At 38.1% G+C, this 144,179-nt stretch overlaps 4 protein-coding genes across 12 annotated transcripts; 3 read left to right on the forward strand and 1 right to left on the reverse strand.

Annotated features, from left to right (window-relative positions):
• Positions 1-3,753: 3,753 nt before the first annotated feature.
• LOC114462305 (uncharacterized) lies at positions 3,754-10,028 on the forward strand. Of its 2 annotated transcripts, XR_003673930.1 has the most exons (10): positions 3,754-4,266; positions 5,332-5,409; positions 6,886-6,987; positions 7,170-7,310; positions 7,387-7,589; positions 7,822-7,958; positions 8,161-8,255; positions 8,792-9,121; positions 9,193-9,358; positions 9,441-10,028. XR_003673930.1 is itself a non-coding variant. In XM_028445037.1 (9 exons), coding segments are annotated over exons 3-8 (672 nt in total). In that variant the 5' UTR covers positions 3,754-4,266; positions 5,332-5,409; positions 6,886-6,893; the 3' UTR covers positions 8,794-9,121; positions 9,193-10,028. The 2 variants fall into 2 exon arrangements, 1 of the variants encoding a protein (XP_028300838.1); XM_028445037.1 differs by having other exon boundaries at positions 9,193-10,028.
• Positions 10,029-12,065: 2,037 nt separating this feature from the next.
• On the forward strand, positions 12,066-25,618 carry pcsk9 (proprotein convertase subtilisin/kexin type 9). Its single transcript, XM_028444016.1, is given in 10 exon segments — positions 12,066-12,069; positions 13,089-13,308; positions 14,247-14,456; positions 15,643-15,806; positions 17,579-17,712; positions 17,779-17,870; positions 23,511-23,558; positions 23,560-23,666; positions 25,085-25,251; positions 25,324-25,618. Coding segments are annotated over 10 exon segments (1,332 nt in total). The 3' UTR covers positions 25,510-25,618.
• Positions 25,619-28,485: 2,867 nt separating this feature from the next.
• usp24 (ubiquitin specific peptidase 24) lies at positions 28,486-72,367 on the reverse strand. Of its 8 annotated transcripts, none has more exons than XM_028443801.1 (67): positions 71,952-72,367; positions 67,879-68,047; positions 63,654-63,721; positions 63,392-63,535; positions 63,077-63,202; positions 62,574-62,609; positions 62,424-62,489; positions 60,738-60,803; positions 59,513-59,587; positions 58,743-58,901; positions 56,946-57,060; positions 56,732-56,835; positions 55,971-56,078; positions 55,783-55,878; positions 55,496-55,657; positions 53,542-53,634; positions 52,894-53,001; positions 52,662-52,811; positions 51,804-51,935; positions 51,229-51,340; positions 51,054-51,130; positions 50,818-50,958; positions 50,594-50,647; positions 50,386-50,501; positions 50,157-50,223; positions 49,905-50,015; positions 49,742-49,840; positions 48,838-49,011; positions 48,671-48,756; positions 48,475-48,583; positions 47,435-47,590; positions 47,226-47,323; positions 47,043-47,138; positions 46,734-46,956; positions 46,490-46,652; positions 45,503-45,664; positions 45,317-45,387; positions 45,070-45,230; positions 44,385-44,446; positions 44,082-44,273; positions 43,861-43,975; positions 42,841-42,985; positions 42,640-42,759; positions 42,440-42,565; positions 41,631-41,729; positions 41,450-41,532; positions 41,231-41,372; positions 41,038-41,157; positions 40,737-40,948; positions 39,493-39,617; positions 39,258-39,399; positions 38,831-38,981; positions 38,570-38,665; positions 38,229-38,332; positions 38,030-38,143; positions 34,692-34,899; positions 34,517-34,606; positions 33,535-33,637; positions 33,306-33,424; positions 32,730-32,843; positions 32,582-32,647; positions 32,423-32,489; positions 32,259-32,337; positions 31,368-31,443; positions 30,843-30,929; positions 30,654-30,764; positions 28,486-29,256 (listed from the first exon to the last, which is right to left on the reverse strand). In XM_028443801.1, exons 1-67 carry the CDS (start codon positions 72,228-72,230, stop codon positions 29,194-29,196), a joined length of 7,863 nt encoding a protein of 2,620 aa, XP_028299602.1. In that variant the 5' UTR covers positions 72,231-72,367; the 3' UTR covers positions 28,486-29,193. The 8 variants fall into 8 exon arrangements, with proteins under 8 accessions (XP_028299602.1, XP_028299599.1, XP_028299597.1 ...); XM_028443798.1 differs by having other exon boundaries at positions 44,061-44,273; positions 50,368-50,501; XM_028443796.1 differs by having other exon boundaries at positions 44,061-44,273; positions 53,518-53,634.
• A 4,395-nt stretch (positions 72,368-76,762) lies between these two features.
• On the forward strand, positions 76,763-82,714 carry bloc1s2 (biogenesis of lysosomal organelles complex-1, subunit 2). Its single transcript, XM_028444513.1, has 5 exons — positions 76,763-76,955; positions 77,127-77,243; positions 78,524-78,643; positions 78,731-78,835; positions 82,127-82,714. Exons 1-5 carry the CDS (start codon positions 76,784-76,786, stop codon positions 82,156-82,158), a joined length of 546 nt encoding a protein of 181 aa, XP_028300314.1. The 5' UTR covers positions 76,763-76,783; the 3' UTR covers positions 82,159-82,714.
• The last annotated feature ends 61,465 nt before the right edge of the window (positions 82,715-144,179 follow it).

Genomic DNA, 144,179 nt, shown 5'->3' on the forward strand with positions numbered 1-144,179 from the left:
GTTGACGGCCTGGCATCATCGACAACAAAGACTTTGTTGTCAAAAGTCCTTGTTGACAACAAAGACTTTGTTGTCAAATATTTGTTGGAGTTCAATATTTTCAACTCAAGCGAATAAAAAACGGGAGCGTGCAAACTCCCTGTTCTCACCCTCCAGCCTCCCAATCCCCTACAACCAGCTGAACTTCTGACTGTATCAGAGGAGAGCAAAGTTTATTGAGTCTTTGCCTTCTCTGCTTTGGTTTTCACCGGGTTTCGCTCCCATGTTATTTGTTACTGTTTTTCCATGTTCTCTTTAGGCTGGATGATACCCAAATTGGTGTAAAGCACTTTGTGATTTTTACCTGTAAAAAGCGCTCAATAAATAAAGATTACTTACTTACTTATTGATGCTAATAACAGATAACGACAGTGTAATTTCAGCCTTATGTATAAAACTTCAAGTAAAGAACTCTCAGACTAATGGAGAAGGGAGTCTGCATGCTCTTCACTGTGTTCTGAGCCTTGTTTTCGTTGACAGCTTGTTGCAAGGTGACCCATCATGTGCACACACACACACCTGTTATTTTATACTTGACCTGAGCCGGCTGTCTGCAGGCTGTAATAAGCAGCGGAGTGGAACCCTAACCGCTTTGCCTCCACCTTCACCTTCACAAAATTCAACACAAACACTCAGCTTTAACAATCGTGAGCGTTGTAAGGCAGCCATGGTTGAGGAGAAGCCATATCAGTATGGGTTGATTGTGGCAGGGCTTTGCGTGATAGCCGTTGGCCTGTTTATCATGACTCAGGAGCAAGCGCACATTTATGTCACCATGTGCACTTTAGGGGTCATCATGATTTGTGTCGGGACTGCCTGGAGCCTCTGCCGGTGCTTTCCAAAGGTAGATTGAGAGTGTTGTGGAAAAAAGAAGGAGATCTGGTAACAGAGGGCGTCTGTGTGATAGGTGACTGAGGCTCCAGAGATTCAAAGGGAAAACCTAGAAGATGCTGCAGCTGAAGCTAAAAGGTACGGTCACACTTACACCAGGGCTGGGGTCAATTACATTTTTCAATTACAATTACATTTTCAATTATTCATGTTCAATTACAATTACAGTGACCAGCATTTCTTTTTAATCACAATTATTTTTTATCCTCAGAAAGTCAATTATAATTGCGTTCTCAATTACTAAATTTCAATTACAATTAATCACAATTACTGAGCCTGAAATTAATAACCTAATAAAAGTTAGCCTTCCTCTTGTGTTAGCTTTCTGTTAGCATCTCCTATGAAAAACTAAGTAAAATACACTAAAAACACATCTATCATCTAATTTCTTTCCTATCTATTGATTACCTTCATAGGCTTCCTAATCAATTGCCCAGTTTTGCGTTAAATAGTAATTGGCAATATTTATAGAATTTTCATGGCAATTACAATTACAAAGTCAATTATCTAAACTCAATTACAATTTTTTTACAATTATAATTATGCCATAATTGTAATTAATAATGAATTACACGATTACAATTATTATTTGACCGCAACCCTGACTAACGCCTAATATTTTCTATCTGTTTTATCATCCTCAGTGTGAATGTGAAAACAGAAACTGAGCATTAAGTCTAGTGATGAATTTTATCACCCGTAGATCTCTTGCTTAATGGAGGGTGCTTTGAAAAAAAGAGGGCGATGAGAAAAAAGGAGGCGGATGGTCTGAAGGTTGGAGAGGAGAATGAAACATTAGAGAGATAAAGAGACTCAACTTGTGCCTGTAAGTTATCTGTTAAAAAAAATGAGGCCACGTAGCAATAAGTTCTGCGTTAATGAGTCCTTATAATTAGATTATTCAGCAGTCTTGTGAAGACATGCTTGATCAGCAAATTCCTAGATAGGAAGAAATGAGAGGCAAAATGTTGAGATGAGAATTCCTTTCCATTCCCTTCTTTTTTCTATTTCTCTCCTCCTTGTTGCTTTTCCTTTCATTCTAGGTTGACTGAAGCTGGGGCAGGTTTTAGAGACAACACTAACAGCAGGTTGATTCCAGAGACCCTGAAGAGCCAGTGTCACAGCTGTCCCACTCTGCATCTGGTCTGAAGGAAGAAAATCACTTGATATTTACGGACAGTTCTGGGTATAAAATCAACATTGCGCCACAAAGCTTCTTTACCATGCATTATTATTATTGTTTTAATAATAGTTTGATCTTAAGTGGGCCACAGATTTTATGCGTGAAAACAAGAAACTTCAACATCATCGTGCCCTATAGTTTGCACTTCTAAGTATGCATAAAAAACTAAATATGTAAGAAACTGACAATATCCAAGCAAAGTGATAGATATCAGTCCCAACAGGATCTTTACTTTAAATATCCTAGATTTAGTGAGCAATTTCTATTTAATAAAGGAAAATATTATGTCATAACTAGGGGTGGGAACCTCTGGGTACCTCACAATATGATACGATACAAAGCTCACGATAACTAATATCTCACGATACGACGATACTGCGATTATCAATATATTTGGTCAGAAATCAATCTACAATAATCTATGACATAACAAGAAAAAACAGTGAAAAAATACAATAATTTAACAATAAAGTGAATAAATTGAAAAAGTCTCCCATGAACAATGACACTATTTTAGTGCAACATTTCTGTAAATAAGTGTCAACTTACCAATGTAAACAAATAAGTATCTCCAATACTAGTGCTTTCTGTAAACAAAAAATAGGGTCTATCTCACCAGTGACACCATTATAGTGCAATATTCCATTAAACAATATATCAGTTCCTTCAACAAACAGTGACAAAATTTCTGTGAAGACCTACCTGCACATTTTAGTGAAAAAGCAGAAAAGGTTTTGGAAAAAAAAAAGAGCATATCGATAATTGATTGTGCGAAAAAAATATTGCGATATATCGTCGTATCGAGATATTGTCACACTCCTAGTCATAACGTGAGTACAATTAAAGGGTTTTGTAAGTTTAACATTCAAAATGACTGCATCAATCATGCAATATAAGCACCGGGAAAACTGTGAGCCCCTGAAAATATATTTCAGTTTCATTCACACAATAATCTATGTCTTCTTTGTCATTTTTATTTTTTCCTGCGGGCTGAATGGGATTCTCCAAAGGGCCAAATTTGAGTTTGACAAATGTATTAGAGCCTCAATACAGTGGTTGAACAAAGCCAGGTACTGTATGTATTACAGAGCAGTCCCAGAAGATGGCACCATTTACCATCAGACTGTGTTTGTGTCTGTGAGCATGTGTACCAATAACATACAAAGCAGATGATGAAAATGCACTAAACACTGTTTTCTCACCTCCCAGTGCAGTTCATTGTCATTACTACGTGCCTATACCTTCTGTTTCGCCCACACAAAGTCTAAAAATACCTGCATCATAATGTCACCTGGTGGAGTTTGAACACCCACTGACAAAGTCACACATTTTCCACAATAAAACCTGTTACTGTGCACATCTCTGTCTTCACTAAAACATAAACATTTTATTTGTATTAGATATTGATTGATTCTAAGTCTCCATATAAGGAAACAATACTATTTTACCAATGTCAGTGAGTCATTTATACCTGCTTATCTAGTAAGTAAAGTAAATTCAGAACACATTCTTGTACCTGATGTGAGCAGAGTTTACATATTATTACTAAATATATGATTGTTGGTGTTTCTTATTGTATTTTGATTTACATATGATGAGTTTTAATGGTGTTTCTAAAATTTAGTTAAACAAGTGTTTAATACTGAACAAATGGAGTGATTTACTTTTTTTTTAATTGTGTTTTACACTGTCTCTGTCTCTGTCAGTCGTTACCAAGCTTTGGTAAATAGTCAAACGTTCTGTAAATATCTTTATAATTAACAGATTTGGTCACAAGCCGGTTTGTATCAAACATGTTCCTTCATGCTTTCTGCTAGTTTGGTATATTTCACTGTCTAAGAACACCTGTACTTCTCATCAGTGTGAAATAAAGCACCCACGCCTCTGTGCACGGATTAGTAAGAAGACTGTATGAAGGTGTTGCCACCCAGACCCAGACTTGTTATAGAGCCAATACATTATGACCACTGCAGCTGGTATGGTGCAGGTCATTGTACACAGCAAATCTGCCAGTGGGTCATCTCGGTGTAGGATCTTTTACACAATTCAGTGTAAAACTCGACCACACCTTTCATTTCCATCGAGGAGGAGACTCAAGCCTCGTGCAGGTGCGCAAACTTTATTCTGTCGTCGCCATTTTTCTTGTCGCTACGGTAAGGCTTCTTTGCTCATATTCAATGTTTTTTGGCAAATTTAGACACAGATACCGACTCAAAGTCTTAAAGTTAACATTCTTACACAGAAACATAATGGCTATTTTGAGTTGAGTTGTTGTTTATTTATTTTTTTGTCGAAGTGACTGGTCACGAATAAGGATGGGTACCGAAACCCGGTATTAAAACTGCCCCATGGTCTGTTGGTCCACTCGGACCAACAAGCTACATCCTTATTGGCTCTTTTAACGGTGATTTTATGGTCGCGTTAATCTTCAAGCCTGAGACAAGCATTGATACTGCCGTGCTGCCTGGCTTAGCAACTTTAGCCTAGCCAATAGTTCTCCGCGGTAGCGACGCTGCCACGTTGTCGCGCCGCCTCTGTCTGCTCTCGGGGCGGCGAATGCTGGCAGGAAAACCCGCTGCTTCCTGGGCCGCTTTTTCATTTCGGCGTATTTTTCCCCGGCCATCGGTCGTTACAGTGCCTCGGCTGTCGGCCACGTTTAGTTCGAGTAGTAACTTGTTATCATATATTATCATACATCTAAAACGTTGCGAGTTAATATGGCAAATCAGAGGTAAATCAACATAGTTAGCCATGTTTTCACAAGCCGGTGCAGCTCTAATTCTCCTTTTGCACAATTTTTCATCAAGTTATGTTTGATATGCTTGATTTTAATATTTGTATTGTTCATATAGTTGGTTTAGTGTTTTGTTAATAAAGATATTTATACTGTATTTTTTATTTTATTTATATTGTACACTTTGTTTTGTTTAGAACTATTTATTTTCTGTTTTTCATTTATTTTGTGTGCCATATTGTTAACATTTTCAAAAATAAACAGATTGATGTTAATTTTATTATTATGTTTTTAATTTCCATTGATTTAAAAAAAAAAAAAAAAAGTTAAGATAAGGGTATCAATAAGAGCAGTAGTATTGATACATTTTTAATGATACCCATCTCTAGTCCCTAACAAGAACAACATTTAATTCAATAGTCTGTCTGCTAACATCAATTACATTTGCTATCACTTTTAAAAACCTTTTATTTTATTTTTTCAGTTACAGCCGTGGTGTCAACACTCAAGGGTGGCTTGCTACAACAGAGCAAGGAAGGCATATTACTGTCATAGGAGAACGGTAAGTTTTACAAATGGTATGTAAATGCATAAGTTGTACAATTTGTTTTAATTTTACTTTTGTACACATTCCCTCCGCGATGCATTTTGCTTTGTTGTTTTATCATCCATTACGTTGGTGCGTTGTCCTGGCCCTAGCACCCATGTGTGTTTTGGAACCCAACTTTGCAAATCTGTTACAGCTATGTGCGCGTGTCTTCATGTGAAAGAAATAATAAACTTGAATATAAAGTCGAGCATAGTGACCATCGTTCTTTAGCCTGTGATTTCGCAACCAAGAGACATGATCTGATATGACTGGAGTGGACAAATTTAGCTTGAGTACTGAATGACTGTCAGAGTTTAAGAGTTTATGTGTTTGCATTGATGTATCAGGAAAGACAAATTATAAAATATAAAAATGCTTTTTGTATATTCTTGGGAAATGGTTTGATAAATATATTAGTAGGTTTGTCTCTGTCATGCTCTATTATATTTTTTTGTTGCTGTTGACTATTTTGTCATTGATACTGTATTTTTACAAATAACTTTTTGATTACTTAAAGGGATAGTTCGATAGTTAAAGGGATGCAATCCTCACCAGCACTATAGTGCATACACATTGTCTCACTCAGTGGTCACCTCCCTGGTCCGAGTTCTGGCCATTTGAAGTTGGTCAAGAAAGTAGTCCCGGTTAGTTTCCGGGGCCACAAAACTGTGCTTTTTTAATAGAAAAAAATATATGCGTTTGAAAGCTTGATTCATTTACATCACAAAACCGCCCATAAATAAAATTAATACCTCCAGTTTTAATAGACACTATTTTCTCTTCCGTTTCCATCAATCCGCGCTGCCGTCAACGTCATCGGTGCGCCTAATCCCATCAGCTGTTGATAGCGCGACTCGCGGACAACATGTCTGACTCCGCCGATGGCAACCAGCCAAAGCTGTCTCATAGTTATATCAGAAACTGGAAAACGATGGAAGCTGAACGGTGATCCCGGCACATTTTTGTGGTCACAACCTGGGAATTTACAAGTTCGTACCATTGTTAATGTACGTACGTTTTACTTTCTCTTGTTTCGGTCTTCCGTCGTTGCTATTAGAGTGTGTAAACCCTATTATCGGAACATGCGCGCTGACGTTGACGGCAGCGCGGATTGATGGAGAAGGAAGAGAAAATAGTGCCGATTGAAACCGGAGGTATGGATTTTTTTTATGGGCGGTTTTGTGATGTAAATGAATCAAGCTTTCAAACGCATATATTTTTTTCTATTAAAAACGCAGTTTTGTGGCCCCGGAAACTAACCGGGACTACTTTCTTGACCAACTTCAAATGGCCAGAACTCGGACCAGGGACGTGACCACTGAGTGAGACAATGTGTATGCACTATAGTGCCGGTGAGGATTGCATACAACGTCATGTCTTAAATAGGCGAACTATCCCTTTAATATAAACACACCTTGGGTTTATGATAATTTAGTTTTGTTTTTGTAGGCTTTGATATGCTGGTTCCAGTAGAATACCAGACAGTGAGCAAGTGGGTCAAGGTGCCAACGACAGACGATGTCTACAGCTATTCAGGCTTTATACAAGAAGGTAATGTGACTGTATTTGTTTTCAAATCTATTCATTTTAGCATTCTCAAATTGACCATTTTATATGTCGCTAATTTCACATGGTAAGCACAAAACACAAATCTACAATGATCTACCTTATGTCTGATTGTTTAGGAAAATGTTTGCGTTTTTTGTTTAATGCAGTTTTTCTTCTTTTGCTAGTACGCCAAAAATTCAATCTGCCAGAGTCCACAACCTTGATCTTAAAGGACTCTACAGAAGTAGAAGTGGATCCAGACATATTTGATGAACTTCTGAAGTCTGTACAGGTGTCTTTAAAAGCCTTCACTAAAGATTCCAACGGTGAGAGATGCAAGTAATTTTCTACTGTATCACCTTAATTGCTTAATCTGGCTGCACATCTGTTTTGTTTTCTTAGATGACAAAACTGAGGATTTGTCTCCAGATCCTCCAGTCTCAGAAGCTTCATTCTCAGACAGTTCATTCTCTGAGTGGTCTCCATCACGTGCCTCTATTGCATCATCTGGTTCAAGTTCAGATTCGACAATAATACTGAAATCAACGAGAGCTCGGAAAAGACAAACGCTTGAAGGACCACCTGACAGCACTGTAGCCAGAGATGTAAGTGTTTTTTTTCTTATATATATGTGTGTGTGTAACAAGTTCCAAACTTGCCCCATTTGGGAATCCAACCCTGGTCGCTGTAATGGCAGTCCAACACTCTACCGAGTGAGCCAAAGGGATATCCCCTTGGTCAAGCCAGTAGAAGCGAATGCAGACATTAACCACAGGTTATATATGTTTTTTTTTTTTTGTAATATATGTGTTAAATGGATGTTTTGGATTGTTTCAGATTGTCCAGGCAGCCCTACAATCAAAACCAGGTGGCGAGAAAATATTCAAAGAATATGACCAAAAAAAATGCCTTTCTGATGGCACAAGAAGAAAAATGGTGAACATACTTGCGGCAGACATGGTTGAGACTCACGGGTAAGCAAACATGCACTTAAAAAAACGTGTTTGCTTGTTCATTTAAGGTGGCCATTTACACTAATTCAATTTGAAATAGTTTTCACTATTTTGACCAAAACCATGTTTCTTTGTAGTTTTGAGTCAAGCTCAGTACATTTTTACGAGTATACATTGTTTTTGTTAAATTTGGTTTTAATTGAGATTTATAATGTCTTCTCAGGAGGATCCCCCCCAACGAAAGTCCGCATATTGTATGCTCTTGGTATAATAATGTTGTTTCCAAACTTAAAGGACCCAGATTCAAAGAATGGATATGTATGTATGAATTAAATTCATTTTATTATGTTTTTTTTTAATGTTATTCTCTCAAATGCTTTTTTGCATTTAATTTTTATATGTACTAAGGAGTTTCAGACGACACGTAAGTTACAGCATTCTACAGGTCTGTAATGTTTTATTGAGAAGTAAAGTTAGCATTTCAGTTTTGGATTGTAGGCTATTGATGTAAACTGAAAACCAGCTATCTGTTTGTAGCATTCTGTTTTTGTTTTGTTATGTTCGTGAAGGCTCTTATTAGTCCAGACCGTCGTGAAGTTTAAATTGTCAACTGGACTGATTTGGTTGAGTTGAGGACGTTTCACTTTTATTCACAGAAACATCTTCTTAGCTTTTGTGGTCTGACCACAAGAGCTAAGAAAAAGCTATACTCGGTCCAATTGATGATTTAACCTTCACAACAATTTATTTTTTAAGCACTCATAATCCTGTTTAATCATTTAGTAGTGTAATTTGTCACAAAATCTGGACTCACCAGAGTATTTTTCTTTGTGGTTCTTTTTTTTTTTTTATAGGAACACTTCTATGACCAACAGAGTGGTCTCGGCTACCTGGCGTATAGGCTGAAAACTGTCCAGCGCAACTCCCCTGATGACACAAAGACATCCAAGTCTTCTTTTCAAGAGGGCCCAAAAACTCCTCGTCCAATAAGTACAACTGTGAGGCAGCTGTCTGGTGATGAATGTAAAGAAGCCATGTCTATGATGAGGCATTCTGCTGACAAGAAGATCGTCCAACAAAAAATGATGGCAACATTTCAGCATAGACAAAAGGTGGTTCAAGATCCAGCCACAGCCTCCAATGTCCTGGACGTGTTCCCAAGATTCTTGGACACCCCTGGCTTGGTAAAGCAAAGACTGCATTTTTGCATGCATTAATGATGCAATATGATACAATACTATTTTAATAATTTCAGATTGATCAAGACTTTACACTGCTGTTTGGGGAGGAACTCTCCGGGAAATTCCTTGCCAGGTGGCCAACATTCTTCAAACCAAGAATAATTTCAGATTGCAAAAATCTAGCTCAAAGTGCTCACCTCACTGACCTACTCTTGTCTGCACAGAAGATTGATGGTGGTGGTAAGAATAAATTGGATATATTTTAATATGAATATCATTTCAATATGTATAAGTAATGCTTTTTTTTGTCAATTATTCCTAGTTTGGGACTCTGAGGTGGCTGGTCTCCAACTGTTGTTGAATGTTTATCATCTGGTGCATCGAGTGAAACATTGGGAAAGGTTCAGGAATGTTTTGGCCAACTGCAGAATCCATTTTCATGTCTTAACACAGAATCTAAAAGAATGCGATATTTTGAGAAAAAATGGAAAATAGTTGAACCTGTAGAGCATATTCTTGGTGTCCGCTTTGACCTTCGTAGAGACAAGACAACAGGTGCATACAGGCAAGTTCCTGTCAATGATAAATTCATGTATGTACCCATTATGGGCTCACTTTCATCCATGTTTCAGAACAGTGAACTGTGCAGCAGTTTTATGAAAGCAAAAATCCATCAGGAGGGACTTTACAGAGATGCTAATGACGGTTCTTATTTCAGAAATCATACTTTTTTTTCACGGCAAGAATATGCACTTCAGATCCAGCTCTACTATGACGATTTCGAAACTGCTAATCCCCTGGGCTCAAAAAAAGGTGTGCACAAACTTGGCTGCATTTATTTTATATTGAGAAATTTGCCACCTAAATTAAATTCAGTGTTGATGAACATTCATCTTGTTGCTCTTTTTCACTCAGAGGACTTAAAAAAATATGGCTTTGATCCGATTCTGAAGCCCCTTGTTGATGATCTAAAGGTTTTGGAGACTGAAGGGGTGCTGCTTCCGTTTTCTGCTTCCCCAGTTAAAGGTTCAATTTTTCGGGTGACGGGTGATAACTTGGCTTTACATGGCCTGTTTGGCTTTGTTGAGTCTTTTAGTGCCAATTATTCTTGTCGCTTTTGTTTAACTGATAAAACAGAGTTGCAGACCGTTTTTAGTGAAGATCATCCCGGTTTAACTTTACGTTCAGAAGACCTCCATTCACAACACTGCAGTGCCATTCAACATAATCCTGCACTAGTTCATACATATGGTGTCAAAAGAACCTGCCTACTCAATTCCCTTCAGCTGTACAATACTTCAAACAATTTTGCAGTTGATATAATGCACGATCTATTGGAAGGGGTGGTGCAGTATGAGTTGAAGCTTTTGTTTCAGTACCTGATTAAGAACTTCATATCCTCAAATTCATTGTTGGAGAGAGTTATGAGCTTTAACTATGGATACACTCAGAGAAAAAACAAACCAAGTGTGTTAAAATTGGATGCTAATGGCAAAGATCTTGGGCTCAATGCCATTCAGTCTTGGTGCCTTTTACGAAATACCCCATTAATGTTTGGAGATTTGATTAGTCGAAGCGATGACTGCTGGAACTTGCTGCTACTCCTCATACAAATTGTGAATATTGTATTTGCACCGAGTGTAACCCATGGTATGACGTGCTATTTGAAGAATCTGATTATGGATCATCACAGACTCTTTAAAAATCTCTTTCCAGAGCGAAATCTGATTCCAAAGCACCACCTAATGATCCATTATCCTCGTTGCATCAGAAAAATTGGGCCACTCATTCACATGTGGTGTATGAGGTTTGAAGGAAAACACAACTTTTTAAAAAAATCTTTAAAGAACTTTAAAAATATCACCAAAACACTAGCAAAGAAACATCAGAACCAGTTAGCTTTTCATTTTGAGAACTTTTATTTCAAACGATTTGAATTCGGCTCTATAAATGAAATCTCGGTTTGTGATTTGGAGGGCAGTGAAGCTCTAGCTCAAACATTTTATGAGACTGGTCTTGTTTCCACAACCTCTTGGGTCAAAAACTATGGTACTGAGTATCAGGTTGGGATGTACGTATGCACTAGGGTCCACAATGAGATGCCGTTATTCAACAGGATTGTCAGAATAATTATTTCAAATGACAGTGCATATCTTCTCACTTGTAAAGTCTCAAAGTTGTATTTTGATGACCATCTAAATGCGTTTGCAATCGAGGAAAACCGTTATTGCTTCACATTGGTTTGTATTGACGATCTTTTTTACTACAGACCGTATGACCGCCAGTTTGCCAATGACTGAGCTAATGTACATTGTGCCGTACAGTGTTATAATCAATTGTTAAACATCTTTGTTGGAGGGGGTACTTGCAGAGTTCCAAAAAAGTACAAAAAAATAAAAAGTTTTTGAACTTTATTACATTGTATGTAGTTTTATTTTTGCAGGTTACATGGCTACATGGTTGGAGTGGTAAATTTGGTTCAAAGAATTACACCAGCAAGTGTACAATATTCTGTATTTGAACGTTAAATGGTAGTGTTAATTATTGTAACAATGACATTAGTGTTGACTCTTGCAACTCTGACTGGTGCTAAAATTATGTCAAATTACACCAGTGTAAGTTTCATCAACACTACAGAGTGTTTGCCAGTGTTAAATTTCTAACACCGGACAGTGTAACCACATTTAACACTTTTGAAAGTGTAAAATTAACACTGAAAAAAGTGGACGCATATAGACACTTTTTAAGTGTTAGAATTAACACTCTCAATGTTAATTTAACACCGGCATTTTTGCTGTGTAGAGGTGGGGCGATACACTGAGTTCACGATACGATAGACGATGATAAGCTCTTGATAATGATACAATATTGTTGGAAAGAAAAAAGAGAAATATATTGCAATCGGAAAAATAACCATGCGACTTTAAATCTGGATATATAAATGACTATGGGTAGGAAATACGCCTCTTTACACAATCTAATGTGTACAGCTCTGTTGACCCAGGACTAAAGTTTAAATCAGGTACAGAATGATTGAATTGATTTCTGATATTGTTGAAATCGCAATGACTTACACTTGCATAACAACTGAAGAAGCCACAAAGTGACCACAGTGTCATGGTGGTCAAGGCTGACCTGTGACATGAGCTAGAGCGATTCTCAGCTGGTGGGTCGGCATTTCTACAGGTACTGGGTGGGTCAAAAATAAATAAATACTTAATGTATCTCATGTTGGACTTGTCTTTTATTTTGAAAGATACTTTTTTTTTTGACAGGCATGCTGTGAAATGCATGTGGCACAGGAAAATATATAGGTTTATATTTTTAAAAAGGTTATTTTTCAACATAATTTTTTTGACAAACTAAATTAATTGAATTCTAAAAAAAAAAAAAAAAAAGAAAAGTGGGTCCCAGCACTGCTCAGTCTAGGTCAGTGTATGGTTATAAATGAATATTATGTCTTGAGTTCTGCATCTGCTTGGGATAGGAGTGGATTTCTAAATTTGGCTACAATGGGATTGTGTAATAAAGTGCTGAGCAGTGGAAATGTGTGTGTGTGTTATTTGATGATCTACTCTAAAGTCTAAAGAAAGTTAAAACAACAGAAAAAGTGTAGCTTTCATTAGTCAGTATATGATCAAAATATGGATTATATAGGCTACTTGCAGATGTCTCATCTCGTTCACACTGTGAGCAGCTTCTGTTGAAGTGAGAGAAGAGGTTTTTTTTTTCCCCATCATGTAATAATTACAGAGTGCTTTGCAGGATGAAACATGACTCCCTCTCAGAAAGAATTAGGCTTTTTTTTTTTTTTTTTTTTTTATTAAAGGACGACAATCATTCGATGCCAAAATTGTGGCGTGAGCCGCAGAGACGTCACCAGTCCCCGCCTCAGTTCATATGAATCAATTGTTGGATATTCCCTCCAAAGTCAGAGAGGTGGTCGGAGACATCCAAACATCTGGATAAGTCACACTGAGGATTCAAAGTGTCCAGTTACACATACTGGGCAGTGAGGAGGTGAAGACCTCAGCTTGGTTTGGCTGTGCGCTCTGCGTGTGCGCATCGTTGGTCGCGTGCGCTCAGTACTACTCCGAGGATGACGAGATGAGGCAGGATCGGGGACCCGAGGACGGGTCTGAGTTTAAACCCCATCGGAGTCAGATGCAGTGGTCACCAGGCGCAACAAGGTAATGGCACGAATCGAGCAGTGCGCAATGGAGCCGAGGCGCATCCATCCTCTCCATCCACCCAAAGTCTGCACCATCTCACCAGCATTGATTGCTCCAATCATTCGGCTAATCAAACAAATATAAACATATCAACATGGTGCGCCAATTGCAATGTTGCGCATGCTAAAATGAACAGCAACTTTTCGCAACATTTAAACCACATTGAAAAAGCATATGTGATTTTTTTTAAATATTTTGCTTTTGAACAGAATTTCTGCAATGTTTGAGAAATGTGTGGTATTTACGTTTGTCTTAAAAATGTCAATGTTAAATCTAAATGTTAAGTAGAAATCTAAATCTAAACGTTAAATCTAAATCTAAATGTTCAATATGAAATCAAAATCCAAATGTTAAATATAAAATCTAAATCTAATACATGTAAATATTAAATCTAAATCTAAAAGCTTAAATCTAAATGTTACATTTAAATATAAATATTACATTTAAATATAAATATTAAATCTAAATGTTGACTATGAAATCAAAATCCACATGTTAAATTTAAAATCAAAATCAAATAAATGTAAATATTAAATCTAAATCTAAATGTTAAATATGAATTCTAAATCTAAATGTTAAATCTAAATGTTGAATATTAAATCGAAATTGTATTGCTAAATGTTGCATTTAAATTTATATCTAAATCTATTAAATCTAAATGTGGAGCGGAATCACTTTGTCTCTTTGTGTAACGGAGTAAAAAATGTATAATTCCACTTGCCACCAACATCCGCACATTGTATTGAATCAAGTTTATCCCAGCGTCATTGAATGCCTCACCCCTGTGAACGTGGGACGTGCAAGTTGTTGTTTATTTGAGCATGTGCAACTTTACACTCGGCGTCCCATACACTAACACTGTTAGAATAAAAACTAAATCTCCATTTTCAGAGCAGTTTCACGCACGTTTTCAATGAAGTGGACAAGTGTGCTTGTACCTGTGCTGTACTGCAGGTGGCGTGGCGCATACCTGGACAGTACATTGTTATCATACATCCAGGGACGCAGAGGACCATCAGGAGACTGAGAGCCAGAGCTGACATGAGGGGCTTCCCCCTGGACATCCTACAGACATACTCTGGATCACCAGTGACGCCCTTTTCCTGGTAACACTGAAAGTTTGGCTTTTGTTTTAGGAAATCCAAATTAACAGCAACAAATATTTATATTCATTGAAAAGACAATCACTCTGATGAATAGAAAAAAGTCTAAATGTTTATTTCAATGAAAGACCTAAATAATCATGTGTATAGTTAGATTTAGATTACAGCATCATTTAACAATATTTACAATGACAAATAAGTATGTATTTTAAAGTTCAATTATAATGAATTAGAAATTAAAATAATAGTTATGTTAGTATTAAGCTGACTGTGGCAATGGGTCCTTGTGTTTCCATGATGTAGATCAGTGTTTCTCAAATGGGGGTACGTGTACTCCTATGGGTACGCAATGGCATTACAGGGGGGACTTGAGAGAGCGTGGAAATTTAATTAAACTATTAAAAATATGGGGGTTTTACAATGTTTATTTTTTAGATAAAAATGATATGCACTAAAAAATACAAGGGTCAGTCCTGGTCCAGGCAGGAGAGGATATTTATTTACAAAGTTGGATTCTTTAAAACGTGTGTCAACACTCTTTTTATCCCATCATTATGCTCCATTGTTGTTTTTTCATAGTATTCTGATCAAAATGTTGCGGTCGGACAAAGGGAGTACTTGGATTCAGAAATAAGAGAGCCAAAAAAGTTTGAGAACCACTAGATAAAGCAAGAACCAATTATGCAAACATTAAAAATGCAGCATTAGGGTTTTTGTTTTTTGTTTGCTTTGGATGTATTCAAAAATTTAAATTGCCCCTCCCCCCATCCCAAATGTTAATAAAATTGGAAAAATGTAACCTTTATTAAAAAAAAAAAAGGTAAAAAATTTAACTACAAATTTTTCTTCTTCCAAACTCGTACAAATAACAAAACATAAAATGTGATCATATCATTTTTAGAAAATTAATAAAACATTTTTCATGCTCAATGTTCAGCAGGGCCATTATTCTGTTTAAAAAAACAACTAAATATTTCCATATAATGTAAGAGGAGAAGCTATTTAATTAAAATAACATCACATGGGTTGAGTGTTAGTTTTGTTTGCGGTTGTTCCTGCTGTCAGTTACAAATGGCTCCAGAAAAATGAAGCAAAATTAAAAAGATCCTGATGTCGCCCTAAAAACCATCAGATCTCCAGACTCTCCACTGTCAATGCTGCTATGTGATTCATATTTTAACCATTAAAGCATCAGACTGAGCTTTAAGTGTGAATGTGTCTCACAGGTGATGAAGCTCCCTCACGTCCACTACATAGAGGAGGATTCATCCATCTTTGCTCAGAGTGTCCCCTGGAACCTGCACAGATTACTACACCCTGGGAACTCCTCAGATGGGAGCGACAGACCCCTCAGTGAGCCTAAAACATACAAACATACACGTTACATGTATAAATGAGGAACAGACGAACACTAAGTGCTGCATAATGTCTCAGTATTTAGAATAATGACCACATGGAAAATTATTACAGGGAACAATAAAGAGTTTAGTCTGTTTTTGTTGTTGATTTGTGTGTTATGGCAGTTATTTTGAGCATTTTTTGGCTGTTTTGCATGTTTTTGGAGTTATTTTGCGTATTTTTGCCGTTGCTTTGTATATATTTTTTTGTCATTCTCTGTATTTTTGGTTTTTTTTTTTGTATGTTACAAGTCATTTTGTGTACTTTTGTTGTAATTTTTGAGTCATTTTTGTTTTATGTTTTTCTGTTGTTTTTGTAAATATTTGTAGTCGTTATATATATATATATATATATATATATATATATATATATATATATATATATATATATATATATATATATATATATTTGGAGTAAATTAATTATATTTGTGTTGTCCTTTTGTGCAATTTGTTTGTAATGTTGTATATTTGTGTTGTCTTTTAGTGCAATATTTTTGTAATATTGTGTATTTTTGTTGTCCATTTGTGCAAGTTTTTGTAATTTTTTATGTTGCTGGAGTAATTTTGTGTATTTCCATTTTGTGTGGTTTTAGGTTTTCTTTTTAAGTCATTTTCTGCATTTACTTTGGGAGCTGCAGAAGATTAAACCAAGGGCCACATGTGGCCCCCAGACCACCAGTTGCCTATGCCTGGGTTAGAGCGTTATTTATCAAAGATATTGATTCAGCATTTACTAATTCTCAACATGTTAATAACACAAATGTTTCTGATGAAGTTGACTAGAATGAGTGAGCATGAATAAAATGTCATGAAGGCTGTCATTAAGTTACCCTAATCCTAACCCTAACTCTTAGTTACCCTTATCCTCCACCTAACCCAAAAATGCCAACATAGCTCCAAAGGTGTCATAATTTAGCAAACAACACTTAATAACAGCCTTCATGACATCTTATTGATGCTAATGACAGGTGTCATGTTTTTTTTAGTATATTAATTTGTAATAAGCTCAATTGTATATATGTATGATGTCAATTTGATATTATTTTAATCTATATTTTTACTTCTTAACTCACTCATTTAAAAAGTATACAAATACCAACATATTTCATATTTGTAGCCTGCATTTTTTTTATTTTTTTTATTTGAACTTGTGTTTTTATTTTACAACAAAAATGCGCAAAATGACTCATAAAATGCACAAGATCACTACAAACACACACAAAATGGGGAATAAAACAGAAATAAAATAAGAACAAAACAATCGAAATATATACAAAATGACAATAAATATAGACAAAATCACTTCCAAAACGCAATATGCAACAAAAATTATTAGCAACAGAATTAGAGCAAAAATGCACAAAATTTGTGGGGTGGTTAGATTTCCATTGTCTCTAGCATTGAGGGTAGCCCCTGGTCCTGAAATTCTTTCATTTTGTTCTGTAACTTTGCAGTTACTTTTTCCATATTCAACACGTCTTTCATTCTGTCCCACTATTGCTTTGCACAGGGGGGGTTATGTTTGTGTGTAGCCTGCATTTATATCATTTTGTTGATTCAATATTTATTTGTCTATATTTTTATATTTTTAGTTTTTTCTATTGATCTATCTATCTCAATATTTTTTCCTATATATGTTCTTACATTTAGTCATTATATAAATCTCCTCGTGGAGATGTTTTTCTTGCTCCTTTCTGAGTTTAATTCCTTTGTTGTCCTGTGCAGATGATGGGGGAGGGGCGGAGGTGTACCTGATGGATGGAGGAGTTCAGATCTCTCACAGAGAGATTGAAGGACGAGTCCTTATCACAGACTTCAACGATGTCCCTGAGGAGGACGGAGTAAGGGTACACAGACAGGTTAGAGCCACACACACACGCACACTGATCTGATTCCCAGAGATGAATGTGTCTCTCCTTCTGCAGGCCAGTCAGTGTGACAGCCACGGCACACACATGGCGGGTGTGGTGAGTGGTCATGATTCAGGTGTAGGAAAGGATCAGTGTCTGGAGCTTTGGCAGGTATACAACATCTGAACAGAAAATCCAGGTTATATTTACATCTGAGCTTTTACCACTGATGACCTGAAGGTCAACAATTCACCACTAACCTTCAAATTAATCCAAGATGTGTGATTAGACACAACAACACTCGGTGACACTTTACTTATGTATTATATATAAGGCTGTCATAATCTATCCTTAGCATGAATAAGGTGTCATGTCATTAGCTGAATTATGACACCTTTGCAGCTATGTTGCCATTTTTTGAGTCAGGTGGATGGATCTAGTGGGGTTAGCGTTTAGTTTAGGGTGATGAACGACACCTTGTTACTGCTAATGACATGTGTCATGTCATAATAATGACAGCGTAATGTCAAACTTATGTATAAAACTTCAAGTAGAGTGTTACCAAACACTCTTCTGAACAAGCTATGGCAGATAAACATGAAGAAAATCTTGATTTAATCGCTCATAAAAATGATCATTTATGACATATGAATCATAAAAACACTTAAGGAATGTTCATAACAAATAAAGTATTTAAGGTGTTATATTTTGCATATTTTGACTTAACTTGGCTGGGATTTAATTAGATTTATTTAACAAAGAATGGAATTGACGTGGTGATTTAAAAAAAAAGATTCAATTGAGAGTTATTTTGATTTGATAAATATATCACACAGAAGTCTGATTTCTTGCAGAAATTAATTGATTCAGTTGAGCACAGATACAGATATATCCCTGCCTCTTCTCTGTCCTCTATTCATCTGTCTGAAGTCACTCTCACTGTAAATAAACATAAATGATGGAATATGACAGCTGATCAGCTGTTACAGATGAGATCTGGCATTGTACAAGACTTTGCACTTTTAATATTATATACTACAACAACGTATTAAGGCCACATTAAAATATATATATATAAAAAGATCTGGGCACTAATAGTCATAATATTTCGAGAATAAAGTTGGAATTTTATGAGATTACTGTAGTCGTATTATTTCAAGATTGAAGTTGTGATATTTTGAGATAAAAGTGGTAAAATTTCTAGATCTTGTCTGTGTTGTGGTCATTTGTGCTTTATGGAGAATGTGGAGCATTTAGTTTTTAGGTTTCACACATGGTGAAATACTGAGCCTTTTGGTTCATAAAATTATGAATCTATTGTCAAAATATTACGACTTTAATCTATAAATAGTACAACTTTATTCTCAAGATATTACGACTTTAGTTTATAAATAGTACAACTTTATTCTCAAAAAGTAAGTTTTCCAGTTTTGGCCTAGTGGTTAAGGACGCTGGGCTTGTAATCGGAGGGTTGCCGGTTCAAGCCTCACCGGGGCCGTCACTGTGGGATGTTGAGCAAGTCCCTTAACCCCGAACTGCTCCCCAGGCGCCGCAAAATGGCTGCCGACTGCATCCTCAGGGATGGGTTAAGTGCAGAAGACAAATTCCAATAATGTACTAGCATTACATGGCCAATTAAAGGCGAAAGCCCGATTTAATCTTTAATCTTTAATCTATATATATATATATATATACTGCTTGATTTAAATACATACATATTTATTGATAATCCTGTGTGAATGAGCTGATAGAATAACAAAAACCAAAAACAAATCTGAGTCACAAATAGAACTAATAACATGTACACACTTAGATGCACTTTAAGTCAACGTGCTGCTTTTCCTAAGTTCACATGTTCAATAGTGAACTATAGAGTAAATGAAGTAGGCGGGATAAGAACAAAACACTGAGTTTTCATTGGTGGTCATGTTTCATTTGGGACTGGGGAGCCAATAAAAGCCTCGGCGAGTGCTCCTCCCACAATATCATATATTTGTTTCTGTAACTAGTAAACTAGTGCCTGCTTTTCCCTACGCTTGTACGTTCGTATACACTTTTACCATCATTAGTTCACTAGTGCTGTTGTAAGTGGGTTTACTAGTCAACTATATAATTTCAGCTTTTACTAACTAAACATACAACTGTATATACACTAGTTAACTAGAGACCTTAATCAATGATTGACTAGTTAAAGAGTCAGAGTTGTTGCAGCTCACTCGTGAAGTAGTTTGAGTTTCTGACATTTTAATATCAAGGATACTTGGATTAATAAATAGTCGCTGAGCTTTCCATACACTCCTGACTGAGGATGTTGACAACTTCACTTTAAGAGATATAAATATTCGTTATTTGTAGCGCCCCCTAGTGGCCTACATCATTCAAATTTGGCGCATTTCCTCACAGTCACATGCCAACTAAGGATCTCAGATTTGGTGGTGTTAGCATTTATTTTGACCGAGATATGCACCAGTTCACATTTTTATCGCTAGCTAGAAAACTTTACTCATTAATAATTTGCGTATAATTTACCCGAACAAACTCATTTTGTTAACTGTAGATCATGTCCAACTGAAGTCACTACGTGCCAAGTTTCACGCTGATTGGATAAAACCCTAAGGAGGAGTTCGAAAAAGTATGTTTTCTAGCTTTTGCGATTTTGCTCCGAGAAAAGTTGAGGCGGAAATGGGCGTGGCCTAGCCCAGGTAATTCAGTGCTATTCAAGGAATCTGTGGATATAAAGGGTTTAAATTTGCAACAAACTGTGTGGGAGTTATTAGTCAAAACGCGTTGACCTTTGTTATAGATATACAGTATGTGAATTTTTGCGTCCAAGGTCCCCTGGAGGTTTTGGACACAACCACTAAAGGGCACCGCCCTACCTTGCATGGTTTAGCCTGCAGCACCACTTTTTCCAACGGAACTATGAAAGGTAACTATAATAATAATCGGAACGATTACAATAGGGTTCCTAGCACCGCTGGTCCGAGGAACCGCGTATGCTTACATACAGTCAATGTCATGTTGGAAGTCCCAGCCACGCCCCATCTTCAATGCTCTGACTGAGGGAAGGAGCAATACATGGCCGAATTCCTCCTCTTCTTAATACAGTGCAGTCGTCCTGTCGTCTTTGCAGAAAAGCACCCCCAAAGCATGATGTTTCCACCCCCATGCTTCACAGTAGGAATGGTGTTCTTGGGATGGTACTTTATATATAATATTTGACCTACAACAGCGATTAAACACATTTCACACTGTAATATTAATGATGCAAATATAATGATGTCATACCACTAATGAACTAAAGAAAATCAGTTCACCATTAGAAATTAATGTAAACTTACTTTGGCCAAGTCTGTGCATTTAATACATATAATATTAATATTAATATTAATATTAATAATAATAATAATAATAATAATAATAATAACAACAATAACAATAATAACAATAATAATAATAATAACAATAACAAGAATCACTCCACGGAAACCGCCCTGCTTAAAGTGTCCAGTGATATTATGATGTCCGCGGACTCTGGAAAATGTGCTGTTCTTGTGTTGTTAGATCTCTCGTCAGCATTTGACACTGTGAATCATCAAACCATGTTGACAAGACTGCGTGACCTGGTTGGAATGTCTGGACCAGTCTTGGAGTGGTTCTCCTCGTATTTGTCGGGGAGGAGTTTTAGTGTCTATGCAAATGAGTTCCTGTCTGACCCTGCTGATTTGCTGTGTGGGGTTCCCCAGGGCTCTGTTTTGGGCCCGATTTAGTTTTTACTCTATATCCTTCCATTAGGGAAAATGATCCAGACCTTTGATGATGTTTCCTACCATTTGTTTGCGGATGATATTCAGCTTTACTGCTCTTTTAAGCCCTCTGAGATCCAGAAATTAAGCTCTCTGCTGAAATGTCTTGCGCAAGTTAAACAATGGCTCGGTGCAAATTCCCTACAACTAAACCCAGACAAAACGGAGGTGCTGGTGTTTGCCCCTGATGACGCTATGCCAGGGATTCACCAGTATTTGGGCGACCTGAGTTTGTCTGCTAAAACAAGCCTTAGAAATCTTGGCATTATCTTTGACAAAGCAATGTCATTAGAGCACCACTCTAAACTGTTGTCAAGGAACTGTTTTTACCAACTGAGGAAAATCTCTAAACTACGTTCACTTGTGTCCAGAGATGATCTTGAGATGATTATCCACGCCTTTGTGTCTTCGCGTTTAGACTATTGTAACAGCTTATTTTCTTGTCTAAACAAAAAGGCGCTGTCTTGTCTTCAGCAGGTACAAAACTCTGCGGCGAGGTTACTGACTCGCACAAACAGAAGGGCCCATATTACTCCCATTCTAAAAGCCCTTCATTGGCTCCCAGTCACTTTTCGTTTCAATTTTAAAATTCTGGTGCTGACCTTCAGAGCCTTGCATGGTCAGGCTCCCTCCTACATTAGAGACTTGTTGTGTCCTTATACCCCCTCCCGGAGGCTGAGGTCCCAGGATCAGAACCTGCTCATGGTCCCCCGTACCCGTTACAAGACCAGAGGAGATCGCTCCTTCCTGGCGGTCGCGCCAATGCTCTGGAACGATCTTCTGTTTTCCTTGCGTTTGCTTGATTCCGTTGATGCTTTTAAGAGCCAACTGAAAACCTATTTGTTTCAGAAAGCATTTTAAAATTCCAGTGATAAAGGGTTGTTTTATGACCATCATATTTTTGTGACTGTAACTGTAATTTGTATTGTATTGTATGCACTGTATGTATTGTGAAGCACTTTGTGACTCCTGTCTGTAAAAGGTGCTATATGAATAAATATTACTTACTTACTTACTTACTTAATAATAACAATAATAATAATAACAATAACATTAATAATAACAATAATAATAATATCATTAATAATAATAATAATAATAATATCATTAATAATAATAATAATAATAATAACAATAATAATAATAATAATAATAACAATATCAATAATATTAATAATATTAATAATAATAATAATAATAATAATAATAATAAAGGTGAATAGAGCCCTAAGTCATTTTAAGTGGTGCAGATATAGGATCCACTTGAGTGATGAAATCACGAATCATACACACTTTTATGACTTATTTTGTAGTGTGGAATGTTAGAAAAGGCTTGATCAAGTGATATTACTCAGAGAACAATAGTCAGCATTTCATGTTCACTTCAGTTATTTTTTACTGTCAGTATACAGTGGGAACAACTGAGGGCGGAGACAAAAACATATGGAAGTGCTTATAGCGGAGATTTTAGATGCAGTCTGATAAAATCCAATATTCGTTTTCTGGCTGATATCGGACCGATATCAATATCGGATCTGGACATCCCTAGTCGTGTTTGTACTCCTTATCAATCAATCAATCAATCTTTATTTGTATAGCGCCAAATCATAACCAATGGTATCTCAAGGCACTTTACAGTAGAGCAGTCTTAAGGATGGACTCTTCATTTTATGGATACACACATATGCATATATACGTATATACACATACATATGTATACCACACCCAACATGAATTCATCATGGCGGCAAGGAAAACCATCTGTGTTTAAGTAGTCGTTTAGTTTGTCTTTGTTATCTTTTTGTGTACTTTTGTTGACAATTTGTGCATTTTTCTGTATTTGTAGAGTATAGTGTGTTATGTTGAACTTCATATAACTTCATGAATTACAATTTTGTTTTGGGAGCTGCACAAAATTAAACCAAGGGTCTCATGTGGCCCCCGGGCCGCCAGTTGCCTATGTCTGGTTTAACCAGCCCAATGTAATGTGTCTGTGTGCAGGAGAGCAGTGGGCAGACAGTGTGTGGCCTATAACGGCCCTGCGCCGTCGCTACGCTGTCACTCGTTGTGTCATAAGTGGTCTGCAGTGCCAGGTCCATGTTGGTCCCGGGCCAGGGAAGGATGCTCAGTGTGTGGGGCCCCGGCCTCACTTGACTGGTGAGTCACATGATCTACTGGGTGGGCAGCTCAGTTTCTGTTTAAATGACTGGGATTTGTTGAGGTCTTGTGTAAGACCTCTAGTCACTCAGTAAAGCTTCTACAAACAAAGGCTCACCTTTATTATTCTTCAATCAAGTCTGAATCGGTTCCTAAAGTGCAGATAGAGCTGAACGCTGGTTTCTACACATTACAGTGTGGCCAGATCCAGCTGTGCTTTCTTGAAAAGTGGAGAAACGATGTTTGGTGGAGCAGATGTTTTGTCTGTTGCACAGGCTCATCATATTTTATATCAAGTTTTGGAATATTTTGAGGTGTAGCAGGAACGAGACCAATCAAAGCCCAGCTTTAGACTCTTAAGAAAGCAAGCTTGTAACTGGAGGGTTGTCGGCTCAAATCCACTGTGGGACCTTCAGCAAATCCCTTTAAGTTACCTTAAACTGCTTCAAATAATATCAAGACCTTCTTGGTTAATTAAAGATACAAATGTTGTTTGAATTGTGATATGGCATTCTGCAAAATGTTTAGCTGAACTTTGGGTTGTATTTTTAAAAATAAGTGAAGATCTGCTCTGACCTTTAAATAACTTCAGCTGTGTAGGTAAATACTTTAACAAGTGAACTTCTTTTAATAAAAGAACATTTGGTAGTTTACTTTAAAATTTTTATACATAAGGCTGACATTGAGTTGTCATTAGCATGAATAAGGTGAAATGAAGGCTGTCATTAAGTGTCATTTGTTACCCCAACCAACCCAAAAAAATGCCAACATAGCTCCATGGCTGTCATAATTGACACTCAATGACACCGACGAAGTAATGTCAGCCTTATGTATAAAACTTCAAATAAAGTTTTACCGTACATTTGAACCTTCAAAATATTGACCTACAATGGTTAGAGTCAAAGAGCCATTCTAACAAATTACTAGTGTTAGAAAATCTACACTAGGACCAGCATTATTCACTCCAATGTAGGGCTGCACGATTATGGCTAAAATGATGATTAATCACGATTATAATCACAGTTGGGCCTATTTATCATGTTAGGGAAAAATCTGTATTTATTTTGCACAACTAAAATGAAGCTTTAATTTAAAAATTATACCAAAAACAAAGAAATTCACCCAAGAATTTACTATTACGGAGTTCTCTCACAAAATGCAACTCATTGGAAAAAACTTACAGCTCTCATCAGTCCATCAAATCTGCAGTTGACTAAAGGTTGAGAAAGTGTCTGATTAGATGTGCAGCAGAGCTCACAATTTAAAGGTAAATATTGCCACCGATCAGGTTAATTCAATTGCAGCAACCAAAATCGTGATCACAATGAACATTAAATTTATTGTGCAGCCCTACTCCAATGGCCAATCAACATTACCATTTCTTCAATGAACGCCCACAAACTGGATCTGTTCTCCAGGGTGCACATCTTGGTTCACATCTGGGACTCTGTCCGACTCACATCCAAAGCACGGCCACCACAGAGGCTGCTCAGTAGAAGGAGGAGTGTCATCACGTGCGGTTTGCTGCCAGGCGCCAAATCTGGAGTGCCACACTTTGGAGAGCAAGTCAGCTGACCAACAGCAGGTGAATGACATAGTAAAACTCTTTACATGACACGTCTCTGTGTTCTCATGCCCCCACGCTCCTCTGTCACAGGTTGATCCGTCCTGTCCCCACGGATGGACTCTGACGGACTGTGACGCCATCTCTCAGGGTTCTGCTATCTTTGGCCCGGTTACTAAGGGCAACAGCTGTCATATTCGCGGTGCCGTAGGAGCAGTGGGTGTTATCGTCTGCTGTCGTGTCACATCACTTGAAAGATCTTCACCAGCTGATCACTGAGGCATCTTTACATCACCTGGATGTCGCCCTCGGTTCTTTTGTTCTTCTTCTGAAATCACTGCAACACACTCACTGTAGTAATCACAGAAAAGCTCTTTGTGCGTTTCCATTGGACGATGAAGATAAATCACGTCTCAGTTTAGATATAAATGTGACCTTGATACTCTGTAATCATGTATTTTTGTATATCTTTTTTTTTTAAACAAAAAAAAAATATATAATAACTCATGCTTTCCTGCACAAATAATACATTAAATAATGAACTACCAGTTACTCAGTCGTTGAGGTTGGTTCTCGTCAAGCAGACATGCACGAGGATGTAAAAAGGAAATAGTGATTTTGAAATAACGGAATGAATAAAAGCTAACAGAGGGATACAGATCAGAGGATGCTGTCGTCTCATGATTGTAGCTCTGTTGGAGCTTTAATGCTGCGTGATGCCGTGTGCAGCAGCATGATGATGGATCAGTGCTTCAGCACAGCCTGATGAGCAGCTTGATTAGAACACCTGCTAACTTCACCTCACACGGTTTCGCTTTAAACTCAATGTGCACGAGACACAGAGGTGCAGTAGTTAAAGCAGAATTCATCCCTTTCACAAAACACGTGGATTTCTCCTGATTGCTGCAACACAGAAACATGATAGATAAGAGGGTGGAGTGCGTTTAAAAAATACTGCACTTTCCAAAAAATACTATGTAATTATAAATATTTTGTACTTTTTTTACATAGTTTTTCATAAGTTTTTACTTTAAAAAAAACAAAAACATGTACATATATTTATATATAGATAAGACAGACTTCTCCAACGACTTTAGTCTAGTTTAGTGATAGAACTCAGAGAAGCCTGATAATCTACACACTAACAATATTTGTAAAAATAATAAATTCAGCCTGCACCTCACACACTCCCTGTGTATGCATATAAAATAAAAATATTAAAGGTAACACTTTACTTGAAATTTTATACATAAGGCTGTCATTAGTATGAATAATGTGTCATGAAGGCTGTCATTAATTGTCCCTAACCCCACTAGATCCCACCACCAAACCCAAAAAACGCCAACATAATTTAGCGAACAACACTTAATGACAGCCTTCATGACACATGACTTGCTAATGACAGCGTGATGTCAGCTTTATGTATACAATTTCAAGTGTTACCAAATTAAACCACAGTTTTTACCAAAAAGTCAATATCAAACAAAAAGTGTTCCCATTAGCTGGAAATGTGGCGTCTCGTTTTAACAAGTCTAGAAGTTTTTTTTAAATTGCAGTGAAAAAAACATAAATACCGGTATATATATATATTTTTTTTTTTTTTTCAGTTAAATTGTGAAACGAGGATGAATTCAAACAAAATATCTTTTGGAAAACCAACAGGAGACGAGTTAAGACAATTTGACGACAGAAAAAGCTGCAGCTACAAAAAGTTGTGCATTCCAGTTTATTTTATATCAAATTCCCCGTTAATCAAACTCCGATGTACAAATTAAAACTGAGTTTTAACATGCATTATTACAGAATCCTGCCATCTCAGAAGTGCGTTTTCAAAATTGACAGTAAAAACCCGTAACAGACGCTTATCCCCTCCCACGTACTCTCCCCCCACCCTGCCTGCAAGATCCCAGCATTAAAACAGAGGATTGATTGGAAGGTTTTGCCTTTCTGAGCAGTTGGGTGATGAAGCAGTGGGCTGAATTCATGAGAGACCCTCAAACTAAATGCAACTCATCCAGTCCCGAGCTTTGGCACAGACTGCATGCAGATGCACCCGACTGCAACCAGCCACGCAGGACCAGCGTTTCTTTGTGACAGGAAGTGCTAACGACGTGAAATTACACAGCAAACGACGCAGTGTTGGAGGAGCGCTGATTGTTTCCCCGTCACGCAAAAAAAACGACAAAGCCTTGCCACCGCTTACAGCCACACATGCAAACGTGATATTCACATCAACAGGGATGAGAGGAGAATGAAGCTGTGGGGTAGTAGGGGGACCCAAAACAATATGCTCCCCTCTGGAGATCCACTGAGACCTAACTCTGCATGATTAGGTCCTCACACTGTAAACATTGACCCGTTAAAGCTGAGAAGCTAATCTGCTAAAGCTCATGTCTTCAGAACATGTGAGTCAAAGTGTGGCTTTGTCCAAATCTACTGAGAGTAAAAAGAAGCAGCATTAAACCACCTACCAGCGAAAGCCCGCCCACCCCTCACAACCTGAACCCTGTTTGAGACGAGCTTCAGGTTACATTCCTGCAAAGCACTCAGCGAAGAAGCTTCCTGTATCAGCTCAGTCATTAACGCAATAGAAGAAAGAAGACGCAGCCCTGTTGCACTCCTACAGTGAACTGGTTTGGTGTCACAGACGCTGAGAGATCGGGAGGTTAAGGCACTTCGAGTCTCCCGATGACTGAGGGTTGTGGGTGTGGAAGGAAGCTGTGATGGAGCGGAGCTACATTAGGTTTGGCTCCCCCTGTGCGTGTTTACAGACGATGCAAAAAGGCTTGACAGAAAGAGGACAACCAGAGCGGTGAGGAGAAGCAGCCTTTCCTTCGAGTGTTTAGTGACACACTTTTATGTTTCATACACAAAGGTTTGTCTCTCGTATGCGTTTGTGTAACCTTGGCACGTAAAAGTAAAAGCATGAGCTCCCACACAGTAGCCACAGCTTCTCTTGCATAAGGCTCGAGTCCCTAAAGGTCCCTGTCAGTATAAATCCACCCAGTCACAGAAAAAGTGGCAAATGAAGTAAAACGCTGTGATGAAACCATTTAAAATCCAGCACGTAAGGCCTGTCAGCAAGAAGAAGAACAGGGTGGTGGAGGGAGAGTGCTGACTGTGGCGCTGCTTGTTTTAGTTCTGCTGAGACCTCACTACTGCCCCCCCACTGACTACAGCATGGGAGCCAGGGGTCAAAGGTCAGGCTTGCTATAGTGTTTGTGTGTCTGCATAAGTGGCACTGCAAAAAGGTTCATAAAAACAAAAAAAACGGAGGACACAGGTGGAAGGGGCGGCTCTAGAAGAACTGACCAATGCTGCTGTACGTCACATAAGACCAGGCTGGTCTATAAAGTGCATACTTAACCCCGCCCACCTCCCACTTGCTTGTGTGGCGAGGTGTTGCTGTACAATAGCACGCATGTGTGTGTGTGTGTGTGTGTGTGGGAGTTCCTCTAGAGCTCCTGTGATTTCTGTGGCTGTGAGGAAGAGCACAGGAGACTTTAAAACATTATCTTACACTGGAAAGTACACACCTTTACACAATGAGTATGTCTAGGAAGGTACGTTGGCAAATATGAGCAGAAAATTGTTAAAACACAACCCGAACTCATCCTCCACGTGGCCGTCATTCTGAGTGAATGATTGAGTAAAAGGAAAAAGGCGAGTCATCCGTGAGTGTGGAGGTTTGTTTGCACTTTTCCTTCAACGACTCTGCTCCCTTTAATCATAATCATCGTCATCATCGCCTCGGCCGGGGCCATAAAAGGAAGTCATTCGTGTTTTAATTCAACGCTCCTTCATTGCCGCGGTGATCCCGAGACAAATTGTTCTGATTGGCTTACTGTGGAGTCCCTAAATGTCCTGACCAATCACAGGTGAAGGTCAGCCTTGTTGATTGGCTGCCTTGAGCTGCGCTGACCCTCCACAGAGGAATCATTGGTGGAACCGTGGCTGGAGAAGCTACGAGTCGACGTCTTCCAGGTCGCTCTTTGAGTCGCCGAGCATCATGGGAGACTCAGACCCCTGTGGTGGAAAAGAAGTGGACTAAGTATTATTCAATCATGATCATCTACAGGCATAAACATATAATCATTTCCTTTACAACAGCAGGAGTTCTCAACCTTGGGGAAAGGACCCCATTTGGGGTCGCAAGAAACTAGGAGGTGGTCACCAGATGCCTTGAAGAAACTAATAATATTTTTGAACAATTTGAACCCAGTTTTGCTTATTTTTACCCATTTTCTGCAACTACACAAAACTTGCCATATTTTAACCTATTTTCATTACTTTTTCATGCTATATTTTAGCTCCTTTAATGCATTTCTGCTCCACTACTTTCATTTCTGACACTTCTCCAGCAAATTTCAATGCCTTTTCTGCACATTTTGCCCCTTTCAAGACTCTTCAGCACTTACAAACCCTTTCCACCACTTTTCCCACCTAATGTTGCATATGTTGACCAATTTTTGTCACTTTTAACCTCTTTTTTCGCCAGGTTAACCACAGTCATGATTTATCATGTCCATTATTTGGCAGTTCAAACTAATTGTTTCTAAATTATATTACCCCAAACCTCCCCCATTTCTTCAACTTTTAAGTTAATTTCTGTGGTTTTTAAAATCCCATTTCACCACCTTTTCCACCATTTTTGGTCACTTTTAACCCATTTTATTTCTGATTAAAACAAGATTTACATATTTAAGATGATTATATACTATGGCACAAATAATAATAAACTTCTTGAATAACAGTGGATATTATTCAGATCAATGAATAAATGTGGTTATCACAGATTCATAGAACAATGGACCATCATTTTGCTGACTTTATGGATGGACCCCAAAAAACTCTCCCCTTTATCCCCCCTCATAGATGGTCCTGTCTCCACATGACTGTTCTTCAATGTTCATGTCTGTGTTCAACCACCTTCAGGTACAGTGGGGGTCCCCGGTCTCTGCAACCTTTATTTTGGGTTGAAAAAGTTGAGAACCACAGTTTTACGTAACCATCTAAAGCTACTGTATATTTTGAGTTGATTTCAGCTTTATTGTTTTGAACCTCTGAGATTTTCTTTCGGCCTAATTACGCTCCATCATCTTTTCATACAGAAATAGAAAATACCAACAAATGACAAAGCATCTATGAGCAGTGACAGCGGATTATTATTCCTTACAACAAACCCACTACGTGTCAGCTTTGCCTCAGAATAACTTTCATGTCACTGAGGCATCGTAATAAACGCAGCAGGAGAAAAATGAAGCGCCTTCAACCTGCCAGTAATAACAGCCGTGGGAGGTGAAAGAAGACTTCTTTGCAGCGTTTGACAGGTGCCATTGAAATGATCAATTTCAGCACCATTCTTCTCTTTTTAGCCACTGTAAGTCCATGAGTCATAGCACAGGCCTGGCAGTGAGGATTACCTGTCTGAGGCTGCGGTCGGCGTTCTCGTTTGCTGGGCTGCCGTCAGAGCCATTACTGCTGCCTGACTGCTCCTTCTCGTTTAGCAGCGCCGTGGCGTACGCCAACGTATCCTGGAGAGGACACAGTTTACAAGTGAGCTTTCAGCGCGTGTGTGTGTGTGTCAACAGCATGTGAGAGTGTGTGTGTACCTGTGCAGAGATTGTTCGCTGGAAGGTTTTGTTGGTGGAGGTTTCATTAGAGACATTGCTTTGAGGGGTCCAGTAATGTTCTGTCATCTGAAGGCAGAGGAAAGAAGATTTACTACAATCATAAGATTATGCACTGCTTGTGTGTGTGTACGTGTGTGTGCGTGTGACATCACAATCATCAAAAACAAACTACAACTAGCCAATGTAACCAGTGTGGCTGTATAAGAAACTGATAAATGATTAAATCATGTAACGTGTCTATGGTGCTAATCATTGGCCACTTTAAAGGGGACATATTGGACCCATTTTCACCTTTTAAAACAGTTCCCTATGGTCTAAATGACATGACTGTGCTGGGGTTTGAATGAGAGGGTGAAGCAGAACAACTTGTGCACGTGCATTCAGGCCTGGATTAAATCCCGACAAATTAAAAAAAATCAGATTTGTACTTCACATTACAAACTAGAAGGCTTCACAACAAAGGATGTTATTGATCACAGTGTAGCACGTAACTTTAAAACAAACCTTTTTCTGAAGCCACTGCACCGCCCAGCTCCAGTGGCCCGACAGGTCCTTAAAATAATCCTTGGCTGGAACACACCTATGGGTGGAGGGCAACAGATTATACTTCAAATGTACGTCTCTGCTTCAGATGTTTATTAACCATGATGAGATGAATCCTCTGTTTAATGACCTCTTTTAGTCCTCCAGATTTAATGTTCATTAAAGTTAAAGGACTGTAAACAACATACGTTCAAAAAAATGAAAAGGAGGAAGAACAAAAAACTTTAAAATACATTAAATCAAAAGGAAACTATTACTACAAAAATATGAATAGAAAATAGTCATCTACAGTTAAATTTAGGATAACACATTAACCTCTAAAGCCCCAGCCACTTTTCTCCAAAAATCATATACCCAAAACAAATAAGGTTTTTCTAAGCTTCTACATGACCTACATGACAATTTTTTGTTCAGATGGAAGTAGGACCCATAGTGGTTACAGATGATGTGAAATTTCGGAAATATAAGATACTGAGTGACAATAAATCATTTTTTAAATAAAAAATATGTTGTCCGCCCAAAAAACAGAGATTTACATTAAATATAAAGCCAATTCTCAATAGGGAAGGCTAAAAACAAAGCAGAAATAATTGAACTAATGTATGGACATCAACTGTAGCAAGTTTGATGATAATAATAAACTTTAGGCCAAAGATAAACATGTTTTTGTACAAATAAGTTCTGGCGGAAGCCCACTTTGCCACAACTGTGCCAAAGTTTGCTAGGTATAGAATGAATGTTGTAAAGAATGAATGAAATCACACAGACGTGTGAGTCACGGAAGATAGATCTGCCCCCGCGGGCAGGTCTGGTGGGGCTGAAGAGGTTAACCATGAACTGCAACATACTTACTTCTGAGCCAATGTAACCAGGAACTTAACACACTGATAGCACCGTCTGCTGTCAATGTTGTTGCTCTGATGCATCAAAGCTAAAAGAAGAGCAGAGCATTGATTTATCAGTTCAAGCCACTGCTATTGGACAGTTGGTTAAAAAGAAACAGATCCCACACATACCTAAGAGACCTTTCTCTGATTCAAAGGCGTACTTGAGTCTTTGGGGCTGCAGCAGGTCTTCCACAACCTGAGGGCATAAGATTTATTAGGATACTTCAGACGGACTCGAGGTGCAACCGTAGCATTAGGAAGGAGGAAACAAAAGCCAGTGTCACTTACGAGCAGTTCCTGCAGAACCTGAAACACATTCTTCAGCTCGTGAGGTGGCGCCGTTTCCAGCTGGGTCTGTGGAAACAGAGGAATATGTTGGTTTTTAAACACACTCATCTTTGACTGAAAGTGTGTTGCTGGCTTTAAGATTTCTCACCTTAAGGAGCTGCAGCACTCCGAGAGAAAAGGGCTCATTGCTGTACGAACAGTAAGTCACCATCTCCATCAGGACAGACAAGGGTCCAGACAACTCACGCATGGCAAACATTACCTGGGAAAAAAATAAATAAAAATTCACAAATATAATCCACTAATAGGGCCCTAAAAAAAACATTTATATTTTTTCCCCCAAATTCTGTGTTTTTCTACATAAACTTTTTTTAATTCAGTTTTTTTTAAAGAAATATTTATGAAATCCTTTCAGAAAATAGTAGTTTTTAACTCCTGTGGGGAAACAAATTAAATAATTAAAAAAAAACCTCACAATTAAACAAAAATGCTAAATACAGTATAACAATGTAATTTTAAATAATGTGTAAGCAACAATTGAAAGGTAGATATAAGTTGATCAGACAATGATTTATATGTCATAATGATGTATCAGAGCAGCATTAATGACACTCAATTTCCCACAGTTTAAAGCAAAAAAATAACTTAAAGTAAATTATAGGGCCCAACATTAAGAGATGAAGTGTCTCTAATACCACTATGAGTTTGCAGTATTTTGCATTACCTCCAGCAGGTATGGCTGTCCCTCTGGAGTAAATAGTGATGCCATAATGTCTGCATGAAGCGGAAGAAGAGGAGTGGACGATGGGATGCTACTAAGACGCAGCTTAGACCCTTCAGAAGCTATAAATGGTAAAAAAAAAAAAAAAAAAAACATTGATCAGATCAACATTGTGGATCCTGGAGTAACTTAGTGCAACTGTGCTGCAGAGAGGTTGATGGGAGCGTCTCACTGTGTGTTCGCTGAGGGATGAGGTCACAGTGCAGCGTGATAAAGGCCAGGGTGTTGTGAAGGTGGAGGAACTCCCGAGCCTGAGCAGGACTCCAGCGCCGGTTCTGTGCAAAGAATTGGCAAAATTCTGAATGAACCTCAAATATTACTGATTGGACATTTATCTCATTTAAATTTCAGACGACATTTTTATTGAAATTCATGCTCAATAATATGTAATAAATAAATAAATAATATAAACAAAAATAGAAAAATAAAATATTAAACAAAAAAATACAGAATAAACAAACAATAAAATATTTCTTTAACTGCTTTGTGTAATAAAAGCCACTGAGGCTGAACTTTATTAATTTTAAGGCAAAGGAAAAAGTAATTCCAGCAAGTTCATTTATACAGAATGCTGACATTACGCTGTCAATATTATGACATGACACCTGTCATTAGCATGAATAAGGCGTCATGAAGGCTGTCATTAAGCGTTGTTCATTACCCTGACCATAACCCTACCTAACTCCACTAGATCCCTCCACCTAACCCAAAAAATGCAAATACAGCTCCAAAGGTGACATAATTTAGTAAATGACACTTAACGACAGCCTTATTCATGCTGACAGGTGTAATGTCATAGTAATGAGAGCGTAATGTCAGCATTCTGTATAAAACTTCAAGTAAAGTGTTAACATTCATTTTGACTTATTTTTTTAATAATCTGTTAAGGTTTCATTTATTCAGACAACTTTTTTCAGGAAATTTGATCTCCTGAGATGTTTCGACTGCCAACTGGCAGTCTTCCTCAGAGGTGATTGCTATGATGTATCTCTATGAGTTATATCTGGCCATGATTGTCATGTCGCCCGATGATCTCTGGATAAGAGAGTCCCAGGAGTGCAAGAGTAAAAATCTTCCCTCATCCCTATTGATGTTAAAGCTCCACTTCCTGATCTCAATAACATCATTCCATTTACCAACCAAGCCTTTGGTACCTGGTTGTTCTGCCTATTGGGTCCCAGCAGGAAGATAAGCATCCGGCGATATGCTGAATGTTTCATCAGCAACTGACAAGGACCACAACCCTGACAGAGAGACCACAACAAGGAAAACAGTTCAACAATAAAAACCTATCTTAGATCAACACGTGCAGGTACTTTATGTACGTACCCTCTGAGCAAAGTTACTGAAGAGCCCAAAGTACTGCGCGCAGTTCTTCACATTCTCAGGGACATCTTTGTCCAACAGGGACAGCATAGCGTCCGTCAGGCTGTCCACTCCTGGGTCCCCGAAGTGAAGAGCGCTCTCCAGAGTCTTTTCAAGGATGGACGCGACGACCACCCTCACCTCCCTCACACTGCACTCCAAGAGGCAAACCCTGAGGAGGTCACAGCAACACATTACCAAAGTTATTATTTCCTTATTTCGATATGCGTTACGAGCTGTGATATTTATTGAGTATATACAGTGGGTACGGAAAGTATTGAGTTCATGGCCAGATCTGTGCCTTTGCCACAACTCTGTCTCTGAGCTCCTTGAGCAGTTCCTTCAACCTCATGATTCTCATTTGCTCTGACATGCACTGTGAGCTGTAAGGTCTTATATAGACAGGTGTGTGTCATTCCTAATAAAGTCCAATCAGTTTAATTAAACGCAGCAGAACCATCTCAAGGAGGATCAGAAGAAATGGACAGTGACAGTGTCACAGCAAAGGGTCTGAATACTGGTATTTCAGTTTTTCTTTTTTAATAAATTTGCAAAAATTTAAAGAGGTTCGAAAACTTTCCGTACCCACAGTAGTTCTTCCTTCCCTTTTACCACATGCACTTATGTTTAATATGTATGGAGCAGCTAAAAGCAAGATTGAAAGCAGAACAAAAAAATAAAAAAAAATGAAGTAGAACGAGTCCACGAGAAAACTAGAACAACTTAGAAAACAGTACCAAACCTAAGTTAAAATAAAACATGGACATCATTGTAATCAGAGCTTAAGAATGAGCGGTTACATAAGATGGATTTATTGTTGTGGTGCCTTTGGTTCTGAGACACAGACTGTATCTGAGGAGCAGGGGAGTGGGTGTGTTCTGTAAAGGAAGCCGGGTTGAGGTGTTTCCCAAACATCTGATGTTTAACAACCAATCATTCCTGGATCATGGGATCACCCCATACTCTAAACATGAAGCAACATAAACCAGCGCACACATATTTACATACTTAGAGACACACTTTTTGCAGCACAAGTTTGCCCCTAGATTCAAACATCTGTATCGACTCAATGCTACGCCACAACTGTTAAAAACAATCCAGAGGCACTGAGCAGATCTCACCATGTCTAACAGAGTTGTAGCTGGCTAACTCACTGCAGCTCTGACTGGAGTCATTACATTTTCAAGAATTGAAAATAACAACCAGGAAATGGCGAGAAGCTTTTTAAACATGCTTTGCAAAGCTAAATACAGATTTTGGCACTAAACTGAAGTTGAGACCTGAAATGAGCTGATCAAACCTTCCACCGCTTCCTTTTGGCTTCCATTGATTATCCATCGCATTGCCCGTGACCTTTGCAGCAACCTTTTTAAATTTGTAGCAATCAGACTTCACATGGATAGTGTTAGGGTTACCCTAACCTGCGCTAAGTACAAACTATCCTCTTTTCCAGATATTGGCAGTTATCTGGATCATTGATAATGATTATGATATATTTATCATTCACTTTAAAGGCTTGGAAGACGCTTCTATTACCATTAAGACCAATACAGTAGGTCCAAATGAATGAGCACCCCAATTTTCTTTGAAAACGATCTGGATGAACCGATGGAACCAACTGGACATAACTGTGTCAAATTTCATAATGACCCGTCAATTACAAACTGAGATGCTAATTTTGGAAATTTCACCAATTATGAGAGAAATGGATTTTTCTTTTTTTTCCGAACTTATCCAAAATCAGTATATTGCTCCGGATTTCCTCCAAAATGGAATATTCTATAGTGTAACGTAGAGCTGGGCGATATATCGAATATACTCGATATATCGCAGCTTGTAGTCTGTGCGGTGTTGAAAATGACCATACCGTTAAACTCGCGGATTTTTTTTTTTTTTTTTTTGAAATGTCATCTTAATGACAACATGCACAAAAGGGCACTATTTGTTTTAAAATATTGTAGTGGCATTATGTACAAAAAGTGCACTTTAATTTTGTGTTTTGAAATGCCATGTGAGTTGCATCCTGCACTAATGTCTTGTTTTGACAATTTTATGTTTGAGCCACTCACTGTTTAATAAATACAGTTATGTCAACTTTGACTTAGTTGTGATATCCCCTTTTTTGCATGAAAGTTTAAAATTGGCATATATTAATGCAGTATGATCAAGAATGTTTTAATGTAGACATATAGAATCATCATACTGGTGTGATTTTGTGCATCAAAGTGTTAATTCAAGGGTAATGCAAAATATCGAGATATATATCGTGTATCGTGACATGGCCTAAAAATATCGCGGTATTTATAAAAGGCCATATCGCCCAGCCCTAGTGTAATGTCTTTCTTTGGTAAATTTTTTTTGCCCAAATCCATTTAAATCGGTGTTTTTCAACCCTGGGATCGTGACCCCATGTGTGGTCGCCTGAAAATTAAATCTGGTATCCTAAAATGTTTATTAATTGATAAAGAATTAAAAGAATAATTATTGATTAAAATATATTTCTGAATTTTTTATTATATATTTTTTTCAAATTAAAACAACACAATCTAAAACAACTGTATTAAATACTTATATCTCAAATATAATCTTGTTCAATAAAATGCAGCATAAAAAAGAAGAAATAGATAAATAATTAAAATATCTTGGCACTTTGTGAACTAATCCTGGCTACTCTGTATTTGTTACACAGTATAACAAACATGATTAAAAAAAAACTATTCTAGAAAAAAAAGTTGTTGGGGTCACCAGAAACTTGTGATATTAAAATGGGGTCAAGATCTAAAAAAGGTTGGAAACCACTGGTTTCAGTGCTTTTGACGTAATCGTACTAACAGATAAACAAATAAATAAACAAACTGATAATATTTCCTCTTTGACAAAAGCTTAATCCGTGTAAAATAGTCTAAACACACATTGACATTTGTTGTATAAAAGTGTTGTAGTAATGTAAGTGTCCTGCTGTAGTAATTATTACACAAGGTTCATAAACGTACAATAATGTCAATAACAAAGAGGGAGAGGACTAGATAATATATATATATTTAGTAGTGATGCTTGAGCAGTGTTTTCATAGCACTAGTGACCCTGAGTGTTATGCCTTTATTGATCAGAACGAAAGCAGTGCTTTAATTGGCCAATACTGTGCTATCATGTATAAAGGCAACGACTCTTAACTTGTAAAAGTAAAACAGTAGAAATATATATATATATATATATATATATATCACTGTCTGAAATTGCTGAGATTTTTATACACACTCTTTTGAATCCAACCAATATGATTCTAAAGAAAAGGTACCAACCTGGTAATTTCTCGTCCTTCTGGTCCCACTAAGTACTGCACCATCCACTGGCAGGCCTCGCTGCTTTTAGACAACAACACCTCCACTGTTGCCATCCACTCCTCTGTGTCCACTCTGTAAAAAAAAAAATATTCACACACAATAAACGCATTAAAACAGTTATGACACATGTAGCTTTAAGGACGTTGCGTCTATGTACCGGAGTTTCTTCTTGGTGTGCAGGTATGTGTGGAAGAGGAAATGCACAGCGAGCTGAAGACTCTCTTTGGCCATCGGCTGGTAATCTGGATGCTTTAGCTTAGTCTGAAAAACAACATGAAAAGTTTAAAACAATCTCTTTTTGGACCAAAGTGTGCTTTCAGTTACCGCTATATAAAATAAAAACAACCACATAACCACAGGCTTTTTACTATCGACGTGTGAACATTATGGAAATACTGGATCGATGCGCAATGACAAAACAAAAACATTCAATCTTGGGGAAAAAAGAAGCAAACAAACACAAATGACGGTTCTATGCAAACCACCAGAGACACGCACTGCATTGACGGAAGCCAGTGAGAGGCTGAAGTTGAAGTAGTCGCTGTTGTAGACATCTCTGTTCCTCATGAACTTCAGGTTCTCGTCCCTCACCATCTGTGTCGCACACAAATACAGAAGAACTCTTCATGTCTACATTCATTTGATGTAAAGGCAGACATGCTCAATGTTAAACCAGCAGCTTGTATAGATATGCTGCCATTTCTCTGTAATACCTTACATTGCACAGTGTGCAATAATACAGACTATCCTATCTTATACCTGATAGATGCTGGCAGGCATCTTCTCCACAAACAGGCCTTTCTTTTCCCCCTTTCGGACTAGGCGGGTGAGCAGGGTGAGGCGGTCGTTGTTGGCTCTTGGGGGACGAGGTGAGGACTGAGGGGAGACGTCTGGAGAGGATGGGGCTGACCTGGGAATCACAGGATAAAAGCCAACTCTATTGCTGCACTCTTTAGTTACCCTAAGACCTAAATTACCTAAATATATTTCCCTTGCATTGAAAAACGTTAAAAAATATAAATTTTCTGGGAAATACTATTAATAAGCATGTGATTCTGGTGACTGACGTTAACCACAAACAGCAGACACTAAGAGTGCAGTCATTTTTCCAAGAGCTTGCTGGTGATACAAGAAAACAGCTAACGAAGAAAGGACAACTTTTATAAATGATGTAAACCCAACTTACAATGACAGGTCTTCGGCCTCTTGTCTCATGATGCTGACTCTGCTTTTTTTGGGTAGGACAGGTGAGTTCAGGTCGCTGATCTTCTGATAAAACAGCATGTAGGCATTCCAGTACCGTCTCCGCATGTCAGGGTATGGGTTAGCTGTGCAAGCACACGCACACAAATCAACATCAGAGCGAGCATTCCACTAAAAGTGATGCTGGAACTCTGATCTGAAGTCAGGTTGATGCTTACACTGGTCGTAAACTTTGGGGCGGTACTCTCCGCCAAAGCACTCGTACTCCAACGTTTCATCATTCATATCAAACTCCTCCACAACGTTGTCGTTGAACTTATACCAGCGTCCACGAGCACTACCACTGAGAGGAGTAAAGGTGTTGTGAAAAAAAGGAAAAGTGGACAGATTTGAAGTCTAATAAAACTGAAGCACAAGTTTGAATCAAACACTTTTTATCAGAACATTGTGACCCTGCTGAAGTGCTGAGTTAGAAAGTTTTTTGTGCATTGCACTCTATATCAGGGGTTCTCAACCTTGAGGTCACGAGACTGTGGGAGGGGGTCACCAGATGCCTAGAAAAAACTAAGAATATTTTTTTGAACAGTCTGAGTCTATTTTTGCTTATTTTTACCCTTTTTCTGCAACTATACCAAACTTGCCATATTTAAACCCATTTTCATCACTTTTTCTTGCCATTATTTTGCTTCGTTTAATGCATTTTTGCTACATTACTCCCATTTCTGCTACTCAAATTTCAATACATTTCTGCACATTTTTCACATACCATGACCTATTATTGTCTCTTTTAACCTCTTTTTATTTTTATTTATTTATATATTTTTTTACCATACTTCATGCTTATTTTTTGCTAATTTAACCGCATTCACAATTTGTTATGCCCATTATTTGGAGGTTAAACTAATTGTTCCTACTTTTATCTGCAAATTTTAAGCCAATATTGACAATTTGAACCCTTTTTACCACTTTTCTGTTTGTTTTTGGCCACTCCAATTTGCAACTTTTAACCAATTTCTGTGGTTATTAAAATCCCATTTCACCATATTTCCTACCATTTCATATTATTTCCAACACATTTCTTTTCTGATTAATACAATGATTTAAATCTTTATGATGACTATATGCTATGGCACAAATAACAGTACATTTCCTGGATAACAGTGGATATTATTCAGATTAATAAATACATGTGGTTATCACAGAATCATAGAACAATAGACTATTATTTTGCTGACTTTATGGATGGGCCCCAAAAATCTTTCCCCTTTATAGATGACCCTGTCTCCACATGAATGTTCTTAAATGGTCATGTCTGCGTTCAACCGCCTTCAGGTACAGTGGGGGTCGCGGGCTGAAAAGGTTTAGAATTACTGCTCTATATGACCCCTGGCTACAGGTAAAAATCTTCCTGTAAAACAGAACCTTGCTGTATATTTAAAAGACAGAGTGCATTGTCTCTTACCGTCGGTCTTTAATAAAGGAGTAGTAGTGTCCAGCGTGTGCCTGACCACTGTGAACAACAACTCCCACCAGCTCGTAATTCTCAGAAATGGTGACTTTCTTCCTGGGTGACCCTCCAGACCCGTCACTACGTCCCTCGCCTCCCTCTCCGCTGCAGTCTTGACGAGCCATTCCAGAAACCGTGTAAGGTTCCATGTTCAATACCCAAGGGAACTGTATTTTAACAGGATGAGACCGACTTTACACACAAAATCTCATGTTTGCATGCAACAGCTGACAGTGAGGGACTCGAGCAGTCGTACCCTGATTTGCTCGTCGTATTTGATGGAGCGTCCACTTTCCCAGTCAAAACCGAAACGCATGAGGTGGATACAGAGAACACTCGGCAGGGACTTGATACACGTTCTCTTCACTGTGGTCCTCTGTGACAATGAACCTTCATGAGTCCATATGAAGTCAGAGGCAGTATAATAACAGGCAGAGTTGCACACTGACCTTCTCCTTGCATTTCTCACAGTAGTAGGCATTGCTCCCCTCCAGGACCTCGCCTCTCACAAACTGGTCTAAAGATATCTCCAAACTTTGGCAAGAAGTCACTCCGAGGTTCAAAGCCATAAACGTCTCCTCACGCTCGTATCTGTGTCAGAAAAAGGTCAACAGTGAACATTCAGAAACCAAAAGGAAAAACTAGAAACAAATCACTCAATGGCTCACCTGTGCGGACAGTCCTTACAGATCTTTTGGTCTGAGAAGATTCCCTGGAATGTGTTTTTGAAGATCTGCTCTCGACCCATTTTCTTAAGGAGAAACATTTTAGTCAGTAATGAGGGACTATCTTCCAAAAATGTAAAAAATTATGTTGGCATCCTTTTGATTATTTGTTTGGGATGAGTACCTTAAGATGTTCATCTAACTGATCCACAAGACTGGTGAAGAACTCATAAGCATCCTGCTGTTCTCTCACGTAAAGCTCCTTGTTCCACATCTTGAAGATCTGAAATAGACAGAACACACGTGAAGGTGGAAATGAGCATCTGCCACTGCAAGCTAAAAACATTTCTTTACAAAATGGTGTGGTTACTTTATTGTAGTTTTTATTGCAACTCAAATGCTATAAATAAACTATTTATTTGTTCATTGGATGGCCATTAGCTTCCACCGTGGTGGTTGTTTATATTCCTGGGGTCAATATGAAAAAAAGAAATATATATATATATATCAAGATTCTAGTATATGTAAGAAGAGAAAAATGTTAAGACATTTAAAAATATGAAGAAACATTACATAAAAAGGTCAAGACATCTTTTCATTATACCAACAAATACATTTAAAAATACATGATATATACATTAAGATTGGTAAAAATGTGATTTTAAAACATTTTTAAATATGAGCAAAATTAACATGTCTTTCATGTCCATAGCATATTTGTTCCATAAGTTAAAAGCTATAAAACAGACATTTGTAAATAGTTGTATTAGAACAACTAGTGACTAAGTCAAATGGTACAAATGGATCTGATGGAAGTATTTCTTGAAATAATCTTGTTTGGCCAGTTAAAAAAAACTTTTTTTTTTTTAATATTAGTAAATTATAATGCATTTGTTTAGAGATTAAGGGTTCTTTAGATGTTAAAATGGAAAGCATGAGATCCATCCTGCTAATCAAACTTTGCTGTTAATTAGATCATTAGGTGCTCCTTACTTTCCAGAAGTTCTCCGGTACATAGTACTGCAGTTTGCTCTCCATCAGGTGGCCAAACAGAGATTGAACCTGGTAGAAAACACTCTCCTCTGGTTGGTCTGTGTCATCCTCAATTGACAGGAAAGCCTGGAATGAAATGTAGATGATGATCCTGAGAGCAAGCTATAAAAATCAAAACACCACACAGAGAGCTTCGGTACCTCTGGTAGTCCTGGCTGCATGTAAAGCTGCTGGAAGACGGCGTTCATGTAACACGTGGCGCCGCCATTCTTCAATCCCACAAAGCCTGAGACAGAGCGGCTCTCTACAGGTGGTAGGTACTATCACAGATAAATAAAGTTGTTTTAAAATGCAGACACTGTGAGTGAACTTTGAGAGCAAGAAAAACATTAGTGACTTACATCAAACTCCTTACACAGGGATGGGTCGGACTGGTGGTGCATGGACAGAAGCTCTTTGGTAATGAGCCGTAGATTGGAGATGGAGCTTTCTGCTAGCATCACTAGCACCTCATAGGCTGCCAGTCTGCTACTGGCTGTGCTGCACCTGGACAGATTAGCAGAGGACGTCCAAATCAGGTCAACAACAGCCAGGGATAGGGTCAATTACATTTTTCAATTACAATTACATCTTCAATTATCAATGTTCAATCACAACCTAATTAAGATTACAGTGACTGGCATTTTTTCAAGTTACAACTAAAATTACAATGATTATTTTCCCCCTAAAAGTCAATTACAATTACCTTCTCAATTACTAAAGTTCAATTACAATTAATGTATTTACTGAGCCTGAAATAAATAACCCCATAGACATTAACCTTCCTCTTGTGTTAGCATCTCTAATGATAACGGCTCGGTTTTGACGTTTTAAATCAGCTGTAAAATACGCTAAAAAATACTATCTATCATCTAATGTGTTTCTCATCTCTTGCTGACCTTGTTAGACTTCCTTATCCATGTAAATATTGGTATTAATATTTTTGGTGTGGGCGTCTGAGCCTTTTTTCTATCAGTATATCCCTAGATATAGATATATAGAAAGATATTTATTTATTTTAAATGGTAAAATAATTTTTAAGAGAAGTAACACGCAGTGGGAAAACTTGATATGAAACATTTTAATAATTGTTAACTAATATATAATACAGTATGTGTAAGCTATAAAACTAACATGGTTCCATGTTGATGTTTTTATATAATTTCCACACCAATTACAATGCAAAACACAATTATCTGAACTCAATTACAATTCGTACAGCAACATGCTGTATATTTGCAATTACAATTATAATTACGCCATAATTGCAACAAATGATCATTTACACAATTACAAATGAAATGCATTTTGATTACAAATCAAAATGCATTTCAAATGATAAAGGTATGTTTCTAAAGCAGCTCAGTAAATCTCATTCCTACTTTGGGTGAAAGTCGTGGCTCGGAGCAGGAGAGGATGTTGGGTTGGAGCTCTTAATGATGATCCGTGAAGCTCGAAACAAAAAGTCATCCAGTAGCTGCTGGATGAGAGAAGGCCCTGGAACGAGAGTAACACAACGCCATGTGTTCTTACCAACCTGTCAGACTGTGTTAGATGTGTCCAGATAAAAATGAAGTTATACTTATGTCTGTGTATGTCGCACCAAGATGTTCTTTCTCATTCCCGCAGAGCGAGAGTAATGTCTTGATGAGTCTGAGGTGCCCCGCCAGGAGGATGTTATCTGCCTCACTGGTTTCCATCTCAGAACTCCAGCTGGGCTCAAAGTTGTCTAGCCAGGAGATCTCGTCCTCGAGCATGGCAGCAGCACTCACTTTTAATGCTTCCATCTCTGACGCTGCAGGAGGCCGGGCGGGTACGGGTAAAAAAGAGGAGAAAACAAAAGCAGGTGAGAAAGTGGTTTGCTTTTCCTGAGCCAGGTTGCTGTAGGCCTCATTTTTTGACTTACTGGTGAGGTCATCCAGGAGCTGACACCTCAGATCAAAGTACTCCGTGCACTGGGACAGCAACCTGACACCAAATCACACAGATGAGATGAAAGGTCATCAAAGCTTTCAGGGATTTGGTCACGTGTCAGTAGCTGTGTTTCCATTACCCTTTAAAATGCGCAAAATCTAAATAGCGCAATAAAAACTGGTAATGGAAACATCTGATTTTTGGAAAAACACTCAAATATCACTAAAGTTTTGACGCTTTCATGAGGAGGTTTTTCAAATGTTTCACTATTAAAATGTGTCACAAAAGCACTAAGGAACCATTTTTCCGCAAATACACGTAAAGATGACGTAAAGTACCAGGTCACCTGACCACTGCTCTGCAAGAAAACATGACGCGGTATGTGTGGACAAAAGTGGAGACCCAAACATTTCTTAGCATTATACTTTAAAATTAATACTGCCACATTAGATGTGCAACAAAGGAATACGGAGAGTTATGAGGAGGTTCTGAGTGTCCATCTTCCTGCAGCGATGTCTCGCGAAATGAGATTTCACGGGAGTTGTGAGGTGCCTGCCCAAAACAACCTTCAATGAAAACATGTTCAAAGCGCATTTATACTTTGTCGACATTTAGAAATATCGCTTTTATTTTTGCAAAAATCTGTAATGGAAACCCAGCTAGTCTTTCCTTGTTACCTCTTGTTGACGCCTCTCATGACAGACGTGGGACTCCATAACGGCAGCTGGGCAGTTAGAACGACTGACAGGAGGAACAAGTTGGGTTTCTGGACATCGGGGAAGGCTGAAGTGTCCGACTGGCTGAGAGTGTAAAGCTGATCACAGGCCACACGTCGGATCTGAGCAGAGACACACAGAGTAAATCAGCGCCACAGTGAGAAGTCCAAAGTTTCATCAGCACAGAAGATGTGGGAGCGTCCTTTACCTCTCCACTGGGAGAGCCCAGAAGGATGTCTATAATAAAGTCGCTGACAGATGGAAGGTTGTAGAAAGAACCTGAAGGGAGAAACCACAAATTACAACTGCAACATTAAAAGCCTTTTGTTGTTACATGAAGCTCCAGATTTGTCTGACAGTTTGTGGTGCTTTTGTAACACTGAATGACTCTTACACAGCTGCTGGGAGCGTAATTGCAGACAGGTAACCAATAGCGACAAAGCCTCCCGCGCAATGATTGCATCTTTAATGGATACACTCTGCTGTCGCACACATATCCCAGCATGCAGTGCTGTAGGCGGGGTTTCACCATCACTGCTGGAGCTGCAGTTACTCCCTGTAAAAACACAGAAATGCTTTAAATACATTCAGAAGGGTTTTTAAAGGCTTTAAAAACCATAAACTGCTGATCAGAAAACATTAAAACAAATCAGAAACCAATGAGGGTGCAAAACTTGCTGCTGCTACACTTGTTCATACACACATAGGCCCTCATTTATCAACGCTGCATTAAAACGGGTGAAAATTGAGTGCACATTTGGTCAAATGACAGGACCAATGCGGGATTTATGAAACACACGTATCTGACCAATCCCCGCGTACAAATGATCGGGTGTTGATAAATGCGGCGGCTGAATTCAATAGTCATTAACATGGTACACCGTCAAATATTCCTGGCTTGGAGGCCCCGCCCACTGAGGTCAAACAAACACTGAAATAAACGTTTCCGAGATGAAAATCAGTATTCTCACAGCTGAAGTGAAGAAAAACAAAGATGTGCTTTTCTGTAGTGTGAAAACTGGAATTTAAGGAGCTCATTTTAAAACGCTTTTTGGATGAAAATAATCAATAAACCAATGATGATTTAAATTACATTTCACTCATCCACAGCCTAAAAGTGTAAATCATTGCTATTTGATCAAGACAAATCTTCAGTTTGGTTAAGAAAAAGGTGACGAGTCAGGCGAGTGTGAGCCAAAACACGAGATGTGATCGTAGCATACGCTCACCACAAAATTGATAAATACTGAACCTTGCGTGAATTTGGTGGAAAGCACGTCGTAGTCTCAGATCTGAATGTACGAATGACTGATAAATGAGGGCCAGAGTGAGCACATTAAGAGTTTGTAGCCCTGGAAAGTTTAGCAAACTGTAGCCTCACCAGTACTGCTGACTCTGGTGCGAACTCCCTGCTGTAGATGTAAGCTGTGGGACTCTCTGATTGGCTGCGGGCTGCCAACCAGATCCAAGCGTCCTGCTGCAGCCGCCCAGGTCAGACGCATGAAACAGGCCACTGTGGAGGTGAAGTCGCCCACCTCCATCGTCTAGAGAAGAAACAACAAATGCAATCCATGGAAATTCAACACAAGTTGAGGATCCTAACCCAACTGGAAGCGCTTTGGTACCTGAATAGCAACACGAGCGGCAGGTATGATTTCCTCCACTCTAATGGACGAGCGCTCGGACAAAGACATCTGCCTGCAAGATGACTTCTCTGGAGTTCCACACAGCGACAGCTGCCGCCCAGTCCGACCAGCGTTTCGGAACGGACGGGATGAGAGCGAATCGCCATCCCTGATGACGTCGTCGTCGAGCAAAGTGGGCATGCTCTGACCCACCAAAAGAAACCTGCAAATAGCTGAGTGTGAGCACACGTGTTTTCTATGTGACGTTAATCTTTCAGTCCTGAAAATATTGTCAGAGAAGCTTTGCACCTGGCCAGCTGAAGGCAAATGGAGTAGACGCCTTGTCGGGTCTCATAGTCCACTTCTGATGGGATGGAGTCTCTCTGCATGACATTCACCACCAGACTGCAGAGGAGGGGAAGAACAGTGTTAAAATGCTGTGGACTGAATAATACGTGTCCTAATGAGGTCTGCGTATCTGTGTGTTGTTACCTGAGGCCTCCTGCTTTGAGAAAGTTCTCACAGAAGGATTTGCTGCTTGTTTTGGCCATCTCATCATCAGACGTGGGCATAAGCTTTGAACTTAACACCTTACACACAAAGCAATGAAAGTCAAATATCAAGATACTTAGACTGATTCACAAAGACATGAGGCTGGATGTAAAAAGCTTGTTTTGTGTGGTGTGGATGTTAAAATGTACCTCTAAATTATACAACACTCTGAATGTTGACATGCCCGGGGCAGATGACCTGAACAGGGACTCTAGAATGGAGGCAGCACTGGGCTGATGGTGCTGCTTGGATGACATTGATGGAGAACGAGAGCCTGTACCTGCACCGAGGGTGAACAACGTCTTCTGCAATAAAAAAGAACACAAGAAGTAGAGAGAAAATAACTCAGAGGGACATAATGTTAAAGCATGAACACAACAGTAACACTTTACTTCAAGTTTTATACATAAAGCTGACATTACGCTGTTATTAGCATGAATAAGGTGTCATGAAGGCTGTCATTAAGTGTCGTTCACTAAATTATGACACCTGTGGAGCTATATGTTGGCATTTTTTGGGTTAGGTGGAGGGATCTAGTGGGGTTAGTACAGGTTTAAGGCAAGGCAAATTTATTTGTATAGTACATTTCATACACAAGGCCACTCAACTGATTTAAAATCATTAACAAGCACATTACAACAACAACGACAACATGACCAAAAATCTCCCTCTCAATCATACACAGTAGAGAAAAAGAGGACCATTAACTTTGATTTAAAAATGTTCACATTGGATGCTGACTTCAGCTCTGCTCGTGGTTTGTTCCACTTCTTTGCAGCATAACAACTAAACGCAGCATGTTTACTGTGAGCTCTGGGCTCCACTATCTGACCTGTGTCCATAGATCAGAGACATGCTGGGTTCATACCTGACTAACATCTCACTGATGTATTCTGGACCAAACCCATTCACAGATTTATACACCAGCAGCAGAACTTTAAAGTCTATTCTGGAGTAATGTGCTCTGACCTCTTTGTTCTGGTAACAAAGGGTTAGGGGTTAGGGTAATGAACGATATATAATGACAGCCTTCATGACACCTTATTCATGCTAATGACAGGTGTCATGTCATAATGACAACGTAATGACAGCCTTATGTATAAAAGTAAAGTGCTACCGAAGCTTCTTTCTCCCTGATGGTAAATGCTACAGATACATTTGATTACAATTAAAAAGCCAGATAAGTTACCTGGTGACTCCAAACACTAGATTCTTTGGGAACAAAGTTGTCAAGAGCATCCTGAACCTCAGGATCTGTTGGAATGAGCAGCAGCAGCTTTCTGACACGAAGAGTAATCCTAAAGGACATTTAAAACACCATCAGAAGTCAACGTTATCTTCTTCTTTACAAAAAGGCACACACTACAAAAAAAAAAAGATCTCACCTGGTCTCATCAAGATTAGCCAGCTGATAAAGCATTTCAAACACATTGCACACCAAAGCCATCACCACCCCGGGCAGGGACTTTTCCTAAAGATAGAACACACGGGACAATTGTGAGCCTTCATGAGCACACAGCCTCTTACTGTCGCACTATGTATGTGTTGGTACCTGCTCCAAGGCGTAGGCAGAGTTGAAGACAGCAGAGCTGGAACTGCTTGAAGCAGAGGCTGAGGACTCTGAGCTGCCAGAAGGGGTGCCGGTCCCCGAGCTCTTCACAGTCAGACTCTGCTCATCTCTGAAACCGAGCTGGGACAGCAGCTTCTGGTCGCGATTCATGGTCAACTAACACACAACACATACAAGGGTGACATAAATAAATTAAAAAAAGGCAGTGCTTACACTAAAGTCAGGCTGCTTGATTATAGAAAAAAATATCATGATTATTTTAGACATAATTGAAATCAAAATAATTGGTCAACCAATTTCATTTTTTGTACAAAACAATGTAAAATAAATTCTTTAAATATAAATACAATCTTTCAAACACTAATATTAAATATGTTCTCTTTTGCACAAAACAAAACACTTCCAGCATGTGATGTGTCTTTGCTCTAGGTCTTCATCATCAAACCCTACGTGTTTCCAATGTAAAACTTGCTTGTTTACCAAGCCTTTTTTGCTGCGTTTCTCCAGCCATGTTTCAATACCGCTAGCAACCACTTTCCTGGTGTTGGCCTGCCGGCTAGGCTAGGCTAGCTTTAGCTTTGAGAGGGGTGGGATGTAGGAGCTTGCATGTGCTTGCGTTAAAAAACTTAGTATTAATAATCATTTTTTCTCATGAGTGCTAAGCTTTATTCTTTGTATATATCCTAAATCATGGAAGTTTGTTTTATTTAGCAAATAAAACATATGTATGATTGAAATAAATAAATAAATAAATATATATGGGTTTTTTTCTTCGATGATATTTTCGTAATCGTTGAGTGTACTAATCAAAATCGTAATCAAATTTTGATTAAATGAACAGCCCTAGATCAAAGTGTACACGACATTCAACAAACCCTGCACTTACCACGCTGTCATTTGCAAAGATCTGAACATTATCCACTGGGCAGCTCAAGTGCTCGGATATCTTCCACCGGATACTTCCTATCGTCTCGTTACTGTGGGTCTGCAGATCACACACACAGTCAAAAGCTGCTACAATAAAACCCAGCAAAACACACAAAACGTACCTCTAAAGTGAAAGTGTCTTTGGTTGACTCGTAGGTGACGTGAAGAGTGACAGGGTGTCCGTTAAACGAAGCCCCATGAGGTAGTATAGTGCGAGGAACTGAGTACATATCCTTCACAGAAAGAGAAACAAACATAAAGACATTAGTAGAAATAATCTTGTTTTAAACGTGTTTAATGTGATCAGAAGAAGCTATAAAGCTGCTGAAAGAACATTTACTATCTCCACACACATCTGGTCACAGACACCTCACCTCAATAGTGATGACGTAGCGTTCAGCCAATAGCAGAAGTCTTTCAATGATTACCAGCTTTGTAGATCTGAATAAAAACAAACAAATGTGTCAACAATGCGAATGTAAACAATTAGTGTTCAGAGAGGTTTTTTTTTTTTTTTAAAAATGTGTTTAGTTGTAACAGTAGGTGGTTTCTCATTTGATGAATGTTATTAAATGAGTTTCTTACCCAAACCCCCCTCTGTACCTGGATGGTGATTGTACAGATGTGGCAACTGTTGGCATGGCAGTGGCCGTCAGCATCTTGGTTGCCTTGGTAACAGCATGTGTTAAAGTAGGTCCGCCGAGAGCCGAGCTGGCTGCCTGAGAAAAGGAGGAGAGGAAGGAAAAAGCTGTAGGGGGTTGATTACTGAAAAATGACGCGACTCGAACAAGAAACGCATTTAACCTCCTACCTCTAATCGCTTGTAGCAATCAGCGATGAACTTCTTGTGCAAAGACACAGAATCCTGTGATGATAATTAGATACAATGACATACAGAGAGGAAGCATGTAATTTCAATTAAATTCAATTCATCTTTATTTATATAGCACGAACAAAGTAATCTCAATGCGCTTAACAAAATAGGCCCCAACAGGAGGATGTTTTCTGCATTTAAACTTTCATATATGCACTCACCTTCTTCATTTTGGGATTGAGGTTGGTGTAGCTGTATGTTATAATGAGTTGGATTGCTTCATTTGCTATTTCTTCATCTGGAGTTTCCATGGCAATGCGCCAGATAAAATCCATTCCTGCCAGGTCAAGGCGCTCCACACACTGAAATCAGACCATATACCACATTAAATTATAACGATGACGTGCAATGTGTGCGAGGAATAAATTGGCTAACAACTGCGAGTGTGGACACTGACCAGCTGAGTACCCTGGCGCTTCAGTCGGTGGTCGCACAGGTTAACATTCTCAAAGAATGTCTTAAACAGATTGAACCCTGCCACACACAGTAAACAAGAAGAAGAAAAACACACACACATGTCAACAGCTGGATCAGATGTCAATCCCACACAGTACTTTGATTTCATTTTTTACCATTCATGGTGATCTCATAGGGCTCCAGTTTGAGGATCTTCTCCTTAAACAGCTGCTGTTGAACGTCGCTCTCAAGATCATGTTGTCCTTTGGTGAACCACTCAAAACACAACTGCACACATGGAGGAAAACGGGCTCGGTCACAAAACCACACAGGCCCTAAATTCAGCGATTATAATCTATGACTAATGTTGACTAAATTGATTTATTTAATCTGTACTTTTTTGGATCAGGTCACTAGGAAAAAAACAGCAACCAGCAATGTTTTTAAATCAAACAATAATGAATCCTAAACAATTATAAACATTTTCAAAATTCAACATGTATAATTTGAATTATGATTTGCAACTTTGTGCACTCTGCTGCGACAGTTACCGGTATGCAGAAGAGCAAAAAAAAAAAAAACTAAAAAAACTGAGAGTTACATATGTTACATTTGTGCTACATCTTTTTAATGTTTGTTTTTTGTTGTATAATGATAACGTATGTATTCCATTTTGTCACAAGTTTTAGACAAAGGAAGAAAAAAAAAAAAAAGAAAAAAAAAAGACATTTGAATTATACGCTGCTTATACCTCACGGTCAAGTTCACAGACATCGGGCCCCGACACCAGGCACTCCCACAGCTCCTTGGCTCTGTTCCAGACTAGGTAGAGACTGGCTTCCTGGAGGAAGAAGGCCAGGAAGCGCAGGTGGCTGTCCAGATACTGCCCACAAAATTAAGATATATGTCATTGGGACATATAGATATATACACACAATACATGGTCAATATATAACAAAATTAACTTATGATTGTACGGCAAACAATTAATAGATTTGCATAAATAAATAAATACATACACGCATTTCCAAACTAAAAAAACCTAAATAAAGCATTTGCAGATGATGTAACTTTTCAGAAAAGTTAAATTTTTTGTATTCATCTGTAAATTGCTTACTTGTAGTTGGAATTGGTGAGGTGGCTTTATATAAGACCCTGTGGTCTTCTTAAAGGAGCATAGGGCAGATCTAGAAATCAGACTCCATAGCGACACCACTGTGGTTAGTGTAACTACAGCCATCAGCCTAGCCGCCGTGGGAACGCGCAGTAACTGTTTATAACTGGAGCCGATATTGTGACTAGAGGATGGATACCCGTTCTGTTTTATTTCCGGTATTAGGCCGCCTCTCCAAGCCGCCGAGAACACGAATCAATGTCATTTGACGTCACGTCCACAGAACTGCGCCCGTAATTCACGCCCAGAACAGAAGTACAAAATGTATCACACAACCTTTTCAAGGCAATAGGTAGAAATGTGTGTGGACTCATTCTCTTTAGTTTAGAGCGCTTCATCAACTCTTTAACCTCTACCAGCACAGTTATATTATAAATGTTTTAAAAAAAATGTTGTATATGCAGACAAATAATTAAGAATAAATAAACGCCAAACCTCCTGGTAGGTGTACCGTCCATCCACCAAGGTTGAGCTTGAGAGGCTGTTGTTACCGGCTGCTGTCACAGCAAGTCGATGGCAACACACCAGGGATCCTGTGATCAGTTTGACGATCTCAAAGTTCTTCTTCAAGTCCTGAATGATGCTCTGTGAAGAGACAGAGAAATGATTCTTAAACCTCCCACAGGAGATGATCAAGGAATATGTGTGTGTGTGTGTGTGTGTGTACCTTGTCTTGTTTCTGGTACGTCTGTTTGATGAAAGAACGGGTGATTTCGTGAAGCTGACGGAGAGCAGGAACTACCCAGACATTCTGAGGACTGCTCTGCTGAGACGCCTGTTGACACACATTCACACTGATGAGACATATATATATAAAAAACACAGTTTTTGTAGCAAAGAGTTTAAACATAAGAAAAAGGTGGGGAAAAAAAAAAAATCATTCAGGGATGAAATGTCAAATCTGCCTTAAAAAACAAAACATCACACAAACATACACACATCTCATCTGGACATCCATGGCTCCTCTGATTAGGATTTTCATTGTAGAAGGACATGTTGCTAGCAACTTTCACCAAAGCTAACCACTCACCCAGCAGCTGAATCACTCAAACTGAGCAGATTCTCCCCCAGGACAAAATCAACACCGCCGTGTAATCATCAGTGAGACCAAAAAAAAACAAAAAAAAAAAACTGGCTCAAGCAGAAGATTGGCACATCGACCACGTGTTACAATCATCCGTGAAATGATCAAACTGTGACAACAAATGGTGGGCAAACCCTCCTCCATATTTGGATGCCAAGCAAGAGGCCGCAGGATTGGAGAGATATCGATCAGTAGGAAAACAATTACCCGGACGCATGGTTCTTCTCTTACTTTGGCCAAAGAGTTAGACTTCTTCTTGCCCCATGTGCCAATATGAAAGGAGCTCTGAGAGTCACTGCCTCTACTGTCCTCCTGAGGATGAGTCTAGTGTACACACGCGGGAACAGGTGAGAGTGAAAGACTGACACACACAGAAGCAGATACACTTGATGAACCAGCGTGTCCTGTAGGAGACCTGCTGTGTTCTGACATCATCAAACACTGATGGACATACAGACAATCCTTAGGTCACAAGATGTAATATTTTTAATTATGCTGGTTAAACATATAAAACAACTATAATTTACATTCCATATCAATTTATTCGTTAAATAAAAAAAAATAGATCTGGCTTTTAGTGGGAACTTCTTCCCAATATGAATCCAAATCATTTAATTAAATGCGCATTTGCATTAAATCAAGAACTTAAAAGCTGAAATTTAGTTCACGAGTGGCACATGTTCCAAATGAATCTCTAATGGTGCCAAACAATCAACAAGATGACTTGTCCCTATAAATGTATCTCTTCATTTATATGAAGAGGTATCTATGGAGAGATTTATCAGTGTGTCCTAAACATCCACATTTATTGAACTGCGATCAGAACATCATCATTGTTTCGACACAAGAATAAAAGAAGTAGTTTAACCTTAAAGACCAAATTTAGCCCAAAGTCCCTGAAACTGATCCTCAAATAAGATGTCATGTTTAATGTTTTCTCTGTAAATATTACATCTGTTCTACATCATCATCCCTAAAGGCTAAAACATTTAAAACAAAATGGAGGTGAATAATGTGATGAGTAGAGGCCATGTAGGTTGTGATAGAACAAAACCCAGCTGTTGCTCATTGAAACAAACGTAAAAAAGGGACATTTGACGTTCTTCACACAGACTTTGCTGAATTTAAAGCATGAATGTGGAGGAGCGTAGCCAAAAATCTCTCATTGTGTCCAACTGTTGGATTTAAAATCTTGATCTAAAGTTCAGTAAAATCAGGAGCAACAGGATGAAAATGTGTAAACTAAACATAGCCACGATTCTAAACGTCTTGATCTAGTCAAACTTACAACAACAGTAAATACTGTTTTTTTCAGATCAATGCCTTTTCTTTAGACTTTTTACTGTAAAAGCATACCGAGTGTCTAAATGGATGGCTGTGGATTGGAATTGGGCAGGGTTGGGGTCACTTATAATTGTAATCATGTAAGTGATAATTCATTACAATCATAACTGTAATTTTAAGAATATGTTGCTGTGATAATCATAAATAAATTGTAATTGAGTTTAGATAATTGACTTTGTAATTGAAATGAAAATTCTATAAAAATTGTCAATTATAATTTAACGCAAAACTGGGAACCATGTTACAGTTCTTTGTACAGTTCTACACATATGTATTTAACAGTTATGAAATAATGTTTCATGTCAAGCTTTTTCACATTTTACTATTTTAAAAAATTATTAAATTGAGGGCTATACTGACACAAAAAAGGCTTAGATGCACACACCAAAAATATTAAAACTTATATTTTCATTGATTACGAAGCCTAACAAGGAAACAAATCGATAGGAAATAAATTAGATGATAGATATTTGTCATTAGTGTATTTTACAGATGATTTAGGACCTGTTATCATTAGAGATGCTAACAGAAAGCTAGCACAAGAGGAAGGTTAACTTTTATTAGGTTATATATTTCAGGCTCAGTAATTGAACTTTAGTAATTGAGAATGTAATTGTAATTGACTTTCTGTAGACAGAAAATATTTGTAATTTAATTGTAATTAAGAAAAATGCTGGCCATTTTAATCGTAATTGAACATGGGTACCTGAAAATGTAATTGTAACTGACAAATGTAATTAACCTCAACCCTGACTAAGGGTCCCTTTTCCTTGTGTGGACTTTGCTGAATGCGTTCAGTAGAAAAACGTCTCTGCCAAAAACACGCTCATATTTTCCTCACCTTCTTAATGTCTTCAATACATTTAATGATGTAATTGCGCTTTACAGTCTCCTTGACCGCGTATGCGTCACTCAGGATCCCGAGGTGCTCCTCCAGCGCCTGCTGAACCAGACTGGTGGGCAGAGTGGGGAGATGAGCCAGCTCCCATAGCACCTCCAGCACCTGGGCCAAAGTCACAGGATTAAACCCAAACAATACACACTGGAATGACTTTAAAAAAAAAATCCATAAATCAAGTTTCATCACGTCACCAACGTGTGATGAGCGTTGAATTAAACATGACGTACCTTTCCTGTTGTGGTTTCAGAGCGAGCCTCTCTGCCAATCCTTCCGATCAGGCTGAGGAGCTTTTGTCTCACTCGATCACTCTCCACCTCCCAGCTCTGCAACACACACACACAAGCATGGCGTTATTAACAAAATGCACAGCTGATCAGTGACACAAGCTCTGATGACAGAAAAAAATAGCACGGACCTTTTGGATGAGGACAAAAAGGTGAGTGAGCTGATCAAAGCTGAACTTCACAGCAGCAGCAGCGATTATTGTGTGAATGTTCTCTATTACTGTTGATGACTGGCCTGCCTGAAATTACCCCAAAGGAAAAATACATTTGGTAGGAAGAAAACAAAGCAAACGACTTGAACAATAATCTACATCAGGGGTGTCAAACTCATTTTAGCCCAGGGAGCAGTTTATCCATAGTGGGACACAGATTTTAGGCAGGAAAATGAATAATTTTAACATTATTGAGTGCAAGTTTGCACTTCCACATATAAATAAATTATAAATCATGTACGGCACTGATAATATCGAAGCAATAAGTGACACATCAGTACCTGCAGGATCTTCACTTCAATTTTTATTTTAGTTTGAGGCCAATTTTTATGTAATTTGGTGGGATTGCAGGATTTTGGAAAAATTGCAAGTTCTTCAAACAATTAAAACAAATGACTGCCATCATATGATATAAACATGGGAAAAATGTGAGCCCTTCTAATATTGCAGAATTTCATTGAATTTGTGTATTATTTTGGTGATATCTGCAATTTATATAGTTGTTAATTCCCACAATAATTCATGATTTCGCTGCCTTTTTTGCTTTAACCTGCGGGATGAATTAGATGCTCTAAAGGGCCGGATTTGGCTCCCAGGCCTTGAGTTTGACAAGTGTGATCTACATGGTTAGGATGACTTGTTAAAACACATTGCAAGAAGTAGTTAGTGTAACACACTACCTGTATTTTCCAGATTTTGGATAATTCATCCAGAGACAGTTTACTCCCTAAAAGTTCAATGATTCCCTTAATCCTCTCACAGTACTGAGCCTGGTCAATGTTACCTAAAAAACAAACCAAATGCAATAAAGTTAGTCTGTGTTTTCTCGACATTAGATGAGAGCCAATGAGTTAGATAAACAACAGTTCACCTTGTTGGGGTGCACTTTCTTACCTTCCAGAGCTATTGACAGCACTGAGTTCTCCACAAGCCAATCGAGAAGTTTATCAGTGTCAATGGCATTTTTCACAGTTTTTGACACTGTGCTCTCCTCTATCAACTTTGTCACCTGAGAGGAAAAAAAACAAACCAAAAAAAAAAAAAGTTATATTGTGATGTAAACTAAAAATGAATTAATAATCGACAATTACACCTTAGGGGAAGCTCGGTCAACGTGAACTTTTAAAAAGTCCAGAAGATGCCACTTTGTGCTGCTTTAGAATGGATTTCCATTCAAAAAGCAACAGGAAAAGAGTTGACAAACAAGGGGGAAAGTCTCCCAATAGTAGGCTGCACAATTAATCAAATTTTGATTGTGATTACAATTTTGGCCTCCATGATTATATTGACCTGATCGTCGGTGATTTATACATTTAAAATGTGGGCTCTGCTGCATATCTAATCATGAACTTTCTAATCCCAGTAGTCAGTCAACCACTAGGGGGTGAACACATGATTAAGGCTTCGTTAAGTTACCTTAATACCAAGTGAGCAACGCTTCACACTCTGTAAACTAGACTAATGAGAGCGAGTCATGTGGTGTGACCAACTTGCAGCGCTGCTTTTTTACTGGTTTTTATTATGAAAAGCATATCTAATTAGTTAGTATTCATTAATTAATTGAACACTCAAGTCAGTAAAGGTTGACAAGCTGCTGTTTCTTGCCCAAAACCTGTAGGAACTTGAAACTGGTTTTCAACATTCCTTACAAAGCACACTTTGCTGCTGGTCATCTGACACTCTGATACCAAACCGTTTCGAAACTACTCAACCAGTATTCTTTTTTTTACTAACCAACTCTTCGGTGGCAGACTGTCTACATTGTGTCGCTGTTTGGTCAGCACTAGGTAGGCGGAGCATAGTGGCTTTGTGTGTGAGACATTGACACAGGAGAGGCAGAGGAGAAATAGGTGTGGACTTGCAGCCAAAACATTTAAATGTATTGCTATTTTAACGCAAAATTAACTATGTCAATATAAACAATGTTGTCCAGTGTGATATCGTGTTGATAAATATATCGATTAAATTAAAAAACCGATATATCGCCCAGCATTAGGTTTAAGCCTGATGTTTTTTTCTTTATACGCTGTAATTGTTTTGATAAAGTTCCACTATGAGCCTGTGTATTTATATATTTAGCTCATAGTAAATTTTAATTTCTTTTAGTATTTATCATTATTCTTGTTTAAAACTTTTCTTTTGCACTCTAAACTTTTCACATATTGTTTGTTAATAAGTAGGTAAATAAAAACACAGATGTTTTTCCTGACGTGATGAATAATTGTGATTAATAATCATGATTACAATATTGATCTAAATAATCGTGATTATCATTTTGGCCATAATCGTGCAGCCCAACCCTATAGTCTTTAATTCTGATAGTGATAGCGATGAATTTACCTACTGGAGCTTTAAGAGTGTTAAATGATTAGCTATCTACCTGTAGTGTAAGCATTGCTAGTCAACATTAGTGGAAATTAGATACAGCAGTGATTTTGTGAAAAGTAAACTTATCTGGAGCTGTTGCTATCTAGGATTTATTATTACCTTTAATAAGTTGTAACATTGTTTCACTGAATATATTGATTAGGCATTTTCAGCAAATTAATTCCATATAATTAATGTTAAGTTGGATAGAAAAGGCTACTTTTCTTGTCATTAGGTAAAACCAATTAGAACCGATTGACCAATTGAAGAAATGAAACTTCAAATGCGTTCATGGCTAGAAATGGCTCAGAGTCGTATGCAAACCTCTTTGAGGGAGTTCATCTTGGTGGAGAAATGGGGAGTTTTGAGCATACGCAGCAGAGTGTCCAGACGTAGGTCATCCACCACTGTCACCAGCTCCCTCTGGAACCTCATACACAGCAGCTTGATGGCTGACAGCAGGTCTGGGATGCTCACCAGACGCTAGGTTGGAAAAGCAGATATGTTACACTTCTGCTTGGTGGAGGAAAACTCAAACATGCTTGTGTTAGTTCAGCTACACGGTGCCTTATCTGTACATGTGTAAATAAATCAAGTCTTATCTCAGAAACTCCAAGGTTTTTTCAAGGTCTACATCACTGAACTAACTGTTCTTTACACGTTTAATATGAATTGGCCTTGTAGACTTTTAAAAAGACACCGATGCCATCTAATAATGATGTAACCTACAGGATCTTTCTCACAACCAATATTTTGATCTATTAAATGAAACGCTACACTTAGATATGATCAATTATCCCAATAAAATACAAATGAATGCAGCAAAAGGTAAACTTTAAAAATATTACATTAAGTTTTGAGCTTCCTGATCCATCAGCGATTCTGCTTTATAGTCACAGATCAGTTACTGATCAGGGTTTACAACACTGATTGAAATAAACCAGAGGACAAAGGCTACAGAAATCATTACCATGAATCATTTTATGACAACTTCCCTATTCTCAGAAAGAATAGGGAACCATTTCCTGTTTTATTGCTAAATATATGCTTACGTACACTCTAAATCATAGGCAGGTGTGAATAGAAAGTACTACCTTGTCTTTAAGGTCTTTCTCCTCCAGGTTTTGCACATAGGTAATCATCTTGTGGATAACCGGATCAAGCATTGGCTATGGAAGAACACAAAATCAAAACTATGTTGGTCCCCGCGGAGTCAAACAAGCCACAGCCAGGCAGGATTACAGTAAGAAGATACAGCAAACATAAAAATAGAACAGAAAACAAAGTACAGTGAAAGGACTGCAGTAAAGAATGCCAATTGAAAACGAGAATGAGGAACCAACATGGAACATAACACAATGAATAATCACGATATGATACAGAGTGCTGGAGTTCCGTGCTCTCCACGATTAAATTTAATATTGTGCACATGCAAACCAAGGCTGGGGTCAATTACCGGTACATTTTTCAGTATGAATTGTTCAATCATCCATATTCAATTACAATTTAATTACGATTACGTGACGGCCATTTTTTTCCATTACAATCAAATTTCAATTATTATTATCCCGCTGAAAGTCAATTACAATTATTTTCTCAATTACTGACGTTTGATTACAATTTTATTATAGCGCTTAAAAACCGCCCACATGGGACCAAAGTGCTTTACTGATGATCTCATATAGTATGTATTTCGGTGGACCATGTGTGCTCATCATTTAAAGGCCTGTTGTGATGATCGTATGTGCTTTTGTGTTTGTATGCTACAGTTTTAGCACCTTTACATTTGAATGTATTGTTTATAATATCTTATGTAAAAGCCCAAATAGGGACGAGATATGGAATTTAACAATAGCTATAAACTCTTTGTTCAAAACATCAGTGATATTCACAGTATTGTTACTCTTCGTATTGTCCTTATTTAAATACATTATATATATTATATCCTAACTCTAACCCAGTAACCCCTAACTCTTCTAACCCTTACCACCTGTTTCAGGGTGTGAAGATTCACTCACAGGTAGTGGGAAAACTTGATATGAAACATTATTTAAAACATTTTATTAATTGTTAACTATATGTGTGTAAGCCATAGAACTGTAACATTGTTCCTCAGTTTTATGTCAACTGCAAACTACAATTACAAAGTCAACTATCTGAACTAATTTACAATTCAATTAAAATTACAACGGCAAAATCATTTTGCAATTACGATTACAATCATGCTTTAATTATAATCAACGATCAATTACAATTATAATTGAGCCCAACCCTGATGCAAACACATTTGAGTGTGTGTATGTGTGAGGCTTGGCTCACCTGGACAAGACTTGAGTTTAAGTATTCAGCACAAACTCCCAGAGGCTGGACCAGAGCTGATACACACTGTGGGGGACAATGGAAAGAGAACAAAACTCAGTTAAAAAAGCTCAAAGGGATGGTAAGGATCACAACAAGATGTGATGCACCAAAATATGTTTTATGTAACAAGTCTTTTTGGGTTTTTGCATCAGTGGTAACGTCATCCCTGAGAGCGATCGTAAGTCACTGAATTAAAGTGCCTTAAAGTGCTTTTTACCAGCATTACAATGTATGCAGGCCACATATCAATCTGTATCAGGGTTAACATACATGAGGAGGAGCTTCGAGTATCAACAGTCATTTTTATTTCAGAGCCAAATCAAAAGATCTGATTGCAGTGTTAAAGAGTCTCACCCTTTTTTCCCCCAAACGTTTGCCTTTCCTGCTTTCTATACACATCTCCTTGTCCTTCTTTTTCCCCTCTAACATCCACTCTGTAATCCCACCCCTCCACCCTTCTTGACTTCCTGTTCAAAGCTGACAAATGAATGGGTCACCCCTGGGAGAGAGGAGTGGAAAGCGCTCTTCTCCCATTATCTTTTTCCCTTTCACTGTGTGTGTGTGCTGTGCTAAGCAAACAGTAGGGCAGCATGTTTAAAATGCATCCCTGGTATTACACACCAGACTGTAAAACAAACCTCATTTGCAGTCCTTCTGCAGAGCTGCATGATGACATTCATTAGATTCTGGTGTCAAACATGCTAGTTAGCCCCCCCCAAGGCTAGAGATGGGCACCCCTGGCTTAAATACTTGACTGTGCTTGCACTACATGTCTCCAAGGCCAACCTTCTTTATTACTATGCTAGTGGCTTAAAGGACGGTGAGTGTGAGCTTGCACATGTTTAATCAATGGCTGTGCTTAGCTGTGGTTCCGGCCCCCATCCTGAAAAGGAAGCATTAGCACAAGGATTCCTCAGAACACGTACAACAACAGAGCATTTCAACCATTGGACAGCAGGAGGATAAGAGAGCACATTTTTGTGCAGGTGAATATAAAAGGGCACATTTAGCAACGTGCAGCTGAGCGCAGGGTAAACATGGCGACCCTCTGCTTGTATGGGCTGTGTTGAAGTTACTGTAAATCACGTGTCAAACTTAAGGCCCGGGGGCCAAATCTGGCTCTTTGGAGCTTCCAATTCAGCCCATAGGAGAAAGTAAAAATCACAACAAAAAAAACTCATAAATCTTCTTATATCTAATTCAGTTGTAGATAGCTCAGCACCTCCAAATACACAAAGTCAATGAAATGCTACTAAATTTGCTCGGGCTCAAACTTTTCCTATGCCTTTATTACATGATGGCAGCCATTTTTAATTGCAAATTGTTGAAAGAACTCTAATTTATTCCAAAATTCAGCAATTTTCCTCAAAATATTTCACAATGTTTCGCTAAATTAAATACAAAGTGGTCACCAAATTAAGGAAATCTAAATTGCAGATCCTGCAGTGACTGATATCAGTCACTTATTGCTTGGATACTGTACGTGCCTTACATATTTTATGTACTTTTCATATATGCAAACTAGCGAACAATGATTTTACAACTATAATCTGTGGCTTACTTTAGACTAAACTGGTATGTAAGTTTGACACCCCTGCTGTAATGTGTCCCTTTGATGAAAAAAGTAAGAATGGGTCATCTTACAGCGATCTCGATTTCCTCCGTGTTGAGCTTGGTCTGGATGGCCATGAGTCCTCCCAACTCACCAAACTTTAAAAAAAGAAGTCAACATGATAAAGAAGTCACACAGCTGTTGAAAATAGATATAACATCTGAGGATAGCGCATTACTCACCCGGTTCACCAAATCAACCAGCCAACCATGGGGCTCCTGGGAGAGACGGGGATGGGAGGGGAATAAAATGATGGATCACAGTGTCAGTGAACCAAACAGGCACACACACGCACACAGCTGTTGTATGTCAGTCACACACGTTCTCCTCAGACCACATAGCTCAGTTACACAACTGAAAATTCTTCCTGTCTACCCTAAAATGTGGCCCCAATCCCACATGAGGCCTGAGCAGGATGTGTGCAGATCAGGAATGGACAGTAGCACCTAACGTTGGGTAGTTGTGGGTGAATTTGTTCAACTGGCTGCCATGTTGGCAGATAAATACGGATTATAACATGATTTTTTCTTAAATGGAAAATACTGTTAAATATGTAAAAGCAATAAGGAAAGTTAAAAAAAGAGGTAAAGGATCTCGATCCTTTGTGGCAGGTGATGACACGTTGCTGTATACATACTTGTGTAACCTTTCATAAAATGCTAGTAGTAGGATAATAGTTCCTTACTTTCTGATAGCTGTTGCTAGGGGAAACGGCAAACATGTTGGTCTCGTCTCCAAAAACTTCAGCCCAGTTTCTCTGACAGGCTTTCATTCGGTTCTTGAAATGATACTCGTTGTCAGGGTTCAGGGCCTGGGGAACAACACATACACATTAGACACAGTTAAACCAATGACTGCCACCTCCAGTATTTGGTAAACAGTAAAACGGATTCTCAGACGCAGGACAAGAAATAACTTTCATTAGATTATTGCGGCAATAGTAATATTTGCTTTCATTTGTGTAATTCAAAAAACAACAAACACACAGATACACACACACCATGGTCAGGACTGCCATCAGATTTACAGGCACAGGGTCCTGCTTCACTCTCTCTGCCACCAACTCCACCAGCAGCATGAGCATGTTGTAGATTCCTTCGTGTATCTCTGTACCCCATTTGTGCACAGCACTGCTGGTCAACAGCTGGTGACATTAAACCAGGACAGACATGAGGGAGCCCATTAGAATAACAGACACTAAATATTCAAAGATTTACTTTAAGGCTAGTTTTTTTTTTTTTTTTTTTCATTGTGTTGCTTACCTTTTTAAAGGCCTCTGGCATGCAGCGATCGATAAACCGCTTGCAGTTCTCATCAGCGTCGGCAAGACCTTAATGAAAGTGGGGAGTGGCAACTTTCTTAATTTAACGTGTAAATAATTCAAAGTTGAATCAGGAAAAAAAAACCATTTGTGTTCAAAAGTTTTGCTATCACAAGCTGGGTTTTATAAAATAAGTGTGACAAGCAGAGCTGGGCAATATGGACCAAAACTAGAGGTCGACCAATATGGGATTTTCAAAGGCCGATGCAGATACCAATGTTTTTTTAAAATTTCAGCCCATGGCCGATATCTAAAGCCGATTTTTACAACACATTGATTATGAAAGACAATTGAAACACTCATATGATATAATGTATTTATTAGAAATGTAATTAAATACACCAATAGAATTGGGCCTGGAGTCGATGTCCTAATTTGGCAGTTCTGCTGCAAATACTGTGACGTCATTGTTCAAAAAACATAATAGAGAATCGAAAATTCGAAACAGATTGAAAAATATGACCAAAACAGAATATAAAGGTATCAACGGAGCACCTGATGAGACAAATTTTAACTTTTCTGTACTTCTAAACACTAAATATACAACAAAATGCATTTAAGGGCTAAAAAAATGGATTTAGCATGATATGTCCCCTTTAAAGTCCTCCTGGAGCCAAATAATACCTTCTCAATGAGGACAACACAGTAAATTAAATTCTGTACAGTTAAAATTACATAGAATAATGTTTAATTTAATTTGACACATGATGCTAAGTGCTAATTTCTTGCCACATATAAAGCATGCATATGTAACCGGCACATTAGCAGTTAAATGAATCTCTTCCCACATATTAAAATCTCTATTTTCTTCCAAAATAGTGTTTTTGTTGGTTTAGTTATCTTACCAGGGATTTAAAACTTAAGGTTAGCCACAGGCGCAGGAAAGTTGATGGTCTGTAGATTAGGGCTGTAGTCAACCAAGGAAATGGTTGGTCGACCATGACTATGGCACACGTAGCGATTAGTCGACCCAAAAAAAAAAAAAACGGATGAATGAATGAGCAGGTGCAGAGGAGGACGAGGAGAAAGAAAAAGAGAGTCAAATATTTTGTTTTGGTGTTTTGTGGTGAGGAATTGCTTTTAAACTCAGACCATTTATGACATGAACCTTATTCAAGCTTTGACCAGAACCCAACAAAGCAAAAGTGAAACCTACAGGTCTGACAGACATTAGGTATTTATATCAGAGCCTGACCTGAAACCGACAATTAAAACCTATTTTTCCTTCATACAAACGACATATTTACGTTTGATTTAGTGGTAAGCCTGCTTTTATTAATAAACAATGTCGACATCAGATCAGCGCATGGGGAAACAAACGCACGTCAAACACAGGTGCGCAGTGTGCCCCGCGGCGCCAGAGACAGCAGTGGATCTATTTACATAATCCACATATCAATATAAGGATAATCCATGTTCTTGTGCAGAAAAATAATTGATTTAACAGTGGATGTTTGTGCTTCAAGCTTGTCTTCATTTGTTCCCTTTTCTGATCTGATCTTTTTTTTTTTGCAGCCCAGCACACACTCACAAGGAGCTGTTGCTGGACATAGTATCATGTTTAGGCATTAAATACATTATATTGATATTTAATCCTTATCACCTACATAAGTGCAATGCATTTTTTTTTTTAAGGTATTGAAACGCACTCACACAGATGCGACCAGATGAAATTTTCACTCACACACACTGAAAAAATAGTCGCATATGCGACCAATTTGGTCGTAGTGTGTGTCTGCACAGCAGGGTGACAGGGGAGTAACTGGCTGATCACCTCCCTTATGATAAACAGCGCCGTTTTTACGGTATAAATGGTCAACTTACTGAGTTACTAAAGGATGAGTTCACTCAGAATGTAGGCTTATTCAAGATTAACTGCTTTAATCTTGCCCCGGGTCCGTTTAGGAAGCCTCCCGCTGCCTGTCTCACTAAAGCAGGAGGGAGGAACTGCTGCCTCGGAGGGGTGCAAAGTGTTTACGACAGTGACATAACCAAAAGGGACCTTTAGGGGGAGCGCTAAGCAAAAGTTACTTAGGTCTGCTTTAATGGCAACTCTACAGTGCTAAATAAAAACCAAAAATAGAAATGAAAAAAAAATCGGCCAATGGCCGATCTTGAAAAAAGTCCATTTATCAGCCCGATATATCGGGCGACCTCTAACCAAAACTCATCTTGATATTTTTTCTCAAAATGGCGATACATGATATAAATCTCAATATTTTTAATTCAAATAAAATTAGATCAGGAAAAATGTTTTTGGTTAAGTTTTCTGATGCAAAATGCTACAAAAGCACATTTATTGACAACCAGCTGCACAATATGTGCCACTTTTAGCCTTTTCTCCTATAAAGGACAGAACGTGTGAGTGAGTTCTGTAGTGTGGCTTATTTAGGGGTAGATCTGGGTTAGGATGCACCCAGCAATCCATCCAACTGTGCATTTCATGCTGTTCTGAGAAGTAGCAAAAGCAGTGACTACTAAAATGAGTATTTTAATACAAAATAAGCTAAAAAGAGATATAATTGAATAATAATTTTCTGTATCGCCAAAATAGAAAACTCAACTCGGACTTTTTCACGTTCCGATGTGAGCCAGACTCCTCTTTGTTTACCCTTTGAGTAGGCTATATGTGCACCACTAAGCTATATGAGCTTGAAATTGTTGAATGACAGAACCTCATTTACTTTTTATTTTGGGATTGTTTTATGCATTTTAACTCGAGGACAATTACAGCAATAAAGTTGCACTTTTGACAATATATGTGATGTCTGCAGTCATTTCTAAGTGCATTAAAAAAAAGAAAAATCAAATCGAAAATCAGATTTTTCTTTAAAAAATCTGAGATTTTTTTTAGGCAAAAATCACCCAGCCCATTGCCATTAAAGATGAAATCCAGCCACTTGCTTCTTGTGTCTTCGGCAGCTGGAGATCGAAGCAAAGCCCAATTCAACTTGTGATGTCGCAAACAGAGAAATATTCAAGTGGAGCACTTTTCACAGACCACAAACAAAGATCTGGATTTATTTCACATTTTGTGTGCCGGTGGACACTCAAGTTACCTCACGTGTGTTCAAAAACCCTGCAAAAGTGGATTTTTCATAGAATGTCCCATTTACAATGTGGGCTCCGCTGCATATCACATCAGCCACTTTCTCAACCTTTAGTCAGCTGCAGCTTTGAGTAGTTTGGTGGATCGATGAGAGCTGTGAGCTGTAATTGTTTCCAATGAGTTGCATTTTATGAAAGCACTCTAATGTATTTATTCAGTTAACCCATGGTAAATTTTAAATTATTGAGTTAATTTCTTTCTTTTTTGTATAATTGTTAGTTAAAGCTAAATTTTGCACTGTAAACTGTTCATATATTGTTTTTTTTTTTTTTTTTAAGTAGTGCAAAAGAAATACTAATTTTCCCCTAACATGATAAAAAAAAAAATTGTGACGATAATCGTGATTACAATATTGATCAAAATAATCATGATTATCATTTTGGCCATAATTGTTAAGCCCTAACTCAATATATCTTGAATCTTGATGCATTGTCCAGCACTAGTGACAAGTGACTGAATAGTAGCTTGTAGAAAGAACATAGAACCCACTAGGAATGTAACGATATCTCGATACGGCAATATATCACGATATTTTTTCCGCGCGATCGATTATCAATATGCTCGCGCTATCGATTTTTTTTTTTTTTTTTTTTAAAACCTTTTCTGCTTTTTCACTAAAATGTGCAGGTAGGTCTTCACAAAATTTTGTCACTGTTATTTGAAGGAACCAATATATTGTTTACTGGAATATTGCACTATAATGGTGTCACTGGTAAGAAAGACCCTATTTTTTGTTTACAGAAAACACTATTGGAGATATTTATTCATTTACATTGGTATATTGACATTTATTTACAGAAATGTTGCACTAAAATAGTGTCACTGTTCATAGGACACTTTTAATCTATTGTCTTTCAGATATATAAAATAATTTTTTTATTTTTTCACTTAATCTTTTTTTCTCTTGTTATGTCAGATTATATTAGATTGATTTCTGACCAATATATCGATAATCGCAGTATCGTCAGATAATCGTTATGAGCTTTGTTTCATGTATCGTACCGTAAGGTACCCAGAGGTTCCCACCCCTAGAACCCACTTGTACATGTTGTCTTACCGTGTCGGGCAAGGCAAGTGGAGGCAATAAGACACTTGCCCAGGGACTCCTCCCTCTTGTAAGGAATGGACCAGTGGTCAGTGAAGACTCGACTCTCAAGCTCATACAGGTTTGTGGTGGGAAACTCCATGCTGCCTCCGGAGCAGTTCCCATTTTCATCATTGCTTCTCTGGAGAACACAGACATGATAGACATCACAACCCGAATCAGACCACAGGCTGATCCTATTGGCCGCAGCTGCTCTGGTAGCTTCATAATAATAACACTGATAACACAAATAGCTTCTAGAACGAGATGATGTTAGGCAGGATGATTATTATATTCCGTTCCTCCCTCTGGGGAGAGTAGCAGGAGTCACTTGGGAAGCTTGTCCTGTCCTCTCCTATTTGCTCTTCATCTCTCCATCACAACCTTTCTCTCCATTTCCTCCAGAGAAGATCTTTGGAACAATTAATGACAAGCTTGTTTTCTAGTGCCTCACCAGTGATTAAACCAGAAGCCTTGTGACGTGTGAGGCAGGGGTGTCGAAGCTGCAGTCAGTTTAATGAACACCCTGTCACATGACTCGACAGCTTCTTGTTAGCGCTGTAATGTTGGACTTTCTCTGCCGTGTGAGGCCTTCGCACATACTGGAGCCGGTTAAAGGGTAACTGACTTCTAACTCTGCATTTGTTGTTCTAAGCGTTCAGTCCAAGCACAGCTGCCATAAACACACATGTTTGGGGTCAATTATAATTGCGAAATTGATTGATTGATTACAATTATGGTGCAATCTGTTGCTGTCGTAATCATAATTAATTTGTAATCTGATTTAGATAATTGACTTTGTATTTGTAATTGCCATGAAAATTCTATAAAAATTGCCAATTATAATTTACCACTAAACTGTGGAACCATGTTACAGTTCTACACATACTGTATGTAGTTAAGAATTATTAAAATATGTTTCGTATCAAGCTTTCCCACATTTTACCATTGAAAAAAATTTTAATCGATGAGTATACTGACATAAAAAAGGCTCAGACTCGCATACCAAAAATATTAAAACCTATATTTTCATTGATTAGCAAGCCTAACAAGGTAATCAATAGATAGGAAAGAAATTAGATGATTGATATTTGTTTATAGTGTATTTTATAGCAGATTTAGGACCCATTATCATAAGAGATGCTAACAGAAAGCTAACACAAGAGGAACTAAAGTTAACTTTTATTAGGTTATTTATTTCAGGCTCAGTAATTGTGATCAATTGTAATTTAACTTTATTAATTGAGATTGTAATTGTCTTTCTGAAGATAAAAAATAATTGTCATTCATTGTAATTGGAAAAACTGCTGGTCACTGTAATTGTAATTGAATTGTAATTTAACATGGGTAATTGAAAACGTAATTGTAACTGAAAAATGTAATTAAACCCCAGCCCTGGCAGTTACACAAAAAAATGAGTGTGTGGTGGAGGTCTGAGCATCTTGGAAATATTTACATCTTTAAATTGCTTATAAATGCGTGAAGTTATCATTTACTCAACAAACAAAAGCACTTTTATTTATTTCATATTTAGCATGTACAAAAGTCATCATTACTGCATGTTTAGCTGCACAGCATTCAGGCACTTTCAAGGAAATAAGTAAGAAAAAGGGTGTTAAAGCAATGAAAGAAGCAATCCACACGCATCGTATTTCACCTCTTCCTTTCCTGTGAACATTAGCAATGATGGGCGGATGAAAGAAAGCAATAAAGCAAGAGATTCAATGACTCAAAACCTAATCAGTGCTTTGTTTTTTGAGACTGACACATTTCTCTCTGAAACACGGAGCACATTTTGGACCTCCTAACATTTACCATCATTTTAACATTGGACCTGCGTATCTCTGTGTTCTAAGCAGGCCTCAGGGGAACATGTTGTTCCCCTGAGGCCACGGAGAAAGACGTGTGCTGTATTGTTTGGTAACTTGGTGCCACTTTGTTATTATGCACCCGTAAATCTCCTGGGAGTCTCTGTTAAAAGTGCAATTTGTTTGTGTGCAGTGGCAGGGATACCGCTACAGGGCTATATGTAGGACTATAACAGGAGGCCAGAGACCTGTGACAGGGCTTTGAATGAAAGAAAACATAAAATGTTTTCTTTCTTGTGTTTCCTTTCCTAATACAACTAAATGGCCATTAAATGTGTCAATATTTACATATAAAAGGGCCTATATCACGCTAAATCAACTTTTTTGAGCTTTTTAACCTTGTAACAATGTTAATTCCTTAACAAAAACACCATCAAAGTATTATTGGGCTTCCTTACTGCATCTCTGAGCAATCCTCACTAATCCTAGCTACTGCTCTGCCCTCCTCTGAAAAACGAGCGGTCAGACTTTTGTGACATCACAAAAGTCTGAACCACCCCCCTCCAGGAAGTGCCTGCTGCTGGCCACGCCTCCACAGTGAACATGCATGCCCACTCTCTCAGAGCTAAAGACATGCAAGCTACATACACAAAAAGTGTTCTCTACATTTAACCCCTCCCTGAGGAGCAGTGGGCAGTAACGGTGTAGAACCAAGGGAGCAGTTCCATTTTTTAGTATCTGTTATATCGCCTTTGACTTGATCTGACGTGTTTGTGACACAATGCGACGCAGCAGTTGGACAAAACAAATGATTATCACCTTAAATGCACTATTCCTATAGTTAATATAGATAAGGACTCACAATCACAATAGCCGCTTAAATAGCCATGTGTTTTACTGTAATGTGCTGAAAACAAATACAACAGTGTGTGGATGTGAATTTCTTTGGTGATCACTGATCTGCCTCACAAAAACGAGCCATGAAGTTACGTTGCATACTAACTAACCCTTAACCTAAACCACGTTACGTGCTAACTAACCCTAAACCAAAACTACGCTACAAACTGTAGCCCTAACCCTAAACTATGATATGGACTAACTAACCCTAACCGCACGGAATGGTCACGTGACTTCCGGTAACGTCATCTTTCGTACGGATAGAATTTCGGTGTGTGGATACGTATTACGTACTAGGAGACACTTCCTAAAAGCAATGCTCAGCAATACAAATCAAATTTACAATTCATAAAAAAGTAAGGTTTTGTTTAACATATTTAGAAAAAAAAAAAAGGCAATTTTATAAACATGGTTTAAAAAAAGTAGAGATGGTTAACCAGCACAATTACCCCGATTCGATTCTGATTATTAAAATATTGATTAGGTTAAAAACCAATTGTCGACTATTAATGATTATCGATGTGATTTTTTTTATTAACAATTATCAATGTGATTTTTGATTCATTAATAAGGCTGAACTATTAATTGTATTTGCGATATTATCGCGATATCATAAAACATTAATTTATCTGGTTAGGCTCGCCTCACTCGGCTGTTTGTGACATTTATTTGACAACTTGACTTAAGATGATTAAAAAATACTGTGAGCAACAGGTTTGGGGGGTTGGGGGGTTGGGGGGGGTGCAGAGACTCCGATTGCTCTAAAGCAGCCCCAGCAGCATGCTTCATGTGGACTGACAGCAGAGGAATGTCAGTACAGTTACACTGTAACACACACGCACACACAGGTGATGGGATATGAGTATAAACACACACACTTAGAACTGGTGGTGACAGCTAAGTGTGTGTGTGCAGTGACAATGGTTGATCAGAGGACTTGTGAACAGGTCGGGTAGTGGTTGACTACAGGATCCAGCTCACTGGTCCAGGGTGGTAGACTGACTGCCAGCCAGGACCCATGAGCAGGTTTTTTGAGCACAAGCTAACCGCGCCTTCCCTCACACTCACACAGTTCGCCTGCTAAAGGGCTAGCTAGGTTAGCATGTAAGTTTCTATTCACAGTCCGGCTCTTTCTCTAGAAGATAATAATGGTGTGTTAGTTAGGCTGGGCCCGGCCGTGTCCCATGTTAGAACAGAGAGTCCTTCCTCCCGCTGGGCTGGGTGCTGGGTGCAGGTAGCATGGAGCTGGGCTGCGCTGCTAGGTTAAATGGGCGAGCCCCCTCTACCTCTCCCTCTCCCTGCCTGCCTGTGTCAGCTCTAACGTGACTGTGCTGGACTCACCTCACTGTCCACCACGTCGTGGTACGCCGGAGGAGGATCAAATCCCCCCGTCCCAGTCCGCCCGCTGTTTTCCCCCTCTCCGCTGGAGCTTAAGCCCGGGGCAGGCCCACTCTCCATCGGCTCGTATCCATACCCGAGTCCGGGGCTTTCGTTCGTCAGCAGCGCCACAGCCTCGTTGATGTCGTTTTTAGCCAGCCGGAGCGCCTTCCGTATCACGTCGGGGTCCGGGAACCCCATGCAGAGCAGCGTGGTGATGTACTGCTCCTCCTCGGTCTCCATGTTCAGGGTGTCTCAGTGGCTCAGACTAGTAGTAGTGGGGAATTCTGTGCAGCCCTGTAGCACTGCACGCCGCCATGTTTACAGTCAACGGCTGTCACGAATTGGCTTCCACCACAAACAGCGCCGACACGGGTGTTATGGAGAATACGGTACGCCAGGAAGTCTGTGCCGGTCACGAGAACGCGCACTGCTGCCAGAATCGAAACAGAGATTTTAATTATGCGCGTCATTGTAAAAGAGCACAAGGGCCACGCAATTTAAAAAAATAAAGCATTAAAACATTTCAAAAATTATTACCATAAAGGGAACAAAGTCAGGAAAAACATCTGTTCCCTTTATAAACTATTGCAATTTGTCAAACATTTAAAGGGGACATATTATACCCATTTTTCACCTTTTAAAACAGTTCCCTATAATAAAAATAATCAAATGGATTATCAAAATCCAAAACATTTAAAGGGGACATATACCAAATTTTCACCTTATAAAACAGTTCTCTATAATAAAAAATAAACAAGTGGGTTATCAAAATCCATTCTGTTCAATTCTACTTTTGAAGTTTTGTTTGATATCAAAATTAATTTCAAGATAAGCTCACTTTTTTGTTCAGTTCAGTGAAAAAAAAAACGAAAAAAATTTGGCTGAGATATTGGTTGCTAAACCGTTTTAACTCAAGACTGCAAACATAAAGTTGATGACATGGTGACACATTATTATTCAATTATTATTCACTGTTTAAATTGCAGAAAGAAAATAAAAATAGATACAAATTAAACTTTTACTTTTCCAATTATTTATTTTAAATGTAACATATACCACTGCTTTCAATTTCTTCCCTTTTATTTACTTTGCTTTCTATTATTTTAAATCATATTTTAAAGAGTGAGTGAAGCAGATTTAACTCATAGTTTTGCAGCTATAGCAAATTTTAAATGGACCTTAAGGAGACTATTTCAAACAAAACTGCACGGATTAAGTGTTTATATATAAGATCAATCCAAAAAACAAGCACTATAGAATAATAGATCTACTAAAATGTCAACGTGAATCTCTAATAAATGGCAAGTGAACTCCACTTGTGTACTGATTAATTACATGAATAGGCTCAAAGAAGTGCAATGTATTTAGTTTATTATCATTTCCCTCACTCGATAACACACACTCTCCAGGAGCAGAAGTGCCAACTAAACCCAATAAAGGGCAGTGCAATCTAACTGTACACTACATCCTGGATAACAGTGGATATTATTCAGATAGATAAATACATGTGGTTGTCACAGATTCATAGAACAAACTTCGAGTGCAGGGGTTCTCAACCTTGGGGCCAGGACCCCATTTGTGGCCAGATACTCTCAAACTTTCCATATTTTAACATATTTTCATCACTTTTTCTTGCCATATTTTTGCTCTTTTTAACGTATTTTTGCTGTATTACTCCCATTTCTGCCACTTCTCCATCAAATTCCAATGCTTTTTCTACACCTTTTTTCCACTTTCATGACATTTTAGGCACTTATAAACCCTTTCCACCACTTTTCCCACCTAATGTCACATATGTTGACCGATTATTGTCAATTTTAACCTTTTTTCACCACATTTCATGTTTATTTTTGCCAATTTAACCGCATTCACGAAGCTCATTATTTGCCAGTTTAAACAAAATTCCCCTACATTTCTAACTTAAAACTTTTAACCACTTCCTGTGTTTTTGTAAAATCCCATTTCACCACCATTTTTGGTCACTTTTAACCCATTTTATATCTGATTAAAACAAGGATTTACATCTTTAAGATGACTATATACTATGGCACAAATAATAATAAACATCCTGGATAACAGTGAATAATATTCAGATGAATAAATAAATGTGGTTATTACAGATTCATAGAACAATGGACCATCATTTTGCTGACCCCATAAAGCTCTCCCTTTTGTTCCCCCTTATGGTCCTGTCTCCACATGACTGTTCTTCAATGTTCATGTCCACTTACAATTGGGGTCCCCATGCAGTCTCTGGTACCTTTATTTTAGGGGTTGCTGGCTGAAAACGTTGAGAACCATTGATGTATTGGACCACTGAGTATTGCTGGGTGCTGTTTAGCAGCCTGTGGTTCTAATCTGTACAGGTTTGTATGTTCAATTTCATGCTTTTATTATTAAATTGACTTCCATAAGAGCATATGTATTGATGACTGTCTCTGCTAAGGAAGGTGGAGCCAAACAGGAGATGCAGCCTGTTTAGGCCTGTTTTATAGGTTTTCTTGTAATTTTTGTGTGTTTTTGCTGTTTTGCAATCATTTTGAGTAATTTAGTTATCACTAAGTGTATTTTTGTTGCCGTTTTGGATATTTTTTTTTAATAATTTTTGTAGTAGCCTTATGTTTTATTGTGATCCCGTTATGTGTTTTTGTGTTGTTTTGTTTATTTCTTGTCATTTTTGTGTTTTTGGAATTAAACTGTTAAAATGTATATTTTTGTCTGGTTCTTTTTTATTGTTGTTTTGTGTGTTATGGGTAATTTTTGTGTATTTTCATATTCATTTTGTGTATTTTTGTATTATTGTTTTGTATTTTTGTGTGTTTTGTCCCGTTTTGTGTATTTTTTGGTCATTTTATGCAATATAATTTTCTGTCATTCTGTGTGTTCTTGGAGGTATTATGTTATAGTTATGCATATTTTACTCTCATTCTGTTTTAATTGTTGTTTTTTGTGTCATAGGCATTTTTTGTTTGTATTGTCATTTTTTATATTTTTGTATTACAGTTGTCTGTTGTGTATTTTTCTAATTGTCCTATGTGATTTTGTTGTCCTTTTGTCTATTTTTCTGTAATTTTGTCTGTTTTTGGAGTAATTTTGTGCTTTAACTTGAACTAAATTCAAGCAAATGCCACCAAAATGCCCGTGTCTGTCTAGGTGTGGGTCATAAAACTTGAGGCTATTTTAACACCAAAACTGTGTTAATTGTGGCTTTAGTGTCTTGAATATCGCAGCTCTCATCCACATTTCTTCTTATTTCTTTGTTTTTGTATATATTTTTGAAGTGGAAAAGTTACAATTGAAATAGAAAAGGTAAGTGGACAAACACATTTTATTTTCATAAATATCACAATGACTGCTCGAGAAAGGCTTTTTTTCATTATGCCAGTGGTTCCCAAATTTCTTGTCTTGCGTACCCCTTGAGCCTTTTTGTCATACCATGAGTACCCCCTCACTCATACGTGTTCATGATTCTCCAAAAGTAGAACATAACACAACTGAATATTTAACGCAAGTCATTTTATTTCATCTTCTTAAATTGAACAATGAATATTCAGGCATTATCTTCTTATTGAACTCAAATTAAACATAAAACTCTGTTGCCTTCAGGGCAATAAAAATGATAAATATAAGAAATAATATTATAGTAAGTGTTTGTATTATTAATACTAATATATTATGATTATATTGTTGTTAAAGAAAAATAAAAAAGATGAAATCAGAAAAAATAGGAATAAATAAAAATAAATAATATAAATAAATACAAAACAAATAATTAATCTGCCTGTGTTATATATAACTTATATGACATTGACCACAAAAGGAGCTTCTTTGAATATTTCCCCTTTAAACAGGCATTTAAACTTTAAAAACAAGTAATTGACGGACTTGTGAAATGACTGAGAATATTTTTATTATCTTGAAAATAAATTCTTAATTTTTCCACGTACCCCCTGCAATGTGCTCACGTACCCCTAGGGGTACCATTATGCATATAATTTCCCTGGTTGTTGTGTAGAAGACGGGGGTTGGGTTATCTACAGGGCTGGGCAGTATATCGAGAATCAAGATATATCGTGTTTTTTATTTTGGCGCTATAGAAAATTACAATATTGCCTGAATCGATATATATATATATATATATATATATATATATATATATATATATAATATTATTATTATATGTATTATATTATATTTATTTATTATAGCTTTATTTTTTTAAAACATGTTTTAGGAGTTGCTGCTTTCACTACTTCTCAGAACAGCATCAAAAAGCACAGTTAGATGGATCTTTGAGTGCATCCTAACCCAGACCTTTCCCTAAACATGATACACTACAAAACTCACTCACATGTGCTGTCCTTTATTGAAGAAAAAGCCAAAAGTGGCACATTTTGTGTAACTGTCTGTTTGCCAATAAATGTGCTTGTGTGGCATTTTGCAAAAGCAAATTTAACCCAGAATTGTTTTTCTGTCAGACTTAATTTGAAGTAAAATTATCGAAATGTATATAGCATATTGCCATTTTGAGAACAAAAATATTGAGATATGAGTTTTGGTTTATATTGCCCAGCTCTAGATATCTAACTATTTTTGATCATATTAAATATAAATTATGAGAATAAAAACAAGTAACGATGTATTGTTGAAAATAAAAACCACTACGGCTTAAAAGTAAAACACTAATAAAAAACATGACTTACAAGGGCGCGGCTGTGCGCGTGACAGGAGGAGGAGGATGGCTGATCACGTGATAATTCAGCTCATGTGACTGGGACCCAAACAGGAACATAATGGCTGCAACTGGTGACGCTGCAGCTGCAATGGACAGTATTTCCAAAGCTCCAACAGCCCAGTCAGCGGCCCTGAACCCGACTGTTGGCGGTGGTGCTGGACGCCAGGCTGCAGCCCCGGAGGCAGCGGCAGAAAGCCCGGCTGCAGCTCCGAGGAAGCCCGGTGGAAACAGTATGTTTTCCTTCCTTTTCCGTAGCATGCTAATGCTAACAATATAAACAAATTCTTCTTTTAAACCACGTGTTTACTTATATAGTTAGAAAAATAAAATGTGTGGTTTTTTAATGTAATGTGGAACATATATGTGCAGCCATTGGAGGTGTTTGTTGTGGATGTTTTCAGGTGATGGAGGAGTGGAGACAGCAGAGGAGGCTGTGGAGCCTGCAGAGCCTGACATCAACGAGCTCTGCTCGGATATGTTTGAAAAGATGGCCATCTTCCTCCAGGGAGAGCTAACAGGTGCTGTTTTTAGTCTTAAGAAAATAATATTTAGTTTTTTATTTTCTTTCTTTATTTAAACGCAACCGCATTGTCCGGTGAACTCAGCCTTAATGTTGTTCTGTGTTGCCATGTCTGGGTTGGGTGCCATGTTGGGTGTTTCCGTGTGTGTTTGCCGCCCTGTATTATATATGTGATTGTGATGTTTCCTTTTGTTCGGGACTGTCCTCACTCTCGCGTTAGTTCGTGGTTGGCGGGAATAGAACGAGGTTTAATAAGTGTTGGCGGGAGGAGGAGGAGCGTTAGTTCATGTTCTGACAGAGTGGATGGTGTGTAACGGCACTGTGTGCGATTGTCCTGCTGCTTTGGAACCGGCAATTAAAAGCGACTTCTGACAAGGCTTCAGCAATCCTTATTTCACGGCTCATCCACACTACAGTACAAACACTATACAGAGAATAGTGTATAATAACAACAACAACAACAATTACTCAACACCAGTGGTCATCCAAATCATACAAACAGGTTATACATTTTACAGAGATCCAATGTTTTAACAGCCTTTTCATTAACTGACTTGGCAATACATTTAAAATAAAGTTTTAAAATAAAAAGTTTTTCTGGAAGAAAATGACTGAAGGGTTTATTTAAAGAATATTTACATTTATGGATTAAAAAAAATAAAAATAAAACAAGTTTATGAAATAGTGATTTCTTTATTTTTATTTTTTTTAATTTTTTAAGAAAAAATATGAAAGCCAAAGACTATGTTTTCCCAGTATAAAATACAATTCTTTAAGAGAGAAACAATGATGAATCTGCTGAGGTCTGCCCACATTTTTTTTAGTATTAGGGAAAAGCCAAAAGAGATTAACAACTCTGTGCATCTTTCTGTATGTGAGTTCCAGAAGGAGCACTTGGTATTAATGTCCTTTTTGAATTTTTGCATGTAATGGCTAGCTGGATAATATTGATGTATGATTTTGTCAGACACCTCCTTAACCGTATTAGTGATTAAAACTTGTTGGGAGTATTAGAGTGTAGTGCATGAGCCAAATTTGTGGGCTGGACCATAGTTAACAATACCATCTTAGAGATATATAAATTACACTTTAGAAAATCACAGATTAAAGTGTTCAGCCGCCATCCAACATCAATATAATATAAACAAATATAATTAGTATTAAATGTTTAAATTTATGTAAAATCATGGCAGAGGCTGATTCTCTGTAATCTAACTTTAAATCCAACATTACCTTTCCTCATATTAACACTGAATCTGTCTCTTGTTTTTATATCAGCTACATGTGAAGACTACTGTCTGCTAGAGAACATGAACAAGCTTACTAGTCTGAAGTACATGGAAATGAAGGACATTAGCATCAACATCAGCCGTAACCTGCAGGATCTCAACAACAAGTGTGAGTAAAACCCTGAGTTGAATGAGAACTTTCCATTTCACAGCATCTGCTAATTGCACATCTGGTTGGTGTCTGTGATTGCTTTAGATGCCAGCCTGCAGCCCTACTTGGACCAAATCAATCAAATTGAGGAGCAGGTGTCTGCACTGGAGCAAGCTGCTTACAAGCTGGATGCTTACTCCAAGAAACTGGGTGAGAGCTTTGGTGCACAGACATGACGTAAGATGTCCGTAGAACAAGTCACACAGAATGAGACATTGAAGTTTAAAACTAAAATCTCTCTAGATTATAGGGATGCACCGAAATGAAAATTTGTGGCCGAAGCCGAATAAAATATAAACGCTTGACCAAATCATGAATATCGAATGCGGTTAAGTTTTTCACTATATTTTTTAATAGTTCATAAATAGCATAGAATACATTTTTAGACTTGTTTTTTAAAGAAAGTAAATGTTTATTGAATATTCTGATATCACAGATTTAGTATTTCACTGATTTATCATTATTTATTCAGTGATTTATTATTTATACAGAAATAAATCAAATAAAACCTCCATCAGAAAGGAGGTAAACATGTTATTTTTTTCATTCTTTTATTTATTTATACTTTTGGCAGGTTTGATCCTCCATACTGGTCAACATGCTGGTAGTTAGGCTGCTCCATAAGAGAAGTCACAATGTTATTTAACATTTCCCATAATTACACAAAACACACCCAATACATACAGTACTGAACAGGGTTATTCTACCAACTACTAGGGCTGTAGTCAGCCAAAGAAATGGTTGGTCGACCATGACTATGGCACACGTAGCGATTAGTCGACCCAAAAAAAAACGGATGAATGAATGAGCAGGTGCAGAGGAGGAAGAGGAGAAAGAAAAAGAGACAAATATTTTGTTTTGTTGTGCTTTTAAACACAGACCATTTATGATATGAACCTTATTCAAGCTTTGACCACAACCCAACAAAGCAAAAGTGAAACCTATAGATCTGACAGACATTAGCTATTTACTGTATATCAGAGCCTGACCTGAAACCGACACTTAAAACCTACTTTCTCCTCATACAAATGACATATTTACATTTGATTTAGTGGTAAGCCTGCTTTTATTAATAAACAATGTCAACATCAGATCAGCACATGGGGAAACAAACGCACGTCAAACACAGGTGCGCAGTGTGCCCCGCAGCGCCAGAGACAGCAGTGGATCTATTTACATAATCCACGTATCAATATAAGGATAATCCATGTTCTTGTGCAGAAAAAGGACTTATTTAACAGTGGATGTTTGTGTTTCAAGCTTGTCTTCATTCGTTCCCTCTCTGATCTGAGGAACGGTCCACTGCACTTTTTCTTTTTTTTGCAGCACGCACTCATACAGAGCTGTTGCTGGACATAGAATCATGTTTAGGCATTAAATACATTATATCGATATTTAATCATTTAAGTGCGTTGCATTTTTTAAACAGTACTGAAACTGATACCATTGCTGATCGATCGCGACTGCATCGACTGATTAGTCGACTAAACGACCAAAGTTGGCAGCCCTACCAACTTCTCACAAATGCTACAGTCAATCCAGTTGATAATGTGCGTAGAGGTACCTGGGAGGCTGTAGAACAACAATGTGGTGGAGTTTCCTGAAAACAATTTTATTTTCAATGCATTTTTGGCTTCCGACAACTTCATCGTAATACGCAATGTAAATGGGCGTTGTAGTTTTAAACGGTTGATGGCGTTACCGCAGTCTCCTGTCTCCCATCACCGCTCAGAGGAGGTCGGCCTATGGAAATGACTCCTTTGGTGAAGTCACAAAAGGAGCTGAATCTGAACAGCCTGTAGGAGAGCCGTTTTACCATTGGGTGGTGCTGCAGAGACAATGCAGGAATTGCTCGTTTTCCTCATTCTGGGAGTTGGCAGGCTGAAGGGGGACCAGTTTAGAGATGTAGAGACCAGAAAAAACGTGTTTTTCATAATATAGGAACTTTAAATATTAAGTCGTCAAGATAATTTTTTTTGATTTAAAAAAAAAAAATGCTATTAATTTTAACCATCATATTTTTAGTTTAGTCAATCTGTTTTTTCTTTATTCTGGTAATTAAAAAAAGCATACAGTATCTTAAAATCTCTATCTTTTTTTTAGAAAATTTGTATTGTTTATTTATTGACAAATGCTATTCATTTTAGTCATCATATTTATGTTTAGTCAATGTGGTTTTTCTTTAGTTATTTTGGTAAAAAGAAATGAAGAATAGTATCCTAGACGTAATTTGTTCTGATCAAAAATAATATTGTAGAAAATGTCTTGTTTTTATTTATCGACAAAAATGCTATTCATTTTAGTTATTCTGGTAAAAACTAAAAAAAAGAATTATAGCATCTTGAACTTTCTTTTTTTTTTTTTTTTTAGAAAAATTAACAAATTTCAATGGAGAAATCAATATGCCAGTAAATGTGTTGAAAGGTGCATTTGGAGCTTTCACATTTGTCCAAAATGTTAAGTTTATTTTACAAAAGAATATTCCAAACTTGAAGTGAAATAAAATTTTACAAGAAGCTTTAAAGAGTTGGATTGGCTCTATGAGCAACTCTATTGAAAATACGTCCTTGTATTGTGTGCATATAAACTCTGAAAATCACAACGTCTGTTCCCGCGAATCAAGATGCTTCTCTTTGTTTAACTTCCTTAAACATGTAGACCAGACATGGGGAACTGGTAGCCCGGAGGCAGCATATGGCCCTCTAATTTTTTGCGGACCCCAAAGCAAATTCCCCAAAATTGTATTTCAATAAGTTGGAAGGAATATTAAGCCCAGCATAATACACAAAATACATACAAACACACAAAAAATGAATTCCAGAAATACACGACATAAATTAAAACATGAATTGACAACGAAGACAGACACAAAAACCACTTAAACTAACTGACTACAAAAACACACAAAACCACAACACATTACAGAATAGCTCCAAAGACACACAAACTGTGAAAAAAAAGACAGGGAGCTACAGAAACTTACAACAAAAATACACAAATCAACAACCAAAATGCAGGGAATGACTGAAAAATGTCACCAAGAACAGAAGAATGTATAAAAACACACACAACCACAACACATTACAGAATAACTCCAAAGAACAACACAAAAACTTACACAAAATGAGATGAAAATAAAGAAAGTGACTCCAAAAACACAAACATTAAGAAAAACACACAAATTGACTAAAAACTGACAAAACATCAAAACCAATACAAACCTAATATTGAACATGTGGCCCTCGGATCAAATACAATCACCTCAGTGGCCCCCACTGTGTAGTCAGTGAACAGCGCCCCTCTCTTAGGCCAGCAGGGGGTGCTGTGTGAACACAAGTGCCAGACCATAATATTTCCCACCTGTACTTGTAGCCTTTACAGTCAGCGCGTTGTCTCTGCACTGTTTGCTTTGAACTGTCTTGTCCTTCCTCTTGTTTACAGAAGCCAGATTTAAGAAACTGGAGAAGAGATGAAGGAGAGATGGACTGATAGTCATTATGACTCTTTTTTTATTTTTCTCTCGCACTGGATCTTTGTGTTGTTCACTCCCTGCCAGAGAAAACTGGAGCTGCGAGGAGGACGTGAACTGAGACTGAAATAACAAGCATTCAGAGGTGCAGAGGAAGCAGCTGAATGCACAGGAATCACTATTTCAGTGTTTATCCTCGATTCAACTAGGGGAATCAGTGGGTTTAGGAGCAGAATAATGTATGCAAACGCATATAGTTATATATTTATTGACGGCAAATGTAGCTTAATCAACGATGTGTTATGATAGAGAGCTGAACTTAAGCGCACAAACCCCAACCTTGTACTAAGATTGGCAGCTAATTCTCTTTCAGTAGGCTGAGGAAACTTTTAGACGGTGACGAGTTATACAAGCGCCGCAAACTCAGCTCTCGTTACATAGTCGTAAAAGTTCAGGCTAAATTCTGTCCTTTTAAAGTTCCATTGAGTAACGGAAGCCTGAAACTCTGATAACGTAACCTTTATCCTTGTTTAGGATTAAAGAGATTTGTGTTAAATGTTGAGTGGTGTTAATATTTTGTCTATTTGAAGGGCTTTGAAAGTTGTTCCCGACAGTAGACTGAGGTGTAGAGTACTATTATATCCTACACAAGTAGAAGTACTGGTACTTTTTTGAAATTGTACTCTAGTACAAGTAAGTCCTGCATAAAAGACTACAGTACAAGTTAAAAAAAAAAGCGAAATTAAATAGTACTCAAAGTAAAAGTTACTAGTTACTTTCACCCCCCATGTTTATTTTTGGTAATAAATCTTGTCACGGTTCCCTTGCATACAGTAAACATCTCACTTATAAACTTAAAAAGGAAGAGTGGAACAACTGGAACTAAATTTATTTTCAACAAAGGCATCAGTATAAAATAAAACGTTTGTCAAAATGTACAATTAAAAAAAGAAATACATGCTTTGTCGTCATGGATTATTTCTTGTTTCAGGGGCCAAATACGGAGCAGTTCATCTTAAGTGGGCTGCAGATTTTAGCCGGGAAGTTAGTCATTTAATTATTATTGTGCTCGAGTTTGCACTTCCACGTATAAATACATTATATTTAATTTTTATTCTGAATTAAAGCTCCCATGTAAACCATCCATCAAAAAACTACTTAACCTCCCACTTTTCTATAGCAAGACATACTTCCTACGGTCACTGCACTGTATGTAATAATTTGGAGATATCTACAACTGAATTATTTGGTAGTTTACACAACAATTCATGGCTTCTCTGACTTTTTTGCTTGCTGCCACGGGCTGAATTGGATGCTCTATAGTGCTGAATGGAGACAGCACCAATTCGATAGAATTACGGTTCAAAACAAACAAGCTAAAGTTCTGTCTCACCCAGACGCGCACACCGACAAACACTAGACAACACACTCACCATGGCTGAACCATTAACCTAGCATAAGCACTAATTTAACTTGGGATTCACCAAGCATTATCACTAACCTAGCACTAGCATTCGTTTTACTATAGCATTAACCTAGCATTAGCCTAACATAACATAAGTCCAGCATTAGAATTAACCTAGCATTAGCATTCGTATAGCAATATCCTAGCTTTAGCATTAGCTTAGCATTTGCATTAACCTAGGATTAGCACTAACTTAGCATGATGCCTCACTAATTCCTTTATAAATAAAAGCAATTCACTGTAACGTGATTTGTTGTGATCCGTTACTTTCACCTCTGACAGCAGAGGGCAGTATTGCACCATGGTCGAGAGTTAGTTACACAGCTATTGACATCTCTGATGTGGACTGGGAAAGAGAAACTGGTCTCACTACATGAAAAGATAAATACATTTACAGCTCATAGAAAATCATCAAAGTACAACTGAAGACGTGTGTGATGTGGTGTTTTTTTTTTTTTCCTTTCTGTGAGCCGTCCGTCCATGATGGAAAGCATCTCTGTTAGCCACGGGCAACCCATTATCTCCACTGATAAGACCTCCCTGTTTCATGTGTGTAACTTTGGCCTGCCTCATGTTTGTTTAAGCTCTAATCTGAAACAGGTTGTTGTCATTGGTCCAGCTGAGGCCCTGGCATAGAGGGAGCCCATTATTCATACTGTAACATTATTTACTGTTGCACTGAGATCCTTCCATCTCCAGTTCCGTGCCTTTTTTCCACAGCCCAGGGGCATAAATTCAGCTCCCCTCTCAGAGACTTTCAAATCAGCTCCAATTTAATGATATTTGGGGAGTTTTCTCAAGGCTGCGCGTGAAAGCCAAGAAGCACTCATGCGGAGAGCGTAAGGTAATCATATGTAAGCTGTCTGATATTTTTCAGTTTATGAAGCACCACAAAAGTTGCTGAAACAGCACATAGTGTGTCCAATACTTGTTAAATGTTGGGTTTGTGATGATCTCAGTTCCCTTGTGTAAATCTAAATCAATTTAGTTTTGACACAGAGAAAACAAGGTGTATTTTTGGTGTGTTTGGTTGTTTCTTATGTCGTTTTGTATGTGTTTTTGTTATTTTTGTGTATTTTGTAATGATCTTGTATATTTTTCTTTCATTTAGTGTGTCTTTGTTGTTGTTTTGGGTGTTACTGGTAATGGTAAGTATTTTTCTTTCTTAGTGTGTGTTTTTGGTGTCTGTGTATTTTTTTTTGTTGTTTGTTCCTTTTATTTTTCAGTATATTTTTTCTTATTTTGTGTGTTTTTGTTGTTGTTTTGTGAGTTGCTGGCAGTGACGTGCCATGAGCACTAGGATTGAGTGGGCAGGGCGTTCCAAATCGAGACCACCAATGTCAACACCAATGACATCTCAAAGTCATCTCAATGCGCTTATCAAAATATAAAATTCATAAGAAAGAAAAAACCCAACAAGATCCACATGAACAAGCATTTAGCCATCTAACAAAATCAACGTTGGAAGAACACATTAAAGAAACAAACAATTATTTAATGTTGCCTCCATACTCTCCCAACAAGATATATCTCATGACACGGCAGCGCATCCGTTGTTTGTGTTGGAAACACAGAAATACGGAGAAAATGACAACAACTCAGAACAGCCTCAGTGAGGCGCATCCACAAAGCCAATCCTTCCTTTTGTACCATTCACTGTAGAAAATATGAACAAATTTCTGACCTTTCCTTTGCTGAAGGTCTTGTAACTCAGGTGTTGGTCTCCCATCTTTTAAAAGCTGTCGTTTTTCCTCAAAAAAAAGTTTCTTTAACGCCTCTAGAGCTGTCATCCTGCCTGTAGTGTTATACTGCCCACTAGCTAGAGAATGTAGCAGCAGCGGTCACGTGATATCAATTCATTGTGAACTTACGTATAGCATAGCGCGGTTACGTCCAAAGGCAGCTCTCTACGCTGCCTAATATGTAAATGGTTTTCATCTTGGGGAACTGACTGCGCATGTGCAAACACATAAAAACACGCTATAGAAACAGGCAGAGCAGCAATGTGCTTTTGAGAAGGGGTGTGGCCTCCTCCTACCTTACAGCGGTTAGGAAATAGCGATGTTTAGCGATTTAGGCTATGAAAAGCACAAAATGCTGACACTTTCAAACTTATAGGTGCTGTAGGCTATCGGAAATTTAAAATAAATAATTTATAATTTTATTATAATTAAAAAACAAATAATCAAAATATCAATTCACTCTTGGGTAGGCACTGCCTACCTTGCCTACCCTGACTGAACGTCACTGGTTGCTGGTAATATTCAGTGTGATTAACATTTTTAACTAAAAAATAAATATTATAAAATCCCATATTTTTAATGCTTTTATTTGTTTATTTTCCTCAAACAACCTCAACTGGCTCCATCTGAAGGAGCAATGGCTCTACTCTGAGCTTCTATTTGCAGGGACTATCTACAGCTGAGCTCAGTTGCTTGATGCATAAAGTTCATTCCTGCTGCTCAAATCTATGCTCTTTCTTGCCATTTGACTGTTACCCAAACTGGGCCAAAGGTGAGAATCTGGATGTGTACGCTCAGTTCCCTCTTCACCAAAATGTTCCGGTTCAATCCTCTTTTGACTGCCGATGATTCAACAACCGTGATCTGTGTTTTTTTTCCATAAATCCTAGTTGGAGGCTAAGCCAGTTAACAATAACAGGGCAGGATGCCACACCACAGTGTTGTGCAACTGACAGGCAGGCACGAAGTTTGAGGAAGTTTTTTAGCCTGTGGTCATGAATGAGAACGAGTGGACCTAAAATGTTCTTTCTGACTCACATTAGTTCTCTGCTTCTCAGGCTTGTTCAAAGTGTTGCTTTAGGATTAACTAGTGCAGAGCCCGTAGGACGTATGTATTGCTATAAAAAAGTGGGAGGTTAAATAGCTTTTTCATGGATGGCCAAATGAGGTTGTGTTTGAAGGTGGGACGTCAGGGACATTTAGGTTTGTTGTGAAATGTGTAGAGTGATAACTATTGTGTTTTCATATGTTATGGCTTTGATCAAGGACACTGTAGAGAGTTGAACCCCATCTATTCCGATTCCAGTTTGTTGTCCTCACGGATCCGGATCTCCTCAGCCCGGAACAGACTCGGTCCGGACTCGTTTAGTGTCATTAATCTACAACGGTCAGTTTAGATTCACACGGAATTTGTAAAGCATTTATGAAATTCCTTGCTTTTACATAGAGATAATTTATTAACTAATTCATTATCCAAACAAATCCGACGTCGCACACCTTTGAACCAAGCAGCAGCCATGCGCACGTTCTGCAAGCAACAGTCACTGTAGAGGTAGAACCAATGCTTTAATGTTCTAGAGGACCAATGGTCCAATGTTCTAGAGGTAGGACCATTGTTCCAATGGTTTAATGTTCTAGAGGTTGGATCAATGTTCCAATATTCTATTGTTCTAGGACCAATGTTCCAATATTCTAGAGGTAGGCCAATGTTCCAATGTTTTAGAGGTAGACCAATGTTCCAATGTTCTAATGTTCTAGAGGTAGGACCAATGTTCTAACTGATGACATCATCACTGTCGAGCTAGGACTGATGGCGTCATCACTGAGTTCGTCAACTCAGGAGGTGGGGCATGGGGGCGGGGCGACCAAATGAATCTGACATTGCACGCCCTTGAACCAAGCAGCAGCCGTGTTGAAACTCTCAGGTCAGTCTGATCCTGATCCACAGAGACATTTGAAGAATGCACAAGACAGCCCAACGGTCTGAGATAAATTTAAATGAGGTTCTTGTTTACATATGCGTTTTTAATGAAGTCAGAATACCTGTGAGGTATGTGGGTGCAAATATGAGCCACATGTGAGATCTATGTCCAACTTCAAACACCTTTGTTGAAAAAGGCACAAATAGCTGCATAAGGTCAGAGTTTGGCACTGCAGTTTTTCACTTTCCTTTGATGGGTACACACAGTCCTAGACTCTGCACACATGTGGGACTGGTATAAACTGTTGCGCATTGGCCTCAACTTAGACTTTCTGAGACGTCTATGTCTCTCAGGTATGCACTTCTTGGAATAGTTGAAAGTATTCAGTTTTCATAATGCCAGCATGTCAACACTGCCACTCAATATTTTACACTTCAAAACAAGAGCAGATGGAAAAAAAGAAGTGCAAAGTTGTTTTGAGTGTGAGAGCTGTTCTCAGCAGGTGTGGAAGTCATGGTGTCAAACTGGGGCACCGGCCTCAGATCTGGCCCAACTCCTCAGGTTTAAAGGAGAACTCAAAGTCTTTCCTCTGCAGGAAGTCGTAACCATAAACACCTGAGAAGTCTCCTTTAGTTTAGTCCTGCTGTGACTCCCTGTGTGCTGATGTTCCCATTTGACTGTCCGTGGAAAGTCTTCCTTTTATGTGCAGTGTGTCCATCATGTTAGACCCCCTATAGGGTAACCTGCTCAGACTCTTCGGCACCAGAGCCAATCAGGATTTTTCAGTGTGCATGATGTGGGTATAGCTCAGAGCTCCTGATGAACACAACATTATTTACAAATAACACATCAAACTTCTGTCATTATGAAGTATAGTGTTATGGGTGATGGAACCAGGGTTAGGGTCAATGAAATGTTTTAATTACAATTACGTATTCAATTGTCCATGTTCAATTACAACTCAATTACGAATACGGTGACTGGTATTTTTTTCCAATTACGATTCAAATTACAATTATTACTTTTCCCCTGAAAGTCATTTACAAATATGTTCTCAGTTATTAAAGTTAAATTACAATTAATCACAATTACTGAGCCTAAAATAAATAACTCCATAAAACGTACCCTTTGTCTTGTGTTAGCTTTCTCTTAGCATCTATTATGATAACAGTTTTCAACCCATCTTAAATCAGCTGTAATATACATAATATTATTCATCATCCTACTTGTTTTTCATCTCTTGGTTACCTTGTAAGGCATCCTTATCCATGAAAATATAGATATTATTAGATTTGGTGTGGGCGTCTGAGCCTTTTTTGTGTCGGTCGGTATACCCCTCGATTTATATATATTTTAAATGGGAAAATGATCCTCAATAGAACTAACAGGTAGTGGGAAAAGTTGATATGAAATATATTTTAATAATTGTTAAGTACACATGTGTAAACCTGTAACATGGTTCCCATGCGTTTAGATTATAAATGACAGGTTTTACAGAATTTCAGTGCCAATTACAAAATCAATTATCTGAACTCAATTACAATTAAATTACGATTACAACAGCAATATGTTTTTTCAATTACAATTACTGTTCGAATTACATCATAAACCCCTTATACCACATATATTCAATGTCAAAAATTTCATATATACTAGAACATATTTAATTACAGTAAAGGTTAGGTGTTGGCATTTGATGAATAGAAAAAAAATGAAAACTAAGATTTTGTCCACTGGTTTTGTTGTCCATAGCGATTGTGATTGCTGGGATTTTTTCATGGATTCAGTACATGATATAGAGCTTCTTGTATTAACATTTCATGCATTTGGAGACCAACCAGATAGCTGCTTAAATAAACAAAACACACATTACAGTGAACATATTTCTATACATTCTAGTAACACTTTAAAGTACTGTATGTACATATTTCAAGGATTACGCTGTGAACTGACACATTATTTGTTACTGACGTTTTTTGTTTGGTTTTCCCCCCAAGCCTCTGAGCATCTTTATCTATCGTCCTCCCACTATCCAAAAACATGTGTTAAATACATGGGAGTTCTTCACTTTCTCACAAGAATAATGGACTGTTTGACTTGATTTCTGTTTCTCTTTTTTAGTTGTGCAATAGACTCGGCCTGTCCAGATTAATATAATAATATCTATCCTTATTCTATCCTCTATTTCAAACCCATCAGATTGGCTGCAACTGGCAAAATTGGTTCCAAAACCATATTTGTTATAAAAAAATGAATAAAGCGTCCTTGAGCACTGTAAAAGCAGTATACAAATAAAATGTATTATTATTATGAGGAACAATAATGCAATAATAAACTGTTTACATGTAATTAAAAATTATAATCATGTAGTCAACCTCAATCAATTATTATCTTACCTGAATGTGTAAAATAATATAAAACAAGCAATCGGATAAAGATTTTCAAAATAACCCCCCAAAAAATAAATGAATAAATAAATAAATAATTAAATCATATTTGTTTTATTAGGAATTTGAGACATTTTTAATAAGATTTCAATGACAAACATTCAAAAGAAACATCATATTTGGCATTTTATTCATTACTCAGTTATAATAAATATATCAATTTGCTTACGTCACACAAAACATTTAATTTTAAGCTTCTTCCAACCATTTATTTAGCTCTCTTCATTATTTGACCTTTACAATATCCCTGTTTGACCTCCATTGAATGTATATTGTGTGTTGACGCATATTAACTGTTGACAGGAGGAAAGAGACGAATAATGAGTCAAACCTGTAATTTTCAGCTGATTATTTATGACGCAGGTGATAAACTTATCCTCACAATTACCCTCTCTGTGACTCCTTTAACATCAAACTGATATAAAACTATCAAAACACCAAATAAAACTTTATTCGTTTTTCCTGACATTTCTAAAAAGTAAAGTCAGGCCTCTTCAGTACAGTTGCAAAACATATTTTACGTGTTCACTCTGTTCTAAATAAGATGTCTAACCTGAGACATCCGAGATATCAAGGACCACCTTGAGTAATAAAGGAAATTTATGGCGAGGACAGTTGCTCTTCATTAAGTTATGTCCTGTTTATCATGATTTAAATCTCACAAGGTCACTGTTACATCATGTAAAAATGTTCCCCACGGTGGGTTTTATATAATGTATGTGGTGTGAGTTTATGTGTGAGTACTAAAATGTAACTGTCTGTTTGAGGCAGCGCTGGACCCCACAAAGTGCAACTTAAACTTTGGTTTGGGGTTACAGTAGGCAGGAATGATATGAGGAGACAACTCTAAGTATATATTTAGGTGCTCAAAAGCCTAATGAGGAACGAGGTGAACATACACTATCTGTAGGGTTCCTAAAAATATAGACATTCAAACCTGAATATGTACAAAATCATATTTTAGAGGCTCATGGTAAATAAGTCCAAGTACACAAAAACACAATATTGTAATGTAAAGATATTGTTTGTTTTGATAATAAAACAACGATAATAATACATTTTATTTATAATGCACTTTTCATTTAAAGCAAATCTCAAAGTGCTACAGAAGAAATGGAAATAAAAATGTTAAATACATGAAAACAAAAAAAGTATTTTCTTTATTTCACTCTAACAGATCATTCGAGCTTGATGTAAATATAGTAGCTACCCAGTTCTCACAGAACAACTTGAAAAATGTGATCTAAACAGTGAAAAATTACTATAAGCAACAATTTGATATCTTAAATCTCTATTTTTTCTGAAACATTTTCATTTTTTCAGGGAGCAGCTTTACAGTTAAAGTTTTAATTAACTAATTTAATAAGAAAATCCTTGAATGTGAAGGTGTCTTTTAAAGGTAGCGTCTTGTTCAACACATTTTAAAAACGTATGTGGCACATGCAGCACCTGAAAATCCATACAGATCTCTGCTTTGTGTCAACGGTGAGTGCAGGTGAGCAATCTATATGAGAGTTTGAACGGAAAATGAAATTAGATACGCTTCTATGTGTTCATTCCTGTGTGTATTCTCAGGACTCAAGAGAGAGAGAGAGACAGCCTGTAACACTTGGGAGAAGCTTTTAAAAATAGATTCAATTTTGAGTAAATGGACCAAGTAAAAAAAAGAAAGAAAAAAAAAAAGATTTATGTTGTCATCCGATCCACAAGTAAAGTGCATCAAGCTGGAACAATACACTTCGCCCATGCGAATGAACATGGATGAACCTGTTTTACAGTAGATGGTCTACGGTGTGTGTTAATTCTTTTGTATTTAGAGTGTTTTCTGCAGATTGTTAAACCAGAACTAAGTAACTTTTTCATCTTAATAAATCCTTCTTGTAGTCCCTCTGAGGGTAATACGAGTGTTTATGGGGTGATTGGGTTTTTTTTTCTCCTCATGCTGTCTCTGGCCAGAAAGCTACGCTTGCAACTCTCCCTGCCTCCGAACTGGTACCAGTCTCGCATCTCTGTTCTCGTTCTCGCGAAAAGACGTACTGCTTTACGACTGCCCAGTACACACTAATGCTAGACTATCACCAGCCCCGTGGCTGCTCACAGTTGTCACCAAATTCACTTTTCTCAAACTTATATCATGGCGGAGCCAGACCTTGACCAGAGTCGAGCCAGGAAGTATTAAACGGGTGGGGGGGGGCGTTAAAAAAAGGCCATGGCTATTCGTACGGAAACGTATCAATTGACTCCCCCCCATCCGTACAGAGCGCCCCGTCATTGGACATTTTAGGTGATGTTGATAGGTGCACCACATGACTTAAAGTACTGTCAGTTTTATTTTTGCTTATATTTATTTTTAGCTACCCCGCTAACCCTTTTATTTTAGCCCTAACCCTAACCCTAACACTAAACCAGGCGGAAATACCTTAAAATGTTAATATTTTTTGTATATGTATTTTTAAAGGTAGAATTTGCCGTGTTAAATATGTTAAAGTGAAAAAAATATTTATGACAAAAGTAGGTGAGCTGGGGGTGGGGGGCACGGCCCGCGAATGCCCCCCTATAACGCCACCACTGGCTTTGTTCGAGGAAGGGAGGAAAAAGAAACAGGAATCGGATTGACAGAGGGCTCAAACTGGCACTTGCTTACATTACTTATTTTGTTAGATCATGTTCGATAGTACCCTCCGTGTTATCCTTCTTCTGCCGTCTTGGGAGAGCAAAGGTGCACATGTAGCTGTGGGGTGGGGCAGGCAGCGGGGGGTGTGGAGTGTTTACGACAGTGACATAACCCAAAGGGACCTTTAGGGGGAGCGCTATAGCACAAGTTACTTCGTTCTGCTTTAAGCGCTCATTTATTAGCCAGCTGAAAATGAACTAAATCTGTGGTTACTTGTTGATCAAACAATCATGATTTTCCTGTTAGCACTTAATAGCACAACGTGAATCAGGACTGTGCATAACTTTAAACCAGAAAATTAAACAATTACAATCTTAATCCCAATAATTAAGGAGAAAATATTAACAGCATTAATAGCATGTGTTAGTCACTTTTTCACCTGTAGTTTCCGTGTTCAGCAAGACCAGGGGTTCTCAACCTTGGGGTCAGGACACCACTTTTTCTTACCATATTTTGGCTCCTCTTAATGCATTTTTTTACTCCCGTTTTTGCCACTTCTTTATCACATTTCAATGCCTCTTTTGCACATTTTGTCCACTTTCAAAACATATTCAGCACTTACAAACCCTTTCCACCACTTTTCCCATGTTGCATATGTTGATCCATTATTGTCACTTTTAACCTCTTTTCTCCATATTTCATGCTTCATTTTTGCCAATTTAACCCTATTCACGATTTCTCATGCCCAATATTTGCCACTTTAAACTAATTGTTTGGCCTTTTCCCCTCACTTCTGCCACATTTAAGCCAATACTGACACTTTGAACTAATTTGACCACTTTTTCTGACCATTTTTGGCCACTCTAATTTGTAACTTACTGTATAATCAATTTCTGTGTTTTTTTCAATCCTATTTCCCCACCTTTTCTACAATTGTTGGTCACTTTTAACCCATTTTATTTCTGATTAAAACAAGGATTTACATATTTAAGATGACTACATACTATGGCACAAATAATAGTAAACTTCCTGGATAACAGTGGATATTGTTCAGTTAAATAAATAAACGTGGTGATCAGAAATTCATAGAACAATGGACCATCATTTTGCTGACTTTTGCTGAGTTTAGTTTTCCTGCACCAAAAGCTGCAAATTCATCACAGACCCAACAGCCCCCATCTGCCTGCAATAAATACAGTATGTTCAGTTCAGTTTAATCGAATAACTCCCATAAAATAAATCCCATTGAATGATTTCTTAACAGTCGACAAGGCCCAAGGCTCCAGCGAACACTGGAGAGCCTTGTGATTGCAATCCTTATAATCATTTCAATATCCATAGTACACATGCTCTGATTTGACAACATACCATCTGATCTCCAGATAAATCTGACTGCATGTGTTGTGATCACGGCTTCATAACTGCTGGCTCTGCGCATCCTAAGTTAGCTCATTGTGGATCAGTCAAGCAACATCCCAAGCTGTTAGAAAATCACTTCAGGCCCGTCAAACATTACAATGTTTAAATATTAAAACTAGTGTTCCCGGCTGCAAATCCTGGAAAATCCAACATTTAGTCATGTTTCATGTTCCAAAAACTGGACAAAGTCTGGAGACCACGCATTGAATTGGAATTGTAGCAGCGTTCATTTTGACAGCAAATTTTGATTTATAGTTATAGTTTTTTAACTAAAAAGGACTATTTTAGTTATAGTCTAGTTTTAGTCAAGTCAACTAATGGCGCGTTTCCACTGGCGGTATCGGCTCTACTCTCTTTTTGCGTGTTTCCACTGGGGAAAAGTACCTATAAAAGCAACTCCATTAAAGTAACATGAGTACTTTTTGTGTTGAACTAAACAACAATTGGGTAAAAACTCCTCGAGTAGTTTCTCGATCCGTGTAACCTTCATTCTTTGGTTATTTCATTTTAAATCCAATTCAAAATAATAAATAAACAGTGTGGTTTATTTTGTTTTACTGACTTAAAACCAAAACAGAAATGCAGAAAAACCAGATAAGAAAAAAAAAAACTTGTTCTGTTTGTGTGACGTAGAAATTAGAGCGAGAACTGAAGTCCGCTGCACCTGGTTTCCCTCCCCAGGTCCTGGACCAGGTCTCCTCACACAATAGGACTGTTTAGGATTTATTTCAGCAGTTTTCTGGTCCTGCTCCTGTTTTCATTCAGTCTGTGGATGTTTTTGCTCGTTACGCGGTGTTACGATCCAAGTAGTATCCAAATAAACTAGTGACTGACTATCGACTGTGAGGCTGGTGTGAGGAACAATAGATGTTTGAACTTCTACCATTTGACACTTTTGCAAAAACAATTACAGCTTTTTTGAGGGCAGTAAAATGCAACACACACGGAAGTTGATCTCAAAAAACGAGGAGCACCAGTAGATTCATTACACCATGTCTGGTTCCACATATTATGAGCATGTTTTACATAACATCCATTTTTTGGTTTTGATTTATTTATGTATTAATAACGTTTCAATTCACCAGTAATGTGACTTATGCGTTGCTTCTTTTTATGTCCGGACAGGGAGCAAAATCCACCCAGTCATCAGTTTATCTGGATACTATTTGAACCTTAACACTGTTCGGTGAAGTTGGCAGATATTCACAGATTCAGACTTCCAGCATCAATAACTCTTTAACGAAACGTCATCAACACACAAATTACGCCTCTGCCATCAGTGTGAGGTGGACAAGATCATTGTATCAAACGCAGCAGAATAAAAGTCCGTCTGTGTGTCCCCTCTGTGTGGTGAGAGTAAAACATAAATCTCGTGTCCTAGTTTCCCTTAAATATCCAAATATCACAAAAACAGAACCAGATTTCATTTTAAAACAGAAAAACTCTGCTTGTTTGGTTTTTGGTTTTGAAATGAAATAACCAAAGAATGAAGGGTGCACAGTCTTTTCTCTTTGGGCCTTAAAGTGGTTTAAAAGCTTCATCTTGTTTTACAGTTATAGCACAGTACACAAACCTTTTTTCCCTTTTGCCTGATGTGTCATAAATAGAGAAGATAAAAGTATGATTGATAGATACTCCCTATGGTTTGGATTTTTGCACACACTATGACAGGTCTAACCCAACACAGATGTGTGTGCATCAACTGTAAAAGAATAAGCTTTTTTTCCCCTCATTGCATCAATGAGTTGAGCTCACAATGTATTTTCTGGAATATGTACATTAAAGCCTGAATTATTTGACATCAGTAATAAAAAAAAAAATCTTGTCTGATTCAAAATACTGTATCTTGTTTAATGTTGATTAATTTTGTGCTTTTTGAAAAAGTTATTTTCAAACACTAAACATGTGTTAATGTGCTTATAATTCCATTTATATTTCACTGCATTTAAGATGAGCATAGTTGTACTTTTGAACTTTAACACAGATAAAATTGTTTAAATTATGGTCAATCAACAATATTTACAGCTGTATCCCCTCTTCCTGCTAAGCCAATGGAGTTCTCGGAAAAGCCTACAGATACCACCTCCTCTATCTCTATGTTACTGAGTTATGGAGGAAAATTCTTGCCATAAAACACACTGACAACCACATATAGTTTGCTTGTATCGAGACCACAGCATAAAGTTATCTAATCCACCAAAGATAAAAAATAATGACGTGAACCTTACAGATGCTTTTTTTTATGACTAATCCTGAACAATGAGCAACTCCACTACATTTTATTTGACTGTCACACACTTTACTTAATATACATTTTACAGCATTATTAAACCCTTTGTTTACAGGGGGATTTTTGTGCAAATCCAAAAAGGAATTGATTACGTGCTGGAATCTATTCAGCCAAACAGATCACAAAGTAAATTCTAACTAAGCATATGTATAGAGACAAGGAAACACTATTTTAAGACCACCTTGACTCATGTGTGTGTGTGTGTGTGTGTGTGTGTGTGTAATTGTTCCACAGGCGTGTCTGCCATGCCACCGGTGACCCACAGATTCCCTCCTGTGCAGCGTCATGTCATTTCCCTCCTTTGTTTCCAAGCATAGAGGATCTTTCTAAAACTGTCTTCATAGCTTTAAGGTTCTCAGCAGCCCTTCTTCCTCCCTGGCTCGGCAATGCTGTCTGTGTGCGAGCATGGGTTTGTGCATGATGACAACTTATATAGCTGAAGCGTATAAACAGGAACTTTTGCGTTGTAGATGAGGATGTTAAAGGGTGTGTGTTTTCCTCTCTAGGGTGCTCCTATATAAATGATCGCACTCATACACACACGATTCTGTAACGTATTTTTAAAACATCATGTACCTCGCATACTTGAAGATTGACCTTTAAACAGAGTAAACCTTTGGTTCTAAACTCAGCTTATTGCTTACATCAGGGGTGCCCAATCCTGGTCCTCAAGGGCCCCTATCCAGCATGTTTGAGATGTTTCCCTCTTCCAACACACCTGATTCATATGATTAACTCACCATCAAGCTCTGCAGAAGCCTGATCACGATCCTGGTCATTTTAATCAGGTGTGTTGGAAGAGGGAAACATCTAAAACATGCTGGATAGGGGCTCTTGAGGACCAGGATTGGGCACCCCTGGCTTACATTTTTGTTTAAGATCAGCAATATTTCACTGACAGATTAGATGTAACATGATGTTTTTCATATTATCATGACTGTATGAGACATTGTATTATGCTGCTGCAGTATGAAATGAAGTTGCAACATATTGAGACTGGTATGTTTGGGTTACACAGTGGAACTAAATCAATAAGAGATTTTTTTTACCCCTCGTATAGGAAACAAACTAAACCTACTGTAATTTATGTCTATATGTAATATATAAAACACAAATTAAATTTTAACACAACGGTGTCTTTCATTCAATACAAAAGCAGTACTGAAGTTTGAAATGGTGTCTTTCTCCCATAATAATGCAAACAAAAATGTGCAATAAGCATTCATTTGCAACTCAATTTATAAAAAACAAATTCCACAGATTAAATGTCCTATATCTGAACCATATCTGGTGATGCGGCCGTCTCTGTTCACTTCCTCGCCTCAGAGTTGGTCAAGCCAATGAGAGCCGAACATGAAAAAACATCCTGTCCCCTGTGCAAAGTAGTATCAAAACAAACATGGCGGCCGACACGGACAAGACCTTCGCAGCTGCGCTCTGCTCTGTTTTAAAACACCTGGATTGGATATATTGTTGAAACCACAAGAAGAAGAGGCTTTAAAACCGTAAGTCTGTACTGTACTACACGCTGTTTTTGTCTGCTGGCTCCGTTTAGGGAAAAAGAACTACGCTTGTAGCGCTATTGTTGTCAGGTCAATGGTTACTCTGCACGTGTTTGTCCCGCCATGCTCAGCCACCAGAACTCAATTGCCTGGTGAGCGCTTCCAGAGTAATAAGAAGAGAACAAGAAGACATAGTCATCAACATCCCACGCCAGATTGGTTCTCATTATAACTCACAACCTTTTCCTAAATGTCCTAAATCTAAGAACTAGATGTATACATAAGAAATTATCACATCAGAATATAAAATGCTAACTATCTTAAAGGGTTTCTAAGAAAAGCTGTCCCCTTTGAAGATACCTCCAACATGTTTAAAAAAAATGGAACAAGGGCAATAATTCCGGAAAAATAAATTACGCACTTTTCATTTTCGAACTCCATCAAGGTATTGATACCCAGAGGCCACAGACCAAATTTGATTATCGTATCTTAAACATTTTCTAAGAAAAGCTGTCCCCTTTAAAGATACCTCGAACAGAGTCAAAAAAATAGAACAAGGGCAATAACTCCGGAAAATATTATTGCGTGCTTCTCATTTTCGAACTCCATCAAGGTATTGATACCCTGAAGCCACACACCAAATTAGGTTATCTTATCTTAAACGGTTTCTGAGAAAAGCTGTCAGAGTAAAAAAAAATAGAACAAGGGCAATAACTTGACATTTTCAAACTCCATCAAGGTATTGATACCCTGAAGCCACACACCAAATTTGGTTATCATATCTTAAACAGCTGCTCTTTGATTTATTGATTTATGTTGCAACATTATGTTCTCCAGCAGCTTTAAATAATCTACATGAAAACAGTTTCTGCATTTTTATGATAAACCATCTGGGCCAACAACAAAAAAATAGGACCCACTGTTTTTATTTGTCTCCAGCAGTGCTGTGCTTTGCTCTACTTAATTTTGGATTCTGTGTTGGATACCGCCCGGATACCCGATCTACTCAAAGTAGCTTCCGATCCAGCTCCTCAAAGGGCATCCTAGTCCTGGGCTCTATTTACAGACCTGAGATTGTGTTTTCCGGCATTGCAGCTCTGAAATAGCTCTGTCAAAGAATGGCTGGAGCCAGATTCCTCACGCGATATGGATGTCCACCTAAACACAGTCTCACAACTAACTATCCCACAACTCTGAATGAGACCAGCTTATGGTGCAAGCAGAGGGGCCACAGAAGTGAAGGCACCACTAGATTGTTGATAAAGTAACAGCTTCTTATGTTTTGGGTGACGGTGGAACAATACTTTTATACCAAATGTGGCCAGAGGGTGGACAAGGGTTTATCAGAGGTTTTATTATTAACATTAAGCTCCAGTGCAGTGAGATACAGTATATAAGCGGACTGATTTATTGTCCTTACCAAGTGTTTAATTTGAGCTTAACCACTTTTTACAACCCTAACATGACCCTATTAATTGATTTTCAGGTCCTTTAACTGGTTGATAAATGTATTAATAATTCTTATAAATGCTTTGAATCCTAAGAATAGATACATTAATGCAAGGCAAGACAGATTTTAGGGATTTTTCTACTCTCCTGTTCTACATTCTGCCTGAACCTCAGAGCTGCAGAGACATTAAATACAACCTGAGGGCCCATTTTATTTGTATTTATTTTATTTAATTTTTTTTTAAATTTTACTTTTAAATGATGCACTTTTATGTATTTTTTATTTCGTTTTCTTAGAAAACATGATCAAGAATATTTTACCATAGTTTAATACAATTTTTTTTTTTTTTTTAAATCTTGCTTTAAGGAAATTTTCCTCTTAGTTTGATCTTCTTGCAATAACTTATTCATTTTGGTCAAATTTTTGATCACTGATTGATTGTGTTTTTAATAATGATTTGTGTAGTTTTTACAGTTTTATATCATATATCTACCATTATCACTCTTTACTTTGTAATATTTTCTCATTATATTTCTATTGTTTTCATTGTTATGCACTTTGTATTATCTTAATTTTTATGAGAAATAGTTAAGTAATAACGATTGATTGATTGCTGGTTGCTTTCGCTTTTTTGATTGGTGCATTGTTTATATCATTTATATTAATATAATATTTAGCTTTTGGCTGATGTTAGCCTCCTTGCACAGTTTAACTATTTCAAATAATATCACTTTACCAAATGCATGGAAGTCCTTATACTACATTGTCACTGGCACCTCAATTGTTCTGTTACCGAGGTCGCCACAAGTTACTTTTTTAGTTTAGTTTAGAGTCCTGTGAAATGGACCAGGCACATTTTATGAATGTATTATCCTTAGGGGTGTTGGAACATGATCAAAGGACAGGAAAGAAGAAAGAGGAAATGATAGCTTTTGCTCTTGTTTGCTGAGGTGCTTATAAAGACAATGTTACACATCAGTGAGATCGTACCCCTGAATACACTATAGTGTCTTTCAAAGAAACTCATCTCCTGATCAAACCTTTTACTACCACCCACTGACCCCGGATCAGTTGCTCAGACCTCCACTAGGCCCCTTCTTTCCAGAAAAGTTCTTTATTCCCTGGCATTGTGCTGTTTTAATCTCACTCCAATCCAAACAGGAAGTTATACACACACCTTGCCACAAGCCTCACACACAGGAACACATGTTGGTTGTTTGTGAACCTGGCTGTGGATGAGAGAAAATCAAAGTGGGACTGAAAAACAACTAGTTCTAGGAACACTGAACTGAGCGCACCCTTCTTAAATGGTTTAATTAACACAGTTATACTTGCAAGACACAACACGTGCACATTTTCAACTGGTTTCCAGGTTTTATAAGCAATTATGCGGGAGACAAAACACAATGAGCAGACTGCCGTGAGAAGCACCCAAATGTTGCTGTGCTCCCTCTAATCTCAAGATTGATTGATCCTAAACACGAACGTTTGTGTGCCGATTTTGAATTGTTTGAGGATTATGAATAAACAACAGCTTAAAAGAAAAATGCAAAATGGTTTATTGAGTTCATTGGACATTGGAGCTAATTAACCCGAATACAGGCTTGTAGATTAAACAAGTATTTTATTGATAAAGTTGGACAAAAACCTATAATTCAAACCAAACAAAACTCTTACCTATCTTGCTTCTTCTTTTTTTTTAATTTTTTAAAGCTACAAGTATTGAATACTAAATGATAGCATTTAGCTCTATCTCATGTAGCTTGTATTTTAGCCATTCTCTGTTGACTGAGTAAAGAAATCTGCCTGTAGTTATTCAAAATCTATAGACATTGAACCTAAAGGAATAAAACCGTTGCTTTAAACCTGTCAGAAGTTGTTTTTTGTTGGTGAACACCGATTGGTGTTTTGTTAGTGGTTCCATAGTTCTGTGTTTTGTGGATAATGAAGCTAGTGTCTGCTGTCTTCCTGTTCTTTTTTTTTTATTTATTAAGTTTATTTCAGTTAGCCATCTACTAAATGTAAGCTTTCTGGGAAAGTAGTGGGAATGAAAGCTGTACAAGTTAGCATAGCATTAGCAGTAAATAGGTACATTTGGTACAGAAAAGCATGCCAACTCTTAAGGAAGGAAAGGGGGATGGATTTTTGTCAAATAAGCAAGGATTGGGTAAGTATATTAATAAATGCAATTGATTAAGTATTTTTTTTTCTTTTTTGTGCAAGAACTATTAATTATTGTGGTGATTGAATTTATTGTTTGTGTTGCGGTGATTTCTGTAGCAATGGCCAGTGTTGTGCTTGAATATGGACTATGAAGTAGTTTTTGAACTGAGAATTTAGTTAAAAATTATGAATTATTAACTATATGAACTGAACTTCCGCTTCTAATTATAGTTTGTTTAGAAAGTGAACTTTCCCAACACTGGCAATGACCTAGCTTGTTTACAAAGGTTACTTTAGTGATTTTAAGAATCCAATATACTGCGTTTCTGCATAATAAGTAAGCCATCTATCAGCACTGTGACATTATAAAGGGTTATTTTTTAACAATTCTTTATCTTTATTCCTTCTTTGAATCAAACTAAATAGAGAATTTTTAAAAAGTGGTTTAAACAACAAAGATAATTAGCTGTAAAAGCCTGCAAACAACACTTGATGATGTGACATTTATGTTGGTAGGGACAGCTGCTCCCTCTTGGGTCAGACAGGATATCTCCTTAGCAGGTTGTTTACCTGGGGCTCAATGTGCAATGTCTAAGCAATAATTCTCCAACAAATTACCTGGCCTTTGTTTTGTTCTCTCTCCAGAAAGCCCAGGATGATTACACAATGCATGACTTACAGTCCATACTCCTCTAAACACAGGCTGGAGTGTGTGAGACAGTAGTTTCCTCAGTGCTTGAGGACTTTCAGCTGTTTAGTAGTCATTACTCAGCATCAGTACCATTGTGTAAGAAAGAAAAGAGACCGTTGGAGGAGAGAACACTTTAGTTTTCTGAACAGGATCTGCATCCCTACATTAGGGACCACACTGTGGTACCAGCAACAGTTCAGCCCTGTCACTCAGCAGAGCCAAGGGACCTCCATGCACACAAACACGAGCACGCTCCGCTCCCAGTGCTCACGCTGCACACACCTGGTTTGAATTTGTGGGGTCAGAGGGGAGGCATAGATGGATCATTACCAAAGGTCATACGTGAGCCAGGCAGGGTGGGTGGATGAGCTGCAGATACATGCAGGTCTTGCAGTAGTTATGCCAGGATCCAGAAGAACTTTTCTGGTTGACTCTACTTGGCGAAGTCTCAGCATGTATTTGTTACTTAAACTGCTCAATCATCACTTGATAAGAGACTGCTCTCTGAGAGAAACCTGGTTTGTGAAAATTCTCCTTCACTTTACGTATCTCAAGTCTTCTAGCTGGTGGTATTAGTGTTGGCTGAGAGTATTTTCTATTGCAGTGGGTAACATTGTCCAAGGCTGGCAGTCATCTTACTGCAAACAAATCCATACAAACATGCATAGTCATGTAGACCAACGGTTCTCAACCTTTTCAATCCACAACCAACAAAGTAAAGGTGCCAGAGACCGGGACCTCCTCTGTACCTGAAGGACATGAACATCGAAGAACAGTCATGTGGAGACAGGGCCATCTATAAGGGGGGATAAAGGGAAGAGTTTTTTGGGACCCATCCACTAAGTCAGCAAATTGATGGTTTATTGTTCTATAAATCTGTGATATATCCGCTGTTACCCTGGAAGTTTATTATTATTTGTGCCATAGTATGTATTCATCTCAAAGATGTAAATCCTTGTTTAAATCAGAAGTAAAATTGGTTCAAAGTGACTAAAAATGGTGGAAAAGGTGGTGAAATGGGATTCTAAAAACCATAGAAATTGGTTAAAGGTTGCAAATTATAGTGCAAAGAATGGACAGGAAAGATGTTATTAAGGGTTCTATGGTTCAATATTTACAGAAAAGTGGCAGAACAATTAGTTTAAACTAACAACTGCCTGTATCATCACCAAAACCCCCTCTATCTCCCACATCACCCCTGTTCTCCACCAGCTCCACTGGCTTCCCATTCAATTCCGCATCCACTTCAAGATCCTTCTGTTAACTTTTAAGACCATTCACAACACTGTGGTGAATGGTCTGAAAGGTGCTGATTTTTCAAATAAAATGTATTATTATTATTATTATTCAACTGGCAAATAATGGGCATGACAAATGGTGAATGTGGTTAAAATAAGCATGAAATATGATGTAAAGAGGTAAAAGTGGTGGAATGGGTTTATAATTGCCAAAACTATATCGAAAGTGGAAAAGAAATGTGCAGAAAAGGCATTGGAATTTGATGAAGTGGCAGAAATGGGAGTAATTTAGCAAAAATACATTGAAAGGAGCAAAAATATGGCACAAAAAAGTGATGAAACTAGGTTAAAATATGGCAAGTTTGGTGGAGTTGCAGTAAAAGGGTAAAAATAAAGAAAAGTATTTTGTTTCTTAAAGGCATCTGGCGACCCCCACCAGTGTCTCGAGAACCCTTGACGTAGACAACCTATAAATGTCACAGGTTGTGCTTTAAATGCAACTACCAGAAAAACCTGAGCTATTCTTATTATTCATTTTTGTGGAATACTGTAGTTGATTTGATGAACGTTTTGAGGTTGATTAAAGCCTTCCTTGATCACAGGACCATCCCTGGTCTTTGTTAGAAAAGTCTGGCGGGGCCTTTCCATTTCCTCAGTCAGCGGAAGATGTTTCAGGTTACACCAATTTCACGATGCAGATTAATTTTCCTCGAAGTGACCTCATAACAAAAGCACCATTTAACATTTCAGTGTTTATTAGGTTATGTAACTTCAATTGTTATTAGTTCTACGCATCCTCTGGGCCACATGTGTGTGATTCATTCTGTTTGTATGACTATAAACATAGTACAGCTCTCCTCAGCAAATTTGGTAGGGAGTCAATTCTGAGGCCTTTCCATCAATCTTGTCTTGTGTAAGGGCTGATGACAACATTACAGAATGAAACCATTTCCAAATGTTGGACGTTTCCTCTCAAAGGGCTATCATTTGTCAGGAGAGCTTGTATTTCTTATGATAAGACTGTTTGTATTTCATCAAAGAAAGGAAAGGAAAGAGAACACATCTCAAAAACCCTGAGCCAAGTTTGGACCAACAAACAGCTTTTTGCTAAATGCAATCCAATGCAATGTTGAGTAGCTCATTGCTGACATTTGTATCAATTTAGATCACTCGGAAACACTCACAAATTACATTTTAAAATGAACAAATCTGTCAGTAACATTTGTGTTTTAGAGGTTCATTCGTTAAACAATCAATCAAAACTCCATTGGTTTTTTAGTTATGTCAGTATTAAATGTAATAGTTGTGATTTCTCTGAGATTATGTTTAGAATTTGTACTAAAGCTATTATGCAAGATATTTTCTAAGGCAGTGTTTCTCAAATGAGGGTACGTGTACCCCTAGGGGTACGCAATGGCACTACAGGGGGTACTTGAAAATTAACAAATAAAGTGTCAGTCTTGATTCCACCCCAGGCTTGAGATGACTGGAAATGATAAAAACTATAACAATAAATCTATTCATGAGCTACTAAATCAGCGTTTTTCAACCTTGGGTTTTTTTTCTTTTTTTTTTAATCAAAACAATACAATCTGTATTTCTATTTGTTTTTATATTTCTGAAATGTAAATCTAGTTCAACTAAAATGCAGTACAAATTAAATACATATCTGAACTCAAACATGATCAAAAAGTATTTCTAAAAAAAGACGTCTTTGGGGCCGCCAGAAATTCTTGATATCAAAATGGGGTCACGATCCAAAAAAGGTTGGAAATTACTGCAAGTATTGTTCCTTTCCACTTGTTTACAAAATGAAATGATTTTAAAGAGAAAGAAGGTACTTGAGCCAAAAATGTTTGAGAACCACTGATCTAAGGTATCAACAGAGACACGTCGGTCGAGGCTGCAGTATACAATTCACCATACACTCGATTTATGTTTTTCTCTCAGAGTTATAGTATCACATAAATGTCTTGAGGTGAATATGATCTTTTTAAAAAACCGTATATTTCTTGGACAGAGTTTAACACTTTCTGTAAAGAAAATATTCAGGATCGGAACTTATTGATTTGTTGCCTTATCTGTAATCAGGTGAAATCTTGACTAACACCAAAGTAGCAATAAGACAAAATAAAAAGTCCCCAATGTAGTGGGTAATGCAATCTATGTCTGTGACCTCGTGAAGTTAATGACATTTTCGACTTGTGACAGGATGAGATTATGACAGACAATCCACGTTATGCAGAAAAACATTGTCATGTCTGTGCTGACACACTATCCCAATATAGCCTTTGACCTCTAACTGGATCCAGTGACCAGCTCTAATTATCTTGACCTTGTCTTAACCTAACGCTGACATTTCCATTTGACCCTCACCCCAACAACAACAACAAAAAAGAAAGGAAAGAACAAATACACATGTTCCTGGTGGGTTTAAAGCTGCAGCTGACAATCCTTAACATTTTTTTTAAACCTGTATTTCATTCAGTGGTTGTTCTCAACCACTACTGATGCCAGCGTGCTACTGAAAACACTACCAAGGTGACATACTGTATCTGGTGTTTTCATGAATTGAGGGTTGTATCCAAACAATGGCAGATGTTCCTTTCATGGCTTTCCACGGAAATACCCAATGATGGCTAAATAATGTCTCAAGGAATAATGTCACATAAGGAACACCATTAACAAACCATAACAAAATGGCGTCAAGCTAATCAGTCTTTCTTGTCTGGCAAAGAAACACAGGAAATTATAGTAAGAACAAAGTAAAAACACTACTCAAATAACAGAAATATAATTCCAAACTCCATGAAGTTCAAGTCACATGACCATTTATCAAAAAAACTCATTGTTTGTGGTGGAGTCAAAAACGAACTTGCGAGGGGCAATTTCAACCTTCAACATTTGTGAAGAAATACCCTTGATTTTTGATTTAGAGATCGTCCCCAGCAGCTTTAAAATGAGGGAGATGAGCACGTAGTAAATCAAGAACAGAAGTGAGCTTTGCTTGACATGTTAAACAAATGCAGACTTTCGATGACACATGTACGCTGAAATGTATTTATTTCTCACATCATGCGGTCCTTCATTTCGGCTTCTATAAAAGTAATCCATAAAAATGAAAAAAAACAGTAATCCATAAAAGTGCCATTTTGTGCACAACATGACAAGTCGTAAATCCGTTTGATACGATGTAGTTTATGTTTCCAATGTTGGAGGTTGCATGAGAAAAGAAGACAAAGTAGGGAAGATCGAGAAACACATGGGGATGGATGGAGATGGAGGTGGGTGTTGGGGTGGGGGTTAGGAAGAGTACAGCTGGCATCATTAGGACACAGGTGTGTGTGTACATTACCGTGGAGTGTTTTAGAGTGATTGGCATTTTCTTGCAAATGATATCTCCAACAAAGCCTACGACATCATTCCCAGTGCTGACACGACCACTGGGACTTTAATGTTATAAAATAAAACCCCAGTCTGAGCAAGTTCCTCAGCTCTCACTACGTCTGTGTGTATGTGTGTGCGTGACGTCTGTATCTGGACATGGAGATAGGGAGAAAGGACTGAAGAAACAACATATGAGGTCATCTTCACTCCCTTGCTGTCAAGTGTTTTATCACTCTACAACACATGAGTTTTGTAAAGGGAGGCTGTATAAGGAAGGTGAGGCTTTGCTTGTTTAGCTCATTAAAGTGACTGGAAAATTATACCCTTATGTTTAATTGCATCGATACTGTATATGCTTTGGAACGTCAACTGTTTGAAGCTTTCATGTTACATCTGATTGTAATATCCGACATGTGGGTGTTGTTTGGTAATGTTGGTTTCCATGTGGTATTGTGTGTTTATGTGGTTGAGGACACCATTGTAAGGGGCACCAGCTGATCACAGATGTTGTGTGCAATGAAGATTACAGCATCTCCAATGTGTGGGGCATTGGTGGATCAGCGGTATGCCCAGCTGCCTCACAGCTGGTAGGTCATAGGTTTGTGGTTCAGGTCTTTCTGTGTGGGGAAAGCATGTTTTTCCAAAACTTACTTGTGTGGGTTTTCTGCTCCAGTGTACAGAAACACACTGCAACGTTTGATAAATTCTTGTTCATTCATCTCTGAGTTGATGGTTAAGGAAGCAGACTTGGAACCAGAGGGTCACTGGTTTAAATCCACCCTGGGCCATGCTGTGGGTCCTTGAGCAAGGCCCTTAACTCAAAACTGCTCCCAGATGCCTCCAAATGGCAGCTCTTTGCAACCCATTAGGGGAAATGGACAAATTTCACTACTACGGTGATTAGTAACAAAGTCGAATTTAAGATGGATCATCAACTACTGTGCTGTGCATTTTATGTTAAACACACTTTCACTTTGTTCACAGTTTGAAACTTACAAAACCAAAACTGGCAACTTTCCTTATTATTCTGCATAAATCTGCTTCCTTTTGTTGCCTTCATTTCTTCACTTCACCTCTTAGACACATCAGTAATCCAATAAACAGCCATCAAGTGACTTAAATTAGTGTCTAATGCTGACTTCCAGCCTAGATTGCTACCCCAGGCCTGAAGGTTTTCCATTCACCTCTGCTTGCTGACAGAAAGATGATACCATTTGGAAAAAGCTGAGGGATAAATAATCCCCAAAAGTCAATGAGTCATAGTTAAACCCACTGTAAGAAATCTAGATAATCTATAGGAGATGAATACAATTGGGTTAAGATCCTTCCAAAGTGTTACTGAAGACTGCAAGTACAGTAGGAAAACAACATCATTGAAGAAGGAATGGAGTCGGAATAAAATCTCGAATGATCCCAGGACATTCCTTAAACATTTGTTGAACTCATATCATAGAAAAACAATTGTAGAACTCATCGTAAAGTTTAAAAGTAAAAGTAAGAGCATTTCCACATGCACAATGAAAAGGGAATTCAAGAGTTTGACCCTGTTCCACAGTGAGTAATAAGAGATGTGGCTGAAGTGATGCACACATCATGCCTAGTGACAACAAAACAAGCAGCAGTTGGCCAGGTCGAGGTTCAGCAATGGTATGTGCTTAAAGAATGAGGTCAACTGGCCACTTGAATATACTGAATGACCATGAAATTCTATTAATGATTCTCCCTTACATGAGAGAAAACTTCCCGCACTGGCAGTAACAAATCCCCGGTGTTCAAAGCAAGATCTTTGACAAAATGTTAATGCAACTCTGGACAGAAATAAATCTAGATATTGCAGAAGCTTGTGCAAACGATGCCAAAGCAAATGTGTGCCGTAATTTTTATACGTGACATTTTTGTTATGTTTTTTAAACCAGAACATACTTTGAATAAGATGGGCTAAATGGCCTAACTCAATAATAAAGCTGCTTTTTTTTAATCATATAATGACTTAGTGTAGGACTCATAGATCAATAAATTGAAGAACATTTGCTCGAGAAAAAAAAAAGTTAAATTGCAGCTGATCTTCTCCAGCAGCTTTAAACAATGAATTTTGCAAAACCTAGTAACAAGTTATTGTAGTAACAGTAAGGTACCTGCCACTGTTTTACTCATTAAATAAAATTATGTAAAAAGGAAGTAAACAGAACTGGAAAATAATGATAAAACAGAGAAGAAAAAAAAAGTACCCCCTCTGTGTGGCAGTAATAGCAGGGAATGCACGTCTACTTTTCCAGCTGCAGTAGTTTTAGTCAACATAGTTTTTCAACCACAAAGTTACGTTTGAAGTTCAGCAGGAAGCCTACAGGAAACATTCCTACTGTGCATAAGCAAACTTCCAACACAGGGACCCAAATAATTTCTTCATCTTTGTGCAGTTGTAATTTTGACTTAGAAAATACCCATATTTGAAGAGATTTAATGGTAATACAATTATTGATAGGCCAGTGATTGACTGTGAAACACTAGTAGTTCATGTAGTTCATTGAGTTTTGAGAGAGAAGAATGAAGGCAGAGATGGGGCCACACAGGAGACCCGCCTGTGAACTCAGCATCCTGAGAAAAATTGGTCAGGTCTTTTAATTTAAATAACAGGAAGGCAACATGAGAGTAGGAGAAAGTTTGTCCCACAGAGAGAGAACAGTCAGCAGTTTGTTTTAGGCTGAAGAATCTCTGGCCTTTCCTTTCCCTCTTTGAACTCCTGATGACTGAAGATACGATACTTCCAAACACTCCAGGCCTGACAACTAGAACACTTCAAGAGTCATTTTAACCACCTGGATGACGAGTTATATCAATTTCCGACAATATATATTACTTTGGAGTCCGAAATTGATCGTACTTTAACTCTTCGTAATCATGGAACGTGCTTTAATTGTCTTTTTGTGTCTGCAAGCTAACCAACTGCCACCCTGTACATTGAGTAGAAGTGGGAAATGCAATAAAAATACTTACCTAAAAATGATTAAACTCAAAACAGCCATTTTGCACACTTTGGATGTAGATTCTGCATGTTGACTAAAAAAATACATGTAAGGATGGATGAATTTAATTCAATTCAACTTTATGTGTATAGCGCACATTACAACAAAGTCATCTCAATGCGCCTATCAAAATATAAAATTCATAATAAGAAAGAGAAAACCCAACAAGATCCACATGAACAAGCATTTAGCAACAGTGGGAAGAAACAACTCCCTTTGAACAGGAAGAAATCTCCAGCAGAACCAGGTTCAGAGGTGGCAGCCATCTGCGTCGACTGGTTGGGGTTAGTGGATAGAAGGACCAACAGAACAGGATAGAGAGATAGAACATCAGAGTGTCCCAGACTAGTAGAACCACAGATCAGGAACTGCCATCATCAGCTTCACAACACCTGAAACAGAGCAGAGAGAGAAGGACGAGGAGAAGGCACTGACTGCAGAAAAACATGATACAGTATTATAAAGTCAGCCTGCCTTGGCCTTGAGCCTCACTCCCAGTGGCCTAGTCAGCACTTAATGTAAAGGTGACAAATCTCTTCACGTTTATTGATAAGCTAACAGCTTCTCCAAGGTCTGTAAATGCAATTGTTCACAGACGAACCCATGTTCACTCTAGTGGTTAGGTTTTGTTATGATTCAGTCATGTTTATGTGGACTGTAAATCATAACCAGCTACATCAGAATTTGAATCTTTTCCCGTTTATTGAACCAGTAAATGCCACCTTTTACTGATAAGCTCATGTCCGCTCTCACGATCAGATTGTGTTATGATTCAGTCCTGTTTATGTGGACTGTAAATCATAACCAGCTACATCAGAATTTGATTCTCTTCCCATTTATATGAAATCTAACAGCGACTTAGTTACGGACAAGCCCATGTCCGCTCTAGCCGTTAAGTTAATGCTATTATACAGTATACGCTTCAGCATATAAGTAGGTATTGAGTTTAGCCTTAAAGGTAGATAGAGTAGCAGCCTCCCGTACTGAGGCTGGAAGCTGGTTCCTAAGGCGAGGGGCCTGGTAGCTGAAAGAATGAATGCATGGGTTGTTATAAATCCAAAGAATATCAAAGAAATTCCTGCTATTAATTTTGAACTTTGTATTACTTTTCTTCTTCTTTTTTTTTTTTTTTTTTTACTAAAGGCCAATACATTTTTCTCAATATTAGTTTAATTACAGTTGAAACCAAAATTATTAGCCCCCCATAAGACAAAACTCTTGATTTCCCCATGGAAATGGCCATTAACAAGTGTTTGTAGTGTGTTTGTTTCCAAAACAACAAAGACAAAATTTTGACCAAATTTGATTTGGACATTTTATTGATTCAATACAATGAGTTCAAACGAAAAAAGGGCAAAAATGACACATCCAAAATATTAGCAACCTGGCCATTAATAGTCAATAGTGTTGTACACTTTATGCAACGTGATAGGGATGTTTTAAGTGACCACACCATATGGAACATGTTACAGGTGTTAGACTTGACGTTAGACGTCCATGCGTTTATTAATCAGTACTATTGATATAATTGATATGATAAATAAAACCTCAATCTGATTATTTTGCTTTTCTAGATGATGAACTATTATTATATTAGCATCACATTTTTTTAAAGAGATCCTGGTATTTCCATGCATGTTTAGTAGGGCGTCTTCAACAAGGAGCTCAATGGTATAATACAATTCTTTACAGTTAAATCTTATTTGGTTCAAGTTAAGGGGAACAAATCTGTCATGCAGGTTAAATGATTGCTGCTGATATCTTACCTCTTCGGAAAAAACGTAAATAAAATTGCAGTGAAGCATGACAAACAAAATATTTTTCCTTCGACAAGACTAACTCTGTTGATTGCCTCATTTTAAACTGTCCAAATCTGAAATCAACCCAAACAGAAGGTGCTGTGTTCCAGCTGGGTAAAGTTAGAGTTGACTGTCACACCTAAAGAGAAGCATTCATACCGCAGGATGTTTGTGTTTGTGTGTGTGTTAATACTGCAGGATGTTAAATGTGTAAAAACCTGGATGGTTCTCACCGTTTCTTTGTCATGTGATGCCGTGAGTCTGTTTGTGAGGTCAGAGAAGGGGCAACATGATCCCTACTGCAAGGTTTTGGTCAAGAAGAGAGAAGTGTGTTAACCTGTCCTGACCACAGGAATGTTACTCAGCTTTTAAAATGCATTTCTTAAACAGCACTACTCAGACAGCCTTTTATAGGTATGTACTGTATATAAAAAAAATCTGTTTACTATCATCAGCTTTTGATTTAAGTGTCATATTTTTTAGTTGCCTACAATTTGATCTACAGTATACTCAAGCGCACACACAAACGCAGCAGGATTTTGATGCTGCTTGATATGGTCTATCCAGATCCAAAGTCCTGTCATAATTTATTTTGGCATTGATCACTGAAAGCACCAACACAGGATACGCAACAGCTTTAACAGGACTTACAGACAAACCCAAGCAGGAGCATTACCAATCTGTCTCATCTCTGAAACACTAAAAACTAACACTAACCTAATGATCACGACAAGTATAGAAAGAACTCGATTTGTAAAACCCCATAAACTATCAAGCCCGCATGTTGTATGTTGGCATCTCATGTTAAAAAGTGGACCATTGTGACAAACTTTTGTTCACTCTAGCCTGTGCCATTCCAAACAGGTCAGAGCGACGCACATCATGGGAGCCCTGAACACAGGCACAGACCTGCTGTCCAGGGGGGCGTAGATTTACGGGGAGTGGATGCTGCAACTGGAGGTTGTGGAACATTTGTGGGCCCATTTGGCTGCGTGTGCTTCATTACGCATTTCTCCTGCTGGCCCTGTTACCCCCCACTCTGTCCAGGGTGAGGGAGCAGAGCCATGCACTGATCCTGGTGGCTCCACTTTAGCCTGCCATGCACTGGCTGGCGGAGATTTACCAGTTGCTGTGTGCTCGACCCTGGCAGCTCCCGCTGCGTAGGCACCTGCTGTCGCAGACGAGGGGCACAATTTTCCACTCGCACCCGGAGCCCGGGTGCTGTGGGCCTGGTCCCTGAGTGGCTCAATCTGTCAGCCGTGAGTGTGATTTCCACTATACAGAGTGGTCGAGCCTCCTTCACTAGATCTCTTTATGATTGCAGGTGGAGGGTGTTTGAGGGACACATCCCCTTTTAGTGCCCAGTGGGAATGATTTTGTCATTCCTGCAGGACCTGATTGACAAGCGCAAAGCCTTTTTTTCTACTGTGAAAGTGTATTTGGCTGCGATCGCTGCCTGTCACATGGGCTTTGGGGAGAAAACGGCCAGCCAGCAGCCGCTGAATGATCATTCAAACTTTAAAGGTCTGTAAGAAATGTAGGCCTTTACTTGAAGTTTTATAAATAAGGCTGACATTATCAGAATCAGAATTCCTTTATTTTACCCAGGGGGAAATTATGCTGTCATTAGCGTGAATTAACTAAATGACAACACCTTTCACTAAAGTATGACACCTTTGGAGCTATGTTGGCATTTTTTGGGTTAAGTGGAGCGATCTAGTGGGCTTAGGGTAGGGGTTAGGGTTAAGGCTCAAACATAATCGGGCGGACCCCACGTACAACAGACTCTGCATGGACTGTCTGCTCATCTCAGAGCTTACATACCCGGGCGCACCGCCACTTAGTAGTTTCAATTAAAAATACATGTCCCATGATTCTTAGCGGTTCTCTGTAGTCCTTGTACTCCTGGGATGTGTTTTAAAGGTGTTGCTACTTTTGTAGGGGATCGATGCAATGCCGAGCAGTGGTTTGTGTGACACCAACTACGCGGAGAAGTCTTGGCGGTAGTAAAATCTGTGCTTTGCATTGAATTGGCCTGACTGACCCCGCGAGGAGTGCGCTTTGCGGGTGTCTGCCCGAGTATGTTTGAGGCTTTAGGTAGGGTTAGGGTAATGAACAACACTTAATGACAGCCTTCATGACATCTTATTCATGCTATTGACATGTGTCATTTCATAATGTCAACCATGTGTATAAAACTTCAAGTAAAGTGTTACCAAAATTTCTGTCACCATAATAACCATACAGTAGGTCCAAATCTATCACCCGCTTTTAGACTTTGGGATACAAATTGGAGAACCATGTGTAAACCTACATAAGAATCACAAACTCCACATAAAACATTTCCAGGTCTCTATGATGGGAGTTAAACCCAAGACCTTGTTGCTGTAAGGCATAAGAGTGTAAACCACCACTCCCAGACCAATCAGAATGTGACATAACTAATTGACAGATTAAAAGAAATTAAACAAGACACAATGCATGTTTTTGAAAACAATAGTTCAAAAATATTGGTTGTATTTGTCTTTGGAGTTAATGTGAATCAGACGTTCTAAGTGAATTCACTCTAAATGACAGTTTTGCAGCTCAACAAAGCCTTTGAGGATTGGTTTATAAATGAAAGAAAACAGCAGTAATGAAGCCAGCACGTACAGAGCAAATGTAAGATGAGGGACTTAATGAAATAGTTTCAGGGTGCTTTGTCGCTAAGCTAGTAAGATCAGGCTGGTTTGCCACAAAAAGGCCACAGTTTATGTAAAGCAACAACTGAGCTGCAAAACTTTTTTTTTTGTCCACAATAATGGATGCACTGAGTTTCATTTATGTTACATGTGCATTCCTTTAAAAATGCAGATGATTGAGTTAGTGTTGGGCTTCACGGCGCAAGCAAGGTCTTTTAATAACTAACAGGACTTGCTGTTGCTCGTGGCTATTGAAAAAACGTTTATTTTGATGGACCAGCCAAGAGCGACCAGATGTTTTGAGTTGTTAACAATAGGAGAGATTCAGGCTACATCTGGATTTAATTTATTCCCCTCCCTTTGTCAAACGTCTTTCTCCATCATCCTCCATTCTCTCTCTCTCCACAAACCACTGCTGCCAGTGTCTTCATTTCCTGGGATTCCCATTGCCCCCCTCTCATCCTTCACCCCATCATCACACTTTTCCCCTTCTCCTATCATCTAACACACCCCATACAACTCTATGACAACTGGTGTAAAATAAATAATGGTTTAATAAACGTTCATGTTTTACTGCGCAAAGAAAAAACAACAAAGAGCAACCCTGAAATGATTGGTTCTTTTGCTCAACTGTGCACGCCGTGGGAGAGCAGAGAAGCTCATGCCTCCTTGCAGCACCAGCCCCACTTATCTTCATGGGATTTAAAAACTCTGGGAATAAAAAGCAAATCAGAGGGGAAAAAAAACAACCTGTATAAACATTGGCTTCATAAGCAATTTGGACATTGTGCAAAACATAAAAACAAGCAGAACACACTAGGCCTGTGAAGAGAAGCTGGATTTGATCTTTTTAAGGTAAAGACAGGTTCAGCTATGGTTTTCATGTTTGCAAAGGTGAGACAAAAGCTAGCAGACAACAGGTGTGCGTGGTTGCTCTTTTATTCTATTTACTGTATCCACATTTAGCAGAAACTGTCCATTCTCTTTGGGTAAAAAAGATTGTGGGAAGAAATGGGAGCAGCACTAGACCATATTCCTTCCATTAATACCAGCCGTGTAATCCCACCTCAGCTGGTTTGTTTTGCTCTAGTTTTCTCAAGCTGCTGCCAACCAAACTCTCCCAGTCACTTACTGAAACAACTAACAGGAGAGAATGTGGAGTGGTGTCCTAGTGGTTAAGGATGCTGGGCCTGTAATCGGAGGGTTGCCGGTTCAAGGGCTTGTAATCGGAGGGTAAAAAGGTTCAAACCTCACCTGGGCCATCACTGTGGGATGTTGAGCAAGTCCCTTAACTCCGAACTGCTCCCCAGGTGCCGCAAAATGACTGCCCACTGCTCCTCAGGGATGGGTTAAATGCAGAGGACGAATGGGTTAAATTACATGGCCAATTAAAGACGAAAGCCCCAATTTAATCTTTAATATTTAAAACACTCTGCTACACCTGAGCCTAATCATTCATCAGAGCTGTTCCCTTGAACCACTCATTTGAAAAAATACAATTCTTAATACAATATACTTAATATACAAATATTTTAAGTACCATAAAACACAGTTACCGTACAGATATAAATGAATTCATTTGTTGCTCTTTAAAAAATAGTTATTTTTTGGCGCTGGAGTCATGTGACTTGGTTCTTCTTCTGTTGCGCAATTCTTCACAATGTAAATGCAGTTCATGTATGATACTGCAGCAAAAATGCAGCAGAAAGCGTCCGCCATCCTGATTTTATCAGAAATTTACAACATTAATCTGAAAATGAGGATTTTTAATGACACAGTCAGGGTCACAGAGCTAAAATAGTAAGTAGAAATCAGGACGGAGCTGCTTTCTTTTTGTAAATAGAATATTACATTTTACAGCAGTTTTACTGTGTTTTGGACTAAAGGCTGGGATTCATTGGATTTTTGAATGTCTTAGGAAGATTTGAGAATGGATTCATGGATTCAGTAAGTCATGGTATCGCTTTAAATGTGAGAAGATGTTTCAAGTGCAGAGCAGAAGGTTTTGTTTTACCCTGCGTTTGTCTGTCTGCTTGTTACTTTTGAAAACGGTTTTCGAAAGTATGTTGGTCATCATGTTTGTATGTTTGTATGTGTGTCTGTTTGTGTACATGATGGTGTCCTCAATTATTGGTGAATCCACTTCAATTTTTTTTCTGTAAATTGGTCTTTGGTCACAGATGAGACCATTCAATTTTGGTGAAGGTAGGTTCAAGATCAAGGTCACAAAAAATATCAAAAATTGCAAAATTCCCTATCTTTAGCATGGGGCAAAAATTCTAAATTTTATATCTCCTACAGATCTTCATCGATTCCCTCAAGCCTCTTTAGAATTAGCTAGAAAAAGCACTCCCTGAGTGCCTTTTCTAGCTGATTCTTTTTTTTCTTCTTCTGCCCCCCCTGCAAGAATCTCTCTGCCTATGACGCCCCTTCCTGCCTTTTCCCTCCTGCTATCACATGCCCCACAGTTCACATGGTAGTTTATACTTAACACCTAAACTGCTCGGAACAGATTTTGTTCAAAATAAGTGTTCAGCATGTGTAACAGACCAGCTTCTAAACAATTAGCCTTCTTGGGAACATACCTGCCCATTGCTGATGATCAGTGCCAGCCATAAGCAATTTGGTGCCCTAGGCAAGATTTTATGTTGCCCCTGTTTGCATCAAAACAAATTACACTGCCAGCTCTGATTACTGTCACACAAGAACCTGAATTTATTTTTGGAAATTTTCCAAAAATCAAGAAACAAATAAAAGCAGTTACCTAAAACATACTGAATGTAAAATAATGCATAAAAATCAATTTAAAAACAGTAACACAAAACATTATTGAAATACGTCAATGTAAACAAAATGTATAAAACTGTTAACAAGTGCACACATAGATTATTGAAACCACTATGAATATAACAAATTAGGATAATTGCACAAAATAACTATGTCACATTTACTTTTTTAAAACACAGACCTTAAGTGGTACATTCAGAGGTCACATGGAAAAACTTGCCCATCCCCCAGAGAGTGGGAACAGTCCAACCAGGCAGGGGGATATTGTTTTATATTAATGATTTATAGTTGTGGCAAAATGAGCTTCCTCCTCTGCTCAGGAAGGTGCCACCATGACCCAAACAGGACAAGCTGTAAAAGATAACGGTTGAAGGCATTTCCATGTAGTGCAATTAAATTAATGTGGCCTTGTTTCCTCATTATGTTTAGCCATTGTTATTTTATTCATTAATGCACCTATTTAAATGTTTGCTTGTGAACAGTTAACTCAAAACTAATGGACAGATTTTGATGAAATTAACAAAAAATATCCAAAATGAGAAGGAACAAGAAAACCAAAAAATATATTGTTTGAATCAAGTTGAAAAAAAAAAAAAAAAAAAAAAAACAATCCCTATGTTCAGCTCTTTTCTGATTGTGATTCTGAAAAATTTCAAGGTGTGCAAATTTGAGAAGGTCGATTATAAAATTTGGCCCATACTGTATATATCTAATCTAACTCGTGTTCAGATTTGTTTTTACAGTGTATAGATTGCATAAAGTAACATTCTTATATGATTTTATTCAGTTTCGGTCAAATCTTATAGAATGCTTAGTTGATAAGACACATGACATTGAATGAGAAAGGTCAATACCTGTGAATAGTATGTTGGTAAGATTGCTGATAGGATTTTTCCTGATCTCTTTTACTGCACATAATGTTATGTTTTATTTTTGCTCTCTGATATTCGCTTGTTTTGATAAACAGAACGCATATGTTGACAAGGTGAAGCCTTTGGACGTGTGTTTATGCACATCAATGTATAGTGCACATATGGATAAATATGCATGTGTGTATGTAAATATGGCATCGCCCCCACTCTATCCCCCCTTGCTTCACCTGTGGTCAGACTTCCTCTCCCTCTGCGGTCTGTCTGCGGTCGATGGCCCTTTCAAATCCAGTCTGCGTCAGTGCTTTATAGTTTTTCCCTCCACAGTTTCCTGTTTGAAACCTGCATGTTCACCAAGACACAAACTTACAAACACAAATCTGTTTGCAGGCCAGAAAGTCTGCATCAGGGTTGGTGTCAATTATAATTGTAATCATGTAATTGATAATTAATTACAATTATGGACTTTATAAAGCCACTTTGTTATACATAAATCTTTCAATCTGCCACAAAAATGTAATTTAAATGAAAATACCTCAAGTTGAGGGCGTTTCTCAGCAATTTTTAGGTGAGTTAAAAAAGAGATTAATTAGATTAATCACAGAGCATAATTAATTAATCACACAATGTTTTAAATCTATTAACAGCACAAGCTAAAACGACATTGTACACACAAAAAAAACTGCATTAATTCATCACAAAGCTATATGAATAAAACTTAGTACATTATGTAATTGAACTTAGTAATTGAGAACTTAATTGTAATTGACTTTCAGGGGAAAAATAAGAATTGGAATAAGAAAAGTTTGAGGGTCTGGCCTTAAGAGGAGATTACAATCACTTCTACAAGACTTATTGGTCACATACGCTAGCAGAAATGTGTGTGTTAATAGCATAGACAGTAAAAAGAATGGGCTCCCCCTGCTGACTGGCTGCAGCATAGGTCATAAACCCCGACTCCTAAATGATAACAGGTGGGATGTCGGTCAAACTGTAAAGTTAAAATACTCGTCCCGCAATTGTTTTCCAAACCTAAACTCTGCTGTGATCATTAGTTATTTGAGGTTGAAAAACGTGATTTTACGTCATATATGATCATGACTGACAGCCGCAGATCTTACGTAGCTCCCTTTGTGAGTAGCAGTTAGGTCGAGAAGGAAAGCCGAGACGCCATTTAACTAGATATTTGAGTTGAAATATATTGTGGTTTTGTACAAACCTCTATGATGTGAACAAGCCGTTGGAAGAATTTTCAGCAGTAAAGATACTTATGTTCTTGGAGTAGCTGGGCTTGTGTAAGTCATCAGAGCTGTACACTAAATGAGTAGGGCGTGCCTACTGCGCAGATTCTGGCTCCAAATGACGTCAAACTTGCAAGATGGAAGCGCCGTATTTTGGCTTCAAGAACGTTGAGTGGGAACAGCTACAGTGCACGCCCACTGGTTAATAGGCACTTTGAAAACCCCACCAGATTTGGCTGGTTGTTGCTCTTGCTGAAAAAATGTTCAAACTGCATTCCCCACTTCATTAGTTGCTCTGGGGTTCCTCAGGGCTCAATATTAGGGCCCCTCTTATTTAGCCTTTATATTAATGATTTGCCGACTGTCTGCTCTGAAGTTGAATGTTTGATGAATGCAGATGACACCGTTGTATTTGTTCACGGTCGCTCCAAGGACATTGTTGCAGATAAACTTACCAAAGCAATGACTCTTGTCACTTCCTGGCTGCAGGAGAACTGCCTGCAGCTAAATACTTCAAAAACTGTAGGTATGTTTTTTAGTAAAACCAATAGAGCCTCATCTAATCCTGACATGCTAGTTGCTGGTGAAAATTTACAAATTGTAAATCAATACAAATACCTTGGGTTAGTAATAGATTCTCACCTCTCCTTTAAAGCCCATATTGACAAATTATGTAAAAATATCAAGTTTAATCTAGCAAATTTCCGCTCAATCCGAAATGAAATGTCAACTGAAGCTGCAATAATTTTTCTGCATTCCATGATCTTCAGCCACTTTAACTACTGCCAAGGCACTATCATCACTGTGCAATCCTAAAAAAGTACCACCTTTTAAATTGGGAGAGTCTCCATAGATTTGCGGATTTGAGTCTCATATACAAAATAACACATGACTTGGCCCCAGCTCCTCTGGCAGAGTTCGTCAGCCAAAGAAACAGCTCTGAGCGCGTCACTCGAGGCTCTGTAAGAGGCGATTGTGTCATCCCTCTGCGCAGGAGTGCTTTCAGTCGCTCGGCCTGGTCAGTTAGGGGCGCTGCTGAGTGGAACTCAATACCTGAGGAGGTTAAACAGCTAACCACTTACAAGGCCTTTATAAAAAAATTGAAAATTTGTCTTATTAACATGTACGTCTGCCAACATTAAAAGTCGAGCATGTTGCACTGCATGTTGCACTGCATTTACCTTAGTACTTTTTTTTGTACTGTTTTAAATTTTTACATTGTACTTTCCCTGCATGCCCCTGTGTTCCCATACCTGTAAGCTGCTGGAACTGTGAATTTCTCTTGGAGATGAATAAAGTATCTATCTATCTATCTATCTATCTATCTATCTATCTATCTATCTATCTATCTATCTATCTATCTATCTATCTATTGTATTGTACTAGATAACGTAGCCTTTTGAACATGTGCTTTTTGTGTGTTTTAATATTGTAACAGGTTTTTTGTGTGTTTTAATATTGTAACAGGTACTGTTATTGTTGTTTTTGACTTGTACATGTATTGTCATGCTTGTATTTTATTGCCTTTTTACATCTTGGCCACGGGACTACAGATGAAAAATAGCCTCCTGGCTAATTCTGGCTTTTTTTTAACCATGTTTGTTCATGGGTTGTATGAAATTGCACTGTCCCCTTTCAAATAAACCAATACAATACAATACAATACAATACTTGTGCTGTAGGCTTTACACGACACTGTCATCTCAAATTCACATATGTACGTCATTCTACCATCAAACCACAACAAGGCTTCGATGTGCATTCGATGTAGCTATCAGGCCCTGGCTCCAGCCAACCACCAGGCTTCAGGCTCCTGTTCATCAAGCTCTGTGTATTTACAGACACATCTATGCTATGTGTGTATTCCCGTCTGTCTCTGTGTGTGCGCGGACGTGTTTCTACGTCTTATTGCTATGTGTGCGAGGTGGTGGGAGAGCAGGGCTGTTTGCCCCTGAGTGTTGTCTGTAAGGCTGTGTGTGCTTCAAGTCGTGATTGTGTGTGTCTGTGGTAGTATCAGAATCAGAATCAGAATTCATTTATTGATCGCAGGGGGAAATTGCTTAGTTGCTTAGTAGTGACACATCTCAGCTTATGAACTTGCTGTGTGTGTGTGTGTACAGTATACAGACACATCATTATGTGCATTACCGTCTGTCTCTGCGCACAGCGCTGTGCCGCCTGACTCGGCGTGTCTTATTGTTACAGTAGTAGCGCCCATATTCAAGGCATTTTTAGAATTTCCCTCCTAGTCAGCAGAAAGAAGGGGTTTAGTTACTCTTTAAAGAATTGGCAAAAATTGGATAAAAGTGTCAAAAAGAACTTGAAAAAATGGACAAAAATTAGGAAAAAGGGATATTTATTAGCGAAAGGAAGCTAAAATCTGGAAAATAAAAAAGTGTCATTTTTTTTTGGAAAAGGGTTAAAAATGGGACAAAGGAAGTTCCAAAATGGCCAAAGAAAAAACGGTAGACAAGTGGGCAAGACAATAACCACCTTGTCAATAACTTTATAACATACGGCTCAAAATGTACTAAGATGCAAAGTGCTCAGTAAGCAATACGTGGAACTGAATCATGCGTTAGTGGGAACACGAAGCTGAAACTTGTGCTTGGCTGTGTTGCTACAAGGGGATCAGAGAGTTGGGTTTCATCTAAGCTGTATTTGTGTCCTCAAATGATTGTTTGAATGTTTTAGATTAAATTAAACCATGTTCTAGGTCATAATGGAGTGAGGTCAGAGAAACAGCCCCTAGGTCCCAGTGACACACACACACACACACACACACACACACACACACACACACACACACACACACACACACACACACACACACACACACACACACACCCACACACACACACTATTATCATAGCTGATCTGTGATGAATTAGGACAGCCGAATGAAGAGTAACAATAAGTAAGAGATCATGGAGAGGAGGGAGAGGGGTAAGATGCAGGCCCTGTGCCTTTAGTGTTTTTCGTGACAACCTTTTATTTGATGGGAGAAATAAAAAAAAAAAAATCAAACTATAACTAATAGTAATTTGTTTATGTTCTTGGTTTTGTCTTCAGTGTGCAAAAGCTAAAGCCTTTGCAAACTCTCTGACCTTTTTTTTTTTTACATTTAAATCCATGTGCTTCCCATATAAACTCTTCTTTTTTCCAGCACTAAGGATTGTGGGAAATGTAGGGTTTTAATGGAAACTACGCAAATGTGTATGTAAGCTCTGAGGAGTGCGGACAGGCCACACGAGTATGTTTGAGCCTAAAGAAAAAAGGTTTGCTTTAATTATGAAGGCTAAAGGTGACGAGTGAAATATTTTGGATATATTTTAAAACTGAAAAAGGTTTTTACCCACAATCCATGAATGTGCCATTTGCCATTCTTTATTGCTGTGACACAAATCTTCATCATGTGAGGTTGTGTGTTGTTGTCTGCTGTCTACTTTTCCATTATAGTATTTACCAAAAAAAAAAAAAACTCACAATGAGCTTAACTAAAATCCACCCAATGCTTTGAGAAGTCATTGTGAAAAACCAAAACAATAGTTGGACAAACTACCCATAAAACCAGGATGTGTTTTACTGAATGAAAGATTTCATATCCTTACAAATGATTTAGAGTAAATCTAGATACTGAAGTATCGTCTTTGTGGAGCTCAACGGGATCTGCCACATCAGGGATCTTTGTACCATTTTCCTACTTTCTTTGCATGAATCGCTCACTTACTGCGTCTTGTCTTCTTTGTTGTTTTTTCCTCTGCTTGCATGAACAGAGAGAAAAAAAAAGGCCAACAGAATAGAACAGAACGTTCCTGGTAGCCGTGCCAGCTCTCAGACTGGGATCAAATCTCTCTGTTTCTCTATGTAACCCAACGTTTCCTGCTCTCACAATATACGTGCATATATTGTACATTTATTGTACATTTATTGTAATTTATTTATTAAGCCTACTATTGCCAAAATATTCATTCACACTCACATACAAATCATTAAATGTAGGTGTTCAATCACGGCCAGTGGGGAATAATAGACTGCTCTGCTAGTAAGTAAATAAGTCATGTTTATTTGTATAGCACCTTTCACAGACAGAGAAGTCACAAGGTGCTTCACAGAATTACAATAAAAACACAAAGTACATTTACAGTCACAAAACATGATGGTCATAAAACAACTCTTCATCCACTGGAATTAAAACGCTTTCTAAAACAAATAGGTTTTCAGTTTGCTCTTAAAAACATCAACAGAATCAAATGAGTGCAAGGAAGGCGGAAATACTATCGTTTGTGAAAGAAAGGGGTGAACAGTGAATTCCAGCATGGCACATGAAAGAGATTCCACCTGTGCAACAAATCCAGTTGTGAAATTTCCTTTCTACCTAAATACTCCACAGTCAATTGTTAATTGTATTATATTAAATTGAAAAAATTAGAAAGCAACAACAGTGTAGCCATGGCCAGCATTCAGATTGTTACCTTTCTCCACAATTCAGTCGCTACAGACACCCAAACTAAGGGTTGTATTTATAGCTTTGTGTGTGTAAAATGCAAGCAATGCCATTTATTACTAGATGCCTCAAAATAGGGGCCTAAAGTGGGATGATACACTGAGCTCACAGCGAGATTTGATAAAATACACGCTCTAGGATTAGCAGGAATGATAGAATTTTTCAAAGAACGACCAAAAAAATATATAATTAGTTTACTTATTTATAATAATCTTAATTATTCATCGTCATTATTATCATAGTAATAGAATACAATGTATTTGACTTTTGACTTCAAATTGATTCTAAAATTGTTTAAATATGAAATATTACAGCTTAACACTGCTAATTTATGGTCATCATCATCTTCATGACATCCTTTAACAAACAAACAAAAAATTAGCACAGTCAAGTACTTAGCTAGCTTTAATATTAGCCTAGCATTAGTATTAATCTAGCATTAGCATTAGCCTAACTGTCAGTGCCCATTCTTTTCACAGACCGGATCCTTTCGGATCCTTCCAATGCATGCGCGAAACGCGTCTCCATCCGGTCGACCTATTTTCTGGCAGTTCGTGTATTATTTAAAAGGATGAAACCCTGCTATTTAAAAAGAATTAGAACTGTATATTTTGAATGAATTAGCATTAGCCTAGCAAGAGCATTACCCTAGCATTAGCACTAACCTATCATTAGCATTAGCCTAGCAATAGAATTAGCCTAGCAATAGCACAAACCTAGCATTAGCATTAACCTAGCATTAACATTAGCTTAACAATAGAATTAACCTAGCATTTTCACAAACCTAGCATTAGCGTTAACATTAGCCAAGCAATAACATTAGCCTAACACATTAGCACTAATCAAGCATTAGCCTAGCAATATCACTAGCCTAGCATTAGCACCAACATAGCAATATCATTAACCTAGTATTAGCATTATCATTAACCTAGCAATAGCACTGACCAACGGAAGAAAAAAAACAGATTAAAATAGTGAGGATGCCTGTATCCTGTATCCTCACTAATTAGCACTTGGATACTGAATCTGAAGTGAACAATATTGTCAAAGATGCATGTTTTTTTTTTTTTTTTCATCCATCCATCCATCCATCCATCCATCTCCTCCCGCTTAGCCGTTTCCGGGTCGCGGGGGCAGCATCCTCAGTAGGGAGGCCCAGACTTCCCTCTCCCCAGCCACTTCCTCCAGCTCTTCCGGGGGGACCCCGAGACGTTCCCAGGCCAGCCGAGAGACATAGTCTCTCCAGCGTGTCCTGGGTCTTCCCCGGGGCCTCCTTCCGGAGGGACGTGCCGTCCTAATTAGGTGCCCGAGCCTCATCTGGCTCTTCTCGATGCGGAGGAGCAGCGACTCTGCTTTGAGCCCCTCCCGAATGACTGAGCTTCTCACCCTATCTCTAAGGGAGAGCCCAGCCACCCTACGGAGGAAACTCATTTCGGCCGCTTGTACCCGTGATCTTGTTCTTTCGGTCATGACGACGTGAACTGCCTTTGTTGTTTAATGTACATATATGGCTAATTTTTTTTTTAAAATATCTTAACTCAGTTTTGTGTTAAGAACTAGACTGGCATAGATTTGATTGAACCTTTTTGAGAATAAGTAGACTGGAGACTGATCCAGGCCTTCTCATCCAACATCAGTGTCTGACCTCACAAATCTGCTTCTGAAGAAACACAAAAAGTTCCACTAAACACACCGTTTACCTTTTAAAAGGCACCCCCAATAGAGCCGTGATATAGCTGTCAATGGTGGGTCAATATTATGTGGAATAAAAATGGATCAATTATTATGGACGAAGAATGGAATGTCACCCAATATACAGTTTAGGGCAATTGAGTGAATACTTTGGTATTTTAATTATATGTGGTGCTCATTTCCTTAAGATATGTTTTTTTTTCATTCTTTGCTTTTCTCTACTGTTATAAAGAATCAGTGGCTGTAGTTTATTCACAGTAGTTTCAACATAGTCCAAAGCTAGCGGTCAGTTATATAGATGCATATGAAAACATAAAAAAGTCATGGCTCTCAATGCTTAGGGTTTTTTTTTTTGAAAAACACTGTTATAGTACACTGTGAATCTTACTTAACTTATTGGTAAAAAAAACAAAAAAAACTCCAGTTCTTTGGTTCCCAGAATGTAGAAAAGTCTCCTAGAATCCCACAACCAAGGTAGCTAGAAAAGGAATACATTCTGGCCTTGAGGGTGGGGGAGAAACCTGAGTAGTGTGTGTGTGAAATCTTATTCAGTCCCTTAGGTAAATGTTCACAGTTTAATCAAATTCAGCATCTTAGCAAAGTTCAAGTTGAAGGGCCTTCACTTGAGGGTCAACACAGTGAGCTATACGCTATATAAAGTTATTTATGTCATTTATTTTCTTTACGTCACCTAAGCTCCTAAATGAAACCTGTATCAGACAAACGATAATGAAGGAAATTCAATATTGGAGTAAAGCATGCAGTACTTTGTTATGAGTTCTGGTCTTTGGTACAGCTCTTTGACTGGAAGCAAATACATTAGCTAAAAAAACTTTGTGACCATAGATCACAAAATCCCCTCTACTGTGATTCTACACTTTCTCAGATATTTGTTACATCTCGAATGTCATTTCATTTCACTAAACTCAAACTGGTCAATATAAGCACACCGTAACATTTCATTTTTCTGACCTGACGTGATGATGATGTTCAAAATCTTGAAATTTGAGCCAAAAATCCCAGATTAGTATTTCACACTGTAAAAACTTTAAAACGTCCAAACAATTTCTTTTGTTGTTCCTGCTCCACGTGGAGAATCTAAAAACAACCACAAAGTTCTCGTAAAAATACTGAGTTTGTGGAGCTGTAGAGTTGGTCCTGCTAATTGTTACATATAATATACAGTGTATTGTCACAAGTGTTTCATGTTAGTGTAATATATGTACTTGATTAGAGGGAAAGTTAAAGTAAAACCTTCCTAGGGAGAGGTTTTGGAACAGCGTTTCTCAGATTTTCCCGTAGTGGATTAATAATTGTCTTTTGTTGAATTTCATGAAAAACAATGGGTTTATTCACTTATATCATCAACTTAAACCAATACAACTAAATTGGAAAATGCATTACTTCTTACAAAGACAAAACAACAATCTTAAAGCTGCATAACCACATAAACCACTTTTTAGCCTGGGCTACCAGACTCAAAACGCCACTCACTTTGTTCTTCTTGTTGTTGTTCACACTAGTTAAAATCGCTACTTCTCTGTTATTCGTGAACGGATCGGGTTGAAATTTGGTAGATATAATCTATAGATGTATACGCATCGACGACCGAAGCCAGATTTTCGATTTGAGGCCCAGGGGGGCTCCAAGGGTCCCCAAAATAAAACAAAAAACAAAAGTCAATTTCTCATTCATTTGCCAGTCAAATATTGCGACGGTTGGTGGTACAAAATCATTGGCACATAAAAATATAGAAATGGGGCCCATTACTCCGTACATGTCACATGAGCGCCAAGGGGACCCCAGGGGCCTCATTTTTCAAATGACTACTCCTCCGTTAGTTCTCGATAGATCAGAATGCAGTCTGGTATGAACACTCTATGAATGAATATGATGAGACTCTCAGAGCCCTTATTTTTTAAATGGGGTAGGGGGCCCACCCACCATTTCCGGTAATTTCCAAATGTATGGGAACATAGTTGTGTGATATATCGTTTCAAAGGTAAGTCAACGTAGATTACAATTATGCCTCGCACAATTAGTTTAAAGGCCCGCCCCCTTTTTTAGGCAATATCCAATAAAGTCATTTTCTCATTTATTTGAGTCAAATATTGTAACAGTTGGTGGTACCAAATTATTGACACGTTCTAATATATAAATGGGGTCCATTGCTCTGTATGTGCCACGGCGGTGCCAGAGTGCCCCATTTTTCAAATGACTACTCCTCCGTTAATGCTCGTTGAATTGGGCTGTAATTTGACATGGACATTCTATGAGCGGATGTCAAGAGCCTCTCTGAGACCTTTTTGAAGGGGGGAAGGGCACAGGGACCCACCCCCTTTTACGGTCATTTCTAAATTTATCGGAACATAGTTGTGTGATATATCATTTCTTTTTAAATGTAATTTGTTGCTAAATGTTGCACAAAGTTGCTGTTTATTTTAGCATGCTCAACTTTACAATCGGCGCCCCATAAAATGTAACCTGTTTAGGTTCATCATTTAATAACGTAGATAAAACACCTGCTGTTTCATCATAAAATGAAGCTCCAAACAACTCTAAAGGGGTTAAACAATACAATATGCACATCTCAGTTACACAGCGGCAAAACATTAAGCAGTTTTGCCTTTCAATGCTTGCATTATATATGTTACATATTACCAATTTATCTATTTTAGTTGTTGTTTTAGTAGAGCATATGTGGCACAGTTCTTGTTGCTTCAGGCTTTGTGATTGTTGTCTGATCAAAGCTCACTGACAGAGATTGTAGTGGAATACCTCCAATTCTCAGTCTCCCATGACTCACATACTGTAGGCTTGTAGGGATACTAAACATGTTTAGGATTAAATGACTGAACAAGAGAGGAAAAAAAAACAAAACATTGAAATGACTACATTTAAGGATGAAATTGTGGTAAATAAAATGTGATATTTAAAAAAATGAGACAACAGCTTTATTTAGCACAATATGATCTGATGTATTAGATATGTGGTTTGAAGTAAAGCTTGTAAAACACTCAACAGCAACAAGTTCCAGTTTTACCTTAAGCTTTAGGTAAAAAATTAAAAATAAATTAAAAATATTGGATATTGTCATGATTATTACAAAGGCTTTAAAAATGTAAGCATGACTGTCTCTTTCCAATAACTTTCAGTTTCTTGGCATCACTCGCTTTCTGTGATTCAGCCCACTTTCCAATTTCACCTCATTATTCTGTTGAAGTGATGTCACCCCTGCAAAACTTACTCAACCAAAACTCACTCCTTTTTATGTACTCTTAGCTCAGATCTTAGGAAGGCAGTTAAACCTTCAACTCAGACACTCACAGACTTAAGAAATATATATGACAAATTATCACTGCTTATAACGTGAATACTCCTTTTAAAGTTTTTGTTATCAGTAAAAGTGATGTTTGCTGACCCGCAGACAACCAATAAGAACTAATCCACAAACAATGTGGAGTTTGAAAAGTATGAGATCTTGAAGAGTTGATGTGAGACAACAAATAAAGTCTAGAGCAATTCTACTGTGATCCATCTCCAGCCAGGGCCTTTTGTTTGTTTGTAGAGTTTGCATGTTCTCTCATGTTATTGTGGGGTTTTTCTAAGTAGGCCTGTTTCCTTTTAGAGTGTAAAGGATTAGGATTAGAGGTCGACCAATATATCGGCCGACCGATGCACGCATCGGGCCAATATATGGACTTTTTTCAAGATCGGCCATTTTTGTTTAGCTTGGTTGTGTACAGGTATATTTCAAGTTTTATAAATGTTAAGAGTTCTATTGGTGTATTTCATTTAATTTCTAATATATGCATTAATATCATGAGTGTTTCTATTGTCTTTCATATTCAATGTGCTTAAAAATAGTATATCGGCCTCAAATATCGGCTTCCAAAATCGGCTTTAGATATCGGCCATTGGCTGAATTAAAAATAAATAAATAAATAAAAAATCGGTATCGGCATTGGCCATAGAAAATTCATATCGGTGGACCTCTAATTAAGATGTTCAGTTCACTAGAGATCAAGATTAGATGATAAATGTGTGGGATGCTTGCACGACATTGCTGCTTAGCAAATACAACAAGGGTGTGCCATTAAGCATCAACCATGCACCACCACAAAAGCTAATGTATGAGAAAATAGTTCCATATATATATACAAAAAGGACCACCAAGTGTGGCAAATCATTTCTTTAACTAAAGCCAGATGTTTATTGCAAGTTTAATACCAGAAAACTCAATAAAGACAACGCTGTAATACCATAAGAGCACGAATTAGAACGCAACATAACTAAATTAAAGAACAAAACAAAACCAGCTGATCAAAATCATAATGTGCAGCACAAGAAGTGCTTGGCAGGGCCTTTGACCATTTTATTCATTAACAATGACCTACATTCATTTAATGGATTGAAGACATCAAACCTCACATTCAGGGCTTTTATCCAACAGTGGGATATTCAAAGTCATTTAACCTCAACTGTTTCAAAGTGATCACTTTACACATTACGTTAACCTCATCAGCATTCACAAACTTTTGTTCCAAGTTAAACTAAACTCTTGTGTTTGAGGTGTTTTTGGGATTGTTCTCTGTAATGCAATTGCTATTAGGAGGCAAAAAACTGTCACATGAAACAATTTGGGCTCTTCAGCTTTGATCCTAACACTGTATTCACTATAATCTTTCTTGTTAGGTTTAACCTGTTAGATCCCTATTAGCAGCCTACTGCTGTGGGAACAGGGACGCAGTGCACTGATCCAGAGTGTGTGTTTGTGTGTGTGTGTGTGTGCAGAGAGAGAGGGACCAAACTAAGTGACAAACCCTTATTTTCCGCACTGATGGTTAACGCAGTGGGAACTTCCTGTGGTTAGTTCACCCACAGATCAGCTGAAGCACAGAACCAATGGGCCAATTACTTAATAGTGTTGTTACTTAAGGAAAAGCTTCCTATAAACAACAACACACATGAGTAAATCCTGAAACACATTTCAATCGTCTCCAAATGCTTGGAAAGCGAAAACACAGCAAATGACCTAAAAACTGTGAATGAATAAAGTCATGATATTAATCCAATTCAATTCAACTTTATTTATATAGCGCAATTTACAACAAAGTCATCTCAAAAGCGCTTAACAAAATATAGAGTCCATAGTAAGAAAGAAAGAACCCTACAAGATCCACATGAACAAGCATTTACAGACAGTGGGAAGAAAAAAACTCCCTCTTTTTTATAGAAAGAAATCTCCAGCGAAACCAGGTTCAGAGGTGGCAGCCATCCGCTTTGACTGGTTGGGGTTAGTGGACAGAAGGGCAAACAGAATAGGATAGAAGGATAGACCATCCTAGTGTTCCAGACTAGTTGAGCCGTGAACCACTGATCAGTCCATCTGAGTGTTCCAGACTAGTTGAGGTGCGAACCATCGGTCAGGCACTGCCAGCTCCAGCATCAAGACACCGGAAACTGAAAAGAGGACGAGGATAAGGCACAGACTGCAGGAAAACCATGATACACTACAATACACTCGTTCCCAGTGGTTAGGTTAACATTTAACATCTTGCGGCATCCTCCATGCTCTGAAATGTTCCCACTACAGACAAGGTTTTGTCTTGTACTGGTCACACCTAATGATATATGGGATGGACATCAGTACAAATGGTGTGAAGCAGTGTGAGCAGTATGATGACATCTAGAATGTAAATGTAATAAACTGTGTGGCTTATTTCTTCTTGTACAGAACCTTTTTTTTTTACTGTGAACCCATATTAAGTTAGTTATTGATTGGTCATTAAAGTTTACTTTGAGTGATAAACTTATCACAAAGACTAAGTAAATGCTAGCTAACACTTGTTTTCTGAGCCAAACTAATGTATGAAGTAGTGTTGTTGATTGATTTTAGTCCAAATCTTGACATCAAAGTATTTTAATTTGCTGTATTTTATTGTAAATATGTAAGAATGACTGCCTTCTATGGGTTGAAACCAATATATATAAATCAAATTTAGCTATTGGCTGAGAATGGAGAAGTTTTTGAGGCAGCTTTCATCATGAGCCAGTACTGTTGGCTCCACGTAAAGGCTGCGTCGTCACATAGGCTGCACTCTATTGGCTGATCAGAGTGCCCTTCAAAGAACTCAGCCAATCAGAACGGGCAGGTAGGCAGTCTGCTATACTCATGTTAATAGAGATTTCTGTGTATTTCCGCGTATTCTGATCAGTTTCAGAGTCCGGACTCTGAGTCAGAATACGGACACAATCGCTTCTGCAGAAACCCTACTTATTTAACTTTATGCTTGTTATTATTTCCTTCTATTAGAAACTGGCTAATTTTTACTGTATTTGCAGTATTTCAGCCCTCTCTCCATGTGTGTTGGATCTCCTACGTAAACTGTCAGCCTCAGAGTTCTGGGACAATCGCTTTTGAACAAACCTAACGTGGTGATTTGATAATTTTCTGCCGTTTATTATTAACTACTATTAAAAACTGGTGGACATATCTTACATTTTAAACCTTATTGTATTTTTTATATGCTCTTTCTACCGTAAATGCGTATGAGCCAACATCGCTCCTCAGTCCAGAAATGTCCATTTATTATTGGTATTAGTTTTTTTTTAAACAATTAGCAATCTTGTTTTAGGCACAGAAAAAAAAAAACCACATGCAATTTGTAATAATTGCAGAGAATGTCTGTAGTAGTAATTTGTATTTTGCTGAACTCTGAGGTCCTGTGATAATACTAATCCAATCCAAATAGGCAGAAATGGGCGGGATCTTATGCGTGATCATGCGCTGTTTTGTTTCCGGTGTCACAGTCTGAGTTTACCTCGTACTGAGATTGATTATGAGTTCATATGCGCCCGCGTGCACATGCAACCCTAACCATAATCCTAAACCTAACCTTAATTTAATAAACTAATAAAACACATGTCCATTCTTTGAGAACAAAAATAAACAAAACGGAATTATTATTATTTTTTTAGCAAAAATTAATTTTCCGGTAGTGCGCATGCACGCGCATACATGCTCATAATCAATCTCAGTACAAGGTAGTGTTGTGGTGGTCAAGACCGGTCTTGGTCTCGAGACCAAATTTTAAAGGTCTTGGTCTTGTCTCGGACTCTGAAGCATTTTGACTCGGTCTTGTCTTGGACTCGGGCTGCCCGGACTCGGGATTTTCCGTCAAGACCGTTCGAGACCAGCACTAATTCCTGCTATTTTTAAACATTTTTATAATGTGATAATAACACGGAGAAGAACGGGATAAAACAATCCTTTATTCATTAATTAATCCACCCCGTATAATGACCACAACCTTCCTTATTGTGACTGAGTGACGTGTGTGACACATTCATACTGTGTGGCTCCGGTGTCAGTTTGGACCGCGGAGCGCAAGGGAGAAATGAACTAATCACCGGTAAAAATCCCAGTAAAACTCCAGAAAACAATCACCAGTAATAAATATTATCTCCCTGGTAAAGACAGTAGCTCTAACAACTGGTAAAATGATAAACTGATGATATTCCAGCCTGTGAAGGCTGGATAGGGGACGCACTTACTCTGCCTCTGGGTCCTAGTGCCAGCCGAGCGGTGAAGCCTGTTCCGTTTACCGTGTTTACTGAGGTCCGTGTGTGTTTAATAAGTCCGTGTGTGTTTAATAAGTCCGTGTGTGTCCGTGTGAAAGTCTGCATGTTTATGCATCTGTCCATCCACTCTTTTCATTATATCCATGTCTTTTAAGGCTTTATTACATAATGTCGGCTGTAGTCCGGGCCGCCGCCATCTTGGTTTATGTCGTCACCAGCGCGTCATCGCCGCAGAGTTGCACTCAAATAATATTAAATATTTTTAAAGTGGTGGTTTTTTTGTGACTTTAGACTCCAATTACATGTATGTATATAATATGTTCCCCACAATATAAACAGGTTCAAAACATAATTATTTTTTATAGTTTCTGTTTCCACTGTATCCAGAATAATAATAATTATATATATATATATATATATATATATATATATAATAACTATTGATTAATTTGTTACATGACTTTTCCAGGGTTTGAGTTTGTTTTATTTAGTTTCACATCTACCTGTAGCTCTATGTTTTTTACACTGCTGACAACTTGTTTTTAGTTTTATTTCAGAAAGTTTCACTTTTACAGTTACAGTTGGAAATCTTTGTGAATTGAATATCCAGTTATATTACAGCAACCAAATTAAACTATATCAACTAAGTGAATTAATAAAAATAACCTGTGTAAAGGCTTTTTCAAACTAAAATCTTATCTTGTGAAATCTGTGACCTGTTAAACCTGAACAACTGAAAGAATCAGAATAAAGAATCATTATTTCTTGGCAGAAATGATTTTAAACACTTGCTGTACATTCAGCTGACATAAAAATCTTGTTTTCAAATATGTAGAATAATTGTGAATTTATCAGTAGCAGTAGTAGTTTTAATATTTTAGTTAATTTTTTGCAGGCACCTTTTTTTTTGTCTGTCAAATGTATTTAAAATAAACTAAAGTTAAAGAGAGATGTTATTTAACTGTTGAACCTTGCCATAATTTTATTTATTTATTTTTTTTTTTAAATTGAAAAAAAAAATGTTTATGGTCTTGGTCTTGACTCGGTCTCGGCTCCCGAAAGTCTTGGTCTTGTCTTGGTCTCGGTGCATGCTGGTCTCGGGCAAGTCTTGGTCTCGGATAGTGCGGTCTTGAACACAACACTAGTACAAGGTAAACACAGACCATGACGCATGTTTATTTACTTTTGGCGAAAAATGGAGTGAGAATTGGAGTGTTTAGAAAACCTTTTGGGTCGAGGGCCAGCAAAACCTTATCGGCCCGTAACGTACGGCAACAAAAACAGAAGGAGCAATATCAGAAGCAAATGGTAGATTACATCCTGCTTTGCACTGTGTGGTAAGAATTTTTTTTTTTTTTCTGTTTGTAGCCTTCTATTTAATACAGCTGGCTAGCACTAGCAGTAAATTTCAACAAAATCTCAGGCTTGGGTTATCCCGTGCGAATGCACCACATAAAAAGCAGACGTTGAGGGGTCATTTATTTATTACATGTGGTCCCTAGCTAAAACGAATCCCGTGCGAACAGGGCTCAAAACGTTCTGTATGCCACACCCAAGGGACAATTGTTACACAGTCATCCTGATTGCAACGCAAGCCTGCCAATGAGTTGCAGGTGTGTTTAATCAAGGATTATAACAATCAAAATGTGCCATTAAAGTTACCAGTGCCTTGCAGTGTCAGGGCCGAGGGAATATGATCCAGGTTGCTAATGGCATCTTGTCCACATTGGAAAATATTGCGTTATTTTCAGAACCCACAACTGGAATTATTTCTGTGGGAAGCATTTTGTAAGCGTGACTTGTGTGAGAAACTGTGAGCACATGATACATTATGTTGTGATCTATCACCCTGTTTGGAAGGGTGGTGCTGCCATTCTTGGTTTCGAGTTAAGGAAATGTTGTAAGCAGACCCTGCTGTGTCAAACTTTGATTGCAGTGATTAAAGAAACACATTTCAGTCTCCATGGGGAATTGCATCTGAATAAAGCATGAACAAGGAACTGTGATGATGACCAGCTCTCTAGTTTGATCCAATCCATTTCAGTTTTCAAGGTGAAGTTATGCAGCACAAGGGTCATGTTGTTTTGGATACAACACTGGAGCACTGTTTAGTGTTGAAAAACAATCTTGGACATCCTGACACAAAAGTCCCGACAAGCACTCACAAACCACTATTAAAAATTAAAAAAAATCTTTCTTTTATTTTTCTGGGAGTGAAGGCCTGTCTGGTGTGAGCTCACGGCCCGTCCACATGGCGGGCCACCAGAGAGGGTAGATGGTGCAGACGGGCACGTGGCACCGCGGGCCCCAGGGACGCGCCGAGCAGTACAGCCGGAGACCCACCCCGCGGCACCCCCCGCACCCCCCACAGAGCACGGCAGTCTTCAAATCCTTCTGTCTTGTAAAGAAAACAATAATCAGCGCATTGCATGAAATGTGTTTTTCATTTAAATTTGTTCACTCATTTCTTATTTCAGCAATACAGCACTGATAGAAAACATGTATAGCAATGCCAGAGGGATGATCACAAACTGGGCAAGAAGAGCACAAACTACTGAGGAAAGGTTTGGTGCTGGCAACGCTTTTCATGGCAAATGAAGAGAGGAGAGCAGCTCAGTGCATGAAAGAGGATCCCTCTGAAGCTTAAATCAATGGCAGCATCAAAAGAAAGGTGGTCCCTGCCTTAAACATATGACTAACCAAAACAGAAAGGTCTTAACCCTAATCCTTTAAGTGGGAATCCAAACTGAGACTGGAGTATCCAAAAGCTTTGCCTCTCCTTCTTGGTTTAGAAAAACCAAGGGAAAGTCCAGAAAGTAAGAGTTGTCCCGCTAGAATATTATGCAAAAACACGAAAAACTGTTTGTTTATAAATCATCCTGATGCTGTTGATTTCAGTTTTACAGGCCCACTGAATCACCAGTTCTTCCCCTAGCCTCAGATTCTTAATCCCTCCAAACCTCCAGTTCTCTTGGGGGATGCCTTGGGCCTCATATATTATACCAATGTCTATATGACTGCACTGGGAAACAAGATCCTTTCCAAAAAGAGCTCAGATGCTCTCCTGTCAGTCTAGGTTACAGCTCTACAGTTTACACAACTCTCCCTCTCTATCTGTCTTGCCCTGTGTGTCCACGTGTGATTTCAGGAGAATGACGGGAGTTGGGCGAGAGGTGGATCATGGCCATTCGTAAAGACACAGAAGATGAATTTACCATGTCTTGAAAAACATTTCTCTTCACTCAATTCCCGAACTTCACACACGCACACGCACACACACAACAAAACATTCAAAAAATGACAAATGGCTTTTTATTGTGGAGAAATTGAGAGTTGCAGGTATTTTCCACCAGTGGATCCAGCCCTGTCCTCTGGATGGCCTGCTGAACATCTTGCCAACGCTAAAGTTTAGCAGCAGATTCTTCACATGCCCGTTGTGATTCTGACATGCTTGGCTCTTATGGTCAGTCTGAGTGCAATGTTACAGAGGTCCTGAATTAGCATTACGGTAATCAAACCATCTACTACTCTTGATGAGAAGACCATCTGTTGATGGTTAAACTTGGCCTCTGATGTTCCCAGCACACAGTTTTATACATATTACTATTTTTGCTACAATGAAAGAACTTTGCTTTGACCCATCCGTCTATTGGATCATCTATTGAATGTATCAAAACATTATGTTGGGTATTTCAAAGTGAAATAAAATCATTACAGAACACTTTGTTTTAAGTTTTATACATAAGTTTGACATTACGCTGTCATTATCAAGTGTCGTTCACTAAACTATGACACATTTGGAGCTATGTTGGCATTCTTTGGGTTAGGTGCGGAAAAAACAAAAATCACACTGATCATGAAAAAGAAAGTTATGTTGAGTATGAAAACTCTTGTTCATTACATTTTACTTAATAATTACAATCGCATGTGTTGTATTCATTGTTGCAAAACTTGTTCTGTAAATAGTTCCTTTGCTATTGTGATCAAAACCATTGATCTGAAGTTCGATGCCGATGCTGTCCTGTAAATATTTTCTAATCAGAAATAAATATGACAATTTCTGATCAACCCATATCAATTGCATGCTTAAAATAACATAGTGGTTAAAGCCCCGCCCATTTCAAGACAACGCAACCAATTTCCGGGTTAAATCCGACCCATTTCCGGGTTAAATTCCACCCACTTTTGGGTTAGGCCCCGCCCACTCTGAGTACAGATAAAGATAATTCATATGGTTAACAGCATGGGCGAGGCCAAAGGGATGGCCCAGGGTGGCACGTGTTACCCCTAAAATCTGAACGACTACCCCAAGTGCCACCCCATCCAGATTCACTAAAGACAAATGAAATTGTAGCTTGTAAATTTTTTTTTTTTTTTGAAACAGTGATATGCGATAACTTACCCTGATATGCTGGAGGTTTTTTCTTCCGTCTCCAAAATTTGAGTGATATTTGTTCACCAATCAGAATTACCGAGAACCGCCTTCCTGGGCTGCTGGCCAATCAGAGATGGTTACAGGACACACGCTTGTATGTGCTGCAGCAAGTCTCTGAGTGAGCAAACAACTACACTAGGGCCCTCTAAAATCCACGTCATTGGAATCACGGAATCAATCAATAAAAACGGAATCTACCGTTGAACGCGGAAATGGACAGAATTGGGTTGAAATCCCGTCACCGTGAGGCAAAGAAGGTTTTTTTATTTTGGAAATGTCCTCCCCACTCTCATCCTGGCCATCCTGGTTGCTTCAAACACCACCTTCTAAACTGCCAGAAAACTACGCAAATCATCACTGACTCCTAAATCAGAGCCACCAGTGCCCGCTTAACTTTAACGTGTCTGTAAAGCTCCGTCCGTTTCTCACGTAGCGCTGCAGCGCTTCGTGAAAACATGATCAGCTTTAATCAGTTTCACCTGCTCAGTGTTTAAACAACATCTCATCAGAGCTACAGAAGATCTGTGGATAAAGTTGTTTTGTTGTTCTGAAACATCGTAGATTAATGATAACTTCTGATACTGTAAAATATTCTGACCCCTAGTGGTGAAATAACTGATGCATCCTTGCGTCCATTTGTTTTTGTTTAATCATTACGGTCTGGAATGATGTCATCAGGTTCATTTAAATTAGATTAATTTAAATCAAGTTAATCAAAACCTAATCAATAAACCTGATCAGATTCAGTAAACCATTGATCCCTGAGGGGGAACTGAGTGACATTAATGCTGCTCTCTTACATCTTTATATGACATGAATAATGAAAAAAGAGCAGTCAGAATAATCTATGTCGGTACAACTTATATTTACCTTTTAATTGTAGCTTACTCATTATTTCAAAATGATTTTTTTTATCTTTGACATACATTTTTGTTTAATTATGGGTTTTATTTATTAGTATTTATTTTGTTTTCTGAAAAATTTGATTAATATTTCGAAAAAAAAACGGAATTAAAAAAAAGATGTGGAAAACACGGAATTTGTAAAAAAAATAAATGAAATAAAATAAAACATATATTCATGCATAAAATATTTTTAAAAATCATAAATTGAATTGCAATCGCAATATCTGTCAGAAAAATCGCAATTAGGTTTTTTATCAAAATCGTGCAGTCCTAATATTTTGTCAAGATAAACTATTTTTATGCTTTTAAAATAAATAGTCATGCACTCATTACACTAATCGCATGGAGATTTAAACCTCTATACTGGATAGAAAGTTTTGGAGCGCAGAAATGATAAACTATTTTATAGCATTAACTACATATCACTGCATGCCTTTTTTTCTTTAGATGTTTAACACGTTTTGTTGCGTCAACATATAAGGGAAACGCCCATGTTGCAAATATTATATAATAATTATATTACAGTATTATCAACTGGGATTTTAAGTGGTTGTTTTATTATTTGAAATTTAGTGTGTCACTATAATCTGAGTCTGTGCCCCTGCAGTGCCCCCTAACCAAGATTTCCTAGACCTAGGGTTAACGTTTGCATTAAGTAGGGTTAAGGTTAAGGTTAGAATTAGGAGTTAGGGTACCGGAGGGTTAGGGTAACAAATGACAGTTAATGTCAGCCTTTATGACACCTTATTCATGCTAATGACATGTGTCATGTCATAATAATGACAGCGTAATATCATCTTACGTATACAACTTCAAGTAAAGTGTTACCTAATACATTAGGTTGAAATGAATGGGCACCTTCATTTTTTGGGGGGGAAATTCGGTGGAGTAATTGAGGAAACAATTAATAAATACCATACTTGTAACTGAGTCAAATTTGGTAAAGATTGTTCAATTACTATACATTTTTGAAATTTTGCCAATGATGATTGGGATTTTTATTGATTTTTGAAACAGATGCAGTGTTAGTTCTTCGTGTATTTATTTTTTTTTTTTTTATTTATTCAGTTTATTTCCGACATGGTTACATTCACTTTTTTTTTTTTTTTTTTTTTTACATTTTTATATAAAAATCTGTTTGATGTACTCCTGCTAACAGACAAATGAATAAATAATCACTTGTGACAATACAAGCTCCTTGGCAGAAGAAAAAAGTTCAAATTCCACATATCAGATGTCCAAAAAGCCCCAAACTCTCGCTTTTCGCAGCGTTGTGTTGCTCTAGGGGACAAATCACGTCTTTTGCAAAATAAATGATTCAGTTTCATTCTGAATGGCTCCCTTGTTTATTCTGTTGAAGGGCAGAAGTGATGTCCATGTGATGAGCGCAAACACATCACTGTTGGCTTGAAATTAAAATTCCTAAATGTTTGAGGTCTGAGTCGGTGCCATCTTTAGACTAGTTTATACTCGAGTTGTTTTAATTTTCCAAATTCATTTAATAAATAAGTTCCCGGTATTCTTCAACGCAATTCAAACAAGAATGTCAGCTCTGTTTTGAGATCAACTTAGAGAATGTTGAGAGAAAAAGAGGAGACAGAGTTGCGTAAAATGATGATAACTCTTGACGTTGCCGGTCACGCAGTCACAGAGGAGCAGTTATAATCCTGCGTATGCATACCTAAGGTGATGTGATTTAGGGTTACTAGTTAATGTGCATCATGGGACGTGCCAAGATGTGCTATGAATGTGCTCAGCTGTAGGGGAAGTGAGGCTAAATGTGGAGAAATCGCATGGAGCCGGCCCTCACTGCTTCTGTGACGAATTTAGAGGAAAGTCCCGTTCGACTCGTCTCTTTTTCTCTCACACTTTTGTTTCTTGTGTCAGCTCTGAGTTACAGTTTGGTTAAATATTTTGAGAGGAGTCAGATGTTACACGACCAAGTCTCATGTGTGTATGTGTTGCAGGCACGTCAGACTGTACAGCTTCCCACGTGTGGGCACTGGAATCTAAGGCTACGTTCACACTGCAAGTCTTCATGCTCAATTGCGATTTTTTTGCTCAGATCTAATTTTTTGTTTGTCCGTTCACGTTACCATTTAAAATGTGACCTGTATCAGACTCCAGTGTGAAAGGTTTGCGGCTCCAATGTGACGAACGTTTTGTCTCAATGTTTTTGTGCAGTGGAGCCAGAGAATGAATGAGCAGGTGCAGAAGAGGATGTGGAAAAACCAAAAGAGAGACAAATATTTTGTTTTGGCTTTTTGTGGTGCTGATTTCCTCTTAAACACTGACCATTTATGATATGAACCTTATTCAAGCTTTGACCAGAACCCGACAGAGCAAAACGGAAATCGACAGACTTACAGTATGGTACGTTTACACCAAATGCGTTTCGGACGTCAAAATCATGCCTCACGCACGGTGTTGGACGCTTGTGCTCATTGAATACAGATGCTTGTCACCAGTGACGAAGATGCTCGGGATGCGTGTCCAGCACGTCGAGGGGAGGGGCTTCTCTGTTGCCGTTGGTGTTCATACAATGGATGATATTGTGGCGATCAGTTACGTTCATATTTCACCCAGTGACTGTGACGTGGTGGGGAACATTGTGTTGAGAAGGCAGTGTATCCGGTCGGATGTATTCTGGTGTGACTCAGTGTGTGCACTGTGATGTTAGAGGGCTATAGAGAAGTGTGGGTGAATGAAGAAAAGTTTGGAGTTCCTTGCTGAGTTCCTCCGACTCCAGTTCATTGGCTCTACATTACCAAGAGAGTGGCTTGGCTTTATTTGCGCTGTTTCTGGATCCACCAGAGCCGGGCTCGGACGAGAGTCGCTTTCAGCTCTACTTCCGTCTCTCCCGTGCCCAGTTTCACGACCTGCTGACCCGCATCAGCGCTCGCATCTCCTACCAGGATACCAACTACAGGCGCTCTTTTCCAACAGAAGAGCCTGTCCATCTGCCTTCGGTAAGTGTTTTTCTTCTCATTATTCTGATACGTCACAGTTGGGGAACACTCCTAAATGGTCGACGCACTGCAATATGCACCAAAAGTTCAACAATCCCAACTCCAGCGTTGGCCGCGTTGAAAGCGCCGGACGCATAAACTTGCCGCTTTCGACGCGTTTGATGTGAACGCGCCATTAAGGTATTTATATCAGAGTCCGACCCGAAACCGACAATTAAAACCTATTTTTTTCCCTCATACAAATGACATATTTACAACTGTTAATGTCAACATCAGATCAGCGCACGTCAAACACACACAGGTGCGCAGTGCGCACCAGAGACAGGGGATCTATTTACATAATCCACCCATCAAATATAAGGATAATCCATGTTCTTTAACAGCGGATGCTTCAAGCCTGTCTTAATTCTGTCCCTCTGCTCCAATCAGAGGACAGCGCACTGACAGCTGAAGCGCAGCACTCACTCACACAGCTGTTGCTACAAAGTGACGTCAACGTATCAAATGCGTATTAAAGATCACATCAGTATCTGATTCAGGACCACATATGAAAGTGGCCTAAATCTGATTTCAAATATCAGATATGAGTCAGATTTGAGTGTTCACACTGCCTTTAAAAAATCAAATCTGGTCACTTGACTCCCAAAAATCAGATTTGGGCCACATTTGCCTGCAGTGAACACAGCTTTACTTGCTGTACAGTGTGTTTTCTTAACAGGCTGAAGAGAAGTGAGCTCATTACATGCAACCAGTGGCCACTGTGTGAAAGCAGCAGGAGAGAGGGAATGTCAGCAACTCACTTACCTGAAACACATGCACTTTCCTGCAGAGGATAGTCCCTGCAGGAAAGCTTTCTGTGAGAACCGCAGTGATAATGTAGCTTTTGATTGCAAAGGGGAAACCGCTAACTCAGCGAAAACACACTCTCATCCTGACCCTCCTTCCTGAGTCCAGGAAGAAGCATTGTGACGTGGAGTAATGTGCACTTATTATTGTGGGTACATTAGATACACACTAACACCCACACTAAGGGTCAGAGTCTCTCCATTTCTGTCAATGGGAAAGATAACAATACTCCAGCCCTGGTGAAGACAACAGATTTCCTTATGTGGTGATGAGTTGCATATTAAAACTCAATAACCTGGCATGAAGAAGCAGAAACAGTACCAGGTTTTCTAAACACATCTAAGAAGATCCATGGGATGCTCTAGATCAGTGGTTCTCAAACTGTTTTTGGCTCAAGTACCCCCTTTGTCCAACCACAACAATTTGCTTAGAAAACTATTTTAAAAAAAACTATAGAGCATAATGATGGAATGAATGAGTGATAACACACGTTTTAAAGAATCTTATTTTTTAAATAATGGTTTCCAACCTTTTTGTGAATTGTGACCCAATTTTGATATCAAGAATTTCAAGTGACCCCAAAGACATTTTTTTTGAATTAGTTTTTGATCAGCTCAGATATCTATTTTTTTTTTTTCTACTGCATTTTAGGTGAACTAGATTTATGTTTTAAGAAGTGAAAGTATATAAAAACAGCTGTTTAAGATTGTGCGTTGTTTTAATAATAGAATAGAATAATAATATACAAAAAATTCAAAAACATATTTACATTTTTCAGAATTTAAAGAAAAACTTTGATTTAGTGGCTCCTGAATAGATTTATTTCTGTAATTTTTATCATTTCCAGTCATTTCACTTCTGGGGTGGGACCAAGATTAACACTTTATTTGTTAATTTTCCACTCTCTTTCTCTCCCTCAAGTACCCCCGTAATGCCATTGCGTACCCTAGGGGTACACGTACCCCCATTTGAGAAACACTGCTCTAGAACAGACATGAGCAGCTGGTGGCCTGGAGTCCACGTGCGGCTCTCTATCTTATTTTGTGTAGCTCTCAAAATAAATGCGCAAAATGACTTCAATAAACAAAAAATGACAAAATTACTCTAAATTACTGCAAAATCTCATGAGATAATGACTAGAATAACAAGAAAAATATACAATACTAAAACAAATGTACATAAAACAAACCAAAAACTTATAGAATACACGAAATGTCTCCAAAAGAACACGAAAATTACAATACAAAATAACATTTTTAAAGAAATATTTGTTCTTTCCGGTATTAATGCTCAGGTTGGTCATTATTCTAAATCCTGACTTGATGTTCATTAAACGTTGCCCATCCCTCCTCTAGATATCATCATTTCTTTTCCACTGTGTATTTCTGTCACAAAGCTCCTTTTTGTGTTACTGCATCTGAGGCTTTGCAGCATTCCAGCTGGCTTGGGTCCTGAGTTGCCCCTCCACCACCACAATCCACACATTATTGAGCCATTAAGCATTGACCTCTGCCATTACTGGCTGCCTGCACCTCTCATAGGCCAAAGGAGAGCGTAGAGGATGAGAGAGGGAGATAACACAGAAGAAGCTTTGTGAGATGAAACAAAAGCTGTGTTCAATTAAAACTCCATTGAGAGTCTCACTAAGTGAGTCTGGATGTTTGCCAACACAGTGCCATCCTAAGTAAAGCACAGCCTGGATAATGCTGCGGCTTCACTTTGGCCTGTTTATGGCCTGTTTATGGGTACACAATTCAGTGTATGTATTAAAAAACATTTGTCCTTACATTCACAGTTAAGTTTTCTTTTTAAACTACTGTTTTGGTTCTTTTTAAAATAAGATTGCACCATAAATAGATATCCTGGTCGGTGACAGTTGTTACGACTGCGTTTGATGTTTTATGGTGCGTATCTCATGTAGAGAGCTGGAGTCTGACCGGCTTGGTCTCCAGCAAACTTAGCTTCCTATCAGCCTCCTAGAGGTGAGAGAGCATTCAGGTCAGAGGTGAAAGGTCAAGAGATCAAACCCTGTGCTGTGGAAGCCGTTGCCATGGCAACTGAAGATCCCCCCCCCCCTCAGGCCCACTGATTTCCCTTTTTGCTTGAGGTGCGTATTCCTTGTGACAATCATTAAAAAATGATGTCTGGACACAAACCATCATGTGTACACCAAACACAGGTTATCTTAGTTTTCAGGAACCAAATCAGAATCAGAATCAGAAAAGTTTAATGGCCAAGTACAGTTTTAAGGACAGTACAAGGAATTTGTCTTGGTGGAGGTGAGGGAAATGAATGAAAGATAATGGGGAAAAAAGTTTGGACACATTTTAATGTCATGGAGCACCCTCCTTTTAATA

Source organism: Gouania willdenowi, chromosome 4 (assembly GCF_900634775.1).
Source record: "Gouania willdenowi chromosome 4, fGouWil2.1, whole genome shotgun sequence".
Classification (NCBI taxonomy): domain Eukaryota; kingdom Metazoa; phylum Chordata; class Actinopteri; order Blenniiformes; family Gobiesocidae; genus Gouania; species Gouania willdenowi.

Excerpts from the sequence above, each read along its gene's own strand:
- bloc1s2 (XM_028444513.1), top strand. The coding sequence starts at position 76,784 with ATGGCTGCAACTGGTGACGCTGCAGCTGCAATGGACAGTATTTCCAAA. Across the intron at positions 77,244-78,523 it reads CCTCCAGGGAGAGCTAACAG|CTACATGTGAAGACTACTGT; the intron begins GTGCTGTTTTTA and ends TTTTTATATCAG. Across the intron at positions 78,836-82,126 it reads TGCTTACTCCAAGAAACTGG|AAGCCAGATTTAAGAAACTG; the intron begins GTGAGAGCTTTG and ends TCTTGTTTACAG.
- LOC114462305 (XM_028445037.1), top strand. The coding sequence starts at position 6,894 with ATGCTGGTTCCAGTAGAATACCAGACAGTGAGCAAGTGGGTCAAGGTG. Across the intron at positions 7,311-7,386 it reads CTTCACTAAAGATTCCAACG|ATGACAAAACTGAGGATTTG; the intron begins GTGAGAGATGCA and ends TTGTTTTCTTAG. Across the intron at positions 7,959-8,160 it reads GACATGGTTGAGACTCACGG|GAGGATCCCCCCCAACGAAA; the intron begins GTAAGCAAACAT and ends ATGTCTTCTCAG.
- usp24 (XM_028443795.1), bottom strand. The coding sequence starts at position 72,230 with ATGGAGACCGAGGAGGAGCAGTACATCACCACGCTGCTCTGCATGGGG. Across the intron at positions 53,002-53,517 it reads GAGAAGAACCATGCGTCCGG|GCGTCTCAGCAGAGCAGTCC; the intron begins GTAATTGTTTTC and ends GTGTGTCAACAG. Across the intron at positions 38,666-38,830 it reads TGCCTGCCAGCATCTATCAG|ATGGTGAGGGACGAGAACCT; the intron begins GTATAAGATAGG and ends TGTGCGACACAG.